The following is a 144179-nucleotide window of genomic DNA, read 5'->3' as shown; positions in this document are numbered from 1 at the left end:
TTATTTCGTTAGAAAGACTTTATAAAACTTAGCTTTAGTATATCTTTAGCATTTGGGGTTGGATACAAATTAAATGCCTTTGGCTACAGCAATGTAGGTTTGTGGGCTGTGTTTACTTTTGATTTTTTATCCATTCATACCAGTCAATGAGAATGTCATTTTCAGATAGCGCTTTACCAAGAGTCCAGACTGCCTGGCTATTTAACAGGCAATTTTCATTTTGATTCTATTTAGTGTGCTTTCTAAATGTCCTCTACACCATGTGGACTCTTCACTCAGTACTACTTTTTAGGACTAGTAGTCCGAAGAAAGTGGGTACTGGATGTGGCTGTGATGGAGTTAACTTTCTTCATAGCAGCCCACAGACTATTGTGCTTCAGATTTGTGACTAAAACAGTGTTGATAACACACTGATGTTTCAGCTATTGGTGAGCAGTGCTCGCACATCATCAAGGTCTTCTCTTTTTTCTACACTGCCCTCATGCCACATCCTGCCCCATCAAGTAGGCTGCGGGGTGGGCAAGGAGCTGGAAATATTATATAGTAATTAATATGTGGACACACATATGCACGTGTGTAATCTGTAAAACTCATTATATTTCAATCATTACCATTGGAGGGTCTTAACAGGGAGGAATCATGATACATGAGAGTAACAGAGATAGTAACTCTGATTAATAGTAACAGAACAAATTAGGTAATGAATTAGAGTCCCTGAATATGCTTGTGCATCTCTCCTTGTCACTATAAGGCATTTGACAGAAATTGGTACTATTAATAAAATGTAAGATGGATCTCTTGCCTGTATACCACGTTTAGAATCTTGAACTTATTTATGCAGTCCAATGGCTTATTTGCTGGAAATAAGTACGAACTAAACAACTGAAGAAACCAGACATTATTATTTCCAGATGTGTGTGTAAAATTGCTGTAGTCAAATAATTTTTAACCTTTAGTAAATCTGATTAAACAAAATTTAAAGTTCAACCTTCATATTCATTGCACAAACTCAGTAGTGTTCATGTGGTGTTTTCTTAATAAAATTTATTAATAAGTCAAGGCTTCTCCATCATTACACAGCTCTTTATTTAAATAACATTCTTTGCGTTATGTTTCTATCTCTAAATTAAATAAAAGGTTTATTTATATACACATCTGTTTATATAAATAGCTTTGTTTCAAGTAGTAACACAGTAGAAGGCCTGAGGAATTAATCTGACAGAAGTTGTAGCTGCAACTTTCTTAAAAATCAAATGGATGTTTTCTGTCAAAATATGGTAATAAAGATAAGGACTTGTGGGAAGTTCAAGTTTTCACAATCTTCACTGAGCACCAGTATTTCAAAGCATATTTTAAAAATTCAGTGAAACTTTCAAAACAGTTAATCATCTGTCTGAAAAGCAGTATCTGACCTCATGGAAGTTGTTTATTGTCCTTTTTCATGACAACGGGAGATTTTCTTGAAGAGCTTCAGATCCTATGTGGGCCATAGATGCAACATAAGTTTCCACTGCTATGATCAGGAGCAGGAAGTCAAATCAGAAGGCACAACTTTATTTGCAATCCTTTAAAATACACACCTGGTGAAGTTACCAGAGTACTGTTGTATGTTGGATGCTTCACAGTGTTACAATGACATTGAATATTTTGCCTACAGGAAAAAGATGGGGTGGAGAACATAATTTCTGACCACACAGAGGGTAAAAGGGTAAAAGGATAATGAAAGGGTACAGAAAATAGGAGTGCCTGGTCTGGAAAACCAAAGCACATAGTTGGAAGTAATAGGTTTTCTCACACTGTCAGTACTATGAAATGGAGGTTAATTAGAAAAAACAGATGTCATTTTGGAAGAAAAAGAACTTGAGAAAGAACTTTTATATATTTTTGCAAGTCAAAATTTTATGTAAAGCTGTATCTCAGCAAAGCTTCAAAAGACATCACTTTTTAAGTAAATAATAGTACATAGGACTGAGTGTGCAAGAATATTTCAGTCAGCAGCAATGAGTGGGTTGTACAGCATTCACAGATAGCTTGCTCCATTCATTTTAAGTTTTCACTTGATACTGAACTGTCAAGGTGTTCAGTGGCTCATGTTTTCTTGGGGAAATTTCGCATGAAGTAGCCAGAAGAACCACACCTCTCAGAGACATGAAACACACCATTTATTTGATAAGTGGGATGGGTATAGTAGGTGGATGAAAATTTGTATTGTAAGGCCTCTATTTTACCACACACATACTTGCTCTGTGAAGGAGACAGTCCAGCTGTGCCCAGTACCATGGACTTAGGGGAACAGGACATATTAAAGCTAGTTAAAATATTTGAGTCCTTGCTGACAGCCTCTTTGACTTTCTCCTTATTTAAAACCAGTGTTACCTGGATCACTACCATCTTCTGTCCTCCCACCCAAACCGGATCTAAACCAATTCATCTGAGCTTTGTGTTTCTCCCCAGCATACACCTAATTCATTAAGAGCAGAACAGATGTGATCCAATTTTCTGCACTTTCTTGGGTTCCCAGCGCATGCTAGAATCATCTCATGAGCAGGAACAGAGCAGATGTAATCAAAGTCTCATTTTTCCTGAGTGATACATTTGTGCAGGCTTTACCTTGCGACACACATGTGAAAGCTTGACTGTATTTGCAGCTTCCTTATCTTTCCCTTTCCCCAGCATTTTTGCCTCATTAAGTGACTCTCCTCTTCATTACTGGCAAGTAAACTTTTACATGGACAGCTAAAGTACACAAAATATTTTTCCAAAATTGCTTTCCTGGGACAGCAATGCCTAGTCATTATTGACAGGAGGTGACATAGGAGAAAAACATGGGTGGAAAACAGTGCAGTACATGTTCTGAGACTTTAAAGCTGAAAAGGATTTCCATTCCTATTCTGAATTCTCCTGGAATACTGATTTCAAAAGGCAGGCTATCCTCACCATCAGAGCCATGAGGTTCAGATTTGCAGTAAGAGTCAAAGCTCAATGCCAATAGTCTGCCTCCAGCCATGTAGCTTTACTGTTGCCACCATGGTTAAGTACCCCACTCCATAACTGATGGAGTTCAGCAGTCATACAGACAACTCTTGATTGGTGCCGTTGTAGAATCCTTAAATCTGAACAATAGGTGTCTGTCTATACGAAATACATGCAGGGAGAACCTTCAGCACAGACTGTGTACACAACACAAATTGGCAATGCAGGAGCCAAAGTAAGGTGCCACCAATACTGTGCTTCCCTCCAAGAGGAGCTGGAGAGAGGTAAAGAAGAGTTTATTGTAAAACAGAGGTGAAACAACTGGGAATAAGTTTATGTATTTGCTTTCAATAACATGGACAGGATCCTGGAGGTTTTTTACAGGTCTCTGGCTTTAAAAAACAGCTGCAGAGGCTTGTATAAAACTCCAAATCCGACCCACACTTTGTAGGTCTTCACTAGTCATATCTAGATTATTTTTATGTCATACATACTAGAATGTCATACTAGATTATTTGTATGGTCAACACATTAGTATTCCATAGAACATTTGGCATGCAATGCACAATATATTTCATACATTTTACCACATATCTGACAATAACACAATCTTCAATGTTAAACAAATAGCCAGCTTGAAGATGGTCCTGATTGTCACCATGGCAAAGGAGTTGCATGAGAGAGAAGTATCAGTAGAACACTAAAATGCTAAAGGTCCTTCAGCAACTTCAAGTTTCTGTATAAAGGTCAGGCAATTAAAATTTCACCCAGGTTGTTATACTTTATCTTGACTTGGCAGAAAACCAGGTTAATAGACGTTTTTGTGCTGGGAAAGCTGCTTCAACTGATGCTTGAGTTTGAAAGCTTCTTGGTGGAAAAGCAAGGTCTTGATTGCTGTATCAAGTACCAAGAAATAATGCTTACAGGTTAAGTCAAGAGTTTGCACAAATGCAAGTTTTGAAGATTCAGAAAAAGACAGATCAGGAAAATGATGATTCTGTCCTAGGACATTGACAGAAGAGATTTTGATTCCCATTTCCTTAGCTTATTTTTCAGTTTTAGCCAGTCCATAAGCTAATGTACATTTTCTAGAGAGAGAGCTCTGCATGACCAGTTCTGTATTCTCTTAGCTGAGTCCTGTCAACACTGTGTCTAAGCAAAGCATTCTCCTGTTTCCCTTTTCAGAACATCAAATCTTTTCCTTTTGACCACATAGATGTCAAAAGATGAGGGGAATGTGTTCACTCAGAATACCTACAGCCAAGTATGAGCAGATATGAGCCCAAATTCTGGCAATATGCTGTAGGGTGAGAGCTATGGGTTCAGTCTCCTTGGACAGGGCTCACCACTGAGATATCCCACTTCCTGACAGAGCCTTCTGATTTTTTCATTGCAACGTAAGAGATATTTATTGCCATTATTTTCACTTGTCCATCCTTTTAGCCACTTAGAAGAGGGACAGAAGGCCACTGAGCACAGTGGACTATATCTCCCTGTAAGTTACACTTACTGGGCGTTTGTCTCCTCAATCTTAGTGGAGAGGGTTAATTCTAATACCCTGTCTTCTATTGTCAGCAGGGCAAAGTTGTATGGGCTGAGTGATTTGGATCACATTTAGTGAATCCTCCAGTACTTTCAGTTCATAAGACATTGCAGATAAGTCTGCAATTCTCTTTAATCCACCTTTTCTGGAAGTCTAAATTTCAGTGATAAGTGCCCAAAATCAGTACCTAGATTAGAGGAACCAATAGACACCATTCCAAACAATTAATATAAAATAATCTCTAGTATTTTGCAGAAGGGAGAGTGAACTCATAATGCAGTTAAGGTAGTCTTAGCCACTGAAGAGTCTATCACAAATATCTAATGAGAATAAAGATGCTTAGGGACATGGTTTAGTGGTCAACTTGGCAGCGCTAGGTTAATGGTTGGACTTGATGATCTTAAAGGTTTTTTCCAATCTGAACAGTTCTGATTTGTGATTCTATGAATAACTTTTTCCAACATTTTTATTTCATCTTCCTTAAATCTTACCTAGTAAACATCTGTGAAATCCCTGGCTCAGTAACATCAGTATAGTATAATTCCTATCAGAGCTGGTGCTCAGACAAAATTCTTATTATATTTAGGGTTGTGTGAGTAACGGTCAGTTACAGACACAGAAGCAACGAATGCACTGTATGGTGTGATTTCTCATTCACAATTATTGCTTACTCCCTACACACAACGTTAGTAGCAGCACGTATTAAGTGGAGTTAGCAGGGAGTGAAAGTATTTTCTGAGTGGCATGTTGTATTCCCTGTAATGTTACTTGTTATTTCATCAGACATAAAATACTGTTAGCAGACTGATATAGTTAAGACTAATGAATCATAGATTCTCACCCAAGAAACCAATTAACACGATGGATTTTCTTCCAGTCTGTTGTGGTGACAAATTAATTCATGTATTCCGTGCCACAGGCCAGTAAAATTGCCAGTAGGATGTGTTTGGCATTTAAGACAATTTGTTCATCCAACTTATATTACTTTTTATTTCCCACATTGTAACATTTCAATAATATGTAGCCACATCTCCTTGGTGAACTTCTCTGTGCAGTGGGTATAAGAATTGAAATAAGTGGGAAAAGTAAATCTTCCAGTATTCATTCCTGGTAGCTGGTACCTGTTTTATCTGTTTTATACTAAAATTTCTATTATAAAAGGAATAAGCAATGGTAGAAACAGTATCCCTTTCTCAGTGAAAAGGTGATCAGTTGTGAAGTCTAAAATATATGTTATATATAAAGTAAGAAAAAAGAATAAACCCAAACATTTTTAACAATTGTAGGCAAAATAAGCAGAAGATACTGGAATATGGATAGATATAAGAAGAACTGGATACAGTTCCAAAAAAACCCCAATCAAACACAAAACAACAAAAAGAACAATGATCTTTGTGTCTGGCAGGTAAGATGAAATGCGTAATATGCTCATATCTTATACTCAGTAAATGTAATATAACATGTAATAGATATGACAGTTGCAGGCCCAGTGGGATAAGGGAAATAGTGTCAGTACGGCAACATTGATAGATATTTCCTCCTTCTGAAGGACATGTCATGCAAGGCAGAAGAAAGAATCTTTTCCTTGCCTTTTCATGTGTACTCTATTCATTAAGGATTTTCTGCTCTTTGTGAAAGAATTGTTTGGATATCTTCAGGTCAAATTTTGGTTTATTTAAAGGAAATTTCATTGCTTCTATCAATGTGTAGGCTTGAGAGTAACTATTACTTTTTACATGGAAAAGACAGGTGGTAATAGGCACAAGTTACTCCTGGGGGAGATTCCAATTGGACACAAGAACATTTTTCAGAATGAGAACAATCAGCCATTGGAATAATCTCCCATGGGGATTGGAGGATTCCCCAACATTGGATACTTTTAAGATTAAACTGGACAGCATGCTGGGACATCTAGTCTGGGTCATGTTTGCCCAGAAAGGTTGGACCAGATGATCCTTGAGATCCCTTCCAAACTGGTATTCTACGATACTAAGGGAAAAGACCATAATCCTTTTTTCCCAAAGTCAGGACCAAGTTTGAGTGGAGCATGACTTGAAGCACAGGTTAAAAGCTCTTGAGGTTATGGGTAAGTATCAAATATCCATTTGGGTACCTTCTGGTATAAAACAGTGACTACACATACCAAATATCGATTTGGGTACCTTCCGGTATAAAACAGTGACTACACAATCAAGAAGAGTTCTTTACTGGAAGGAGACAAGACTAAAATGAAAAAAGGAACTGAAAATGCAGTAATTTTTATTTTTGCTTCTCTAAGTGATGACACTTAGAGAAAAGTCTACTTTAGCCAAAACCAATGGACTGGAATCTAAAAGGCTTGCTACACATTTTTAGATTACTGGACTGTCATACTCCCACTTGCTTTCAGATAATCGAATAGCCTTATCAACCAGAATGACTTTTTACTACCCACGTCTCATGTATAGGAGATTGTATAGGTAGAAAATTGCTACCATTTTACTGTCATGCAGACTTTGAAAGACTGTCTTTGTGGTCTTGTGTAGACACTCAGAGAGGCAACAACCTGCTTACTAGTAGAGATGCAGGTACTCAGCACTAGTGCACAGGAATGTGAATGTAACTCCTGCAGGTTTCCAGTGACAGTACAGGTGTTGGTTTAGAGCTGTTGGGTTCTCCATTTTTTTAGAGCTATTTTGCTGCCTGTACATTTCTCTGTCTTACAAGATGGTCTTAAATAGATTTGAGGAGTAATGGAAATTACAATATTCTGAAAAAAAAAAATCTGCAACCAGAACACATCTCCCAAATCTCACACATTTCAGAACACAATTATTCTGAAAAACAGTCATCAAGACCTATAAAAGTGTTTCAGTATAGTTGATATATTTTGATTTCCATTCATTGTGTTGTAGAATGTATGCTGTATAGAAAGAGATGAACTAATACCTTGAAACAGATTGTAGTAATATACATATTAATACATATAAATATATATACACAGTTTAGTACTTTCCAAAGCTGTCTAGCATTATAAAGTCAGAGAGTCTCCGTAACAATTAATTTGGTGTTTATCTGGCAGCAAATACTTTGGCATCCCAGATGGTGCAGACAAGAGAAAGCAGATTTCCCTCCACACACTGTATACGGTTTTTACCCTGAAAGAAACCTTGCAGTAAATCACTTTGCCCACCACTCTACTAGAGCAACTTCAAAGAAGAAAAGCAGCAGCTGTATAAAAGCATTCATCAAGTGTTTTATGGCAGTTCAGAGCTCTACATGCAGTTGAAAATAAAAGGTTGGGGTTCAGTCAGTATGTGAGTGTCCAAACCAAAATGTGTTAAGGACTGTAGCAATAACAACTGATACACAAAATTGCCATTAAAATGTTCATAGCTACAGAAAATCAGTATCTCTGCTTTGCGCTTCATCTGAAAGTCTTTTCAGGTCAGCAAAACTTTGTGCTGCAAAGCTGCTTCTCCACTGTTTGCATTTGGATACTGTCAAAGAATAACAGTAAGTTTACACTGCATTGCAGTTTTAGTGTAGGTTGTTACATTGCTTTGTGATTTTTATTTTTTTTTTTAATAGTTAAATCCCAATTGTTATGGACTCCGGATCAAGTCTGTTATTAGAGTGGTGCTGTAACTCCTTGTGAGAATAAGCTGAGCAGGATACGGCTCATGGAGCACACTTTTCTGACTGCATTCCCCTTCTCACTGAACAAAGATTTTCAGAAAATGAGAGAGTCACGCAAATGAAAGAGTAACTATCATATGTGTCTGTTGACCTGTCTTTTCTTCTAGTCAATCCATCATGCAAGAACAACATTGCTGCAAGTATATATATTTCTTAGTGATTTCACAGTTGTTAGTCAAAGCATTTGAAACATTTGTAATATCTCTTGTCTTATGGTTTGTTCATGTTGCTTGTGCAATGACAGCTGAATTTAATGCATCATTTATTTCTCTCACAATAATGTCTTCCCATCTTCAGACTGGCCATCATTCTCCTTTCGTGTTATATCTCCCCCCTATATTGATAAACAGACATGCAACAACGCAATTTAGATTCTAAGTAATTTCCTATTTGAAGGAATCACTATTACTATACTTAACATTCCTAAATATATACCTTTTTCTTGCAGACAAGATATGCTTAAAAACACATCCTCAGATTTGGCCAAAAGAAAAAAAAAGTGCAAAGAAACCTTATGTTTGTGGTAGTTTAGGATGGCTATGTGACTGGTCTTTTATAAGATTTAGCAAGACTTAACATGCTCTTAGTTATCTCATACTGTACTCCTCTGAAGTAACTGCAAGTTTGGTGGTTCTCAGGAAAATGCTGCCCAACAACTTTTATGTTTTGTTTTCCCACTTCTTTGCAGCCAAGGAAAAGGACCACTCAGCCATGACAGCAGTTATTTGCTTACTTTAGAGGGCTTCTTCACAGGTGTGGGTAGCTGTGTATGCTATGTCAACAGTAGTGAGGTAATTTATTCAGTAATTTATATTTTAAAAATGACCTTATTGGTTACTTTGCATGAATATGATTAATACCATAATTATTAATGTATGTTTCTTCACAATTTGCCTATCTGTAGTCCACAATCAGATATATATTTACAAATATAATATCTCTTTATGTGGGTTCCAGTGAGGGCTGAAGTCCCAGCTTTACCATTTCAGGCAGCAACCAGTTGCTGATGGAAGTAATCAGCTGCATTTTAAAACTATCTTTAAGAGAGAAGTACTCACTCTTTAAACACCAAGTAGTTAGTCTCACTTTAGGCAACACCAATGGACTGGAGAAAGCAATTATGACTGTCAATGATTGTTTTCTTGAAAGTCTTTACCCACACCTAGGTATTTTGTGTGATTTCAACCCTATTACTGTTAAAATGCTGTGTTTTAAACATATGTGTAACATACAAGTTATAGGTGTTTGTTTACTTATACTGGGAAAGGTATCTTTCTATAGAACGAGGTAATAAGTAATTTTTCTCCTACTTCCATTTTTCAGAATAATGTTAACACAGATGTTATCAAAATTTATATACAATTACAAATAATTTGAATTTAGAAAGGAACAGTAGAACAAAATTCTACTTTGTAACTTATTTCTTCAGAGTGTCTAGTACGTACAACTACTGTTAGAGATCACTTCATATTATTTTTCACTTTTCACTTGACTTTTTTTTTCTTTAATAAAACAACTCTCCTCAAGAAAGGAGACATTCAATGTAAAAAAAAAGATTTGTTTTTCTTATTTTCTTTCAGCAGGACTTGTGGTTTGGACAGAATTCTTGAATAAGTTAATACTTCAGTAGATAATGTGAAGGATAAGCTATTAATTTCTTCTCTGCCAGCTACCACCATATCATGCTAAAGACAGAATGACTAGTTGCGTCAGAATCTTTTTAAAATGTTATGGGGAGAAAAGCTGTGTGTAAGTTCAGACTGTGAAATTAGTCTGACCAAGGTAAGCTAGAGATTTCTTGCTAATAATGTTAAAATATATAAATTTTTTAAAATAAGCACATATACATATGTACTGGAAAAGATATAACAATTTGTCATTCAAGAAATGCTGTATCCAGTATGAGGAAATTGAATAAACATTAGCAGTGGCTTGTTTGTTGCCAAGCAACAAGTTGTCATGACTTGATTATAATTATTACTATATAATATAGTATACTATTATTATATTATAATAATGTGACATAATATAATATGATTAAGAATTAAGGCATAAATATTTGTATATTTTTAACTTCAAATTTCTCACAAGTCTGCAGGCGATGATGAGCCAAATCACCTTAAAGAAAAATATAAATAAGAGATATATGAATTGTAACTGGCAACTGTTGATGGATCTTTCATAAAATTCATAAACCCCACAAATTCTAAAGAATGTTATATAGGTGTAAAAATATAAACTGACAGAGAGCAGTAAAATAAATTCTAACACACAAAAATGACATATTACACTTGAAACTAAAAGGGAATCATTGGTCATTAATAAAATTGGAAGGTAACTTGACAAGAAAAGTAAAATTTCAAAGATGATATTGGCATCTGGGAATGGAAGTATTTAATATTCTTTCTGGAAATTATACAAGAAACTAAAAACCTCTTAATGATACTACTGAGAAATTTCTGATAAAAAGGTAGATGTAACAATTATGAACATATGATGGTTTTGTTGTGTATGAAGTGAAGCTTAGCTATTGCAATGCACACAGCAAGGCCAACAAACAGAAGGACCTGGAAGCCATCATGCAGCAGGAAAGCTATGGCACAGTTGCCATCACAGGAACATAGTGGAGTGACTCACACAAGGGGTGTGCTGCAATGGATGGCTATAAACTTTTCAGAAGGGATAGGCAAGGAAGGAGAGGTGTTAAGAATTATGTTAAGAAGTGTTTTGACTGTCTAGAGCTTGACAATAGTGATGAAAGGGTTGAGTGTTTATGGGCAAGAATTAGGGGAAAACCCAAAAAAGCAGATATCATGGTGAGAGTCTGTTATAGACCACCCAGCCAGGATGAAGCGACAGACGAAATATTGTATCAGCAGTTGTGGGAAGTCTCACAATCACTAACCCTTGTTCTCATAGGGGAGGCATCAACTTATGAAATGTCCTTTGGAAATGCAACACAGCTGAGAGGAAACAGTCTAGGAGGTTCCTGGAGTGTGTGGAAGATAACTTCCTGACACAGCTGGTGAGAGACCCAACTCTCGCCAGGGAAGGTGTCCTGCTGGACCTGTTGTTTGTAAGCAGAGAAGGACTTGTGGGTGATGGCTTGATGGGTTGGATGCTGTCTTGGGCACAGTCATCATGAAATGATAGAGTTTTCAATTCTTGGAGAAGTAAGGAGGGTAGTCAGCAGAACCGCTACCTTGGACTTCTGCAGGGAAGACGTGGCCTGTTTAGGAGACTGGTTAACAGAGCCCCTTGGGAGGCAGTCCTGAAGGGCAAAGGATACCAGGAAGGCTGGACATTCTTCAAGAAGGCCTGGGGCAGAGTGGCTGGAAAGCTGCTCTGCAGAAAAGGATGTGGGAGTGCTGATTGACAGAGCTGAGCACGAGCCAGCTTGTGCCCAGGCAGCCAAGAAGGCCAATAGCATCCTGGCCTGTATCAGCAATAGTGTGACCAGCAGGACCGGGGCAGTGATCATCCTCCTGTACTGGGCACTGGTGAGGCTGCACCTTGAATCCTGTGTTCAGTTCTGGGCCCCTCACTACAAGAGAGACATTGAGGTGCTGGAGAGAGTCCAGAGAAGGGCAGCGGATCTGGTGAAGGGCCTGGAGCACAAGTGTGATGAGGAATGGCTGAGGGAACTGGGGGTGTTTAGAGGAAAGGAGGCTCAGGGGAGACCGTATCATGCTACCTGAAAGGAGGTTGTAGTGAGGTGCATGTCAGAGTCTTCTCCAAGTAACAATTGATAAGAAGCGAGTAAATGGCCTCAGGGGAAGATTCAATTGGATAACAAGAAAAATTTCTTCACTGAAAGTGTTATTAAGCTTTGGAACAGGCTGCCAAGGGAAGGGCAAGTAACCACCTTTGGAGATATTTAAAGACATGTAGATGTGGTGCTTAGAGACATGGTTTAGTGGTCCAGTTGGGAGTTTGCAATTGAACTCAACGGTCTTAAAGGTCTTCTCCAAACTAAATGATTCTGTGATTCTATAACTTTAAGAGTCTTGTCTTACAAAGTCATCCTAATGGGCTTGTTCGGAAAATACAAGTAAAGAAAATTTCTTCTGCCTCTAGATGCTATGTGCTTGACTTTAACTCAAAATTAATTTTTTCACAAATCAATGCTATAAGTAGGGGTATTAGCATCAGTTAGCTGTGAGAAACTTTACCACCTATGACAGCTGCCCCCAGATAACTGCATGCTGATCATTCTTCTTTTCGATATGACTGATATTTTCCATAGCTCCACACAAAGATTCATATCCTGCTATCCAGGTGGAAACCTATACAGTTACAACATCAAATTTCTTTCCTTTACTGCATTCTTCTATGTTGCACAGGAAATGAATTCAGAATTTACAGAAAGGGCCTCTATAGAAATAATGGAATCATAGGCTATGTCTGACCTATATTTTTTAACACATTTAAAGGGTAGCTATATTTCTGAGGAACTTTGTGTATGTCCAGAGAGCACTCTTTGTGAATAATGAACATAATCCTTCTATTAATTATGAATAAAAATGTCTTGTCGATTTTTTTAATCTAATAATTATCATCTATAATTATTATCATCTTCACTGACATAAACTACATTTCACAAAGAAAACAGATCTCTGGAGGCATCAAATTCAGACTGCATGCTGAAATGCATTCTCTTTTCTAGGGTTTCTTCTTGTTAAAGAGAAATATTCACACAGCATTGCTGAAGAGCTTCCATTGATTCCTATTCTGAGAGGAGTAAGTAAAAGACCAGTTCATGGGCCTCTGGAATTGTCTTTTTCCTCCAAGCAGAAGATTTTTTCTTTTCTTTCCCATATATAGTCTCTGAAATCTTGGCAGTACTGGCTTCTTAATGTTGTAACATACAACATTAGGAAAAAAATTGTCTTCAGAATCCTCAAAACCTGCAGCTTTTAAATTACTGTGCAGTAGGAATGGTTGTAGTACACCTCCTGCCTTTTTCTTTCATAGAAGTAGGATTTCCTGAGCATATAGCTTTAGCTGTCAAATACAATCACATTTTTTCACAGAATAGTCAGAAAACAAGGTCTGAGAATGCATTTCAAAGTAAAGTAGTCATTAAGATAAGTAAAGGACAGAATGTTTCATTTCAGGACTTGTATGGGCTTCAGTTCACTCTAAAACAGATTATATGGTTTTACTGTGCAGTAGATCTCTCTCTCTCTCCATTTGTCCTATATTTTTTACTTTGTAATATTGAAGAGATGCACAAACCTCTTCATTTATTCCTCTATCCCCTGAAATCAGTGTATGGCACAGCCTGATGCATCCTGAAATCGGAAACAATAGGCTAATCCCCAATGTCATATCTTTTAAACTGAAAATGGACCCAAGTTATTTTACAATGTCAGTTGAAGCAGCTAATGACAGTTGACATGGGGACAGGACCATATGCACTGAACATTAAGCTTAATTTGCTTTGCTCAGTTTGTAGAAGGACAAAGGTCAAATTCCATGGGACAATTACTTTGCTTGAGAACTACATTTGCTTTCAATGGAAACAGAACACTGGAAATACACTCAGGTCTTTTACAAGCGACTTGAAAGCATCTCCTCTGTATTATTGTGATCCTCTAAGCAACCAATGACGTGAAAGCCTGCGCTTCTAATGCAGCTGAATTTGTGCTCAGTTGTACTGATCTAAGTTATTTTATTTTGAGGTTCTTATGCTTCTAATGTGCTCTTTATTCCAGTGATGGCTGAGGGTACCATCACATACCACCGCACAAATCATGTTGTTCCATGAGCAGGCAAGTGAATGTTGAAGTAGCTTCTGGATCATATTAGAACTTGGAAAACAATGTGATATGTCATGCTTCACTAAACGTATCCATATACACACATTTGCCCACACAAACACACTCAGATGCATCTTTTTGATTGTAAAATGTTTGTATCAAGCTAAGGACTGACCAATGGAGAAATTTCATCATGGAGTTCCTTTTGTACATCTTTAAGCAGTATTTTCTTCACTTATTTCTACTCTTATGTCTCATTACAAATTCAGAGGGATTCTCAGTTGTTTTCTTGGTAGTTAAGGTCAAATGTGACATTCCATCAGCATCAGGGAGGCCTCCAGATTTATGACCCCTGGACTTTCTATGAGTATTAAAAAAAACCACAGTAGAAGCTGTTTGTTGAGGACTCAGTACTGTACTGTATTTACTCAGGGTAAAACAAGTCCCATTGGGAGCTTTCTTAACCTGGCTACAGCCTTTTCCTATATTTGTATACAGTCTTTGTCTATCTTTCCCAGTCAGAGACAATATTTTTTTTAACTTTATATTTTATTATAAGCTATCATGGAAAATTATGAAACTGCACGTTTACTAGTAAACCCTGGTTATAAAACTTGGTCTTTTGGTCTCATGAGTTTAGTAAGATAACAGTGCTTTTTCAATCTTGATTTTGGTCAATGCCTATGTTCAAATCTTCTTCTTTTGCACTGGTAAAATTTCTTAAATTGTAGCTATGTTGAGTAAGCCCAGAGAAGACTTAGGTGTTGGATATAGAATTAGAAAGATCTGTGCAAAGGTCTGTGGGTTCCTATTGGCCCCTGAAATGAGAGTCTAGATGCCTTTATTTGACCTAAAGCATTTGTTTTGGCAAGCCACTCCATTTCTTATATTCCATTTTCTCCAACTCTGAATCAAAAATAATAATATCCATCACCCTTAAGAAAGGCAATGTTAACTTTGATCTACTATTAAGAAGTTACCCATATTAGAGCTTTTCTTCCATGAAAGTTATATTAATTATGCTTCATTAAATTGAATCCACTTACAATCACAAGTCCAAACTTAATAGAATGTTTTAACGTCTTTGCCTTCTTGTCATAATTCAAAGTAGCCATCACCTTCTCTTCATATGCATTTATGACTATTTTGCATAACCAGAGCAACAAAAACAGCTGCATTGCATCTGTGAATCTTCATTATTGATTTTGTACTCAATTCTCTTTCTAAAATTGTGATTATATGGGTTTTCTGTAAGCTTTATAGGTGCATCACCATATATTTATTTTTCTAAGCCTTGTTTACATTGTGCTTTGATTTCAAACAAAATATTTAAAAATGTTCACAGTGGGACATGTCTACATATTTTGCTCTGTTCCTTGCTCACAAATTCCGTTGTGGACAAGTTTCATTGATCTTTTGCTTAAAGCATCCAGGAAAGCAATAATAATAATATCTTGTATTAGTCACCCTTGCCTCAACAGTTCTCATGGCAGGCGTATCACATTTTCCCATTTTTATTTTATGCATGACCTCTAAGCATGGATGATGGACACATTTAAGAAGTCTGTGAATAAATACCAGCAGCAAAACCAATGCATACTCTTCAGGTCTAATGTAGCCAATTACATTGCCTGTTGGGACAGAAAAAGACGTCATACGTATCACTGTTTAGATAAGGGTGAAATAACACGATTTTGCTCATGGGTGATGATAACTCCTGAATTAGCCTGAAAACACAGAATATACAAACAATACAGCATTTCTGCATTATCTTGTTGGAAAGTCGTGGAAGTAATATTTAGCAAACAAGGACTTGGAACTGAGATCCCTATTCTATTCTTGGAGATTTTTAATCTTGAGGAAAAGGAGAGAAAGAATACTGCTTTTTCAGATGATGTGTGGATGTTGTTGAAGAGTTAATTGCCTGCCTGTTCTGGTCAGGATGTCAAAATGCATCTTTGGGTACTACAACACAATGAGCTGCAAGTACTTCCCATTTTCTCCTGTCAGTACAGCTGCTGCTATAATCAGTTTGGTGGTGTTGGAAACTCTCACCAGCTTTGTACTATGTTGCTAGGAGCAGTCTTAATTATTTTAATATTTTCACAGGGATATCTGTAATATTAGCAATATGTAATGTGTTTCTTTTGCATGACCTGAGTAAGCAACTAATCAGCTGAATACCTATTTTGTCATTTAAATACATCCTTCTGTTTAAGCCAAATGAGTATCTGAATAAGCACCCCACACCTTACTGGAAAGAAAAGCTAAGGATTTGGACAAAAATCTTCAAATTAGCACAGTTACTTGAACTGCTTATTAGCAAGTTAGCATTCAGATTATTCTGGGTGCTTTTAATTGTGGTGATTGATAACAGAGCCATCTTACTGCCTCAAGATTCTCATTAGACTAAACAATTTTCAGCATTCTCTTGAATTAGGTGTTGATAGCATATAATTCAAAGGGAGCGTCTTTATGAAGCTAAACTAGTAAATCATAAAAGATGGCAAATTAATTCTGAGTTTTGTTTTTTTTTTTTTTTTTTATCTTTCTCAGCCTTTATTTTCCAGGCGTAGGCTTATTTCTTGCAGTGGTAAGAGTTGAGCACAATTCAAACTAAAATTTGCAAGATTACTCTTACTGCAGCTTTTCATATGTCCAAAAGAGAGAGGCAGATTTGGACAAGTAACTGTAGTGTTGCCAGACTCTTTGCTGCATGCTTGTCTTCCTTTTTTGACTGCTGTAATACGTCTGTGATGGTGCTTTACTATTATCTCTCTTTCTTTATTTTTCCTCCTTCCTCTCATCCAGTCTCTTGTGCATTACAGTGACTCTAATGAATATGTTTTATTTGACAAAGTCAAACCAAAGACGTATAATAATTTTTCTAGAGGCAGAAATTTTGCACAGTTAGTCTGACTTATAGTTGCTGTTGACAGCAACACCAGGCAGACCCAGCAGTATTATCTCTCCTGCTACGTATTTTCATCATTTTGTATTCCTACTACCTAGTGGAATTAGGTGCGTGTATTATGTGTAGGCGCCTAGGTACTGGCAGCGGGAGGCTGCAGGGGTGGGCTCTGTATGGGGAGTCTGGGGCTGCCCAGTGCCAGACACAGGTGGTTCCAGCCTTCTCCAACAGACCCACTACAGGGCACAGTTGAGACCCTCAGCCAAGATGGTGGTGCCTCTGGGAGAACATATTAAAGAAAGGGCAGAACACTGAACAGCAGAGAAAGGAGTGAAGAGAAAAGGTATGAGAAACAGCCCTGCAGTCACCAAGGTCAGTGAAGAAGGAGGCGGACGAGGTGCTCACTCCGCTGGAGCAGAGGTTCCCTGCAGCCCATAGACAGGATTGTGGTGAAGCACTTTGTCCCCCTGCAGCCCACAGAGGATCACATTGGAACAGCAGGTGAATACCTCCTGAAAGAAGCTGCAGCTTTTGGAAAGGACCCACTCTGGAACAGAAGAAAAGTGTGAGGGTGAAGGAAGTAGGGGAGAACTGGACTGACCACAATCTCCATTCTATACAGCGCTGTGCTGCTCGGCAGAGGAGATCAAAAGAAAGCGTTGATTCTGGGAAAAAGTGGGAGAGTGGGAGAAAGGTGGTTTTGCTTTTGTCTGTGTTTCTCACCATCCAACTACGTTTTAATTGGCAATGCATTCTTATTTTAGGATGGAATCAAACACCTCTTGAAGACAAAGGAATTTGAAAAATATAGATATGTTGATAAATACCTAGAGTGAATTTCAAAATCTCCTTAGGCATAGAAATACACTGAAAAATGTACACCTGATATCTCATATTCATTAGGCAGTCAAGACTATTCAATTTTTCTGCTTTTATATGGCAGCTGTCAGCATTCTGTCGGACTTCCCTGTTAGCTGAAAGAACAACTGTTTCTTGGCACATCAAAAATCACTTGCCACCAACAACTTGCTCCTCATGGATAGTTTATTTTTCTGTAATCATAATTTTCTGCTGTGACAGACCATTATCCTTGTATTTACTGACATTCTGCAATAGTCATTGAGTGGGAGGAGTAGAGGGCACTATGTAGAGAAGTGTAGTTGGGTACTGAGTGTAGGTGGATATAGTTATTCTAGTTTTAATCTTTTCAGTCTTGTATATGTGTGCTCAAACCAATATGAATGAAAACAAATAGAGTGAATAGATGCCAAACATGAGAAATACACATATTAACATTTCAAACTGAGAGGACCAGAGGCGAATCTAATTGTAGTTTATAAAATGTGTAATGCATGCATATTACCTGTTTGGGAAAGAAAAATCCATAGAGTATTTGAAGGGAACTCAGGAAACCAATGTTTCAAGAAACAAACAGTATCATGAATTTGGAGGATTCATTCTGTCTCTAAACTCCCAAATCCTCTTTTTGTGGCATATTTATTTTTAAAATAGCATGATGAGATATGATACCAAACTTTCAGACATTTGTTTTCATTTCGTCCTCAATATTTTATGTCAGTCATAGAATCATAGAATCATGGAATGGTTTGGGTTGGAAGGGACCTTAAAGCTCATCCAGTCCCAACCCCCTGCCACGGGCAGGGACACCTCACACTAGACCAGGTTGCTCCAAGCCCCAACCAACCTGGCCTTGAGCACTGCCAGGGATGGGGCAGCCACAGCTTCTCTGGGCAACCTGTGCCAGGGCCTCACCACCCTCACAGGGAAGAACTTCTTCCTAGTGTGTAATCTAAATCTACTTCCGGTTTAAAGCCATTACGTCTTCTCCTGTTACTATATGCCCTTTTAAAAAGTCCCTCCTCTGCATGACAAAGCAGCTTAGATGTCAAATAACTAAGCCAATTTTGAAAATAGGATTGAGGCTTCAAAGCCTCTTATGGACAATTTTTCAAAAGTGTTTAGATGCTTTAGATGCTTAATCACCACGTGATTAAGTTGCTGTGATATGAATAGCATGGGGATCAGAGCACATTAGGTCCTCCAGGTATAAATGCTGGCATTGTGGCAGAGGGGAAGTGGCTCAGTACTGGTGTGGTAGCACACAGCACACTTATTGCTATCATTGTGAAGGAGCAGTGGCTCTGTAAGGCCATATTGTGCTTCAGACAATTTTGTAACAAAATCAGAATAGCAAAGTCCAAGTGTTTCACGGACACTTTAGGAAAAAAAAAAAAAAAAAAGATCAATTTGCACTGTAATTTTGGCCCTTGAAAAGAGATTTTACTTTTTAAAATATTTTTTCAAAATTTACTTCTTAGACATACTTATTGTACTTCTTAAGTATGATGGTACTTAAGAGATGAAGCATAAGAAAAAAAACAACAGAAAAGAAGGTGCATTATTAACCCATGGGATTTCTCTTCTCAGCTAAAACTGCCTGTGTGCATAGTCTTATTCTGATGTAAATATCAGGTAATGCATCTCTTTCTTTCTCAACTTTATTGTCAGCTTCAGTGGAACAAATATATACACCGAATACACGTATACATACGTGAAAGTCATCTGAAACAACAGAGTAGCTAATTCAGCAAATTTCACTTTCCTTTCCACAGAATGCAGGTACAAAGAACATCTAATGAAACAGAAATAGGAAGTTTAAGAATTACGCAAATAGGTGTTTCTTTCTCTAATGCATAATTAATTAATTTCCTTAATTCATTTCCCACAAGATAGCCAAACAAGAAGCAGATATTTATAAGCTAATTAGAACATTAAAAATCATGTTGGGTAGGAAAAATAACAGGAATTTTGATACAGAAGGTAAAGAAACCATTAGGTGACTGAGACAACTACCATAAAAAAAACGGCTTACGCTAATTTCAAAGATCACTCCACAAGCATCTTGTTCGGTCTACAAGGCTGGGCACTGCCACAAACTGATCCAAATGGATCACTAGACTCATCTCACATGTTCTGTGACTCATGTTGTGGGTTTGGTTTGCTTGTTTAGCAGATTCATCTTGTCATAACCAAACTGCTGAATTTTCCAGTGATTAGGTTTGCTACAACCCCTGGCACTTCCCATCTGCCAGATTACTATTATATTCAAAGAAAGAAACACTTTTTGGTACAGAATTAAATGGTGGGGAACATGAAATTTATCAGTAAAAGCCCTGTATTGCAATTTTCCATTCTCTGCAAGAAAGTAGACTTACTTGTCTGAGTCCAACTGACATCTTTGCCAGGTATTTAATGTTTTTATAAAAAAAAGAATAGAAAGGCAATAAAAAGGTCGAGTGATTTTCACATTGTCTGGCATTTTTCTCTTGATGAAATATGACACTTCAATTTTGTTCAGACCCAGGCGATATACAAATGGAAAAAACACAGATATAGCTCCATTGAAGACCTTTTTTCTCTAAAAAGAGATCTTTTCCACAGAAGTGTAAGAATGCCAGTATTTCAGAACTATATCACTAACTATGAATTTCATATGCATATAGAAACTAATTACTTTAGCTTCCATTATCTTACATAGATTTTCAATGTAATTTCTACTTCCCTTCTTCCCCTTTCTTCCCCCAATAAGGGACAACACAGTGCTAACCAAACAAAATTCTCCTGTATGGTCAAGATGTCTGGAATGATGTGGCAAATTAATTGTTGTTATATAATTAAACTGCAAGACTGATGGGCTTAATTTAGCACCACTTGCAATTAACCAGATTCCTGATTTTAACAACACGTAAGTGTTCTAAGTCAAAGCATATGGGTCGAAAGTACTTTTCAGACAACTGCATTTTTCCAGTTTAGGTGAGCATTCCAGACTTTCTTTGCTAGCACAGCTGTGTTAATATCCAACAAATGTGTTCCCAAGTTCAATATAGTTTCCAGCACAACTTGCGATTTTTCCAGAATAAATTATCCTGGAATCTTATTCAAAAGCAAAATACCAACCAAATTATGGCATTCTGTTGTAACTGAGGACATTTAGTAGTTGAAGCTGTAGAGTCATAAATCAAACCATTGCCCAATCTACCTGTGGTGATTAAAATGCTACTGTAGATATGGAAATTGAGTGTCCTGGTCTCAGAAACAGATGAGCTTTCTAAGAGCAATGTGGTTTCTAACGGCTTAAGTCAAAGAGAATTCAGAGTGAGTATGTCTAATCACTACTAGGCAGAAAAAAACCCCTTGTTAGTCATTGATTTATATTATTACACAGAATTATTTTTCTATCACAAATAATATCTACATTAAACTGGCATCAACTTCACCATCTTATGCTATGATTTTGCTGATCTTTTCTGACTTCTGCTGATTAAACAGTCATCCCTGATAAATACAGCTATGTATCCAAAAAAATGGCCTATTACAAGGAATGTTACCACACAATAAGGTGGTTTGGACCAGCAGCCATATTGAGGACTGCACAGCTAGAGATGGTTTGAAACTGCTCTGTTCTTCTGGTTGGCCACTTTTGGCAACTCAAACAGGACAGCTTTTACAGAAATCTGAAGAGATTAGGTGAAATGAGCATTACTGTAATAGTCCCAGAGGTCTGGCGAGCAAGTAAGTTTTACCCAATATACCTGTACTGCAGCCCTTCTCTATGGTATGTCAGGAGAGGACAGAGCTGTAAATATATCAATACATTAATGGATTTGTTCTCGAATCTATATTATTTTATGCTTTATCTTTTAAATATATTTGATTAAGAAACCTTTTTGCTAAGATTTTACTTGTTTTCTTTCATTGTTTTATATCCTTTAACACATAAATTTTAAATCAGGTTCCCAGATGCTTGCAAATGCTGAGCAGTTGTGGAGAAATGCTTCGATGGCTTGGGCATTTACTTTGGGTTTCTGCTACTAGTCACATGGACTAGATTTTCCATATAGAGTACCAAGGATACAACTAAACTCAGGCAGGCTTTTGCCATGTGAAATTCAACATTTGGATATCTGCATAGTGGTGCTAGCAACCAGGAAGAAAAGCTGAACTTGGTTCACAGCATAACCTCCGCCAAAATAAAACCAATAAAGACTGAGCTTGGAATGCATAAATTCCTGATCTCTGTATGACAAAAGACAAAGATTTGCCATTTTATAGCTGAGCAATGTCAAAGATCAAGTGAAAACCTTTAAAAGAAAAAAAAGAAAGAAAGGATGTTCTAAAGTCTACAACTCAGAGAGATACAAGCATTTGGGAATATTTTCCTGCATCCTGAAGGTCATAAAAGCTCATAAAATCAAGCATGAGTTCTGTGTACCCAGCGACTTCTTTTATTTGATACAAAAGAATTATAGTCTGATATTTGCTCTAAAAGGTACAGAAAATCCATGCAGGATTCACTTTGCTATTTATATTAAAGGAATGCATAGGTATCAAGTGTATGTTCTGTTCAGCCCTAGAGCTACAAGTTATGTAAGTAAACTTCTACTGCAGTGTAGTGAAGATTTTTTAGCTTTCTTTCTCCCACGTAATTTCGTTAGCATTTTAGATTCTTTTTTGTCAAGTGATACCCAGTTTAAGCTGCAGTCATTATTGATACTATAATTACCACATCTCACATTGATACCTTTCCTATATCCCACTCAAGTCTGGATTTTAACATGGATGGGTTGTTTTGTATTCAGTGACAGGTTATGATTATTCTTCTATTCTGTCTCTTCTTAGACAGGTATTGAAAATCAGTTCCTGTGATCTTAGGGTAATGTTGGTTTGCTCAGTACTACATTTTGACAGATGGTAGATATGGCTTCTGAAGAAGAGTCCAAACAAAATGTAGCCCATTTCAATTCTTTTAGTGATATTGTAAGGACTCTTTTTAAAACTAGAGTTCACAGAAATATTATTGAATGAAGTACAGACGAAAGATGACAAAGTAAAAATAAGCTTATTCTTGCCATTCTAGTTCAGTATTTATTGACTGGGTTATCAGGGCTTATGGGTGTTTTTCTTGGATATATTACTGTGCAATGACTGCCTGGAAGCAGGTTAAGACTATTCAGCTTCTCTTCCGATTGTTGAAAGATCTTGACTTTTGGCTATGAATAAAGTCCTATTACACAGGAGTTAGGATTACACGTTTTCATTTTAAGACAGGCGTTCTCTTTTCATCTGTTAGCAGTTGCTTTTACTTGACAGAAGCCCTGACATGGACCATGAATTATTATGTCTGCTTCCACAGATGAATTTGGTTCCCTCCTGGGATTCAAATGAAGCTTTCTCTTAAAACAGAGCTGCTAAAACTAGTTTTAACGTATTTTTGTGTAATATATAAAATATCTACTCCATTTTACAACACTGTCTAAAACTAAAAAAAAAAAAAATCCCCTAAATGTTTGTTAAAAAAAGTGTTAACATTTCCCCACCTCCCTTTTCCACTATTGCATGATACATGGATTGTAGTTAAAACTGTTCTACAGAGGAGATTATTATAGGTACAATTTGTTCACTTTGACTTGTCACTAACACAAAGATCAATCATTTCACCTATTTTTTAAAGCTGTTCACTGTTTTTTCCCAAGAAGTGTTAACACATCTGGTATCCGTGTCAAGCAGAAAGCGCCCAGTTACAGCACTCCCTTTCAAATTACAGTTTGACCAAGATCACTTTGATGTGCCAGAGGCAGAGAAGGGCTTTTGGGTGCTACAAAAGAGTTGTCATAACTAAGAACTCTACTTTATGAGCAGGCAATTAGTTGAAATAAAACCCTGAATGCTGCATATATATGGTGTAGACTTGAAGTCTGTGCTGCAGTCTAATGTAGAGGTGCCCCAAGTAGTGCAGATTAGCACATTTTTTGGCAGCCTTCCAGCTGTTTGGTATTTGCTACTTTGTCCTGCTTATCTCCAGCTGTTATGGTTTATCATTGCTTCTGGTACCTAAGGAGTGCATTTGAAGCAGTTCAGATATCCTGTCTGCATTCTATCGGGCCTACAAACAATATAAATATCCTCAAGTATACTCAAGTGCTGCTTTCACTCCTAAGGCTAACAATAGCAGCAATAAACTCTCTTCTTCTCTTTCCCTTCTACCAACTTTATTTCCAGCCTTTGGAGTCTTTTTTTCTGACAAGTACTTCTAGAAAACTTTTAGAGTGCCAGCAGGTTTTATGCTGACACTGGCAATGTCTTCATTTCTTGGAGTGCTATAGCTCCAGCTGCTTCTGTTTAACTTCTGTCTCTGGAGAAAGAAGTTCTGGAGGACAAACATGACCTTTATTTCATAATTTGTTTATAAAATTATTCTGAACTACTTACCGAGCCAAAAAAACAATAGTGACAGCTACCCTTCGTTATCCTAGAAGATCACCACAAAAGCATTCCTTAGAGGGCCTGTAACCTCCTCCCATCTCCATAGCAGAGGATACCTTGAAGGATATCATACAGGAATTTTAGACATTACTTCTATTCAGAGAATAAATCTAGCTTAGATGTTGCCAGGTGGTCATTTAAGGATCTGACTGATATGAAGAAATAGTAATGCATGACAGGTTTAAAATTAGCCACTGTACCCTCTCCAAAGCAGGCAGACCTGTTTGGGGAGACGTAGCAGGGATGAAAATACCCAAGACAATACAGCTATATCTGTATTAGTACATTAAATAGTGACAGAGAAAGCTCCCAGACAATGGAAATCAATCTTGTCTACTATTACACTGTTACAAAATTCTCCACCATTATTTATTTCTTTATCTGTTTTGGGCCAGTGTCAGCTAGGGCTTTCCCTTGTGTTTCTGTGTATGCCTTAGAAGCTAGTATGGGGTAGGAGGCCATTTCTAGTAGGCAGCTGTGATACCTTTTAAAAGATAGTTTAATAGTGCAGACAGAATTTTTTCCATGCTAGGTCCTCAGTACTAGATGATGGTCCTCTCTTAGTTTACTAACAGTGAGTTTCCAGGATATTCTTGAATATCTAGCAGCAGAGTACAAACGGGAATCTTGCTGCAATCTGTCATGCCTTCTTACGAGAGTAAAATGGTGGAAATCTTTTTCCATAGGGTAGAATTGTCCCTTAAATCAAGGAAACATCTATAATCACAGAAAGGAAACTACACCACATTATTCCAATGAGTTGAACTAAACATTCACTTCTTGAAAATTGGCAGGGTGGTATTGTGTGATGTATTCAAAGCTGAATTAGATTCACCTCTCTACAGCGGAATTACCTAGTAGCCCTAGAAACAGGGCTGTAGACAGGGCAAAGAATGAGAGGTGTTTGGGTTGGGTGCTGCCATTTAAGCCCAGGCAGTAACTCAGAACCACACAGCCGCTCACTCACTCCCTCCTTTTCCCCGCCCCCACGCCCAGAGGGATGGGGAGGAGAATCGAAAGAATATAAATCCCTCGGGTTGAGACAAGAGCAGTCCAGTAATTAAGGTATAATACAAAACCACTACTGCTACCACCAATAATAATAATAACAAGGGAAATAACAAGGAGAGAGAATACAACTGCTTACCACCCGCCGACCGATACCCAACCTGACCCCAGCAGCGATCTGGGCCTTTCGGGTAACCGACCCCAGTTTATACACTGGGCATGACATACCACATGGTGCTGTGGTATGGAATATTCCTTTGGCTTGTTTGGGTCAGGTGTCCTGTCTCTGCTTCCTCCCAGCTTCTTGCACCCCTCCACACTGACAGAGCATGAGACTAAAAGTCCTTGATCGGAGTAAACATTACTTAGCAACAACTGAAAATATCGATGTTGTTATCAGCGTTGTTCCTAAGCTAAAAGTCAAAAACATAGCACTGCATCAGATACTAAGAAAGAAAAAAATGACTGCTACAGCTGAACCTGGACAGGTGCATTGACAGTTTAAATATGACTGAGTCCTTTAGGAGAGTAGAGGTCAGCAATGAAAGGTCTTGAGACACTGGGAGCAACACAAGAAGAACCAAAACATCTTCCTGTAACTTTCCTAAGCCAAGTAGCAGATTGCTACTGGTTGGTTCTGGATATTTAAATGCTGTGATATGAGGCAACGAATTTAGGGATTTCTTGGATTATTAAAATCTGTTCACTGGAGGTATAGATGCATTTTTACATATGTATTTCTGAATATGTTCCCCAGCTGCATCTTCCCAATAATGGAGCAGAGTGCCCTGCTGTCTTTTTGAATACAGTCATTTTTTCTTCTTTCCCAATCTTGAAATTGAATTCAGGAATGTCAACCTTTTCACAAAAGGTAAAAAAGCCAAGCAAAAGTTAATAATATTGATACAGGAATGTGATACTTAGCTTTGTTGTAAGTCACTGTGTGACTTATACAAGAGATTTTTAACTTGGTGGAAAGCATGAAAACTGGGTGGAACTGGGTGGAGTACAATGTGAGTTGTATATCTTCAATATAAACTAACATAAAATCTGATTTTGGGGGATGGTTTTTTGGAGGGTTTTTTTTGTTTGTTTGTTTGGGGTTTTTTTAACTGACTTTGGACTTTGAAAAAAACATTCCAAGAATATTCCAAATAAGTTAATAGAGAACTCGGGTTTTATCTGGTCATTTTAAATATATTAAACTTTTCCAGTAGAAGAACTTTGGAGGTACCATTCCACAGCCAAAGGTCATTCACTTCTGTGGTCTTTATGACCAGACTGAGCAGTAGGCATGCTCTCATTCACAACTGAGCACTGAGATCTCCCTAATACTTACCACTTGCGAATCTGGAGCATTCCATAGACTTCAGTAGAATAAAACTGCCATTCTAATAAATGTAGGAAAGAGTTTATGGGTCAGAAGTGGGGTTAGAAATGTACTCAGAGTGTTTCATATATAAGAAAGCTACATCTCAGCTATATAAAATATTCAATTTATGTTGCCAAAGCATTAGATCCAAGAAAAGCTGCTTGAAGTGGAACTTAGAGGGAGAATGAAGGTATCAAAGTATAAAATTATTGTCTTTTACACACTGATTAGCTTCTGCGGTGCTTTTGAGCATCTCCTCCCCTGACTTTGGTATAATCATTTCTGCATGATGACAGTTTCAGCAAGAGGTTTTGTCAATCAAAGTAATACTGTCAGAGCAATGTTGCAAAAGCCAGGAGTGTCTGAACTCCTCATGGTGAGGAGGGAACAGATCTTCTTGTCTGAGTGGGAGCTTTAAGTGTTTATGGAAGGGGGTACTTCACTAACAAAAGCAGTCTACAACAGCACTGTAGAAAATTATGATTCTCCCTCTGACTGAAAGAATGGCTGGAGATACATTTATAGTGTATGGATCCCAAACAGCTTCTGATTAGCAGCTTAGTTTCCTTTCTGGGTGTCTCTTGCTTGGTTTCCTTTGCTGAAACTGATCTACTATAAATAAAGCATTTGTTGAGCTCGAGGAAGAGGATCTCTTCAAGGAAAGCACATTAGAGCACCCAGCATTGGGGCTATCAGAGCATCCATGAAAAAAGGCAAAGCCTGCCCAGGAATGACACTCATTTGACAGTGTTTACATAAACAATTTTACTGTAATTACAGCTCCTTTAGATGTTTCTCAGAAAGGATTATGCCAGGAAGGGATGCCCAGTGGAAAAATGTTTCTGCCTGATAGACTTAAAGATCTCAGGTAATAGCAGTTATTAGAGGACAAATACCAAAAGTAAACCTGACTATTTCTCAAATGTCAAACTATGCATGACATATGCCTTTCAATAGACTACTGCCACAGATTTTACTTTATACTTCTCAAAGTTAGCAATAAATGTTAACCAAAACAAATTGTTTTTTCTTGGAGAATCTGTTCTACAATCATTTTGTGAAATTGCCTCAATTTTAATAAAAAAGATTTCCAAGGGGACAGATTTCAAAGTTCCTATCATAACTTTACAGTTGACAATGGAATGTTTTGGAATTTTGTTTTGCTTTTCATTTCTTTTAAGGTATCCTACTATTAGCACTACATTGATAGATTATATCACAAATAGGTGGCTGTCCTGGGTTCAGCTATAGCAGTCGTTTTTCTCCTTCTTAGTAGCTGGTGCAGTGCTGTGTTTTTTAACTTTCAGCCTGGGAACAACGCTGATAACACTGATGGTTTTAGTTGTTGCTAAGTAATGTTTATTCCAACCAAGGACTTTCTCAGTCTCATGCTTTGCCAGGGAGGAGGGGAAGCCGGGAGGAAGCAGAGACAGGACACCTGACCCAAACTAGCCAAAGGGGTATTCCATACCACAGCACGTCATGCCCAGTATATAAACCGGGGGGAGTTACCCGGAAGGCCCAGATCACTGCTGGGGTCGGGCTCGGTATCAGTCGGCGGGTGGTGAGCAATTGTATCCTCTCCCCTTGTTATTTCATTAATCATTATTATCACTGGTGGTAGCAGTAGTGGTTTTGTACTATACCTTAGTTGCGGGACTGCTCTTATCTCAACCCGTGGGAGTTACATTCTTCCGATTCTGCCCCCCATCCCTCCGGGAGCGGGGGGAGGAAGGGGGGAAGTGAGCGAGCGGCTGTGTGGTTCTGAGTTACCGGTTGGGCTCAAACCACGACAGTGGCATAGTTCTGAAAAATAAGCTATTTTGGTGGGTCATGCATCTGAACTAACATGGACAAAATACAATATTTAAATTAGTATATTACCATATAGTCACCATAATAGTGTACATATTTTACATATGTCATGACAAGATTCAATAGTTGAAAATTATAGATTAAAATTTAAAATTTGTACACTTGCTGATCTCATAAAACATAACCATGCAAATATTTTAATCCAAAATTGAAATTGCACTGTAAGAATTTTGGATTCTGAAGTTCCATTTCATCAGACATTCTTACATATTTTTATGTTCTGGAATGAAAAAATCTGAAACCTCATGTGTGGCCAAGTGGAAATTCTGAACATTGATTTACTTTTTAATCAAGAAAATCTTCATTATTTAACACTGGTTTGTTTTTTTTTTTTTCCTCAGTTAAACAGTAAAAACTTTAGCCAGCAAGTAAAATAAATAAGCATCTTAAAAAATCTCTAATGATTAGGACACTTACTCCATTCTTGTATCAGTATTCTTTCTTCAATTTTTTCTTATTTCTTTTCTATCTTTATTTTTTCCCTTTTTTCTCCCTATGAATTATGATTTTTAATTTTACATTTGGTCCTTTCCGTGCCATGATAATCTTTCCCTCTTGAAGTCTCTTTGCATATGATTCAGCAGTTGAATATTATTGAATTTGGTCTAGAACTGCTTTTTAAATTGAAAGTGGGCTATGCCGTCACATTTTTAAGGAAAACATCACTTTAGAGTATTGCTTGATATTTAGTGCAGCAACATGGTCCAATTTTTTACTTGCTTAATCTTTCAGCTATTGAAGGTAATGGTTGATTTAGTAAGGGAGCATTTATTAATTTTTACCTTGAAATTTTTTTATGAAAGGCATCTTAAAAGCATTTATATCTCTGCATTATATTTTGTTGCTTTGCAAGGAACATATTTTTTCTTAAACAAATCTATCTTAATTTAAGACAAATTGTTACCTTCCTTTTCTTTCTGTCACTATTGAATACCTTTAACTAAATTGGTCAGTAAATCCTTTTATTTAAATAAAAGTGAATTTGATTTTACAGTTGTGGGTAAGGCTTAACTTCTTCAGGTTTCTTGGCTTTAATAGGTATAGATTTATAACTAATGTATGAGTTCTATTGCTTGTGCAGTCTCATATCTTGAAATAATTAAAAGAAACAAGCATTTTTACTGGAACGAAGTACTTTGGCAATTGGGTAATCTGAATCACAATTGTGGAGTGCAGAGGTGGTTGGTCATATGGCTTTCCTCAGGCTGGCATGTCTTTAGAGATATTAGTGTATTAGTTGTAGTACGCTTGCTTATTATACAAACACAAAATTGCTAAAAGAAAATTAATGGGATTTTCGAATTAATTATTTAAACGTTAGGAAACAGCAGAATGTATATTGACTGTGGAAATTTAGTTCACCTGACTGATTGCATATATTTTATTTTCCACAGGACCTCCTACTTCATTTAGTGTAAGTAAGTAGCAGATTCTGTTCACTTAATGATCTCCTGTTCAAACTATGCTTTGTGGACAATGTTAATAACCTACTCTTGAAATCGCTGTGGTATTTATCCTTATGATTTCAATGTTAATTACTTTCACAGCATAACTTTGAGGTGAGGGAGTGACACTAATCCCATTGTGCTGAGGTGTTGGAATTGGCCACAACATTAAGCTGGGAAGGTTGAAGTGCTAGTACCAGAGTTTTACCATACCATGGCATACATATACTAAAAGTACAACTCCTAGTGACTTCAGCAGTGATTTCAGTAAGTGTTTTTGTTTATTCCATTGTCCTATGAGATCAGAACACACTGAATGACATAGCAGAAAAAGCTCATAGAATCATAGAATATATAACATGTTTTACCTGTCCTAACACTATGGGAACTCCATTAAGGTGCAAGCAACTTGCTGACAATATTTCCTAGCTCGAGTCCTTATCTTGGCAAAACCAATCATATTCTCTCAATAATTATACCATTATTTCAATATTTTTGCTGTGAAGATGGACATTGCCTCTTGTGACAACTGTGAGTTAAGAAATAGTGAAACAACTGCTGGAACCTAACTGCTGGTTAACACAACTTCAAACTATCATAACCTCTGGTAGGTTGATCATTCAATTAATTTTCTTTCAGAGGTAGAGATGCAGCTGTATTCTGATGGACTTGGACAAATGATAACCTGCCTTATGTCTTGTACTAGGCTGATTAAGAGAAAACAACAAAAAAGCCACCCAACCAATCAAATAAAACCAACCCCAGCAACTACTAGAAAAGCAGTTCAGAAGACATTTTACACTATTCTGGGGATGTACAATTTATGTTTATATATCTAAAATGAAGTGTGCGGGGAATTACATTCAGTTTTTTAAAATGTCATGTTAAATGTCATAAAATGTCAGAAATCATTACTTCTTTCAGATTTCTGACTAGTAAATTGGAATTCTTGAAGGAGCTTTTATTAAAAAAATATTGCCCTGAAACAGAACATTGTGGACTTTGATTTTTTTATTAGGAAATCATTTCAGAGGGATTTAGACTGAATGGAAATTAAAAATATTTTAAAAATATATCTTTTTAAGTCTTTTCAAATACATCTTCTGCAGTGTAGGAAGTACAGTTGCTGCATCTCTTTCTTTGTTGTCTCTACCTCAAAGGCAAGTTCATTACAAACCACTTGCATCCTATAAGCACTGAAATCATGTTTCATTTTTAACCTGTGAAGCATAGGAATGGAATTAAGCTTGAGCAAAGGCTGAGAGATTGTAATAAGCTTTACAAAAAATAAATCTTCGTGTAACCCTAAAAATAGGTATCAGCATAAGAATGTCGTGTTTAACTTGGGGTGAATGTGGTTTCCTGACACTTTACACAGTTTAAAAATATTCTTAATACATAATAAATCTGCAAATAATGATCATCTTACTTGCCTTGTTTTGGAAACTATTAAACTGCCTTTATGTCAACCCATGAGTTTTCTCACTTTTACCCTTCTGATTCTCTCCTCCATTCCAGCAGGGTGGAGTAAGCGAGCAGCTGTGTGGTGCTTAGTTGCCAGCTGGGGTTAAACTGCAAGGGACCTGTAGAAAGTATATGCAAATGCATATCGTGGAGAGTAAGATCAGATGTTATCTGTCCTTTATTTGGATAGACAGTCACCACATAGAAAGGAATCTGAAGACAGTAAATGACAATTTAATATTTACATTAGTCAATAAAACTGCCTTGTGAATTGAATATAATGCTCTAGAGCTGGTTCATTCATGTCAGATCATTTCACTTACCCCTTTTTTATTTAAATTTAGGTGTGGGCTGACTGTGAAATTGTTCCAATTCTTTTTGACAGATATACAGTCCTCCTGGGAATGCTCCTTAATGCTCCTCTTGGGCCTGTCTGAGTTGATTCAGCCAGGTTTGATAAATGAGGGAGCAAGTTTAGGTCCATTTTAAAATCATAAGTATACCCCAATGCTCTAACTCTGTTGATAACCTGTACTCAGGCTAAAGAACCCTGGCCTGTTATCTGTGTGGGTAGAGTATTTTTTGTTGACTCCACTAAGCTCTGTGCTTATCAGCTTTTGAAGACTTAATGCATCGCTAGTGTTTCATTACTCTTCTGTGGAAAAAGAAGGATGACAAATTTTATTTCTGTCCTCTACAGAATGCAGGGATATACGTCTTTCCTTTTAGGATATTTGAAGACCACAGAATGTGGGAATCAGGAATGCAGGACATGTTCCCTCAGCTTTACAGGGAACAGAAGAACTGGCCAACCATATAACCTAGAGTTTGCAGTCTTGGATATTACAGGCTGCATGGTCTAACCTAGCATTTCTCCACTCTAAGATTATGCCACATTAGAGAAGGGATTGCTAAAAGGAGAAGAGGTGCAGGCATCAAAGTGAAGAGATTAAATGTTTAAAATCTGTTCTATATTTGAACAATCTAGATAACTGCCTTACAAGTTCTTACCCTAGAACCACCTTATATGAGGAAAAGTCTTAGTGCTGTACCAGACTGAACAGCCAATAGCACCTTATTGATGCAATCATTAATTAAATTTATCAGTCAATTAAATACACAGTAAGAAATCCCCAGTATCCAAAGCAGAAAAGTCACTCAATAGTAAGAAAGTCAAATATGAAACTGCAAAATTATTTGCCATTGTGTGTAACTGTGTTGTTTCATGAACCCTCAGTACCAGAACAGAAATACTTAAGAAAAAATCTACCTTTCATATGATCTTCTTAGAATCATAGAATGGTTTGGGTTGGAAAGGACCTTAAGATCATCTAGCTCCAACCCTGCTGCCATGTGCAGGGACGCCTCACACTAGACCATGTTGCCCAAGGCTCTGTCCAACCTGGGCTTGAACACTGTATTAACAACCAATTAGGAGTCTTAAAGCTGGAAATGTACAGTGAATTTTCACAAAAGGATGTTCACTGGAGGCTGTCTCACCTGTCTCTGACACTTTAATCCACTTATTAAGGTGAATAAGATCTTTAAATGAAGTTGAAAGTGAGAGGAGTATGGTGGGTGATGACTGCTTGCTCCCCACTCTGTGGGCAGGGGAGACAAAATAGGATTGAGAAAACTCATGAGTCAAAATAAAGGCAGGGAGATCGTTTATTAATTACTGTAGAGGGCAGAATGGGCTTGACTTTAAATTTATTATCAATTCACATATTTAGCTACTGATTGGAGTATTGGGAAACAGAAACATAAAAACACATGGTGAAAAAAAAACCACCTCCCATACTCCCAGGGTCAGTTTCATTCCAGATCCCTCTCCTCATCCCTGTTAGTGCCACAGGTTATACATCCAGTCCCTTCAATGAGGCTGTGAGCAGTGCAGTGTGCTTTGGGTCAGGATGTAGCAAGTTCTCTCTGCTGCTCCTTGTTTCTCGGAGTTTTCCTCTGTGCTGTTTCGGGTCCTCCAGAAGCTGCAGTCCCTTTTAGGGGAGCCCCTGCTACTCCTTCAAAATTACTCGGAAAGACAAAACAAATTCTCTACAAACGGTTGCAAATATCAGTTGACTACAAGATAACATGGCACATTAAACGCAGAGTTGATAAACACGCAATGATGAACGTAAGGAAAAGCGCCCTGGACGCTGGTTTGACAATGGGGAACTTCAGATTAAAGGGCATTTTTTGGAATCCAGGAATAGTAGTGGGCAGCTCAATGCTCAGTCCAAAAATCTAGGAAATGTTTGGGAAAAACAAAGAATAAACCAGAATATACCACTATTGTACTGTCAAAATACTGAAGTAAAAAATACAGACAAGGATAACAAGGGTGACTGAAGTTATCAATGAGTTTTACAGGAAAAGAAACTAATTACACTAGGACTCTCCAACCTGGAAAAGCAAAGACAAAAGCAAGAGATGACAGATCCTTGCAAAATCAGATATGGTAATGAGGGGGTGAGTACAGACTGCTCATTGCTCCTTTTAGCACAAAAACTGGCAGGCATCCACTGAAATGAGCAGGCAGCAGTTTTTTCTGGTCTTCCTTTAAGGGAAAGGCTTTTTCCCAGTGTGCTTCATATTAGATTGCGGAATTAATTTCCACAGAAGGTTGTAGAGGCCAAAAGTATAAATGAATCAGAACAAAAAAAAAATTAGGCCAATTAATGGAAGATAAGTCCATGAGGGCTATTGAATGAAGTCACACGAATGTCATGAAACCGATTTCGGGGAAGGCATGCCAACAGATGCATTACTTTGTACATGTTTTAGAGAGCAAGCATTACTGGACACTGCTGAAGGCAAGTTATTGGCCAATGGTCTGAACCAATATGACAGTCTTTAAACTCGAAAAGTTGGCAGTAACCTGGCCTGGCCTAATTCCATCAAAATACATGCATACTCAAGTAAAGGGCCTTTCACTTTTACCTCCTTTTCTCCATCTTTCTGCTATTGATATGCTGTAGGCCTTAGTTGTGCATTTTATTTTCATTACTTTTTTCCTCCCAGAAAATGCAAGAGAGGGGAGTATGAAAATAAAATTTCAGTACCAGCTTTACAGCTACTTTTTACCGAGCAATAAATCCCCATTACGGAAGGAGGCTCAGAGGAGATGGGCAAAGGCAATGTCCTCATGAAGGTCAGACAATAATGCAGGGTCTGACTGACCATAATTGTTGCAAAGAAGCAGACTTTATCCCAACACAAAGGAGACCAGAGGGCAGCCTCCATTCTGGGTAAACAGCTATCAGCAGTTGTGTGGATCAACTGGTGGTATAAATGTTTCTCCCTGAGTTAATTAAACCAGTGTGAAAGTCTCACTGTCTCAGGCAGTCCAGCTTAGGGTGTGTGGATATGTGGCTCGGCTCAACATAAAGCATAAAAATCAGGAAACTAGGAAAATAATTTTGAAGAGGGCAATGGGCTTGAGCTGGCTTGAACTCACATATATGCTCCCAGTGACTGGGGAGGCCCAGCACTGCGATAGAGAGCTTCTTATAGAGGCCAGTAACACGACTCACACTGGTACTGCAAATGAACTTCATATTGCTACATGCATATTTAGCAAAATTGCTATATTTTGCTGAAAGTAACATATTTGTATTGTGTTTTCAGCATATTTTTTTATTACTTTGCTAAATTAGCAATACCATGTAACTTCAGCACATTTATTTTGATTCTATAATAGCCTGTGTTTTTCTCTGAAAATGATCTGTCATGGTACATTTTAGTTCCAGTTTGGAGTGTTCGTAGATACAGTATTGACTGCAAGGTAGGCTTCAGTTTATTTTTCAGAATACAGTCTGATGGTTGATGAATGTATATTGTATAACAAGATAGTGAAAAGTAATTTTAATCTTTTCTGCACATTCATTTTAACATTTACAGCACAAATAAAGCTCAGCTCACCCTATCTGCTTTGGACTTCTCTTTCTTCTTGATTTCATAGGTTTTATCTCTCTAAATATTAATGAGTTTTTCAATACTCTCCATTCATAGCTGCATTCCAGACACTCATACCTTATTTTTAAAAAATCCCAAATATATCCCCCCCTTTTTTTTTTTTCTGGGTAATTTCAGAGCTGAGGAACTGTTGAGCTCCCTGATAATCTTATTATGTGTTCAAAACACATATTTTCTAACATAGTATTTTCCTCTGACAATTAGATGTCTGTTGATGTCTTCTGGATTCTCAGCCTTCATTTCGACAAGTTAATCTGGAATCAGCAACTAAATTGAGAATGCATATCTTTAGGTTTGCCTTTAATTCTTAGCTTTTTGTTGATCAAACAAGTTGATGAAACCATTTAAGTAGAAAACACCTACCATTTTGTTACATTATTTACCTTTGTACAGCCCAGCTAGCATGCAGTTACTACTGAACATGTGAGCTGACTCAGCTGTTGTATTCATTTGGCTGCTAATACACTGTTTCATTTGAGATACACTAAGGTTATCATTATTAAATATGCTGTTTCAGGGTGATGACCAATCTGCTTTAATTTTGGTAGCACTAATACATGAGTTACGAAAACAATGAAATGCAAATTTTGATTTACAATTCAAGGTTGCATTGTCTCACCTGTGATGGTTGGCAGACATATTAACTTCATCATAACAGAAAGTGTGGGCATGTATAATGTACATGTGATAGAGCAAAACCTGTAGTCCTTGTAAAGTACATTCAGTATATATATTCTTTCCAGTCATTTGATGCTTGTTTTCTGTCAGGCTTTACATTGGTTAATGGCAGACAGAAATAGTGAGAATGGAAGTGTCATGCTGCAGTAATGTGTTCTTGTTAAATCATTTGCTTACCTCTGCATTTACTTTAATTATGCAAGCTGTATATTTAAGTTACATAAATGTACAGCCACATGCACATATATTTGTCTCTTTGGATTATGACACTGTTCAAGCTGGCTCTAAAGACACCTGGAAATTGCTTCTTGACACTGATCTTTGGATGATAATTTTCTATGTTAATGGAGCATGCAAAGCCAGTATGCTTTCCTCTAAAATTGCTTATCCTGTTTTGTTCTGGAACAAACTGGGAACATACATACCTCCTCGTGAGAGCAGTTCTCTTGTGAGACAAGTCCACCAGACGCACTGCTCTTACACCTCTGGCATCCTAGCTGTGGCAATTTAAATCACATTTTCCCATTATGTTTGCCATGGTTGTGCTCTCAGTCTCGGCAGTGATGCCTGCCATTTTTATAGATAAAATTTTTGGTTTGAGCTTGAAAGGCCTTTTTTAAGTTTATATTTGATCTCATAATTACAGCTGTTCAGTTCATATCATCATTGATTTTATAACTTAGACCCAACTTAAAACCATTAAGCTCCTAGACTAGGAGGAATCTTTCTACTTTGGAAATTATAGCTATACTGTTTTCTTTGAGACAAAACGATCTTACCTTGTAAGTCCATTATGATTTTATTCTTTTAATTTCATTTTTCGTCTCCTATTTCTCTACATTCATTTACTCCAAGGAGTTTGACACTATAGTTCTTCATGTTTTCTCTCTGTCTGCGTGCTTTCCATTCCTGCAGACATTGATTTTGGGTTCCAGAAATATATCTGTGGAGTTTGCTTCTTCTTTAGTAACTGATTCCTCAAAGCCTTTTTGTTATTAAGGCTCATTAGTCTAGCAAATTCTATGCCAATTTACTTTTTTCTTTTTTTTTTTTTTAAATCTCTGTAGTTTGGGTTTTCTTAACACAGGTTTTTGACCTTTCACTCATTCCCCTACCTGAGGAACCAGTGAAATTATTTCTTCTCCCTTCTGCCCCCTCAGCTTGTCATTTGAGTGCATTTCCCTACTATCATTTTATGAAATTGTATTTTGATTATTTGAAAATTTCATTTTCCTGATTTCTAAATAGCTTTTCTTTCTAAAAAACAGACTACAACATTATAGCTTGAAACAATTAAATGTTTTCAATAAAAAAAAAAATCTGACCCTTGAAAGGATTTTCAGCTACTTGGATTCCCTTATGGATACTATTTGGTAATGGAAAAATACTAGTTCTCTGGCAAAGAAATTAGCACCCTCATTTTTGGCCTAACACTGAAGAAAATTCCATTTGAAAATTACTCAGTCATTGAAACTACCTGTGGATTATCATTACATATATATGTGTGTGTGTATGTATTTTTAAACTGGACTACACCTTTGACGTAATAACAGAAACAGATGTTCAGTCTGTATCACATTGACTAAGGAAGGTAAAGTATGGTGTTATGCAGGAAGCACTGTCCAAGTCAGTGAATTTTGACTATGTGGGCAATAATGAACAGACTAGTAACAAATAAACATTCTCAGCAGACACTACAGTAACATTTCCAAACTGAAATTTTATAAATTTGACTGAAAGCTGTTGGTTAGTTTGGGCTTTTTTATCTACAGAGGGGAGTTTAAAAAAAAAAAGGTAGAAATTGCATAGAATATAACTTTCCCCCCAAAAATATTTTTATCAGCTCCAGCAGTTATCGCTTATCTGGCCCTGAGCTCCAGAATGAATATCTTTAATGTTCAATATGCATGTCATGCTCCTATAATAGTAACATTCAATGGAAATGTAAGGAGAGCATTAACTGGAACACATTCACTTTATGACATGTTGTTATATGAAAGTAAAGCAATTATATCCTGTCATGACTGCATCCTCTCAAATTCCAACTCTCGAACAGATGCTTTACTGCATTCAATCTCTTTATACTTTATTATCATGGTAGAAATGCAGTTTTTAAAATTAGAATTGTATAACATACATAAAAAATATTATTATGAAGTTTAAAATATCACTTTATAGACAGTTAGCTTGGTAAGTAATAATGACAAATCTTAGTTTTTCTAGTGTGTTCATTAGTAGCAACACTCTCACCCAAACTAAGATCTTCTGTAGCTGGAAAAAAACCCCAAAGTCTTGTAAGTATCAGCTTTATTTCAAAGGGAGCTAGTTATATGCAGCAAAATAGTGAAGTATGATTTTTGTTTTAAATTGTTTTTTATACAAACCAGAGTTAAAGGTTTTTCTTTAATAACTGTTTCCATTCCTAACTACACACAGGTGGATAGGCCAACTAGCACGAGAGGCAAAGGCATGAGATCCCTCCCTGGAACAGGAAAAGGAGAAACAAGAATCATAGAATCATAGAAGGGAGAAATTGAGACAATTTTGGATAAATTCGATGTATTCAGATTGGCTGGGCTTGGTATTAAAGATCTGACTCCATCTCATATTCAGTGTAGGCCATTTAGAGAAAAACATTGTAACAGTAAAAATGGTAATTTACCAGAAAAGACCTCCAGAGGCCGAATCAATCTAACTGTACATTTATCCCAATTGCATTTTATGTTTTCTTCTGTTCCTGACACTGTGTTTAAAATTGCTCCCCTAGTACTTCAATATTATTGTAATTCCAGAAATAAATTCAGAAAAGTTGGAATTATTTTCACATAAATGAAAGGCAAAATAGGTCCCAGCAATATTTTTTCATCTTTAGCAGGTCTGCCCTTTGAGAGCTTATTATTATAATGGCCAGGAATAATTGAGGCCCTGAAAAATTCTAAAATGATTGGCCTGTTTTACTCATGTTGCTGACAAAGTTACAGTATTTTAATTTTACTGCACAAAAAAAATTATGTCCCTTTTTTCTTTTATTGAAAATAGACTTTGTGAAAAGCTAAATTCATTTCTGATTCTCAGCTAAGGTTTAAAATAACCCTTTCATTCCATTTATTAATGTGTGTACGCATTGATATGTTTTCAGATTTACATGAAAAGAAAAAAAGCCATTTACAGCTTTTCTAGTACAGAAAAGAAGGAGAGCCTTACAGGTTTTATGGCATTAGAGATAATTTTTATTCAAAAAGATATAAATTCCACATAGTTTGGAATTTACGTATAAGTTGAAGTGTATTACTGAACTCAAGGATATATACTTCACTTTTTTGCTTTTTTCTTTTTTTTTTTTTTATTTTTTCTTTGTTATTTCTTTCTTTTTTTTTTTTTCCTTTCTTCTTTTTTCTTTCTAGTCTATTTTCTATTAGAACATTAAAGATAAAAACTATCCGGATTATATGACCTACCAGAAGTCTCATCAGCTCAGTGAGTCTGTGATTGAAAAATAGAATGGAATTTCTTTTGTGCAGTTATTAAACAGATGAAGCTGACAAATGCAGAGACCTTCCTCCCTTGCCTCTTTCACGACATCGAAGAGTAAGAATGTCATCTACAGACTTATCTTTTTGTGTATTAGTATAAGATTGCAACTTATTGGTATGGTGATTCCTTGTTATCAATCTAAAACTTAATAACATAGGTATAGAAAACATATTGAAACCAGGGAGGGATGGCATTAAAGAACTCAGCAGTGCAATAAGTACATTTTTATTTTCTGGGTTTTTTTTCTGTTTTTGACTGAAGAAAGCATCCCAGTTCAGCAAATTGTTACGATGTGAAAGATTCTCTGAATTAAGTCTACAGAAGAAAAAGGAAAAATATTGTGCAAGTAATCAATTCTAACACATTAAAAATAAAACACAATATACAATTTAATAAGAAGCCAAAACACTTTAGAAATGAATTGAAAAAAGGATGTATGTGGTAGATTTATAAACGGATTTAGTTGTTTTTTTTTGACAGAACAATTCAAACATTTAAACATTCAAATATTACGTTTAGATTCTACCTAAATGTGGAATTACAAGGCACCTGTACACTTTAAAATTCACCCAGATACATGTTTTCTGAGTATTACTCTTAGCTTAGGTATATTTAGCTACCAAGGTTGTAGTTTATTCACTACTAGAAGGTGAGCTATTTCTCTTGGTTTTTGGGGTCTGAAATTACAGATATTCCGAGTGTCTGGAAATTGTTCAAATGAAATGCAGTATTGCATTTGAAAGGCATTTTATTGCAGTACTATTAACATACTCAGTCTACTTTTGCATTTTTTTTCATTTTGAATCTACAGTTAGATGATTATCATAAACTTAGTACTTCACTTGCATTTTCTCATTAGCAGAAATTTTGCTGAAATTAAGATGCAAGAACACTGCTTTAGAGCACTATTCACCCTTCAGTCTTTAATCCAAGCCCCAAAATCCAAAGCATGGCACAGCAAGTTGACCAGGACTGATGAGTAGTTGCTTAAGATGACACCAAGATAAAATCTAAGTGAGCTATGAATTGGTTCTGCCCTTTGTAAATTGGTAGGAGTGCGCACAGATTGATACAGCTTCTGTAATGTTGGCTGTGAGCTGCTTCACTTTGGTGCTTTGACTTCAACAGCTTATTTAAACTTTTCGTGTAAGTAACATAGAATGTTAGTCACATATCTGCACCATAAGCGACTCTTGTCTTTCTTTAAATTCTTCAAAATGCAGCTTTTGATAATCATGGGATGACTGTAGTCTCCAGTTTATTCCAGTGTATGCATTAGATGTAATTCTTTTTTTGAAACACAAAATTTTATTATGGATTTTAATGCTCAAATTGCCTCCTATATTTGGCACTTCTCCTTAATCTTTATTTATTTCTATAAATATTAGACTACATATGCACCCTGTTAGTAATTTTAGATCATGAATAGAACTATGCCATTTTAAAAGTATCTCCATCTGTTCTTAAATGTGCCAAAAAAAAATAGAACGAATCTGAAGAAAACACAGAAACATATAAATAATATCTGTAAGAAAGCAACAGTATCCTAATACAGAGTACTTGAGTCTGAAATACTTCTTTTTTTTTTTTTGTGATTAAATAAAACCCTATCTAAAATACAAAAAAAAAAAAAAAAGAAAAAATATTATGAATGTAATTTCTGAAATAGTACGTGTGGAAATGAAGTCCACTACATACTGCAGTGCAATGCTTGACTCTGTCTTCCTTTATGCACTTATTATTTTGTAAGCATAGCTCAGGATTCCTGAGGACATCCCTTACTGAGGAAGATATATGTCTGATTTTCCCTGCTGCCTCTAAAGTGTGGCAAAGTCCTCTCTGAAGAAGCACCACTTTCAGTTGCAAGAGAAGACCACAGCTGTCCTTTTGTTCATAGGCCAACTATAAACTGCAGCAAAGAACATTCTTGATATTGACACATGAATCACTCCATGTAACACACTTGTAAGCATTGGTCCATATATAAAATCTAATCATAATATCTGATGCATGTTTACATGTCCATAAATAGGCTGTTAATCTAAAATGCCTAGAGATAAGTAAGTGCATGCACAAAGCCAGTCATCAGGAAATGATTTCTAAAAATCTCTTTAATAGCCATTGCATGCATGCAGGGGAGTGGTGATATATTTCCCATCCCCACCCCACCCCCTTTATTGTTTTATTTAAATGAATCTAGTTACCTTTAGGTTGAAAAGCCTTGAGATGCTTCCCTGAGAATCCTAAAACACAAGGGTAGAAAATGGAGGTGACCAGGATAAAATTCCAACCATGACAGCTTTTAGAAATTCAGTTACTGCTCAGATAAAAATGTTACAACAAAAGTAAATCTGTGCTTTAGTACACATAAAAAAATCTTACTTAGTAGGAGAATTAATTTATTTTTTTATATAGACAAAAGATAACTTAGGTATATTAAAGATAATTCAGTGTAGGGCATTTCCTAAAACAGAAGTGCTTTTCAAGTGATGCATTGTCCTAAATCTTTTGTGTGGCAAACTGATTTAGGTCTACCAATTACTGAAATGGACTCTGTTGTACTAAACTATTATATTAGCTAAAATGCTAAAACATTTTTAAATCCTGAGTGATAAAATAGCTCAACCTGCTACCAAAAAAGCAAAATACATCTAGGAAAAAGAGAACTTTAAGTCTTGGCTCTGTAAAACCCCAAGAACCCTGAGTCTTAAACTTCTGAGTCCAAAACTTCTTCAAATGGGCTCATCTGCATGCATAGTACCATGTTAGCACAATGCATGTGCTTTAAATTAAGGATAATGGGACAATTTTTTCTTAATATTTTGCAAAATTTAGATCTCCATTTTCTCATTTTGCTGGGCAGTCCCTGATGGATAGCCTTTCTTCAAATAGTTTATCATTGTCCTAATTTGAAACCTATCTCGTTATTTAGTCTGCTGTAATTAACGAGTTAATTGCAGGATGTATTATATATCTCCACTGTGTCCTGACTAACCACTTATTCTGTATCACTACCAATCCCAAACTTTTTGTTTTTTCATCTGCAGTTTATTTCAAATAACACGTTGTTAATGTTTCTGTTACTGATTGTGTAATCTATTGCCTTGACTTGACATTTCTTTTGAGAACTACCTCATTTCTTGTACAGACAGCTTGTTTCAGTGATTTACCCTTCTACATTTTTCTCTGTTATATATATGTTTAATTAGGTGGAGTTTCTTTCTTCCTCTGCTTGGTAACAAAAATATTTGTGAAGCACAGTTTTCACTGGCCATGGATATATTTATTGGGATTTGTAGAGCAAGTCTCTTTCCCCACACTAAATTTTTACCTTGCCTTTATGTCATGTGGAATGTGGTCACTGCCTAACTTCTGACTGGGATATTTAAGTACATATAACTTAGCTATATTGCAGGCTTGCAAAAGTATGGGTCTGCAGTTTCACACGGCATATTGCAATTATTTCCCCCAAAACCAAGCCTTCATGCATGGATCAAATACTTCTTCAAATTTCTAATAACTTAGTCGAGCATTTTTTCCTGTCCCTGGTGCAATGCATCACATGTTCCTGAAACTTTAAATGTGTAGGAGTTCACATATCCAATTTCTTTACACTGTAATTTGCTTCAAGAAGAACATAAAAGCTTCACAGAGGCTCAGACTGACAGAGGTGGGAGCAACTGTGGAGACTTTACTTCACTTTTGCTAAGTGTTTGTTTTCTGTCTCAAACCATGTAATGGAAATGTGACATACACAAATGATGGCAAGAGGAAAAATTCTAATTTGCTGGGCTTTGTCAATTGCCTCACAGCATAAAGTGTTACCTTTGATGCTGAAGACCACTAAATAAAACATGTATTTCTATAGATCACCTTAGTCACATGGTCCAGAAACTTGGTGACAATGAAATCCAAAAGGTTGCAATGTTTGGATAGTGAAGGACATCACTGGGAACTGAAGAAAGTTTAAAATATCAAGACAGCTGAATTTTCTTTTCCACCTTCCGTTTCTTTTCAGAATAAGGCAGAAAAGTCCAGATACTCACTTTGTCTGCTGCTGTGAGACCTTCCCTCTTATTTCAACCTCATTTAAACAGCTGAGAAGACCAACTGCATACAGTACAGCCTTAGTCGGGAAGTCAGGTTTTAAATTGTTTTGCTCGTCAGATACAGAAACTCTAAGGGCATCATGAACACACAAGTTACAGAGAGACTGGCAGATATTTTTCCACTGCACGGGAAAGGGCAGAGCAGCCTGGGACTAACTGCCCACAGAAAAGCATTCCCATAGGATATGTAGAAATGAAATGAGTGGAAGGAGAGGGCAGGTATGTGTTCCAGCAGAGCTAAAAACATGGTGATTGCAAGGGTCCGACTGAAACAGTGGCTTCAGCTAATGTTCACTCACCTGAGTGAAATCACTCACTCACCTGAGACAGAAATCAAATGGCTGGTTTACTTCATATGAAAATGGAACATACAAAATAACAGTTTTTAACTGAAAAGTAAAAAGTTTCAGTCTTAGTTGACTAAAATGTCCTTCTTGAGAGAGATGATAGTAGTTGGAATATTGGAGCAACCCATTAAAACAGGCAGGTAGATGAAATACGCTAGAAGATCAAGAAGATCAAGAAGAAACACGGACATAAGAATGTGCTTTGACACAATGATTGCAAGTTCAAATTGGCTTAAACAATAAAATTCTTATCTAGAAATGTATCAGAATCAAGGGGATGAAGATACAGAGGCTGTGACAGACAGCAAGCCAGGGCATTACTGGGCACATGGGAAAAAAGGTGCAAGAAATGCAGGAGAGTTTGCATGGGCGGTTCAGCAGCTATAGAGCGTGCACAATGTGGGTAAAGAGAAGGAACACTGCAGACCACACTGAAAATTAGTATTTTCAGTTCTACTTTCAACTCTCTGGTGGAATATAAGTTATCTTTAAATATATTACCGTTAAGCAGTATTATTCAGCACGGTTCATCTTATGAAAATGCTAGTTTCATTTGAATGATAAAGGATCAAAGTCATGTTGCAGGAGTTAGCAGACATTTCGCAGGATTTAGGAAGCCATCTGTAATGCAAAATCTAAAGATGAAACTGAGCAAATGATGAGCAATCCAAGTAATTAAAAAAACTTCCTGTGCTGTTCATTGGACAACGCAAAACAAATACGCAATGCAGTGGGCAACTGACTAGACAGGGCAAAGAAAAAAATATTCTGTACACAAACCCAAAGAATTGGTAGCCTGCCAGAAAAGATGTATCTATTATGGAGAACAAAAAAAAAGCATTTGTGTGGTATAGGATCTGTCAGTGAAGAAAGAGGTCTGTAAACACACAAAAAGTTTCATCTGGAGAGAGTCCATTTCCTCAAATTGCTTTTTGGGTTGCCCTATAGCAAGAATTTCACAACGGAATACGACAGAATAGCATAGCTGGGATAAAAGTTAACCTAGCAAAGAACAACAATTTTGTGCAGCAAGCCTAAGCTCATTCATCACCAACTTGCTTGCTTCCCCAAGCTACAAGAGTACAAAGATCCCCACAAAATAAGAACTTTTTTCTTGAAAATCATGAGCCTGAATTTTAAAATCATTGTCCTAAGTATGCCGCTTTGCAAGATGTACAACTCAAACCTTGATAGTCTGAGATGCTGACAGAAATGCCCAGACAAGTCCTAGTCTGGACTAAGTTGTCCAGATGAAGATTCTGAGAAAGGTCTGCTAAAGCCCTGTCGTGGTTTAAGCCCAGCCAGTAACTCAGAACCATGCAGCCAGCCACTCACTCACCCCTATCCTTCTTCCCCCTTGGTCCTGGTGGGATGGGGAGGAGAATTGAAAGAATGTAGCTCCTACGGGTTGAGATAAGAACAGCCCAGTAACTAAGGTGTAAAACAAAACTACCCCTACTACCACCAATAATAATAATAAGGTAAATAACAAGGGGAGAGAATATAAAACTAAAAAGGCAAGGGAAAAAAACCCAATAAACACAAGTGCTGCAGAACACAACTGCTCATCACCCGCCGACCGATACCCAGCCTGACCCCAGCAGCGATCTGGGCCTTCTGGGTGACTCCCCCCAGTTTATGTACTGGGCATGATGTGCTGTGGTATGGAATACCCCTTTGGCTAGTTTGCATCAGGTGTCCTGTCCCTGCTTCCTCCCAGCTTCCTGTGCCCCTCCTCGCTGGCAGAGCATGAGACTGAAAATGTCCTTGATGGGGGTAAGTGCTACTGAGCAACAACTAAAACATTGGTGTATTATCAGCATTGTCCCCAGGCTGAAAGCCAAAAACACAGCACTGTGCCAGCTACCAAGAAGGAGACAAAGAACTGTTACACCTGAACCCAGGACAAGCTCATTGACAGTGGCATGGTCAAAGCAGGCTAATGCATCACAAGTATTTATGAAAGCTGACTGCCAATACACTCATAGTGAGAGATACTCTCATATTATTCTATAAAATCTGCAACACATTGACGTTCGGGAATCAAGTGCCACCTGGAACTCACCATATATTTTATATTGTTGTTCACAAAAGAGTTTTCTAAGCCCTTCCTCATCCTGACAATACAAAATATGTCTGCGCTCTGTACCAGAGCTTGGGCTGGTAGGACCTGGCTCCAAAGCAATTTCCAGTCACTACCAGGGGACGATTGGCATAGTATAGACATAGCTCCCTTCTGTCTCTTATTCCCTTTGCTTGGCATTTTTTATTTCGAGGCAAGGATGTGGAAAGGAAGCACAGTCCTACATATGGCACATCTGTGCTTTGCACTGTGGAAATTCTCCACTGAGAGTACAACCAAACTACAGTGCTTTGCAGCAGCTGAGCAAAATAATTTCAAATGACCTGTTTCTGGGCACAAATCTGTATTAATCTTGAACTTTTGTTTATTTTAGGACTGAGACAGATTTTCCCACTCTCCAGTCAGCCAAAATAGACAAGTGAAAATAATTTCTTAAAATCCTGCCCAGGTACGTGGTGATTTCCTGTTCAAGCACTTCAGACTCGGATTTGTCCTTTCCTCCATAATTGGAGAATATTTATGTCTTGCGACATATAGGCAACATGTATGTTTACATACATATTCCTTTCCTTCATGCATTATTTTATTTCAGTCAGGTCTGAACCAACCATTTCAAAACCTCTGAATTTCCATTAGCTTTAATGTTAAAGTTCACAGTCTATGATAAGCTTAGCAAATCAAATTTACTTTCCACAGCACATCTCTGAACTATAAAAAGAGTCATTGCGCTATTAATTTCCATCAAAAATACCTATTTTTGATTTTGTGACATAATTTTCTTTAAAAAGCACTAAAACATAAAGTATTCTAAACAAAACTAAAAGGTTCTCTGCATTTTATTTAATGCAAATCATATTTTTAAAAGTCAAAAGTCTGAAGTTCATACAGTGTTTATACTTCATCAGATGAAAAACTCTTAACATTGAAAGGCATCTAAAGGGCGTCTATAACTGTGACTGAACAAGATTCTGTATGTTTTTTCTGAGTCATCAAAATATGGAGAAAAATTAATTTTCTCTCTACTGTCTTTGAGCACACTATAATAACAGGATTAGACCATTAATGCAATTTCTATGGGATACATTTTTACTTTTTGTAACTTAAACATTTTAGTCTAAGAGATAATATTCAATGAAATACACAAAGTAAAATTAGAGAACATCTTTCTTGTTATGTTCTTGATACATTTAGTGGCTTCCTATTTTGAGTAAAAGACTGGTAGGTAGGAGGGATGAAGTGATATCCTAACCCTGATGAAGTCAATAGAAATTTTAGCATTTACTTTAGCCGAATCAGAAACTCGACCATAGATGTGCTTCACGTGTCGGCCCACTAGCTTGGGTGACATACATTTAAAGAATGACTTGCCTTGAAAAGGCTACTGCTTAAAGATCTAACTTGGAAAGGGGTAGATGAGGGTTCTGTCCTGTCTTAAGCAGTAGGCAATGGTATAAGCCTCTTGCTGTCACTCGTATTGCAAAACTGTCATTGAAAGCTTTCATTAAAAATTAACTTGATCACAGCAATGCAGGTTTCATAAAACCACAACAGAGGATATACTGTGAAGTTACAGCATCTGTTGTTTGTTACACAGTAACAGTTTGCATGCAGGCTTTTGTCTGCAGCAAATATGAGTTTATGTTGAGGTAGCTTAGCTGATAACAAAAAGGTCTTGCTTGTTCATCTGCCCATACAAGGCCTGCAAGCTGCTGCTAAAGACAGCCAAAAACCTTCTCTAACAGCGATTGGAGTCCAAATCCTTTGTATGACAGGTGAATGCAGAACAGTCTACATCAGTAGACTGGTAGATCTGACCTCTCCCACTGACCAGAAATTCAAATTTGGACATGGAAAAGGTTTCCTTTTATTGAAACTTATAAAGGTATGTGCTGGTTTTGACTGGGATAGAGTTAATTTTCTTCATAGTAGCTAGTGTGGGACTATGTTTTAGATTTGTGCTGAAAACAGAGTTGACAGTACAGGGATGTTTTCATTACTGCTGAGCAGTGCTTACACAGAGCAAACGTCCTTCCTGCTCCTCATCCCACCCCACCAGCGAGCAGGCTGGGGGTGCACAAGGAGTTGGAGGGGACGCAGCTGGAACAGCTGACCCCAATATACTGGTATTCCTCATCCTACGGTGTCATGGAGGGGAAGCATGACACCACATGTCATATGGTGCATATAAAGCTTGGGGAAGAAGAAGGAAGAGGAGGGATGTTCAGAGTGATGGCGTCTGTCTTTCCAAGTAACCATTACCCATGATGGAGCCCTGCTGTCCTGGAGATGGCTGAACACCTGCCTGACCATGAGAAGTGGTGAATGGATTCCTTGTTTTAATTCGTTTTTGTGCCCAGTTTTTGCTTTACCTGTTAAACTGTCTTTATCTCAACCCATGAGTCTTCTCTTATACCCTTCTGATTCTCACCTCATCTCACCAGGGTGGAGTGAGTAAGTGGCTGTGTGGTCCTTAGTTGCCAGCTGGGGTTAAGCCACAAGATGCCATGAAAGTGTTGTTGAATTACAATTTTCCAATTAGGAAAGAAAAAAAGAAAAAAAAAAAAATCACAACAAGCTGTAGTCAGAAAGAGGAGTGCTTTCTGGAGCTGTAATCAGTTATCTATTTTTTAATTCTGCTTGTAATTTACAGATTATTAAACTACAAGGATGGAAATATGGCCAGAAATTTTAATTCCTTTAATTTGACCAGAAAGAAACTTTTAAGTAAATAGTAGTCGCTTAGCTAACCATGCTTTATGTTCCATAAAGATAAATTCTTCAGACTCCAAAACAGAATTGTATCTGAATAGTGAAGTGAACACAGGCTCACGCACATTTAAGCAAAGGAGACAACTGTTTTGTTCTTTAAGGAGGGACAAATCCAGACAAAACATGGACACACTGTACGTACTTCTTACCTCTGCTTCTTTAGTAGGTCTGAGACAGTCATCCTCCTCCATTCAACTTGTACCTTTCTGGACTCTCAACATTTTCTCCCATTTGTTTTCTGGAGCAGATATAGCTTTTTCCCTCTCTGCCAGTTCCCAACCTCTTAATCCCTTCATTCTCATCCTTCTTCTATACCTACTTCCTGTTGTCTCTTTCTCTTCTGTTAGTTTCCCAGTGTTGTTTAATCCTTATTTCTGTGTCATCATTTTTTCTCTTCACCCTAATTATAAGAAATACAGGATGATTATTTCCCCTAAGGGCAGACTGCCTTGAGCCTCACTGGAAAAATATGGGACAGCAGTGCAGCTCATCATTATTAAATTTCACATATACGAAAGGAATGTGATAGCCATTTTGATTTAAAGCAGTAAGGTTTTAGCCTTCCTGAAATGCACACTAGCTGATAATCATTTTGAATTAGCAGAAAATTTGCATGCCTTTAATGAACATCTATAGGATATCTGCAATATCGCATGTCACAAAAGTAAGGAGATCATGACAACTGACAATACCTTCTTTTAGGTTGGCCTCTATCTGCATGATCACTCTCCTTGAAATGTTAATATAATTTATATTTTACCACTATATAAAAATGTGCCTCGATCAGAGAAGTTTGCAATGCAATAAACACAACAGTGAGTGCCATGAATTAAACATCCTTCCTGGCTGTTACACTGCAATTTCATCTGGGGAGCTCTGCACTGGACAAATACACTAGTGCGCAGAAGAACGTAAAACAGAGAATATGGATTCATCGGGATTTAGTTCCAATGCTTTCTATGGAATTGCTGTAGTGTTTATTCTAGAGAAAAAGATGTTCTCTTCCCATCACACACACAAAGAAATGGTTAAGAGATTCAGATAAGCTTATTGCAACAGTCTCCACATTATTGATCCTTCGTTTTTTCTGCAAGGCGATTGCAAACACTGAGTCATCATTGCATGTTAGTCACAAACATGACAGGGAAGGTGAATCTGAATAGGTATTCTGACCTGCTTTTTGTGTCTCTGAACATCAAGAGAAAATTAAGCACCACCAACCTAACCTTGAGTCCTATACAGTGGAATAACTACACAAAAATGCAGTTCACAGAATCACATAATCTAGAAAGGTTGGAAAAGAGCTTTAAGATCATCAAGTCCAACACTACCCTAGGAAAAATTTAGACAGCTTTGTGTTTGGGTTTGATACCACATAACACAAAATATTCAGTATACAAGTATTTTAAATCTTAGGAAGAGGCAAGATTTAGATTTATGTTCCATAACATTTGGGTCATACTTTGACTCTGTAAAACTTCAGGAAGAGAGAAAAAGTATCATGAAATAGTAAATTAGCATGAGGTGAGTGAGGCAAGCAATATTTTGTACATACTAACTGCCAAAACCAGTAAGGCAATGTGCCACCACACAACTTTAAAATCCACCGTGACAGTGAAATTTCAAGGCAAGCTCATACAAAAGATCTGTCAGTAGCATATGAATATATTTGCTGTTACAGGGATTCTATTGATACTGTTGAAAGAAAAGTGGTATCTCTTTAAGAAAAAAAAAAAAGGAACAAAATAATCCTGAAAGAGCAACTTGCATGCCTATGTCTAAAACAAGATTTCAAAATATTACGCACGTACTTCTCTTCAACCAAAAAAGAACATGGCTTAAGTCAAATCTCTAGCTTTTTAAAATTTATTTGCTCACATGAAATGCCACTGCATCACCTTCAATTCTGCTGTCTAAAGAAAAGTTGTTGCATTATAAAGCTGATATATTCGAAATGCTGCTGTTTGCAATGTCAGTAATGCTAAAAATGCAATGTAAGTCTATGCTTCTACTACAATAGCAATTAGATTACATTTCAAACAGGAAGATATTTTACAAAAATGATGCATGGGTGATGATAAAGAGAAGCATAGAAGATATTCAAATTTTGGCGTAAGAGTAATGCTGCAAAGTATTAGTGTTCTGTGCATGTTAGCATTAAGCAAACAATGGGGATGTCTGGTGCCTTTGCTTGAGCCATCAATGAAAATATCGATTAAGGATATTGATGAAAACTAATTAGTACTTAAAAATTTTTCAAAGAATCATTCGCTGTTTTAACTGATGTTTCTTCTTTACAACAAAATTTGAATAGTTAATACTATTAAACACATTGCATAGGACTAAATCATAGTTAAGTGTTAAGCACATGCAAGGATGAAGCATCAGCCATGCCTATTTTTGAAACAGAAGCAAGTACAAACACATGGCCTTTTCACAGTTTTCTGTTAAAAGTTATTATATGGAAATCAGAACACTCTACTTGCTGTAATTTGAGCAGATTCACATTAAAATTATACATTAAACATTCAGTTAGAAAAGACCTGAAAAAGTTACTTCTTCCATCCAGCCCGCTTGGGTTAAGAATCCAGAGATTTGCGTAACTTGATCCTAAAGACATCCAGTAATGAAAACGCTACAACTTCTCCTCTCTTTAAGTGTTTCTATATCTTCAGCGATAACAAGGACAGAATTAAGTCAGAAGATATTTCTGGGCACCCACACACAACATGAAATACTCTTAATGCAAAAAGGACTTTATAGGGTAATGTATTTTAACAAATGTAAACGTTTCAAGTTTCTAGCTACTTTCTTCAGCATGAAATGAAGCCTTTCAAGAACTCTTTGCCATAGGAGCTAATTAGCACTCTGAAATTTGAAATGCTTAAATGCATGATTATTTGTATTATTCACATTTTTGCTCCTTCAGTAGTCTTCCTGAAAGAAATTTTGCTGTCATCACCAGCTGCCACGAAATAAGATTTACTGAACATGTTTCTAGGTTCACAGAGCTAAACCATTCATCAAATTCATGTAAAATAAATCATACTATTTGATATAAACTCTAGTCATTATTTAAATATCATTAGATTCTATGAGAAGGAGGAAATAATTTCAAGGCATAATTTAAATAGCTTGTTAGAGTTATGAAGTGCTGTTGATGATACATTAAAGAAAGGTAATTAAAGGAATTGGTGAAGTACTACATATGAATGTTTAAATTCTCTATAGAGTAATCTCAGTTTGTGCTTTTTAATAAACTTTGTCATTGCAAAGGAAATGTACCACCTGGCTCAATTATGTTATATATATGTTCTATACCTACATACTACATGTGTCTGTACTTGAGTACATTACAGAGCTAGAGAACAAGACTAGAAGGGAAACCTTGTCAGAAATGCTATGAGAATGGTCTTCCTCGCTGTAGTCACAGCTGTAAGGCTATTTCTGAAACAGGGAGGACCAGGACTGATTTGGGAGAGCACTAAACAAGTTGGGAATTCACCCTGGATCAACTTTTAAGTGACTCCTGTGACTCTTGGAACCTGCTACACAGATAACCACAGAGCTTAGAATAATAGGATGCACAGAAGATGAAGACAGTGAATCACTGCAGGATCAATTCAATCGAGACAACAGGTGGTGGAGCTGCTAACAGGAGAAGTCTTAAAGAACAGGTTAGGTAGCAGTGGCAGCAGCAGCAGCAGCAGCAGGAGGAATCTCTCAGTACTGCCCCCGAAAGCAGGGAACTCAGATCACCACTGACTGAACCCAACTTTCTTTTGATTATCATACTAACAAAGCATGAACTTTGACGAAACTGGACAGGCGCAGTGGTGATAAAATCAGAACTGGTGTCAGCAGGCAACAATCCACCATCACACACCATCTCTCCTGCCTTCAAAGACTGTTACGACAGATGAAGCCCAATGTAATATACTGAATAACTCAACAAACTTTTATAGGGATGGTCCCTGGACTAAGGAATGATATCTGTCTGTGTGTATTTACATATCTATCTAAACCTATATCTATCTATGTATCTATACCTATATCTATACCTATAGACACAGAAAAAGTGATAGTATACTGGAAAGTGTGGGACCTGAGAATGATGTAACTGGTATGGAATAAGGGGTGGATGCTGTCCTGGCTTCGGCTCAGAGTGTTAATTTTCTTCCTAGTAGCTGGTGCAGTGCTGTGTTTTGGCTTTAGTCTGCGAACAATGCTGATAACACACTGATGTTTTTAGTTGTTGCTAAGTAATGCTTACCGCAATCAGGGACTTTTCAGTCTCTCATGGTCTGCCAGTGAGGAGGAAGCAGAGACAGGACACCTGACCCTAACTAGCCAAAGGGGTATTCATACCACAGAACATGCCCAGTATATAAACTAGGGGAAGTTACCTGGAAGGGACTGATCGCTGCTTGGGTCAGGCTGGATATTGATCAGCAGGTGGTGAGCAATTGTATTGTGCAGCACCTGTGTTTTCTGAACTTTAATTCATCTTTTTTTTTTTTTTGTTGTCATTCCCTATTGTTATTATTATCATTATTGTTATTGTTGGCATTCTATTATCACTATATTTTACTTTATTTTAGTTATTAAACTGTTCTTATCTCAATCCATGAGTTTCACATTCTCTCAATTCTCCTCCCCATCCTGCCCAGGGAGAGGGAAAGGGGGGGCTCAGCGAGCAGCTGCTGAGTGGTGCTGAGTTACTGTCTGGGCTTAACCATGACATATGAATCAGGTACTTAAGTAATATCCCAAATCCTGCCTTATGACAGCGGATGTGCTGGGTTACCTCTCAGGATCCCATAGTCTTCTTCTAACTCAGCAGTATATTTTTGTGCTACTAGAATGATAGGCATGGGAATGGCCTGATTTTTCAGGAAAATGGCCACAGATTATCAATGTGTGCTTTTGGAGAAGTGTTTTTCTGTATATTTTACTCAAGCATAAACTGACAGTTTTACATTTTAATTACTGAATAAAAGTTTTGGACTCTTAACTGTTTAGAGCTTGTAGTTACAATATTAGATAAGCTCCTCAAGGGTGCTGGGAGCATCATAGAGCACATGCTGGTACTGCTGGTGGTACTTAAACTACACAGGCATAAAAAACCCCTGAAAGCATCTATCTGCCTGGATGAGGCTGCAGTGGCTACCTCTACATAGAGTCACCCAGAGTCAACTTTTTTGGCATCTCCAGATGGTGAAGGTCAGTTTTCAATCACACTGGTTGCAAGCGCATTGAGCACAGAGAAAAAAGGGCACTGCTGGACAAGGCACCTCATGACACCCACCACCATCAGCCCTCAAGTCTCTTGTACGCAAGCAGGGATTCCTTGTGTGGGGTGAGGATTAGTCCATATGAAGCAGGAGGGGAGATGGGTTTTAAGCTTCAAGAGCAATGCAGAAGAAGATGGGGAAGAAGAAGATGAAGGCACACCACTTTCTGAATGTGCACATGGCCTGGCATGAAACTGAGAGCTGCTGTGGCTAACTAATATTATAAGCTGCTGTTGGTACCTGTGGGTGGAATCGAGTAAAACCACCACTAAAGATGGGTGAATTTAGGATCTTCTGTATACTTTTTCAACTATCTGTTGCTGATGAGCCCACCTAATGATAAAAGCAATCTAATATACAAAACTAATGTAATGTATTAAAAAAGAGCATTATAGATGTTCATTAGGACTAACAAGACAGATGGAATCCTGGCTTTTAAGCCGAACAAGTGATGCAGTTTTTACAATGGTATTAAAGAGGGTTTTGTACTGAATCATAGAATCATAGAATCATAGAATAGTAAGGGTTGGAAAGGACCTTAAGATCATCTACTTCCAACCCCCCTGCCATGGGCAGGGACACCTCACACTAAACCATGTGGCCCAAGGCTCTGTCCAGCCTGGCCTTGAACACTGCCAGGGATGGAGCACCCACAACCTCCGTGGGCAACCCATTCCAGTGCTTCACCACCCTCACTGTAAAGAACTTCTTCCTTATATCTAATCTAAACTTCCCCTGTTTAAGTTTGAAGCCATTACCCCTTGTCCTACCACTACAGTCCCTAAGGAAGAGTCCCTCCCCAGCATCCTTGTAGACCCCCTTCAGATACTGGAAGGCTGCTATGAGGTCTCCACGCAGCCTTCTCTTCTCCAGGCTGAAGAGCCCCAATTCTTTTAGCCTGTCCCCATACAGGAGGTGCTCCAGCCCTCTTATCGTCCTCGTGGCCCTCCTCTGGACTCACTCCAACAGCTCCATGTCCTTTTTATGTTGAAGACAGCAGAACTGTACGCAGTACTCCAAGTGAGGTCTCACGAGAGCAGAGCAGAGGGGCAGGATCACCTCCTTTGACCTGCTGGTCACGCTTCTTTTGATGCAGCCCAGGATACGCTTGGCTTTCTGGGCTGCAAGCGCACTCTGCCGGCTCATGTTCAGCTTCTCATCAACCAACACCCCCAAGTCCTTTTCTGCAGGGCTGCTCTGAATTTCTTCTCCGCCCAACCTGTAGCAGTGCCTGGGATTGCCCCGACCCAGGTGTAGGACCTTGCACTTGGCTTGGTTAAACTTCATAAGGTTGGCATCGGCCCAGCTCACAAGCGTGTCAGGGTCCCTCTGGATGGCATCCCTTCCCTCCAGTGTATCAACCGAACCACACAGCTTGGTGTCATCGGCAATCTTGCTGAGGGCGCACTCAAGCCCACTGTCCATGTCGCCGATAAAGATGTTGAACAGGACCGGTCCCAACACCGATCCCTGAGGGACACCACTCATTACAGGTTTCCAACTGGGCATAGAGCCATTTACCACAACTCTTTGCGTGCGGCCATCGAGTCAGTTCTTTATCCACTGCGTGGTCCATATATCAAATTGATGTCTCTCCAATTTAGAGACAACGATGTCGTGCAGGACAGTGTCGAACACTTTGCATCCACATCTTTATTTTCTAGAAGAGACTATCTGATATGAATTTGTTCAGGTGATATGCTGGAGGGAAGGGATGCCATTCAGAGGGACCCTGACACGCTTGTGAGCTGGGCTGATGCCAACCTTGTGAAGTTTAACCAAGCCAAGTGCAAGGTCCTACACCTGGGTCGGGACAATCCCAGGCACTGCTAAAGGTTGGGCGGAGAAGAGATTCAGAGCAGCCCTGCAGAAAAGGACTTGGGGGTGTTGGTTGATGAGAAGCTGAACATGAGCCGGCAGAGTGCGCTTGCAGCCCAGAAAGCCAAGCGTATCCTGGGCTGCATCAAAAGAAGCGTGACCAGCAGGTCAAAGGAGGTGATCCTGCCCCTCTGCTCTGCTCTCGTGAGACCTCACTTGGAGTACTGCGTACAGTTCTGCTGTCTTCAACATAAAAAGGACATGGAGCTGTTGGAGTGAGTCCAGAGGAGGGCCACGAGGACGATAAGAGGGCTGGAGCACCTCCTGTATGGGGACAGGCTAAAAGAATTGGGGCTCTTCAGCCTGGAGAAGAGAAGGCTGTGTGGAGACCTCATAGCAGCCTTCCAGTATCTGAACGGGGTCTATAAGGATGCTGGGGAAGGACTCTTCCTTAGGGACTGTAGTGGTAGGACAAGGGGTAATGGCTTCAAACTTAAACAGGGGAAGTTTAGATTAGATATAAGGAAGAAGTTCTTTACAGTGAGGGTGGTGAAGCACTGGAATGGGTTGCCCACGGAGGTTGTGGGTGCTCCATCCCTGGCAGTGTTCAAGGCCAGGCTGGACAGAGCCTTAGGCCACATGGTTTAGTGTGAGGTGTCCCTGCCCATGGCAGGGGGGTTGGAAGTAGATGATCTTAAGGTCCTTTCCAACCCTTAGTATTCTGTGAGTCTATGATTCTATACCAAGTAAAATTTGAAGTTCATGCTCACAGACAAAATGGGTTTTTCTCCTTTTGCTGCTGATGCTATTTAGAGTTCACTTCCTGAGACTAGTATTAGAGTCACAGCAGAGAACAGCACAGAAAACAACTTGATCTGGCTTGTGTGGAAAATTGCAAAGTTTCCATTCCATTCCACTAAGGCTGAATTAAACCTCTCCTATTAAGAAAAACTGATTTTTAGAACATAAAAACTATTAGCAGCCCTGACTTTCTCAAGGATTTCTCTAACCTTTCTTCACTTTTAATGCCTGTGAGGGAATACTCTCCAAGGAACGAAAAAGCCATGCTTATCTCCAAATCTGCTTGCATCTTGCTGTGAAATGTCTATTAACCAAACAGTGCTGCAGACAGCATATCAGACCAAACAGACTCTGGGAAGGTTCTGTCTCCCCGACACAGAAGAGCTCCCGCTCATAACCTAAGCTAGAAGGAGAGGAGTCACACTAGATTTGTAACAAACCCTTCCTGGATTCCCGTGGGAGAGTGATGTTGGTGTTGAAGCCTGCTCCATAAAAGCAAACTTAAGGGCTGTGGGCAGATGTCTGTCACATCAAATGAGGGTAGTCCAGGACAGCCCAAACACTTCGAGGAGGGCAAAGTAAAGTGGATATAACTCATGATTTCTTTTTCAGGTTGCATTATGCATTTAAAAGGGGTTTTGTTTATTTTGGGGCTTCGTGCTTTTTGGGGCGGAGGGGTTGGTTTTTGTCGGGGGGTTTTTTTGTGCGTTTCAGACAAACCGTGGTAACACAAGTGGGAAAACAACGGCCATGTTGACACCGTGTAAACGGAACGGGGAGCGCGGGCTGTGCGGCGGGTTTGGCCAGGACTGGGGTTACCCTCCCGGGGCGTGTGTCCAGAGACAGCCGCTTCGTTTCCGCCTTTTTCCTCCTCCCGGACCCGCATTCTCCCGCTGGGTGTCGGGGCTGGTTGAGCTGCCGGGGCTGGGAAAACATCACCCAACATTCAAGCTCCATCAAGGCTGAGTTAATAAATAAGTAAATATGAAATTAACACCACCCTAAACCTCCTCAGGAAAGGAAGCGTGACGTTTAGTGGCACCGGCAGAGCCGGTCCCTGATCAAACTTTCCGACGCCCAGCACACGACGCTGTACAACGTGCCCCGGGCTGCCCCTCTGCAAACACAGCGGGGACACAACAGGAAGCCAGCTCCAGCCTCCGGGCTCCGGCGGCTCCGACCCGGGACCGCCCGCGGCCCCTGCCGGTGCCCGGCACCGCCTGCCCGCCCCGCGCGGCGCCCATTGGCCGCGCTCTGCCCGCCACCGCCCCGCCGCGGGGAGGGCGGCGCCAGCGTCGCCCCCGGACCGCCGCCGCGGTCGCGGGGGGGCCGCAGCAGAGCCGGAGCAGCAGCGGCAGCACCAGCTGTGGCAGCAGCAGCAGCGGCGGCGGGAGGAGCGTGTCTTGGCAGCGGCACGACGGACCCGTGCCCCCGCCCGAAGACAGCGAGCCTCGGCCTGCGAGCCCAGCTGCTGGTCAGGGAAGGGCAGGGTGAAAGACAAACTAACTGCCAAACAACCCCAAGCGCCCGCGCCCGCCGTGCGGTTTATTTTTATTTCCTCTAACGGTTTCTAAAAAAAAGAGAAAAAGAAATATTATTGTGTTTTCGACGATCCGTGCCGAGTGTGGAGTTGTTTTTCCGCACACCCCTGACAAACAAAGGAAAAGGGGGAGGGGGACCGCGGCGTTTCGCAGAAGACATGCGTTCAGTCAGGAAGAGGTGGACTGTGTGCACGATAAGTCTCCTCCTCATCTTTTATAAGACGAAAGAAATAGCGCGGACCGAGGAGCGCCAGGAGGCACCTCTCGCCGGGTAATTCCGGGGCGCCACGCCGGGAGGGCTCCCCGAGGGTCGGTATCGCTGTCTGAGGTCCTCTCCGTGGCCCCGCCGGGGTCTCTTCAGGTTCCCCGGGCGGTCGCTGGTCACAGGTCGGCCTAGGGAAGGCGTGGGCGGGGTTGTGCGGGACGGGGGTACCGCTGCGGGACGGGTTACGAGCGAGTTGAGGTGTCGGAGCCCAGCGGCTGGAGGCGAGGGGGAAAGGCGGAGGATGCCCGGTGCTGCTCCCACGCAGCCCTGGTAATAGAACCGGGGAAGTTACCTGGCCGAGGCTGCTCTCCGAGGGCCGGGGCGGCTAGAGCGGTGGCGGCGGCCGCCGGAGCGCGTTGTGCCTCGTTTTCTGCTTTGAGAGCCTTTAGGGGACAGCGTGCCGAGCTGCTCAGCCGCTGGCAGGTCCAGGTGCTCCTGCCTCTCTGTCCTGGAAGTTTGCCTGGGAGCTGTGCTTAACTTAGGTGCTCCTTGGGGATGTTTGCATTGAGAGTGTGCGAGACACCCCTCTTAGCTCCCGAGGCTCCTCCGCTGGAAACTCTTGGTCTCTTGCGGAGACCCTTATACATATACCTGTCTTCGGTTGAAAATACAAGACGAAAAGTCCCTTGCCATGTTTTTGTTCGCACCTCAGTTATCTGTTGCGGGTTGTGTTTGTGTACGTGCCTGCCTGTATTCATGGGTTTTCTCCCAACTTGCAGCTGGCGTGTGAAGATGCTGTGTTTTCAACCAAGCCTATTTTCCCGTGGAGGGGTGTAATTTTCTTTTGTTTTCACAGGAGGGGTGCGTAAATTCCGCGGTGGCTTAGCGAAATCAGCAAGCGCTGGGAAGGGGCTCACACTTTGTTTGTTTGTGCAAACCGACTGTGGGGAAGATTCGTCCTTGGTGTAAGCCCCTGCCTTAATTTGAAGAGGAGGCATAAGGAGGTTGTAAGTGTGTGTACGGGCCTGAAGAAAGCTGAGGCAGTTACAACCTGCTTCGTGCCCTGCGGTTCCCAGTATTAAAGGCAGAAAGTGCATCTCTTTTCCACAGCCCTTGCTGGAGCAGGGTGCGGGCAGCAGGGCACAGCTGGGCACAGCTGCGCGGCAATGGCCTCGGCACCTCCCCGAAGCAGGGAGCAGGGGCTGGCTTCACCTTGTCTGTGTGCATGGTTAATGATGTGATGTTTGCTTCCCTTGGTTCACAACTTACTGAGAACTCCTTCTTGCTCAGCCTGGGTGTAAGCCCAGTTCCTGCCGCGATGCTGTGGTATTTGCACACGTATGAGATGTACAGAAGTTTTGGGGTCATAGGTGTGCAAAAATACATGTGAAAATAAGTGTGTAAGGGAGATTCAGCATTAAAGGTACCCATATTTCTTAATATGTACTCCTGCCTGTCAGGCTAGAGGTAGCTACTAAAATGATTCAGAAATTAGTTGCTAGGTAGAATCCATATATATTTGCAAAAACAGAAAAGCCTCCTTCAGTTTATGATACATTATTTTACAGGATCTTAAAGGTACTTAACTGATGATTTAACATTAAATGAGAGAAAATAAGTGTATTTAGTTGTAAATATGTATATCCTTAACAACACTTTGAAACATAGCTGTAATGTACTTGTGCCAGGTCATTTAGTGATATCTCTACTTTTGTATCGGTGAGACTTCTTGTGCAGTCTGGTGCTTTGGCTAAAGATACTGGAATATAGTTTCTTTTCCCGGCTTGTCATCCCATCTGTTACTGAATGAAGTAGGAAAAAAACCCTTAAATGTATTACTAGTGTCTGTTGTCACTATAGATGTTACACTTATCTTTCTCCTGAGGGAGGGGTTCATGCCATTTAATTGTTTTTGACTGGCCACAAGAGCAAGCAAAGTCAGTTTTCTGTGGAATTTTTTACTTCCAGAAGTACCAGTAATGCAAAACCGTGAATGTGTGAGGTAGTTATTATAGTGACACTAATCCCAGGTGAATCCCAGGTGTTCGAAAATGGACAATGTGCAATTCCAAAGTATGCACTATGTTCTCGTAGCAAAGTGTGCTAGGACAGTAATTGTGAAAGCATGCCCTTCTAGATAGTAATGTCTCTTTAAAGGTTAAGGAAGTAGTGAAACATGCTTACTATGTGGAGTGCAGTGTGATCTTCTACTGATATTGAATATGCTTGAAAACAATTATTTGTATGTTATGAACTGTCTTTAGGAGGTGATATGATCTTATTATACTGGTCTGATTGGTCACTGAGGCAATGTAATTCCGAGTGAAGGTTGACGCTTGTCAGCCACAAGTTGCTGTCACACTATGGCAGTCTTTCATTTACATCAGAGAGGATTTGCAGTGATCCTAGAAGATACAAAGTAGCCCAAATTTATTTCACAGTTGTTTACACAAAGAAGAATTTTCTGGAGTAAATTTAGTTTTTTATGTGTTAGTTTATTTAATGTTACTTTAAGTGAAAATTAAATAAAACAATACTAATAAAAGGGAGAGGAGCATGTAAGTGAACACCTTTTTGTTCATTGTAGAACTTTAACACAAAGTGCCTAGGAATTCCTTTTAGTTCCTGACAACATAATTTAATGTGGTTTTACTGCACATTCTGTAGGTCACTGCAGATGTAAATTGTGAATATGGAAGACAACCATATTTCAAAAGCTGTGGTACTTTAGGTGTTGGCTACATGTTCTGTTGTTTTGTCAGCTGTGTCACTGTTCAAGTGCCTACTGGATATTGTTTAACCCAGCATAAACTGGAGACATTTCTGTAGTGCTTCTAGACTGAGTACTTTACCTGGGAGTATTTTGATAATCTCCCTTTAGATGCGTAAACTCTGTGCATCTATGCAGGAAAATATGAGTAGTAAATATATTTACGACCATTATTGAATTTTCTTAAAGAATAAAACATTTTAAAATAGCAAAAAGTATTACCTACATTCTGGTTTTTGAGTTTAGGGACTTATGCAGCATCCTCCCATGTCCTCAAGTTAGTGATTTAGGTGATTTACATATAGGCCTTGTATCTACACGGTTACTTGAAGTTGTAAGCTTTTCGGTAGGTGGCAGTCTTACCTACGAGTCTGTGCAATGTCAGTGCTGCAGAGTGTTGGTGTAGAGGGGGTGAGGGAGGGAGAGCGTTGCTAGTAATGCTGAGTTGGTTTTGATGAGGTCTAGAATATTAGTTTATTAGTTACAGGGCTTTTGCAATCACAGCACTTTTTGAAAATGACTACATATTACCAGTTTTGTTAATTTAGCTTAATTAATGTCCCATTTCAGGTTAGCTTGAATTTAGTTTGCTATATAATTTAGCAAATATTAATACTTTTTGTATATATGTATGTATACACAACAGTAATGTTGCTGTAGCTCTTTCTAAGGGCAAGGATCCAATTGTTTTAAGAATTTACAGCCAGAGGGAAACTAGGGTCAGTGATTCCCTAGGAAGCTTACAGACTCCCATCTTTTCTATTTTGTTGTTTCAGTGGCTGGTCAAAAGTTCTGTATGCAAACTAAATGAGGTTACTGTTACTGGCAGTATTTTGGAGCACACATATTTAACAGATAAAGAGATTTCCATATGTTACTGTTCTACATATTTTTGCACAACCAATACAAGATGTTCTGTGTGGTAGAATAATCAACAGCTATGCTTGAACTCAGCTGAATGTTGCTCTGGCACCCAAGCGGGAACGGTATGGAAGACAATAGAAACCTATGGAGCTAAACCCAGATTTTAGACCTAACACCTTAAGTTGTGCTTGGGTTGCTAGAGCTTCTCTGCTAAAACAATGATATCTTACCACATGTTCAGTGATCATCACCCACAGCTTACTGTATTTTTTAATTTTTTTTAAGCTTACCTTACCAAAATTTATGACTCTGTTAGGATTGATGAAGAGGATAAGACAACTGAGGTTGCTTAGATGTATGCATGCGAAAGTTTCAGGAAGTCTTGAGGAAATTTTGTAGTTTGTATGCTGCTAAACTCCAGTTTTCTGTGCATGAAGGTCTCTTAGTATCAATGGGAGGGAAAAGGAGTCTATTAGGCCATTATTATAGAACATGAACAATTGCTAGTCAAAGGCTTGAAAGTAAGCACTTAATTCTTAGTTTAGTACTGGAAATGTGGGACATGGAAGTTCAGAATCTGTGTCACAAACATAGTAAAGTTTGGGTCAAGGGTCACAATTTGGAGTGTATTGTTATGCCTATTTCATTATAAAATAAGCTCTTAAATTACATATTCAAGTATTAGTTACAGATGTCCCGTACATTTCTCACAGGTGTAGTTTGCTTGCTTTGGCAAACAGACAATTCCTTCTTTTTGTTGTGAATAAATGTATGTATCACTGGTGCTTGTGACATAAATTACTTAAAGCTAGAGTTAGCCTTGATGTGATTGTGTCTTTTCTATATTGCATTGCAGAGATGGTGAATTGAGTTTGAGTAGATCAATGATCAATAGCTCTGATAAGATAATTCGAAAGAGTGGCTCCTCAATCTTCCAGCATGCTGTAGAAGGTTGGAAAATCAATTCTTCTTTGGTCATGGAAATAAGGTGAGCATTCTAAATAAAAAGCAGTTCATTACATATTATCTGTAATCCTTTTCATTTCATAATGCCTATAATTCCTGTGGTCTGGAAAACAGTCATTTGATTTATGGTTGCATGTAGATGTTTTATGACTGTATATAGAGCTCAGTGTTAAATGCAAATAAACTACATTAGACTCCAAAGTCAAGCCATCCTTCATAAGAAGAAATAAAATGTTTTCATCTGGCTGTGTCAATCAGACCCATGCAGTCAGTATCTATATTATGCATTATTAACCCACATTTGAGTTCTCTAGAACTCTCTAGAACTCTCTTGCAGTCAGTCGTGAGAATCTGGCACTTTTAGGACATGATTTCCTTTCATCCTAAAGGTCTGCAATAGAACAGATGGAAGTACCAATTGATGGAAGTACCAATAGAACATACCAATTTTTCTCCCTTAACTACAAAGGGAGCGTAAGGAGTCAAGAGCTAGGATATCAAGTGCTGCGAATCCAACCCTATCTGTGGCTGGCCCAAGTCATAAGTTCACATGTTGACAGTAGCCGTATCTTATGCAGGTTTTTTTCCTAAATTCTGAGAGGGTGAAAACAGCCTTAAGTTCATGCTGAAACAGGAAAAAGTGGTAGCAGAGTTAACGTGAGTGATTGTTCTGGTGTGTCTTAGTAGTTGCAGTGGGTCTGCTCACCTTGGGGCCTGAGAAGCAGCAGCCTCTAGTGTTTTTTATTGTCATTGTATTTTCCCTGTCGTATTTGGGAAGGTGACCAGTGAGAGAAATGTACGGAGCATGGGTTGGCAGTGTGAAGGGCCAGGAACATCACATTCTGTGAAAAATGATAGAAAATAACTATTTTTGGCAGAAATCACAGACTAAGGGGTCCTCAGGCACTTGACTGCTCCCAAGGCACCTGGGTTTCTTACTGGTGAAGGCCTTATGGTCACCCTAAGATGCAACTCAGGAATGGTGTTTCTTCCGGGACCGTCACTTCTGATGTAGCCTGTTTGACCAGTGTACAGTTGTTCCATAAAGGCTAAGTTCTGCTCCAAGGTAGTCCAGGCAAGATAAACGGATTTTCTGTATCAGTAACAGTATTCAAAATTTGTATGCACTTAACTGCCAGTTTAAGTTGGAGGAATAGAGAGTAAGTTCAGAATAATACCACTGAAATTCCAGATCATAGGTTATGGTTCTGACAAACAGGAGAAAATAGCACGCTGTGAATTTACTTGTGAAGTAAATTGATTTGGAAGCCGTTGAGTGACTACAGATAGAGACAAATAACCCTTTTCAGTCATTTTGTTTAAAAATTAAGTGTCGTATTTCAGAATAATGAAAATTCATGATCTGCTCAAGCCAAACATCAAACAAGTGAAAATATTACAATTACTTCTTGATTATAATTGAGAGAAAATGAAGCTTGGGTTTTGCTCATTTTTTACCTGCTCCAAAAGCAAAATACATCATTCAGACAAAGAGGCAAACCAGTAGAGAATGCTTTAGATTTTTTTAAGCCTGTTACAACATGTGTATCATCTCAATCTACTAAAATAATGAGTTTCAAAACTATTTTTATCCTTATTGTTGGATTGGGGAAAGTTTTCTCATTTCATAAATTACTAACATGTTCTTAAACAGATGATGTGATTATGTAGTATTTTTTCAAAATTGTACTGTGAAGGTTGTTTTGGTTTTTTTTGTCTCCATAGAACAATGAAATAAAACATCTATCTTGTACACTGGTTTAAGCAGTCAAGCCTTCACTTTATCAGCATAAGGATTTTTCTGCACAGAAGAGAGCATAATGCTGAGGTTATTTAGATGTCCATGTTGCTAGTCTTGTTTTGAGATGAAATAACTATACCATCATGAACACTGGAGCAGAAAGCAGGTGTTTTCACTGAACCAGTACAAGATTTTAGATTGTGTGACTTGGGGCCAGAATTTTACATGAACTGTGTGAAATGAATCACTGCTACCAGTCATATTCTTTCCAGAAATCCTCTTTGCTGGTGTGCATAGCATACTCAGTTATGGTACTCAGCAGTGAGAAAAGGAAGTTTGGCATGCTTTTCCCTGAGAAAGCAGTCCCCTATGATAATTGCTGCACTCTGATGTTGGCTAATCAATATGCAGTCTTTCACTTTTACAGGCAGTTTGCTATATACCTTTCTTCCCTGTCACAACAGTAAGAAGCATCTTAGCCATAAATATTTTTACACTTACGGACCTATCATCAGGACTAACTTCAATTGTGTCTAGCAATCTCCTAGAGTGTTCTCATGGTTAAACTAACTGTTCAGCCCTCCAAAGTACATTACATGCACTGTGTAGACCATGAAGATGATTCATACTCTATTATTGCAACTGTTAATGTGAACAGTGATGTTCTTGTGGTGTGAGGTTGATAACAGTAAGTAACAGTAAGAGTGAAACAAAAAAAACCTAGCGCCTGTTGAATAATGTATAAAAAGATATTGGTTCTTAGCAGTGGAGAAATAATTTGTGAAACCATTAGTGTACAGCATAAAGACATTTCATAAAACTTACAATAAATGGCAGCTGGTTTTGGGTCTTAGTCAGTTTGACACCCACATAAGCAATTTTAAAACATAGAAGATATTTGATAGTGAGTTTTGCTTTGTGCAAGGACTATTGATCAATGTTATGTCTGTACCTCATTGGCTGGCAGCAGGATTATGCTTTGCTATTTGCTTTGTTGACCGTGGGCATCATCTCTGTCCATCTTCCTTTTGTTCAGGTTAGTGACCAGTCTATCAGCCTCAAAAGTCCTATGAATTCTTGACAAGGTCAGGCTCAGGTAGGAGTCAATGAGTGGAAAAGCTTCTTCATGGCAGGGGGGTTGGAACTAGATCTTAAGGTCCTTTCCAACCCTAATTATTCTATGATTCTATGATTCATCAGGACCCCTTGGGGGGAATGAAAAGCTTCCATTGGTTTTCTGGTGTCACAAGATGTTATTTGTGACTTTGCAGCCAGAAGGGGCAGTATAGGGAGTGTAGCACCTCTTCTGGGAGGACAGCAGCCTCTTGGGGATGTTAAGCAGGCATTAGAAGAAAGAGCTAGAATTTCTGTGATTGAGGTGGAAATGATGGGTGTTATTAATTACTTGAGACTGTCGCAAATTTGCTGCCTTGCCAGTCATGATTGATCATGTAATTTTTCCAACTGATTTTACATTCTGCTTGACAACAACTTTAAAGAAAAATTAGTAATTCCTGTGCCTAAGGGAAGAAGACTGCTTGTTTGGCTCCCATTCTGCCTGAATGATTTCAGTCATGAAGAAGACAGAGAATCTGCTACCTGCAAGGTTTTGTGTCTTAAGTCCTTTCTACTTTCTGTAGCAATGTGAAGGTCTTCCAGTTATGGAAATCAGGTAATTTCAGTTGTATTGAAGGCCGTACTCTCAGAAAGGAGACATTTGGCTGAGATGTTACAAACCTGTCTGAGGAAGCCTTTCATACAGGGCTGATGCTAGCACATCTGTGACATTTCAGTATGTGACTTTCTTCTTCTCCTTATTTTTGATTAAATGTGGGCATTTATGTTGGAAGAAGCAGATGAAGGTTTTGAATTACAGGAAGGCAAAAAAAAAAAAAGTGTTGAAGACACATTTATCTCTCTGCAGTATAACAGAGAATTCAATGGGTGGAAATTCGCTGTCAGAAAAGTGTGAGAACTCCTTTCTTTAAGATGTTAACAGCATCATAAAAAAAGTGCGACTTCCTCCTTAGAAAGGTTCAGATTATTATCACTGTTTATCTTTCAAGTTAATATAAACCAGCTATGATAACTCCATCAAGTATAAGCAGTAAATACTGAAGTGGCATTGCAGCAGTGCAATTGCTGTGAAGCTTTTGAAACAACACTTTGGGGCCACTTGCGCTGTTTCTTTCAGGGTTTCTTTGTCTTTAAGACATGCAGACTGGGCCTCTCTAGTTTGGTTTAGTTATAATAAACCTTAAGGGGTTTTTGCCTCCTTAGACCCTTTCCTCAATTGAAAAGTCAGTGTTCACTGCAAGTTGGGGTGATTAACTCCTTTAAGTCCTTTCTTTAGACTCTAAATTGCTTAACTTCATGAAAAGGTGAGGTATGGCTGGCCTTCATATGGTAAGCAGTAGTTGAGTCACGCTCTGTTTAAAAGCCCTCTTTTCCTTTTGCTTGCCCACTGAAGTTTTGTGCTAGTACTTGCTTCAGCTTGTGACCTTTCTGGTCAAGGGAGAGTGGGGTGCCGTGAAGGACGCGAGAAAGGCTGGAATGGGAACTTATGTTTGTGGGGTCCTCCATGGGTTGGGGAGTGCCAGGAACCTTTCCACAGTTGGTTGAAGTTAGGCATGTTTTTAACCAATCCAAATTGGGGGTTGGACTAGGTGACCTTTTAAGTCCTCTTCGAACCCAAACTATTCTATGATTCTAAATGCTGCTTCCCTTGAAGGGGTTTTCTTAAAACTCCCTTTCAGTCAGACTAAAGCCAGCCATCTACAAGGGCAGTCTGTGACCTTGTGTTACCACACAGTTTGTTCTTCTTTTGTTTTTTTTTTTTAATTAAACTAATTTAGCTGGCTAAAAGTGTGCTTTACCCTTTACTAAAAGGTTGTAGTTCTTGGTGATTTCAAAAGGTGAGAGCTTCCAGATGGGGAGTGCAAAGCAGCGTCTAGACTTGCTAGAGTTAAAAAATCAAGTTGTTTAAAGACCTATGTGAATCAGTCAGAGGAAGTCTGCAGGAGAGCAACAAGAGGAGACAGAGATCTACAACACATGACCTGTCCAATAAGAAAAAGAATAAAATTGGATGGCTTCTTAGCCTCGGGTAAATGAAGAGTACTGCCAAGAGTAAGGAATAGTCTGTCCTCCAAAGGCAAGGTATAAGGAACAAGAACAGTCTTCATTTGCTGTGGGAAAGACCAGAGCTAGCATGAGCAATATTGGTCTGCTGGTAAGGCTAGGGAAGCACTGACATAGAGTTCATGGGGAGTTTGCTGAGTCCCCACCACAGGAGGTTGTTAGGAATATATTAGGTAGACATAGGCTGGGGTTGATATATCATAGAATCATAGAATGGTTTGGGTTGGAAGGGACCTTAAAGCTCATCCAGTTCCAACCCCCTGCCATGGGCAGGGACACTTTCCACTAGACCAGATTTCTCGAAGCCCCTTCCAACCCGGCCTGTGTGTGAAGATAAAGGCACATACTCGGTGGGGCCAGACTGTGGTCTGAGTAATCACTTAGTCCTTCTCTGTTTTTATAATGTGGTTGCTTGTGAGCTAGCCCAGCTTCTGGGGTGCTGAGGATGCACTTCAGGGGTGACTCCTCGTGTTTGGGGTCGAGACAAGTCCAGATACCCCAGCAGTGAGGGTATGTGGCATTGTCTTGCTCAAAAGGAATGATTTTCCCCGGGAAAGTGTTGGAGGTCATATTTCAGTGTTCTTGACGATGTCTAAATATAATACATTTGTTTGTAATGTTAAACATTTAAGTGATTTAGTTTCTTTCCTTAATGCACACAGGGTTAAGGCAGGTGAGGAAAAGTTTGCCCTTATATAATAGTTGTGTAGTGCAAAGACTACAGTACAAAATAAAACCAGAAAAATGCGCATAAACAGAAGAATGTCACCATGTTACCCTAGAGCAATACGTATTTACAACATTTGGAAAGCTTTCAGAGGCAATGCTGTCTGTTACATGTACCTTATCAGATAACTGGGAGTTGTAGTTAGTATTTAAATATTATGAACATCTGTTTCTGGTTACCAAAGCAGAACCTTAGGTCAACCACAGATAGTGACACCATGTTTCTGTGAGTCACATAAACATGTTGCACACATCTGTTTGGCTTCAGAGAAGGGGGAGCCACATCTGCCTCTCCTGACTGCAGAGGGTTCAGGCAACACCCTTAATACAGTTTTATTTATCAAAACAAAGCTTGAAGACCATCTGAAATAAAACAGCTTCTTTACACATTTCAGCTTAAGGCTTCAGAACACCTTTGCTTCAAGGTTTATTAAAAATCATGCTAGTTTTTTTCTTCTAACAGAGCTTACTTTTGAATTTTGTATGCAGCTAGATATGGATTAGCACTTATTCTAAATTATTTTGTCTGGCCTGTTTAATCAGAATAACCCTGTGCTATTTCCAGTGCTCTTTGTGGGACAGAACAGAGGTTTAAACAAGTTCTTATTATTAACCAGCATCGAGACTGACTGAGGCACTCATGTATGTGCTTTCAGTTTTTGTCATATCCCTTGGTAATTTTTTTTTTTTCCCAGCACTTAAAAGAAAATGGGAAGTACTACTATCCCTGTGGTACACATTAGTCAGTAGCACAGAGGAACTTAATAACATGAACTCTGCATTCTTAATTGTGTATTTTTCAGTATTAAAAGATACCTGGATACAATCAGATTAATCAATTAAAATATCATGTTAGCATTATTTCACATCTCTTATACAAAGATTCTTACGTGTACTGTAATACCCATGCATACATTTAATTGAATGTGCTACTGACAACTTCAGATAAGAAAACAAATGAGAAGATACTAAGATGCAGTGACTTTTGCCCGTCTCAATATTTTATGGAGAAATAAATTCCTTAGACATTTGGAAATTTCAGCTCTGTTAAATAAGTGGCGGATTAATTCAGGTCCACTTGAAACCCTTTGGAGGACTTAAATGAGCATGTGTGAGCACATAGATAATTAAGCTTTTACTGTAAGTAACCAAAGTAATAGTGGAAGCCAAAGCACTTTTATTTTCTTGACACTGTTTGCATAACTTCACTGCCTTCCTCTTACATTTTAAAATAATACACAAGATACTCTATTCATGCACAAATGTTGCTACTTGTTTACTAACAGGAACAGTATTAGGACCATTCATTCTAGGTATCAGGAATGGGTGCTTCAAATTACCAAAGTGAATCTTCTGGTGATCACGTGACTTTTTTTATGCAGAGCCCTAGGATTCTGTATATTTCATGGTTTCTTTGGCTTTTTGCGTCTTGTTTGTGGTCACCCCTTCTCAAGTCAGAGTGCATGTAAAGTGAGTCTGGGTAGTTCGGTGGATGCTATTGATAACTTTTGATGCCTTCATCTTGTCCTTTACTGCCACAGCTCTTGTAGCTCTGTTCTTAGGTAATGAATCATTTTAGTAATTTGTAATACTTCTAGACTGGCCAGTTCCTTCCTTCTTGCTCTTTTCTATTTTGTAGTAATTTCTGTATCTGTTGCAGAGTATCCACAAAATGAAGTTTAACAAACCCATGGAGATTCTTTCAACTTACAGACTGAACTGAAGTCTTCATCTTCCTTTTGCCTGGTCTTACCAAAAGCTTTAGACACTCAGGATTTTAACACTGTCTATCCTGCTCCATTATTCTTACTCCCTGTCATGCCTCAGTACAAGCTGCCTTTGCTCTGAAGCGGCTTCATTCATACATGACAACTGTAACAGGCAGGCTCAGCCAGCCTCTTCTTTTTTTCCTCTTTCCTTTTTTTTTTTTTTTGTCAAAGTTTAATAAACAAGAAGAAACACTTGAAAAATATTTTTATCATGTTTCACTTCCTCTGTGGCTTATAAGATCAGTTTCAGGGTAAGTAGTTTGTATCACTGGTTGCAAGGTTCAGACATATTCTTTCCTCTTGAGGCAGTGACACAGGAGTTGGCTGGTGAGAATAGTGTTCCTATAGTTCATCCTTTTTCACTTGTGAGGGATTATTTCCCCTTTATGTCTCTGAGTTGGTGTTGCAACTGCTAGTGGCATCTCTAGTTATCTTTTCCTGTTTTGATCTCCTCTAAGAAAGTTCTGCTCTAAAAGCTTATTACGTAAAAGTAGCGTTCTCTTACTCAACAAAATGTCTGTTCTGTTTTAAATTCCACCTCACCTGCTGACAGTTATGGAAAATACAAAGTTCTTGTTTTTCTTCTTGTCTTGTTAGAGTTGCAGAGGCAGAAGTTTCTATTCGAATTAACACATAGTGAACCCTGCCCCAGCTCAGCACTCCTCATCTCTTCCTTAAGTGTAGTCTGCTTCAGTATGTGCTTCAGTTCACGTGATCTTTATGTGTCTTCACAAACAAACATGCTTTGCAGAGCAGGGATGGACACCAGCTTGTAAGGCTTTGCTTATTTGCAACCCTGAGCTACCAGTGGCTCCTGCAGTCCTGTCCTGTATTCCTTTCCAGCTTTTAACAGCAAGTATAAGTGTGTACTGAAAACTGCTCAACATAGCCAGTGCAGGTATCAGTCATTACATAGTTGTGGTCATTAAAAGTGTCTTTTTTCAACTTAGGTATTGAAAATGTGTGGTTTTTTAGACCCTTGCCCCCACTCCTGTAAGCAGGTACAATTACCATTAACTTTTTCAGCTGACATTTAAGCAGACATTCTTCATCTGTTACTTGCTGTGGGCTGCTATACAACTGTTTCATTACTGTAGTTCTCTTGACCTGTGGTAGCCTGTATCTTGTCTGTGTCTGAACCCAGCTAATAGTTAATTGCAGAGAAGAAGGGTAAAAGGTGGGCTAACCTGATTTAAAGCAATGAAAAGAGTTCATAAGTGTTTCTATGAGTTCATCGAACAGCTTGACTGGACCTTGAGCTGCAGTAGTTTAATTTGCAGCATGTTTTGAAGCTGATTTTGCTTAAATTGATACAAAAGTCTGTGGGTGTACTTATTTCAAGTTAATTAGGATAACTTTGGCTGAACTTCAGTTAATTAGGAGCAAGTTACACTGAACTGAATATGTTTTCTTACAGTAAAATAAAAATCCATAAGAAAACATGGGCATTCCTAAACTAAGCTGATTTTTGAGAAATGAGATGGTAGTGAACATTTATTTCCTAAATCATAAATACCTCATATATTTAACTATGTTTATGATCATATTTCAAATATGTGTTTATTCCAAAGTTTTGCGAAGTACTCAAAAATAGTATGCCTTCCAGTTTCCAAAATTGTCTTCTCTTGGTCTCTCAGTGCCTTTAGAGGAGGTCATTAAGCTCTATTACTGGAGTATTTATGTGTCATATTGTAACAAAGATTTCAACTCTGTCCTAACAGCTTTACTCTAACTCCATCCTAGAGCATGGGAAATTACTCCTTAGTCTGTCTGACACTATCTGCCCTCTGCTTTATCTTATATGCACTGTACAGTCTATTATTATTAGGTAGACTCTGCATGAGTAGTGAGTGTTGGGTTTTATCTCTACATTTTTCTGTCAACACAGAAAGAACATTCTTCGATTCTTGGATGCTGAAAGAGATGTATCAGTGGTCAAAAGCAGCTTCAAGCCAGGAGATGTAATCCATTATGTACTGGACAGACGTCGCACCCTTAACATTTCTCAGGATTTGCACAGCCTTCTCCCTGAAGTTTCCCCAATGAAGAATCGCCGATTTAAAACCTGTGCAGTTGTTGGGAATTCTGGCATCCTGCTGGATAGCGGATGTGGAAAAGAGATTGATAGCCACGAGTTTGTAATAAGGTGAGTTTTTGTCTGCTGTTGAAGGTATAGCCTGCTATATTTATTGGAGAAAAGCTGAGAGAAGTGTTTTAATTTCAGATTTCAGGCATTATCTGAAACTAATCTGAAATGGTATCCTTTACCATGTGATTCCCCAAATTTAAATACATGCTCATATTGTTGACAAGAAGATTATTTTTACAGTGAAAATAAAACAGGGGCCAAAGGAGAGAGGTTTGTGCTACGTATTTTTGCTGTTTGTTGATTTTATTCCAGACAAAATAAATATTCTTTTGGAGGCCTTGGTAGAACAATGTTTTATCTTTCAAAAATACTCTTTCTTAGCTCTTGGCTGATAAAGATGGCCTGTTGTAAATTACTACATTACTACATTACTTATGTGCACCATGGGGTAAAATTTCAGTGTTATGAATTTATGTTGAAGCAGATGGCTGCCGTTAAGGTAATTGGAAGTCACACATCTAACTCCCTTCACATTGGTCTAAAAATGTATCCCTGCAGTTTGGGAAAAAATGTTATGCTTCACTTGTGAATTCATTCTTCAAACACATACAATAGAATACCTTTGGACTTCACATATTAATAGGAAATAAAGAGGAATAGCTGGCCTGATTTGGCAGCCTGGCATTATATTTATATAGAGAAAGTTGGGCAAAAGATGGGTTCTTTTGCTTTCAGAGCAGAAGTTTTGATTGGTTTGGTTTGAGAAAGATGAAAGGGCAGAAACCAGAAGGGCAGTGACAGAAACAATATAGAAATAGTTGTCATTGCGAGTAATTTGCTTTTTCTTTTCTCACCTTGAAGGAGGATGGTGGCAAAAAAAATATCAAAAGGCTATGGAAAAGAAAAATAATAGTTTTTCAGTATATAAATCAAAACAGGATATACTCATAAAAGTTGCATTTTATTTGAAAGGTGTACTAGCAAGTGGCAGCTGAAACAGTAACACACCACTCTTTCATTTTTCTTACTTGTTTTGCTTGTACCACTAGTCTTTCAAATTAGCATCCTTATTGCAGAAGAAATCCCCAAATACATACCGCATTTTTAAACCTCATTTAGCCTATTACATGCTTTATACCCTTTCAGAGATTAAATGTGATTCATTTAACAGGACTACAGAAAAATTTAGATACTAGATTTTCCGGATGAAAATTTTGTTTCAGAAGGCAAGCAACATATTTTTACTCAAGTCATGTGCTGAATTGGTTTGAAGTCATCTCCATGCTCTTCCTCATATTTTAACTAGCCATGAAGCTAGGTGGTGATATCTGATAGGGGATCTTAACTAATTCAAGTCATGTGGAGTAAAGATATTCTTAAAGATTAGTGTATGAATAAAAGAACGGTGAAGCTTAATAGGAACATTAGGAAGCTACTGTTGCTGATCAGTTATTTAGACTGGAGAAACATCTCATATGGGGTGTGACTGGTGAAATGATCAGAATAACTAGGCTGATGATACTGTGGATAATAAACTTGGTCAGGTAAGGAATAGAGTTCTTGACACTATGGCCCATAGAGAATTTTAATACAGTGAAATTTTTGGATTTACAAATTAAAGTTAAAACAGTTTAGAAATTCACAGATTGTCTCATAGGTTAAACTGTATGATATTAGGACTATGGTATCAAAATGTACCATGACACTCTGTGACTCTCTGCTTTTGGCTGATTTCTCTAGAAGTAAAATGCACTCATTCTACTCACCACCTGGTGGTGTTCTGAAAAGCAGTTGCTGTATGTACGGTATGCAGCTAGATGAACAACATCTTGTAGAATCTCCTGGTGCCGAGTGCATTATGCCTGTGTGCTCTGACAAGTATGTCATGCTGTTTTGGTTAAATATATCATCAGTTGATTTTAATAGTACTGTATGTTCTTTTTGAGATCTGAAACAAAAGAGTGTGGTTTTGAGAGGTGTTTCTTAAAGCAGTAGTTAGTTCTAATGTTAGTTCTAACACCAATAATACCATTAATTTAATGACAAAACTGATAGTGAATGTCTGAGAAAGTGACGAGGACACAACAGGCAACCAGCAGTATGTGCATTACAGTACAATAGACTCAATATCCTGAATCTTAATGCTCCTATAAAGGTGGTATGAAGATACTAGCAATGCCTGATAAAGACACAGAGTATATGCTTTATTAAGGGTAAAGAAGATTGTCACTACCCAGTACTTAAAGTAATTTGTTTGATTGTATCTCTCAGTGTCTTTGAAAGTAATCCAAAGTTCTAGTAACTGTCTGTCTGCCTTTTATACATTCCAGCCTATTCAGTGCCTTCTATATAACAATGTCTCTCAAAGAACATTTGATCAAGCAGATCACCGGATAATTAGAATGCATCTATTACAAAAAATGTTTAAAAATAGGCACCTAAACTAGAGTCAAATAATAAGCATGCCTGCAAGCCAACATATAATTCTGTCAGCAAATTTTACAAGTAAAACAATGCAATTCTTTTTCTTCAGGCATCCCTGAAAGTGCATAAATAAGGATAATTTATGAAAGCAAGGTAATATCTTGTCAGCATAAGCAGATTTACTGTATTTACTGAGCATTTTAAAGTGTCTTAGTTTTAATTACATAAGGCCTTATTTTGTTCTCCCGGCATCAGAAATCAAGAATTTAGAGACATATGTTCTGTTAGGATAAAACAGATTAGTTCCACAAGTTCAGTGAAGTCATACCTGTGTTGACAATAGAAAATATGACCCATCTAGTTAAAATAAGAAGCAGGGAGACTTTGCTATTGAAAAAACCCCCATGTGCTGACTATAAACTATCCTGTTTCTCATATTCCTTTCCTTTTTACCTCTTACCTTTTATGTTCTGTTAAGTGACTATTGATCCTCGCACCTCTACTACATTTGTAGTGATGAGCTATAGCATGCTGCATTTTGGTGCTATACCCAGAAAGGAACTGAAACATTCTAAAATCTAATTCCATAAAATAAATCAGTATATAAATGTGAGATCATGAGATTACATTTAAGATCTATAAATTGCACAGTGCTGTTGCAGGTGCTGGTTTTTGCACTGTACTGTTTTAATCTATTTCTCTAGCTCTTAGTCAGATACATGCTGCTCAATCCCTGTAAGATTTAAATGCAATACATCTTATTCCCCCACTCTCTACGCTTTCTCATGCCAGGGCTGTATTAGCTGTTAAAACTTACAGAAGAGATGAAATTGTTAGAGTAAGTAGTACATTTTGAAATGCAGTAAGTTACATAGGATTTCTTGAAAAATACAACTGTATTTTTTTTTAAATGTAAAATAACAATACTAAACATTGCTAAGTAATAATTTTCAGATTCCTGGATTTACTTCTGGCAGCCAGTGAGTACCAAAAAGAATTCAGTTCAGCTTTGGGTTCAGAATTTGAACAATGCCAAAGATCAGAAGAATTTTTTAATTTTTTTTTTTTTTTTTTTTAAATTAATAGAATTCAGCATTCATGATGGGAACTATTCAAAGGCTGAGGCCAGGTAGTGTTTTGGAGTTACTTGGTTAAAAAGCAAACAGGCAAACAAACAAACCCACCAAACCTAGTAAACAGTTTTGTATTTTTTCTTGTGGTAACACTATTCTTGGAAAAGTCCATTTCATTTCATGTGGAGGACAGTCCTGTTAAGTGAAGCTGTTTACTAGCTTAAAACTGCTAGGGCAAGAAACATCTTTCTTTGGATTGAAGTGCCTAGTTACTACGTTACTACTTTTCTTTCTCCTGTTGCAGTGATTTTGCGCTAACTCTGACAGTACCTAGGGATCAGTCTAAATATTTTTGCTGTCGTTGATAAAATTTTGCTGGGCAAATGCAGCTTTCCAGTGTCCTTTGACTTTTGTTTCTTTTATTTTATCTTGGCAATTCTTGTGGTTAGTAAATTTGACATGGAGAAAGCTTGTAGTCGTTTAATAAATTTGTTGTTTTATCCTGTGCAAAGAGGAAGATAATCTGACTTCCTCTTTGACGTCTTGGTTTTGCGGGAAAGCAATTGTCATATGAGCAGAAGACAGGGTATCTGTTCAGGAAGTAGAAAAGACAGATCTTCTAACCATACCATGGAGCTGTGGTTGCTCATTTAAAGAGAACAATGTAAATTTCTCTTCTAATAGTAATACATGAGCAAAGAGTGGTAGTGGCTTCTTTCTTAGGTATTGTTCCTTTAGCTGATAGGGAAAAACAATCATAAATTTGTCAGAATTAAAAGATTTAGGATATTAATGTCCTTATATTCTGGAACTTTTCGTCTGTTTCTGTAACTTGTATCAGCTTTTATGTCCAGGTATTTAATACACATTGCTTGGATCATAACCATTGTGCCAGTAGACCCTGCAGATACCTTGAAAGCGAAGTTGCTAATTTAACAAACTTATTTTAAAACATGATTCTTTGCTTAAAAATAACATTTGAATATATTATGGCTAGCTCATTAGACCTTTTTCAGCTCTCAACTATGGCAGCTCTTTTTTTGCCCTCTGTCTCTTCCTACAAATTATTACACTGCATTGAAACATCAAATGAAAGCAGAAGAAAGCCATAGTCTTCAGATGTTCTTGCACAGCCATTTAGGTGCCTGAGAAAAGGGGAGCACAATGTAGCTGTTTGGTGTTTCCTGTCAAGTTAGACATGGGTGGCTTCCACCTCTGGAGAACCTTGGAGAAGGCCTGACTTCTTGTGGCTACATTTTCTCTTTTTGGCTTCACCTCACCACTTCTTCAGCTACTGGAAGGGTCCTTGCGCGACCGCTACTCTGGGCAGCCCACCGTGGAGTGAAAGCTGATACAGAGATGTCTTCTTACGAAGTCAATCTCTTCCTCAATTACTAGGTAGCACCTGATGCTACTTAGGCTGGTGGGCCACAGTACTGGGTACCCTCCATAAAACTTTATAATTCAAACTTTGGTGCAGCTTCCTTTTCTTTAAAGGGAAGTTGATTCTTAAGTAGGTGATGTGGGCAGAGATTTAAGGACAGAACTTTAGAAGGCTCAGAAAACAGTTGTAGTTTTATCAGGAATCAAACAAGTATAGAGAACACGTGAGAATCCATACGTTTTACTAATCATTAGATTCGGCAGGGGGAAATTGGAGGTTTGTGCCTGGGGTTTCTTTGTAAAACTCCCTTTTTGGGGGTAAATGTGTATGTGAAAGGCACTACAGTGCTGTGCTGCTGCACACCTTTCTTTGAAGAACCGGGTGCAATTTGTTCTTAAAATGTCAAGAATCTTTGAATTCAGGGTTGCAATTTTGATTCTTACAGGAATATAGATATGAACCTGAATATAAAAGCTTGCAGACTATTCAAGGAAGATTGTGTGTTAATGGTACTAGTTTAAGTGAATAATGTCTTATGTTTCGGAGAGGTTTAATATTATGTTTTCCAGCAACAATCTAGTTTTAATTTTTTGGCTTCTCAGAGTGTGTGTGATAGTATTGTGCGATGGATATTTTTGGCTTTGCACAAGGAGGAGATATTAATGAAACACGGCACGTTTCTTCAGCAGTTTTGTGCAGCTTGGGCTTTAGAGTGGTTTCTAAATATTTATTTCAACCACTAGACCTCAAGTGCACAGATTGTTAAAGGATTAACAAGTGTACAGATTCATGGCCAGTTCTTGTATTATTACTCTATGAAGAATATTCTTTTAGTTCTCGAAGTCAAATAAAATGGAAATAGTTATCACTTTTACTCAAGCAAATTTTTATGGGTTTTATTTAAAATTAACATGAAAATATCAATATGTGGTCTACGAATATTATATGTTGGACATTTGCATGCATATACGTGGAATTTATTAGTTTTATTAATGACCAAGCTAGTTCAACTGAGAGTCTCTGTGGAATAACTGACATATAACTTGAGTGTACTTTTGTGGATACGATTTTATTATTTTCTTTGTTAAGCTCTGCTATCTAAAAGAATAAGTATGTTATGGGTGTGTTTGGGCCATAAAGGTGTCACAGCAAACCCAGGACTGATTGCTTTGATGTAAGTGTGGTAGAGTAGCTCTTACTCCATTCTTCAGTCTTTTCTTATGGCATGCAACTCCAGCCACTGGCAGTTTGGTTCTTTTCCCCCCAAATTTTTATTAATGTATCCCACTGTAACCAGTATATGCAACAGGCAGATGTGGAAGAAGCAGAATTTCAATCACTAAGTCTGTATATCTTAGGATCTCAGTTATTCTACAGATAGATACCCCAAAACCGTGTGATGCTTCAGACATATAGTAATATTTCACTTTCATCCCATATCTCTTCTTAGTGGTAGCATTGCAGTACATGTTCTTGTGGAAAATCTTCTGCTATCACACTGAAAGCTTGTTTTGGGAACCTCTGCATTTTTACTGTGAATGTTTTCTATATATATTTGCCTTTCAGTATCATGATTATACACAAATACTATGTAAATTAGGTGGCCCTGTAAACTTACTGATTACCTAAATCATATAATTGCTGCCTGATAGTAAGCTGCACTGAGGTTTGGATATGGTCTGGGCTGATGTCATGGGAAGAACAGGGACTGCACCATTAATTTGACTTGCATATTATTGCCCCCTTCAAAAAAAGGAAAAAACCCCACCAAAAAACCCCAAAGGTTTCATTTGTTGTGTATAAATTCCTAGGCACATAAAGGTAAAGCTTGCGGTGCAAGCTCCTAATCATTTGTTGTCAATACTTTCTGCATTCTGTGCCTTACGACAAATGAGCTAGAATTAAGGAATATAACAAGCTAAGGGCATTGCAGTGCCTATTGCAAAGTTGTTCAGTTAATAGGCTTCTTAGTTTGACTTAGAAGAAAATAAGTATGTGTTTATGTCTATCTGTCTCTGGCTCTGACGTTTTCTTACAAGGGTGCTGAGAATTGGTGGGAGATCATTGACGTCTGCTAGCAAACATAAAAATTCCAACTGCATGAAACTGTGGCATAGCATAAAAATGCGTTAGAGGTTAAGGTGAAAACTGAGATAGGTAACAAAAGATATTTACATGTACTCAAGACTATATGCAAATACACAATAGCTAGTTTTATTAGCTCTGAAATGTATAGTAAAGCTGGGGACAAACTTTTTATCAGGGCCTGCTGCAATAGGATAAGCGGTAACAGTTTGAAACTAAAAGAGGGGAGATTCAGACTTTATATAAGGCAGGTGTTTTTTACTGTGAGGGTGGTAAAATACTGAAACATGTTGCCCGGAGAGGTGGTAGATGCCCCATCCCTGGAAACATTCAAGGTCAGGTTGGACCTGAGCAATCTGATGTGGTGGAAGGTGTCCCTGCTCATTGGTGGGGGTTGGAGTAGATGACCCTTCAAGGTCCCTTCTAACTCAAACTATTCTGTGATTTTATGATACCTTTCTATAAAATTTTCTTGAACTCATCTGTGAATATAAATTACTTGGTACTAGCAGTTTAGGGTGTTAGAGTTGTCGTGGTTTGAGCCCAGCCGGTAACTCAGAACCACACAGCCGCTCGCTCACTCCCCCCCCCCGCTTCTTCCTCCCCCTGCTCCCGGAGGGATGGGGAGGAGAATGGGAAGAATGCAACTCCCACGGGTTGAGATAAGAGCAGTCCCGCAACTAAGGTATAACACAAAACCACTACTGCTACCACCAATGATAATAACGATTAGTGAAATAACAAGGGAAGAGGATACAATTGCTCACCACCCGCCGACCGATACCCAGCCCGACCCGAGCAGTGATCTGGGCCTTCCGGGTAACTCCCCCCGGTTTATATACTGGGCATGACGTGCTGTGGTATGGAATACCCCTTTGGCTAGTTTGGGTCAGGTGTCCTGTCTCTGCTTCCTCCCGGCTTCCCCTCCTCCCTGGCAAAGCATGAGACTGAGAAAGTCCTTGGTTGGAATAAACATTACTTAGCAACAACTAAAAACATCGGTGTTATCAGCGTTGTTCCCAGGCTGAAAGTTAAAAAACACAGCACTGCACCAGCTACTAAGCAGGAGAAAAATGACTGCTATAGCTGAACCCAGGACAACAGTTCATCAGGAGCATATAAACTCTTGAACTCATATGGAAACACTTCTGACATAACTTTTCCATTTAATCCCTGCTGAAGAATGTGCTGATTTTAGTTGATGGGATTTAGCAGGTGTTTTATATTTTCCAACTTTGTGGATAAATATGGAGTACATATACTTCTCATTTAATGAGCACTAAAATCCTTCTTTGAAAGAAGTAATCACTAAGAAAATGAGAAGGGGCTTAATGAGGGTAATATTTTTACAACTTGGTCAGCTACAACTAATTTAGTAATGTTTATTTTCTTTAAAGAGCTAGAAACTTGTGTAGACCTTGTCTTGCATACGTGTTCTACTAAAATAACAATCTTAGCAGTATACTGCTAACAGCAGCTAGTTATTTCTTTGGAAACAGAGCCTTTCAAAAGAGCATGATTTATTTATTACATTATTTCAAACTTCAGCACTGCTACTAATCCGAATTTATGTAACTGAACTTTTAAAAGATCAAAGGTTAAGAGGTGTTGAGCATGTGGAAAGCAAAATGCCTTACCTACCTCTAGTATTATAATCAGGTGTCTATTTTGAGACAGTAAGGTTTGAAAAATATGACTGATAAACTAAATAACTGTTCACAGAAAACCCCATTGTTACTGAGTGCATTTGAATTGCTATTACTTATGGAAGTTGTGCAGTATTTGATATTAAGTATACTACTGATCAAGTAGTAATGACATTCAAGGTAGGCAGGCCTTAGAACTAATAGAATACTACTTATATTAGGAATAAAATAATCTGCAAATGTTTTGAAGGACCTGCTTCTGACACTGCTTCTTAGAATCCTTCACCTCAACAGAACAGTTTGTTAAATTGTGAAAATAATATTCTATCAAGATACTTATTTGAGGCATACCAGCTACAGGCTATTTCACTGAGGATGTTTTGGAGGTGATTTGTTTCATTTGGATCACACCAGTCACTGAAATTACAGTTAATTTCTGAATTACATTTTGTCACCTGCATCCAATGCTGCCAATGGAGAATGCTGCTTCTGTGTGAATAATATATGTGTATTTATATGACCGAAGTAAAAACCTGCAGAACAAAGGCTTGATGAGATCTTTTTCTCAAGTCTAGAAAAGAACATAAAGCTACTTCAAAACTAAACAAGATTTGAAAATGAGACATCGAGGAAAAATGGAAATATTAATACTTAAAAAAAAATTAGATTAAATGAAAATAATAAATTTCAAAACATCCAATCAGCTGCAGTAATAATACTAGACACCAAAACACTGAACACTCATTTAACATGGGGTAAAGTTAATTTGAAAATCATATTTAAATACTGTATTGTAAAAACAAAAAAGAAAAGGACAATGACTAACCTGTGTAAATTGTACCTTAATTGGCTGTCACAGCTTCCTTTAAGAGTGTGAGCTGTTGGTAACATGATGCCAAATGAACACTCAGGAAAGGTGTCAGGTGTTAGAAAGCATACTGTTACACATAAGTGCTACTCAAGCTGTTGATGCGTTTTGAAGCATGACGACATGGTTTTCAAATGTACAAAGAACACTTTTTTTTTCCTCGCAGCATTATGTAAATTCAGTGCTTTAAAAAACATGTTGAACGAGTGTCCAACTTGGATAAAATGCTGATATAATAATGGGTAAGATCACTGGTATTTTTTTCTCATGTTAAATTGAAATGGGCTTGCATGTTCATTTTCAGCTTTCCTTTCATGCACATTTTTTCCTGAGTTAATGTTTCATGCTTATTTTCGGTTTTCCATTAATTTTTTCCTCTTCAGGTGCAATCTAGCTCCTGTGGTGGAGTTTGCTGCCGATGTGGGAACTAAATCTGATTTTATTACCATGAACCCATCAGTTGTACAAAGAGCATTTGGAGGCTTTCGGAATGAGAGTGACAGAGAAAAATTTGTGCGTAGACTATCCATGCTGAATGAGAGTGTCCTTTGGATTCCTGCCTTCATGGTCAAAGGTGGAGAGAAGCACGTGGAGTGGGTTAATGCATTAATCCTTAAGAATAAATTGAAAGTGCGAACTGCCTATCCATCACTGAGACTTATTCATGCTGTCAGAGGGTAAGTGTCTGGAAAAGACTGGTCTGTCCTTGGAACAATGAAGCTCATAACTAGAATTCCTAGCTGGCAGAAAAAAATCTCAAAATGTTAAAAGGAGTATGATATTTATGTTATTGATGTAATAGATTGCATTTATGATACAATAAGTTTGTTTGGTAGTAAATGTATTCCACCTATTTAGCCTGCTGTAATGCAAACAGCATTAGCACAATAACTCTTCACTTTCAATTTTATGTACAAAAAAACTTTATGGTCATTTTAGTGATAAATTAATGAAAAAATAGTCTGAATTCAAAGGATATTTGTGAGTTACCGAATCAGAGGATGGTGAAAGTGCTACATGTCTTTTTTTGGGCAAGACTGTGGAGTTAAAAAAGAGAATTTAAATCGCATAGGGGTAAGGTTACAACCATGTAAATATTGAAGCCTGGCAGATCTGAAAATAATGAGATCCTTCCTAAAACGTCTAGGATTTTATGGCAATCTTTCTCCTTTTGAATTTGGCCAGATGCTTGGGCAGTTCAAAAACATGATCAGAATGACTGAAAACATTAATGCAACAAGTTGTTAAAAAAAAAAATACGATAAATTCAGCTTGTGTTCCTTGAACTATGCTGTCTGTGAGATTTTAGGAGATGCCGTAAAGTATTAGTATTGGCTTGTATAGCAGTTACTGATTATGTATCGGCCTAAAAAGTTGATACTGTTAAAGCAGCAGAGATAATAAGATCAGAAGGGATGTTTAAAAGGCTACCAAAATCTAGTATAAGAGTATGAGAATAAAGCTTAGAAATACGTTGTTATTCAGGATGTTAGGACTTCTGAATATAGGACTTTGAATGGGACTTTTCTGCTTCAGCCATGTCTCAGATAGGTAGATTAACTGCTGTATTCTTCATGTGGTACACTTCTGGCACAGGGAGAAAATAATCTCTTCCCTTTGGAATTTGGAAATCCTTTGAAAATTCTTTATTTTTTTACTGTGTTGCTCAGTTTCCATAGTTACTGGATAGTTGTTTCGTTACACAGTTAAACTTCAGCTGTTTATGGGCCTTGAATGTGTTGAATTTTCAAGTATTCAAAAGGTCTGTAACACGTGGATAGGTGTAGTGGGTTTTGTGTGTGTGTATAAATCTGAATAAATATGATTACTTCCAGTTTACAAACAGCTGTTCTCATTTCCGTTTCCTAAATCTGGGCAAAACTATCAAATGTAAATGGTAATTCAGAATGTAATTCAGCTTCAAGGTCTTTCAAGGGGCTTTGTCTTAAAGAAAGAACTAGCACCTACATGGTGTCTTTGGAAGAAGGACAATAAAAGCTGTGCAACCAGAACTGGTGCTGAAAATTTAGGCTGTATTTCATATTATACCTGGCAGTGTCATCTAAAATGTCTGCACAAATCTGTCAGATATTGTTGAATCTGTGCTCTAAAGCTTAGGTCCCTCACTTCAAGACTTTTTGTGTAATCACCTTGCTTTCCCTTTTTTGTTCTTGTGGGAAGTAACCAAACATAATCATGTGTTCTTTACTGTTCTTTTTTGTAATCTGAGTAAGAACAAAACAAGAAGTCAAATTTATCTTTGGTCTAGCTCTTGACTTCGCAAAGTGAGATGCATGAGGTAAATATGTCCTTGTGAGTCAAGTTTGGAAGTGGTTCAGTTAGCAGTAAAATACTTGGAACAAATATTCTTTAGATTTCTTAGACAGCAGCTCTTAATAATGAGGTTTGTATTACAGCAAAGTTAAACCTAGGGGAAGAGAGGTGTCTCTTTAAATGTCAAATTACATCTCTCTAGGTTCTATTAGGTTTATATGTCAAATGGAATACCATGCTAGTATGAGAAATTAATAACTAAAAATAGTTCTCAAATTAAATGGGTCCTAAGCTAAAAATTAGTATTTTCTACAAATAAGTAAAGTAACTTGAAAAATAAATTAAAATTTAAAGCTGCATGACCTGCTTATCAAATCAGTCCATTTTGAGCAATAAGATTTGGGAAAGTTTAAGCAAGTTACAACTGCTAACTTCAGTTTGAAACTAATGGACAACTAAGTCTGCTGCCATTTGAAACTGTGTGTATAACTTACATATTTAGTTTTAAGAAAAATCTTTGTGATACTGTATTCTATTAAGCTCATGGTTGTTTCAAATTCAATGTAAACTGATGATCTGTGAGCCTGTGAAGAGACACTACCTAAAAGGAACTCCTTGTTTTATGAATCTCTACTCTTTTTGTGAATTTGTTTTGATATACTTGAGATATTTATATCTGATGCTTTTGCAAACTCTTCACTTGCAAGTTTAAGTAAGTCTTTTGTGATCAAGTTAACAGTGATGACCTAATGGAGATCTGTGGTGCTGCAAAACAGAAGGGGTAAACTAAACAGTGTGAAGATTGCTGTTGGTTTCTGAGAAGCAAAACCAGGAAATCTACCCACAAAATGTGCATGTTAAAACACACAGTAACACCTATGCAGAGCATCACGTCTCCCTTGTAGACTGCCTAAATACATGTTCAAGACTAAATGTCAGGCTTACGCTATGTGTTTCAGCCTTTTAAGCTGCAAGAGGGAGGTGCCATTTGATGAAAGCATAATAAGGAAAGCTGAACTGCAAGAAGCAGTTTTCATAGATTGTCTTACTTCACGCAGTGAAGTAAGGAAGCTACTTGCGTCTGCAACCTTTGTTTTGGAGAATGTGAAATAGTTCAAATAGATCGAATGTAGCTCAGTGATTTTCAGTGAAGGCTACCGAAGTTTAGAGCGGACAAATGGAAATTTGCGATCACTGTACTGTATTAATATTTAGAACATCACCAAACTCCTCTTAACCTCCTTACAAGTAACTATTCGCTTCTTTTGTTTCTAGTTTCTTGCCTTGGTAATTCCAAAGCATTCTGGCTTTACTCTTTATTTGGGTATGTGTATTTTGCAATAAATAATAATTTATATGGAGCTAGTAGGAGCTATTCTAAATTAGACTTTAAAGATAAGAAAATCAGTGAAGAAAGTCAGTGTGGATCTTTGTTGCTTTTTGTATTTTGAAAACCTCCCAAATTTTTAACTACTTAAGATTTTTGTTAGACCATGCCAAAGACATCATACTAGGAGAGTCTGCTGAAGAGCTGTCCTCAACTTGAAAGCATATTCTTATGGAGACAAATAAAAGGTAGAATTTTATGTTTGATAAGCTAAAAGATTTCATTAACCTGTTTCAGACAACTTATGCACCCATGCTAGTTTTCCTGCATAGAAAATACGTGTAGATGTGGTATAGCATAGGTCTATAGAATAACTGTATCATTCAGCTGGTTGAATTGCAGCTTGTATTTGAAATTTTAATGTATTATATTGCATCTACCTATCTTTATAATCTAAAAATATAAAACACTGCTACAGGGCTGAAAACTGTCTAAAAAGATGTGACTCTCATGAAAAGTACAATTATGAAAAATGCAATTATAAAATCTTCTTTTCTTTTGAAAGAACAAACATTTTTAGTGTAAATTTAAATAGATATCAAGAGTTAATTGATTTAATGCACCTCAAATTTTCTTAAAATTATTGAAATGTAATGTATTGTGTGCTAAGTAGTTTAGTAAGTAACTAATCATCAATAAAGTTCATAATTCCAACCTGACATGTAAGTACTAATAGGGGCTCTTAATGCTGAAAGGTACAGGCTGACAACCACAAAGTTTGGAAAGTATTGTTTCTATTCCTTTTTGTGTGTTCGGGCAAATTATGTTTTTCCTTCATCAGTCTTTAAAGCATAAGGCACAGGCACTTTCTAAAGACAGAATATTACCTTTCTTAGACTTCTCTTCTGCTCTAGTGAAGCCAAATTCTGTATTCCTGTGTACAGTTTTCCGTAATAATAGGGCAGTTTTGCTTCAATCACATGCAACGATGAAAATCTCGCTCTTATTTTTCTTCTCTTTTCACGAAAGTCACTTTCTGAGTAGAACATAATATTTGGGAATTACTGTTGATCAGATAGTAGAATAATGACTTCATTCTAAGATAATTTTTAAAAACTTTATTTTTTCCTGTCCATTTATGCACTTTTTGGGTCATAAAAAGGGTAATGTGGTGTTGGAAAAAAATATGCTATTTTGCAGATCTCTTCCATATTAAACTTCTGCAAATTATGGCAACTCCTCCAAAATCTCGAAGGGATTCAAAATATTAAAAACAAATGGTGCAAATACTAAATCCATCATGATAAATATTTTTTTAATCAGTAATGTATTTTAAATAGCTGTTGGATTCAGATTTTTTACTTCAGTAGATTTAGATCAAGTGGTTTCATGTGATAAATTATTTTCTCTGTTTTGTTTTGTACTTCTTGATAAATAAGTTTGTATTTCAAGTTAGAATATTGGATTTGGAAATCATTGCATGATTTCTTCACCAAATGTTTCTAAAAGCTGTTTCATGGAACTTTGAATGTAATTGTGCATATCTTATTGACAAAATAATGGAGGTAATCAGTGCATAATAGAGTTCAAGATAAAAGTAGAATCTATAAATGAAGACCTTAAATGATTAAAAGAATCTATTTACTCTGTAAAGCCACTGCCAAGAAGGTTAATTATGAAGTAACTAATAACAAACCACACAGCATTTTTTAAAATTTAATTTAGCAACAAATTTCAGAAACTTGATTTATTAATAAGCCTGAGATTTAATGCTCAACTCTTCCATTAGTATTATTTTTAATGGTATTTTCCAAGTGAGATAATAGTCTTTGAGGTGTGGACAGTGTCTATATAGAGTCTGGACTCAGTAGCAGAGCTCTAATGGAATATGCATTAAACAGTAGGCAAACAGGAACTGAGCCTGCTGGGATTAGAGTCCAGATCTTGTTTACTTCCAGTGGTGGCAGACAACCAAACCTGAAAGTAGTATCAGCAGATGCTTTCCGCTATGGATCCTGCCTTGCAGTTCCCTGGAGAGTGTAGAGCGGGCTCCTGAGACTAAGAATGTTGCTGGTGCATTAGGTGGAGGCCAGAGTAAACTTCCAGTGTTTTGCACAGGTCTTCTCCTGCTTCTGCTAGCAAATATCTGAAGACATCTGCTAAAGCAGCAGAACACCCCCACCCCCACCAAGCAATACAGTCTTTTACAATACAGTAGTTTTCTGAGAATTTTCTTCTTATATTTCCTCTCCCAACTCCACAGAACAAAGTTCTCACACTCATCTTCATGTGTAAGAATGTTTTCTTGGCTTTTTTTCCTATTGGAGTGATCCCACGAACTATTAGTCACTCAGCAGTAATAGTGCTGAAATTGCTTCACATAAGATTACTTCCCGTCTTTTGGGTACAGAACAATCGCGTGAACATCCTGTGGGATTTGCCTAAGCTCAGCTTATTTCCTCCATGATACTGCCTGCGAAAGAGCTGCGTTAGGCTTGATCTTGTATTAAACATGGCAGAGTTCCCACTGAAATATCTGTGGTTTGCCTGTGTAAAGAGAATGCTGTGCCTATTTATGGTCACTTTTCAGTAGAGTCTTTTTTTCTTTTACTAGTGAGAGCAAACAGCTGTTGTTTGAATGTAGTGACCTTTCGCACAACCTTGCCATGGATCCAGAGTCCTTTACTGTGGGAATTACAGAAAAAATACTTTGAGAAACTCAAACATGCCAAAATCAGATAGTTCTCTGGCAGCTCTCTGCTTATAAGCAATTGCTGGGAGCAATCCATATTTTATTTCTGCTAACTGACTTTACTTTTTTCTTTAATGCTAAAATATATTTCTTAAGGAAAGCCATTTTTGAGTACGAGTTAATAAATAACCACCGCAGAAAACAAAATATTAAAAAAATAGCCATGAAGTTAAAAATACAATGCTATATTCAATATAAAATGACTGTGTCTTTTTTCATCATGTCATACAAATATTCAAAATATTAGGAAAAAGAAATAAATAAAATGGCACATTTCCTTGCTTTCCAGACCTGTAAAACTTGTTCTTCTAAGGTTGAATTTCAGGTTTCAGCTAGAGGAGAGCAACAGAAGTAGTCATAAAAAAAAAGTAATGAAATTTCCCATTTTCAAGTTTTACTGCTTAGTTTATCTACCATGAGCAACAGCACTATATCTAATGCTAATTAGCAGCTAAGCAGGGAATAAATAACAGTTTATTCATACAGTGTATTTGCAGATTTATGTTTACTTTGACAACTACTTTACTACTGTGTTATTTTTATTCTTCAGTTATTTTTTATTTAATTTCTCTTCCGTAAAATATGTTAATTTCTGTGTTTCTGAAAATTATAAAATGGTGAAAATTAATTAACTCTAATTTGACCATATCATACTTCTGTAATAAAAATTGTAGCTGTGCAAGTAGTATAAATAGGATGGAGAGTAACTTCTCTCTCTTTTCTTTTTTTTTTTTACATGAGAGGTGATCTGTCTGTTGATTCTGTATGATACATGTGTGCATGAGAAAGTTCCGTCCAGTTTCTTTCTTTTTTTTAAGTGATATTTGAAAGGTAACAGAGTAATAACAATTCTGCTATTTTTTGACTCTAATGTCTGCCGAGAGTTTTCAAAGACACGTGCATTTAGCTTTGATCTTGTTGAGCTTTTGTGGTGAGAAGCAGTTGTATTGAGCATCCAGGCAGTAACAGGTTTCTTCAAAATCTTAGTTAATTACCGAGGTACTGTGGAAATAAGCAAACACAGCTATAGCTTTATATGCTGTATGGTGCAGCATTTCCCTTTGGTCGGTTCATGTCAGCTGTGCTGGCTGTGTCCCAGCTTTTTGCCCACTACCATATGGCTAAAAATGCCTTTGTATCTGAACTTTCCAGTAAAAGTGGAGAGTTGTGATACCATTTTATCATATGACAAATTCTACTAGTTCTGAATATATTTATTAATCTTTTTCTCTGATTTGATCCCTTAATCTGGAAGAAAAAAGAATAGGAAAACTGAGTTTAAAGGGCAGCTTATTTTTCTGTTTTGATCTTTGTTATGTTTTTGATGGGATAGGGGAAGGAACAAAACAAAAAGCCCAAACCAAGTGAGTGAAAGTGGACACGCATGCCTGTGATAGGTCCTTTTGTAATTCTTCTGTATTACACTTCTAGCTGCCACACTGGAGTTAGCAGAGCTAAGTCAAGAGCGGTATGGATGGCACTTCTTTCTGCATCAGTGACCATGACAGATGAAAGACGATGCCACCAGGTGCTGTCAGTTACCTTATACTCCAACTCATTGGGTTGTTTGTGAAAATGAATAAACAGTCCAGTCCTTCAGTGAAATAATACACTGGGACAAGCCTTGCAGTGGTGTCAGCATAGGAAGGAGTAGTTTGGCGTAGTATCTTGTGTAGCTTTGCTTTTTAGTTCACATGAATTTCTTCAAGAATGCTTTAATAGATTTGTTTGAAGTCCCTGGGTTCTTGTTTGTACATAGAGAAAGACTTTAAGTGCTTCAGGTCAGAAGCACTGAGTAGCATTTGGGCATTTTATGTCTGAAGTTACCAAATGCCAAGGCTAGTAGCTGCCTTCTTCCCAAAGACATCTGTCCACCTCTTCCTTTTACACAAGGAGTCTACACTTGAAAGCATTTCTCAGTTGTGCAGGAGAAAAGCCCCTGTTCCTTCGTCTTTCTGAAGTGTACTGGGTCTGGCTGGGTTGGAGTTAACTTTCTTCATGGCAGTCCTTGGCCAAAATACAGGTGCTGTGTTTTGGATTTGTAGGTAGAACAGTGTTGGTAACATGCCAATGGTTTGGCTGTTGCTGAACAGTGCTTCCATAGCCTCAAAGCCTTCTTCATGTCTCACTCTCCCCCCACCAATAAGTAGGCTGATAGTGGGCAAAAAGCTGAGAAGGGACGTAACCAGGACAGCTGACCTGAACTGACCAAAGGGAAATGCCATGTCATATAGCATCATGGTCAGCAAGCAGTAAAACTGTGGTAGTGGAAGAAGAAGGGTAGGGGATTGTCTTCCAAGGTGGCTGTTGCTGAGAGACTAAGTGAGCTTCGGTCTGCTTGTGGGTGGTGGTGAGTGATTGCTTTTTTCCCCCTTCTTTCGTTCACCTAGTAATCTGTCTTTGTCTTGATCCATGAGTTTTCTTGCTTTTGCTGTTCCTGTTTTCTCCCCCATCCCACTGAAGACATTGAAGAGGGAGCAAGACAGTAGCTGTGTGGGTGAGAGAGGCCAAATGTAGGCTTTTCAGAGACTGAGGGAAGCCTATTAGCCTGTTCCAATTTGCATCAAAGAATTAAGAGACTGAGTGAGAATAATTAACACACTAAGTAAAAAAAAGGGTGAGGATTGCACCCTTGACCATACCCAGTCTTCCAAGAGGCTCCAAGAACCCTCCGTTTCCAATGAAGGCAGTTGGAGTTAAGGGTGCTTACGGGCTTACAGAAGCACTCTGCACAGTTACACAGTTACAACAAAGCTACACATTTCCTTGAGCTGTGGAGAGAAACAAGATAGGCGTCACTGTCCCTGGAAGTGTTCAAAAGCCATGTAGATGAGGCTGTTAGTGACATGGTTTAGCAATGGACTCGGCAGTCCTAAAGTAACGGTTGGACTTGGTGATCTTAAAGGTCTTTTCCAACCCAGTTGATTCTATGATTCTGTGATTTCAGACAATCGGAGGTAAAGAGGCCAGGTGGTTAGGTGAGCGCTGTCATACCTGGTGATGTTTTAAGCACAAAACATGTTTTGAAACAAAATAACTGATTCATCAGGGGACAGGTCTGGATTCTGCTGGTTTGGTGTCAGGAGGCACACCATATGACTTAGATGCTAGGTGCCTGTATTTTGCATGGAATAAGATTTAAATCTCTCACCAGTCCTCATTTCCTTCCCAGGCTAGACTGAAGCCTCTGCCCCGCTGTACATTCTGTCTTATGCATCTCTTTCAGTAGACTTTGTTCCTGTGAATCCTATTCTTAAGTGTCCTACTGTCCTTATACTCATGTGTAGACATAAGGACGTGTCTGTATATGTATGGGAGATCAACATTGTGTGTGGATTACATTATGAGTTTAATACGATAAGGTTGCTGTATTGAAGTCCTGTTTTGAAATTTGCCCTTCAGGTCTTCAAGAAGTAAATTAATGGACCACAGAAAGAATTAAAAAAATAACCACTATTTCTAAAATATAAAGGCCCATTACTTTTATTTTTACTTTCTTCTTTTAAATAATATTTCTGTATTGAAATAATAGTTTATACTATTATTATGAAATAATAGTTTATACGTCATGAGCACTGTGGAGACAGCTTATTTACATTTTTCATTCTGTATTTAGTGGGAATAAGGGTCATCATTTGCATTTTTTGAGGCATCTGTTTAGTGAAGTGGTAAAAGAAAATTGACTTAGAGAAAGTTATTGCTAGAACTTGCCTTTTCATTTTAAATTTAGTTGTAATTTATTAGCTAGCATCAGTGAGATACAGGGGAATTTCCCACCAGAATAAATAATAATTTTCTCTTACCACTTGTAAGCAAAGAAGATCTGTAAAAGGATCTGAGATAAGATCCTACTGAGAACAAGTGCAACCGCTGGTTTCAGAACATTTGAGAGGCTCATGAGGGTTTTTTTTTTTTTCTTTTTCTGTCTCAGTGTGATGGTGGGCACGCTCACCAGAGGTGTTGGCAGAGAGGAAGTATTGTCTTTCGAATCATACTGAAACCAACAGGTGGCACATGTTATGCTTATATTAAAATCACCAGTTTTGGATTAAATTTAATTCACAAAAGGGCAGTATCCTATTTGTTCCAGAATGCTCCCACAGTGGAAAACCCACCTGTGGGTTTTGTAGGCTTTGAAAGATTCACGTTTGGCATGAACTTTCCAGATGATGCCTTTCTCACCTTTAGTCTGTAAGGGACGGAGTATAGAAGAAGGTAGACTACAGAACATAGCTCTAAGTGACAACAAGCTTTCAGAAAGCAATCTCAGAGTTTCTTTTTATCTTACTTTACAAAGCTAACAGTCTTTTTAAAATCACTAATACAAAACCTGGAGGGCTGATAAAGACAGAAACCCCTCACTCAGTGCTGCAGCATGTTCTCTCTAAAGTGAGGTACACATAGCTGCACCAGCTGGGAAGCTGCACAGCTACATGAAACCTCACAAGCACGGCTGTGAGCCATACTGTGGAGACTGTGTGCTGAGTAGGTAGATGCTGCAGCACGGCTGGCTGTAGGGGATTACTGTAAGCCAGCACTGAAAACAAAACGCAGGGCTTGACCTTTAGACCAGTGGTAGCAATTGAGATTTCTACTTGTCTGCAAGGGCTTTGTCGTGGGTTTTCATAGGGGAATTGATTTGCTGTAGTTTGTCGGTTTCTTTTGAGTCCTCAGGAACATTTCATAGTAGCAGCAGGTCCGTAGAGATGACACTGGCTGGCTGTGGAGTCCATTAGGTGGTGAACTGAATGAATTCTGAGGAGGGAGAAGGACATGTTTCAGAGAATATGGGTAGAGGAATCATTGGCTCTGGAAATCTCTACTTTCTGATGTTGTTGGTGTAATGATCAGCTGAACACACGTGAAAGAGAAGAGGAAGTTTGTCTTTCTGGTTTTGTTTTCAATTTTTTCATTTTCTGTAAACTTGTTTGTAATAAGCAAAGCAAGTTCCAGGCATGAAATATCTGGGAAATGTGCCAATGTGTAAACACACTTCATTTCTATAACATTGATGACTTGAAGTTGAGTAGCTTGGATTCAGGCTGAAGATCTCACTTCAAATTACTGTTAATTATACGGCTGATGGTAATTTAGTAAATCCACTGGCAATATACTATGACTTTTAGCATAATACTAAGTAACAGTAAGACGTTCAGGTTTTCCTTAAAGGCTTTAATGAAGAAAGTGACAAGAACTTCTTTTCTTTTAAAAGAATTGTTTTAACTATATTTATGCAGACCTTTTTTTTTTTTTTGTTTAATCGTAATCTTACAGATTAGTGAACTGGCTAATGATTTGGTTCAGGATTATCGTAATTACTTTTTTTTTTATTTTCACTTGATTTGTAACAGCAGTAATTATAATAGACACTTTTCTGCTAGATGCCTTTATTGATTTAAAGCGTGTGAAATCCATGGAAAGAAAATAAAAGCAGTTATGCAATGGAATGGACTCATATCTAAATTTTTCTGCAAATACTAGCTGATCATCACAGAGTCTTCTGTCAGATTTCTCTAGAAATAGACCTCATAGCAGCCTTCCGGTATCTGAAGGGGGCCTACAAGAATGCCACAGAGGGACTCTTCATCAGGGACTGTAGCAACAGGACAAGGGGTAATGGGTTTAAACTTAAACAGGGGAGATTTAGGTTAGATGTAAGGAAGAAGTTCTTCCCTGTGAGGATGGTGAGGTGCTGACACAGGTTGCCCAGAGAAGCTGTGGCTGCCCCCTCCCTGGCAGCGTTCAAGGCCAGGTTGGACAGGGCTTGGAGCAACCTGGTCTACTGTGAGGTGTCCCTAGCTGTGGCAGGGGGTTGGAACTGGATGATCTTAAGATCCTTTCCAGCCCAAACCAGTCTGTGATTCTGTGATTCTGTACTCCTTTCTGAAATCTGTAGTAGGAAAGAGAAATTGATGCAGAAGGCTGTTGTATCAGCAAATCTTGGAGAAAAGCAAGTTAAGGACAGGAAATCTTTCTGGAGGAAATCCAGAGCAATTTCTGTTGGGAAGTTACTGTTTGTAAAATCAGTAGTGGGATCTTCTGCCTCTTACAGAGGTATTATGTATTTGTTACTAACCAAGTGTAGCAGTGACTGAAAACAGTTTTTTCATGGTCTATTGCATGTCCTTGTGAAACCAGTTGGTGGGCTTGGCAGAACTCCAGTCACATCTCATTGCTGCTAATTGGCATTTTGGTTGGCGTTGTTTGCAGTGAAGCTAGAGCTTAATAGTATGTGAAAAGTGAGAACAGTCCTTCTTTAAAGGCGCTGTTCCTTTGACATTTCAACGTGTGGACTCCTGTGTATTGTTTAAGTGTGCTTGTCATATTTAATGGACTTTGTAAGGCAATTTCTCATTTCTGAGCTCTACATTAAGTTGTAATGCAGCAGGTTTTTTTCTGTTCAGTCACATTCTTCAACACATACTTGCACGTGCTTCAGGGAATGCTTTTTAACTGTTTAAAGGTTTTGTGTAATTTCGATCCTGAGAAGTAACTTCTGCCTTCTTATTTTGCTGAAGTCATTTACTATTATTTGTATGAAGCCTGGCTCTTCTGGTTGGTTAATTAAGTGATGGCTGTGAGATTTATTATGGTAAAATCAATAGCTTTTGTATCTCATTAGTCTGCTCTGGTTCATTGCATTGATCAAATTTAAAGGCCTGTAATGGATGCTTAGTATAATAATATCTAGAAGGGAGACTTCAGATTGTGGTCAGATTTTCTTCTGTTTAATTGAAGTTAGTCTAACAAGTATCATGGCATCGAACATGTTTTACGCTGTCTATCTTAAGCTGATGTTAGACATTATTGACCTTAGACATCAACGGGAGTTAATCACAAGTTGAAAGCATTTTTAACCTGTTTATCAATCCAATGGGCAAAGAGTGTCCTGAACATATTCTCAAATTCACAGGCTACATTTTTCAACATCAGTTTCGGTATCAGTGCCATTAATTCAAGGCTCCATGGTACAGGGTATGGTCTTCATCATGGGATCATGTTTATAAATTTCCCCCTATTGCAGGGATACAGAATATAATATTCCACAGCAGGGAGCAGAATGTCCCATAGTTGTGTCTTTTTGTCTTTTTTAGAGAAGATTTAACAGGTAATATTAGTTGTTAGAAAAAAGGCTCTGAAGAATACAGTCCTGTAGAATAGATGCTTTGGGGAACAAATAAATTATTCCAGGGTTTTCTGAATTGACAAAAAGAGAATTTAACAATTTGAGTAGGTCCTTCCACTAATTTGTTCCTTATTCCTTAATATACATAGTGGACACACTGCATTTTATTCTCCCTTTTTGTTTTTTTTTCTGAACATGATAGCATTTGCATTGTTTTGAAAAGAGAAAATTCATTAGCGAGAAAATTCATTAGGATTTTTTAAACAGAAATATGTTTACTGGGCATAAGTGTAAAAACAGATATTCATATCAGTATGAAAGACTAGATCTAATGGTGAAGGCTAGAATTAGTGCAAGTTTTTAGCTTTAATTACACCACTCCAGTAGCATTCTGCTGCAATTGCCATAGGAAAAATGCTGATCAATTGTAAGTTGTAGGAATGCTTTCATAAAACATTAAAAATTCTGTAAGTTTTTGAAATGCATGTTTTATAAATCTGAACCAAAGTTACCTGTGTGTTTCAGAGCACTTAGCAGTGTCAACCAGTCAGTCTGCTGCACGACTCTTCTTATTGTAACTTGTCAGTAAGACTACATTGTTCTTTTTCTCTTACTAATCTTTAGTTGAATTGTTATCTTTGTTAAAATGACAGATTTTTCCCTGTTCTTAATTTGACATGGCTTTCAAACAGAAGCATTCGCTGATGTGGTTGAAGAGGTTTATCCAATCAGTCCCACTCTTGTTCCAAACCAAATTCCTTTTCCACTCTATTTGCCCATGTTTGACATGGGAGATAGCTTTGCATATGGTAATTTTTATGGAACATTTTGTCATGCCCTCAACAATCCCCAGAGGAAGTCAGAACCCCAGGACACAGTTTGACAAATCATGTAAATTCAAGATTAACATGATCACGTGGTTATGTTGATTATGTATTATTTCACTGACATGGCTATGTATTACTTCAGTTGAAACTGAAATCCAAAATTAGTTAATTCCTCTCATAGGTGAAATATAATCTGTGTAATTGCCATTATGTAACAGATATTTAATAGTTATGCAATAGGAAAATTATTGGTTTGCATTTAGTAAAGGATTCATCATTACTGTGCAGGACATAGGTCAAATTAATTTCTTGGCTATGGAATCTGTGCTGACCCAAATCATTATGAAGTTTTCCTACCAAGGAACTGCTTCAAAAGCCTTTCTGAGGCTGCAGTAGGTACTCTGAGACATGTAAATAAAGGCTCTTTCAGGAAAGGAATATGACTGGTAGAAAGTAGGCTGCTTATTTATCACTCTGCTCAATCTCTGTTAAAATTGCCCCTGGGGGCCAGGTGGAATCTTGACACACTCTGGGCTTCTATTTCTCAGTTTAGCTCCAGCAATATAAGATGTCCCAATATCGGCTCGTGTCTCTGCCCTTTAGCTTGAGGAAGCTAGCCTAGGAAGCTAGCCCCGCATCACAGTCAGTCTGGATTAACAGCTAAGTCCATGAAATGTGCCAGCAGGAGGGAGCAGTGGTGCTGTCTCTTGTGCCTCCCCTGAATGGGGAGGGAGCCCCAGAGGGTGAGTGGAGAATGAAGGGTTTTCCAACAGTGGTTACCACTCAGGGAAGAGCTTTTCTTCAGCGGGGGAGGGAGTTCTGTTTCAAAACTGGACTGAACATGATGTGAGTCAAAATACAAGCTTAGGCTGTAAGTGTCCTAACAACTTGAAAATCTCAGTGATGTAAAATACTGGTTTTCTGTGAATGCCGGATCCTGGTTTGGGTTTTTTTTCTATACGCTACATGATTGCTTTTGTCTGTCACTTTGCCATACTCTTACTTTCTGTTTTGCCTTATTTCCCCCACCTTTATATATATGTTTCTCTGTGTGAAAGAGTTTGGTAGGTAGTCTTATTTTACTGAATAGAAAATGAGTTGTGAAGGCAAAAGTAGTTCCTTCTCTAAAACCGATAAAATATTCTTGTGCTGTCTCCAATCTAAATGTGATTTTTCTGCTCCTCCCATTCATCCCTTTGCTTAATGACTTCTGTTTAATTTTAACTAATGCAAATAATGTTTTTAGAGAAGGAAATAAGTAATATTTATAATATATATGAGAGGAAAAAAAAGCAACTGAGTCTCTCTAAAACATACTTGCATTTCTAGCCCCATTTACATAAAATGCAATTGCTTTCTATTGCTTATTTTTATAACTGTTTTGTTAGGATTGGGCCCTGTGGGCTTTCCAGAATGGAAATCCAGCACTACTTTTCCTGCCAAAATTTTTTGTTTGGACTGTCAGTATGCTTAATTTTTGTAAGTAGTATTTGCTTGTGTTGAACTATTGATTTGGGAATGCAGACATATTGGTGCTCCAATCTTTAGTCTCTAAAGATTTGTATAGAAGTCTAATTTGCTTAACCCATTACAATGAGTTTAGAGATGTTTACATATTCCCTAATGTATGTTTAATCATGAAGGAAAACTGTACAGCTCAGTACTTATGAAAGTCACTGGTCTGAGGAAGTGTGTTCATCTGGAAAAGCAGAGATGTGCTTTTGGTTGAAGCACATCAGCACAACTGCATAAGCAAAGCAGCTAAGTGCCTTTCCCCCACTACGCTTAGCATATTCACATATTAATCAATGATCATGAGCATTAGCATTTTCAAATTTTCTGAATGTATTGCTTTTTTCAGTCATGAGTGCCAGAGGACTATTGCTGTATCACTATCTATTATGTAGGTCTGTAAGACTATATGATAGAAGCATTCTTCCAGTCAACAAACTGTCTTGCTCAGAAAAGCTTTTCGTGGTACTTTGTGGCTTTCTGCTTGGTCATAAAAGATGGCCAGATAGTGAAAACTTGGACTTTCACACAAAACCTGCATAGCGCAGAAGGGATTGAGCTGAACTGTCTTCTAGATTATACACAAGCAAAGTTTATGAAGTTCCAACCAGGTATTTCTTACCAATTGTTTTGTAGGAAATGGGGAGATAGTTGTGTAACAGGAAGGTATAGCATTAATGAAAAGGTGATGCGAGGAAAGATTCCTATTTGATTATGTGGATAAAACCCAAGGAAACATTAACATATCTTTATATCTTTGTATATGAGCTGGCAATACACACTTGCAACCCAGAAAGCCACACTTCTGCATAAAAACAAATGCGACCAGCAGGTCGAGGCAGGTAATTCTGCCCCTCTACTCCACTCTGATGAGACACTACCTGGAGTACTGCATCCATCTCTGGGGCCCCCAGTACAAGAAGGACATGGATGTGCTGGAGTGAGTCCAGAGGAGTGCCACAAAAATGCTCAGGAAACTGGAACACCCCTCCTATGAAGAAGGTCTGAAAGAAATGTGATTATTTAGCCTGGACAGTAGAAGGCTCCAAGGGGACCTTACTGCTCATTTCAGTATTTAGAAGGGGCTTATGAGAAAGGCAGAAAGAGTTTTTACCAAGGCCCGTAGTGAAAGGCCAAGGGGCTATGGTTTTGAACTAAAAGAAAATAGGTTTAGATTGGACAGAACAATGCTTTATAATGAGTGTGGTGAGACACTGGCACAGGTTGCCCAGGGAAGTTCTGCATGCCCCATCCCTGGAAGTGTTCAAGGCCAGGTTTAGTAGGTATTTGAGCAACCTGGTCTAGTGGAAGGTGTCCTTGCCCATAGCAGTTGGGATTAGACTAGGCAATCTTTAAAAGTCCCTCCCAGCCCAACCGATTTTGTGATTCTCTAATTCATTGAATTTTGTATTTTGCCCCATTATCTGGATTGCAAGAATATGTATTGTCACAAAAACAAGGTTAGACATGGAACACCCCTCCGAGAGATATATCTCTTTCCAGCAAACGTCAGGAAAGAGCTGATTGGCCAGAAAGGATAACTTTCTCTCCAGAAATCTATTAGTTTTCTTAGTCTGTAAAGTGTACTCCCGGTCTATTTTACTGCAGCTTTGCTATGCACTTGTGTGCACATCTAATGCACCTGTGATTGCTAAATAAATTATTTACAGCTGGCTTCTTTTAAAATGAAGGTATTTTTTGCTCTTAAAAATGGTTATGTTTGTCAGTTGTGGGAGCAGTGCTTTTCAGCAAAGTGCTAGAATGAGTGTCAGCTGATGACTTCCATGACTCTGAAGCAAGGCTAAGTGTTTGCATTGCTGTGCAACAGAAGACTAACCGTGCTTACTGTCAAAAAGTTCATTGCTCTTTTTGGTGTAAATGCATCTTAAGGGCTGAAATTACTTTTGAAAAATATTTTTATGTGTGTTCTTTGCAATTTTCAGGAGCTACCTAAATAAGTAGCCTCTACTTTCTCTTCTGTAGTATGATGTATCACAAAGAATAGCTCTAACTACCCAAGCAGCAGATGAGTGTTTCCAGCGTATTTTGAGAGCTGGAGGAAAACAACAATCTGGTCAAACTCCACTATTTTGGAGCAGTAGAGAATACTGACTGGTGGTGGACAGAGATCAGGACATGTTGCAGAAGTAACAAGTGCAGCCTGAGACAAGTAATTTCTGTGGCTTAAAAGTCACTGTGAAAAGAGAAGTGATTGAAGTGATGTCCCAGAAGCTTGAACACTTTGAGAAAGGAGGAAGCGAAAAGGAGCCATGAAAAGGCCCATTCAGGTGTTTCTGTGTGAGAATGCTGGGCAGTTAAACATAGCCTGAAGACAAAGGTGTCCCACAGATGTCAGCAAAAGGTTTGCTCAGCAGACTTGTTTTAAAAGTTGTCATGAACGTGATTTGCATGATGAGAAAAGGATGGAAATAAAGAGAAGACGCATCTCTCCTTACAGCTGAAAAAATATTGTGTAGCTAATCATAGATGACAGTGATAAATGATCTGGAGACCAGTGATAAGCAAGAAAGAAAGCTTGTACCAAAACTTAATAACAAAAGTGACTTTTCCTTCTGAAAGCTATTAAGGGAATTTTGAATGGACCAAATGCACACAAGAACTTGTTAAGTCAGTCTTAAAAATAATATGTCAACATTAGAGAATGTCTATGCATTCCATCTTACCCAGTAAGACTGTGAGAAGATGTTTATTGTGAAGCGATTAGAGGAAATGTGGACATGATGATCCTTCAACCAGTAATCAGTGTGGGGTAGATCAAGCCCAGTCTGTTAATATTAATTGTGTTATAAACAGTTTCATTCTGCAAGCTTCTCTAGTCATCTTTATTTCCAATCCAGTTCTCCGGCATTTACCGAAGTTTCACAGATGGTGATCTGGCATCAGTTGAGATGTATTCTGTGCAAGCAGTTTTGCATACTGGCATAAGTGTTTAGGGAAACAGCTTGTTTTTTTCTAGAATTTTGGTCATAAAGTTTAACTTTTCTTCATGTTCTGGAATGCCGTCATGACAGCAGTGAGCAGGGTGCCAGGTACCTCATTGCTAAGCTTTGCAGAGGTGTGGATAGCTTGATCTTCTCACAGCCTTGTAAGAAGAGCTTGGTCTTATAGGTGTGCTCAGAGGAGCTTCTGTGCCTGTTAAAAATCAGCTTTCACAGTGATGTGGTGCTGTTTTCTTCCAGAAGTTACTCAGGCAGATGGGACATGATGGCTCTCATTCTTCTTTTGTACTGCAGCTCGGGTACACATCACCTGCAAAGGCTCAAACTTGCCTCTTCCACCATCTGACCAGGTTGAGGCCCATGTTTTCTGCAGTCATGCTCTGTCTTGTCTTGGGAGCTTTTCTGGGGAAAGGGATGTCATCTGCCTGTGCTGCTGGAATGCTTCTACTTTAAAACCAAAAAAGGGGGGAATTTTGAAAGTCGTTGTTTATGAAGGAAGAATGAAGGACTCTGCAGTATAGGTATTTTACCTTTTGAAACTAATGATGATTTAACATACAAAAATGTTGTCATTGTTCATCACGGATTGAAGCATGGCTCTTTTCTTTCAGATGAATGTTTTTATCAAATAGTTAAAGAGATTTATTCATCCTGTGATTTCCTTTTAAACCTAGGTCAATAATTTTTTTCTTTTTTTTTTTTTTAGGGTGAAAACTAAAAGAGCTAGTATGGGTTCAAATAAAAGTATTCCACTAGCTTGGAGATATTGCAGAAGTGGGACAGAAGTTGAGGCGTATCCCCAGTCTTAAACATATCCTGTTAATTAGTCCTCAAGGCTTTATCCTTCATCTATAGGCCTTACTGCCCTATCCTTTCAAATATTATATAGGGCATGTGGCTTATGGCTGCAGAAGATTGCAGTTGTTAGACCAAAATCTTTTTATGTATGAGGAAAGATTTCATACACTTAACTGGTTTTAACTTTAGCGAGTGTTTCTTAATTCATTGGCAACAGAAGGGCAGAGTTATGCTGCATTTTGATACTTCATCCTTATCAGATCCTTCTCCTATCGAGGTGATTATCCAGAAGTTGATTAAAGCACCTGTAGGTGCAAATCATGCTATAGCAATGGTGCAAAGCAGAATAGTTTCCTACACCAGGGAAGCTGACTGTTTTATTTTAAGACAGGTAAAAGTGAGCTTTAATATATTCTTATTTTTATATAGCCGGTATAGGCTGTGTTAAAATTCTCTGCAGTGGTGGTGACACTGAATGGCAGCCTACTGGCCATGCTCTTACTTATCTGTGGCAATGCAAGGTATGTAACATGACTGCATTCACCATTGATATCTTGGTATTTTCTTTCTCAGATTTCTAAGGAAGATTGCCAGGCAGACCATTCTTTCTTTTGAGTGGTCCTTGAAATCCCTGCTTTGTTTAACATTAGTGAATTAAGTTAAAATAGTGAATTAAAGTAGAATTTAAAAAAATTAAGTTAAAGTAGTGAACATTAAAGTAGTGAATTAAGCAGATTACAAGTTTGGGGAGTATTTCCACTCTTGATAAAGTACATTATTCCTTTTAATGAAATGACTCTTATGTATGCTCTTTAAAAATATTGTACATGGAAAGCTATTGTACATGCAAACACCCAGCAGTGTTTCCGTGCTGGGTGTCACACTCTCAGTGTTACTGTTAACACTTTAATTCTTTCGCAATCTAGAGTCCTTGTTCAGCTTCCTGCCCAAGGCATATCACAGTCAGAAAAGGACAAATGATGCATTTTTATTAATACGTTCACATAAATTGAGAGAGTCAGTTGAAGGGCTCTTCGTATCATTGAGGTGATTAATCCCACTGAAGACATGAAAACACGAGCAAAGGCTTTATTCTTTCTCAGTGTAAGGAAGTTCTTTGAGCTAACTCCTAGAGAAAGCAGATGCTGGTCTAAGAACATAAAAATGTCAGCTTGAGTAGATTCATCTCTAGCCTGTGGTATTAGCGGTGCCAGGTGCTAACACAGAAAGAGAGGAAATGTTAAATGTTTACCCTGTGATATGTTCTGTCATGGTCAGCAGCTTAGCAAACCCTGGAGAAGGAGCTTCATCTGCACCACTGTGTTTGTGAATTTTAACAGTTTGTGTTGTCTTAGTCTGTTGGCCGTTGTCATCCAAAATACTCTGTTGCAATGAATTGAACTGGTCAATGGCGTGTTGTGTAAAAAAGTACTTCCATCTGTTTATTTCAGACCTACTACTGAATAACTCCACCAGGTCCATAGTTTTTATGTTACAATGCTTGTGTTAAAGTAGTAATTAAATCCCCATTTGCCACCTTTACACACTACATAATTTTGGAGCTTTTTGCCATTCCCCTGCTTAGTTGTCTCTTTTTCAAGCTACTCTGTTTAATCTCGACTCATACAGAAGTTACTTTATTCTTCTGATAGCCTATGTCACTTTTTTCTTTTTGTTGTCCTGTTCTGCAGTATTTTTTGAGGCAGTGTTTTTTTCAAGACAATATACATCATCTAGCTTCTCCCACTGACAGAGACACACTTGAGTAACATTGAAATATTTTGTCTTCTTTCGCACAATCTTTTGCCTCTACCTTCTTATTTATGCAGGTATTTTAACTTTTTAAATACCACATAAGATTTCTTAGACAGCTCTTTTTAAAATATTCCCTCTAATGGCTCTAGAAGGAACAGAATTTCAGTGACAGGCAAGTGTGTATGACTGAGTTTGGTTGGAGATCAGCTTGCCACGCAATAAACAGAGTTTGATATATATAACCTTAGGAGCTATTCAGGTTATAACATGTATGTTTCCTCAGATTCAGTATTGTCCAGAGAAAGGAGTTAAAAATCTGTTGAAATATATTACAACCAAATTCTTAGTTCATTTATGTAGCTGATTAAGTTTTCCTTGTCTCAGATGACACATAAAATTTTGAATACAACCTTGGGAAAGCATGTCTTATGTTTTAATATAGTCAGAAGTCATCTATTCCACAGTAGTAAACAACTGTCATTAGAATTCCCCAGTATCCATTTAATGTAATGATAATCAGCACCAAGTGTTGCATATATTAGTCATTGTAATAGAGTCCTGTCAGAAGATCTTTTTAACATTAACTATCTTTAAAACAGATGTCTATGTTTTTTATGTGTTTATTTGAATTTAATATTTGTTAATATCCGCAAGAAGTCATTATCTGGCAACAACATGCTATGCAATTAACAGTTCTTCTGCAAACATGCTGATAGTAGTACATTTCATTCTTATAAATGTAAAAATACCTTGCTAGGTATGGGTGAAAGTGTGGTGGTTTTGACTGTGGGTTAAACCATAGGAGATATTTTCATGTGGCAGAAAGAGATTCAATATTTTTAAAGGCCAAAGTATTGAGGTTCCGTAAACGTTTAAGACAAATGTAAGTGTCAGAGCAATCTTTTAACAATGATTAAGGATGTAAAAAATTGATTTATCTCATATTCATCAGGGCAGACTTTTACATCTTTAATTGCTTTGCTTACAGTTTTCAGATGTAGAAGGAGATTTTCCTCTCAATATTCCTTTCTTTCATGGTTCCTTTGATTTTTCCAGACCATTACAAATCATATCAATTTACTGCTCACTTACAAGGCTTAAGACCAATGTACAGTAATTTGTAACTTGTAGTGCATTGTAACTGAGCCCAGTGGCAAAAATTGGTTACAACTGTTGAAGTGTTGTACCAGTAACTGGGGGCAATCGTTTTGCCAGAAGGTTACTTCTGAACAAAGAAAGAATGTTTTATGTTATATTCTGTTCACACTGCGGTTTTTATTCGTTTCACTTTATTTCAAATTTCCTTCATGCAAGGTGGAGTTAAGTAGTTTCAAGTCAGCTGGGGTTAAGAAGAGATGAATGTTTATGGGGACGGAAAGAAAGTAAAATGTTACAAAGAAAAGAAATATGCTCAAATGTATATTTGGAATTCCAGAGCTCAAGTGAGAGTTTGTTGACACTGACAGAAACAAACTCTTAAATTTTTACTTTCCAATGTAATCCCATTGATTCTGGTGGAGGTACAGCAAGTGTGTGGCTGGCGGTTCCTGGTAGAAGTTTTCCAGTTTCTGCTTCTTTACTTGGCGTGAAAAGCCTTCTTGCTGCTCCTGGGGTGGCAAGAATTGGCATGCAAATACGTCAAATTACAAACATGTTACAATATAAGTCTCTATGGTTTACCCTGTTGACTCGTATGCAGTTTAAGACCAGTTCTAACCTCCACAAGCATCTCTGAAGAAATACCACGTTAAGAGGTTTTGCTAGCTTTTGCAGGCAGTTCTCTGTATAACTTACATTTCCTGTTTATTAAATTGTAAATTTTTTTTTTCCTCAAATCTGTCAGGTTTATTTTGTATTTTCAGTCTTATCCTCAGCAACTGATGATAGTTTTCAAACCAGTTTTTCTCCTAGGTAGTAGGAAAATAATATTTTACTACAAAGTCATGGGGTTTAGCTTGCTTTTAGTTGTAGGAAAATAGTCTTCCACAAGAAAATGTAAAAATCTTTTCCTTTCTAACACTAGCAGTTAGAATTTATTGTTTGTTGTCAGTGTGAATAAGAACAGAACGTGATTTATCTGATAAAGATAAGTCCATTTTAAAATAGTAAAATAACATTTTATAAACATCCTATACATTGTGTATGAGGGGAGAACACTGCATGTCATACACCTGAGTGGGAGCAAGGCTTTCGGCATTGTCTCCCACAATATTCTTGTATCCAGGTTAGGATACTGTAGTCTGGATGACTGGATTACTAGGTGGGTCTAAGTCTAGCTGAACAATTGGGCTGGATGCGCAGCCTAACAGGAGCCTCAGGAAATCCAGCAAGGACAAATGTGGAGTCCTGCACCTGGGAATGGGTAACACTTGCAGCAGTATGGGCTAGGGGCTGACTGAGTGGCAGGGATCAGCTCTGCTGGAAGGAACCTGGACATCAGCAGGACCTCGATAGGCTGGAGAATTGGGCAGAGAGAAACCTCATGGAGTTCAGCGAGGGCCAGTGTAGGGTGCTGCACCTGGGAAGGAAGAACCCCAAGTGCCAGTACAGGCTGGGGCTGGCCTACTAGAAAGCAGTTGAGCTGAGAAGGACCTGGGAGTATTGGTGGGTGACAAGTTGACCATGAGCCAGCAGTGTGCCCTTGTGGCCAGGAGGGACAAGAATGTCCTAGGGTGCCTCGGGAGAAATGTGGCCAGCAGGTTGATCCTCCCCCTGTGCTTGACCCTGGTGAGGCCACATCTGGAGTACTCTGTCCAGTCCTGGGCTCCTCAGTACTAGAAAGACAAGGAGCTCCTGGAGAGGGTCCAGCGAAGGCCACAAGGAGCATCAGGGGTCTGGAGCATCTCTCTTATGAGGAGAGATTGCAGGAGCTGGGCCTCTTTAGTCTAGAGAAGAGCAGACCAAGAGGAGATGTCATTATTGCATATAAATATTTCGGAGGCGAGTGGCAGCAGGATAGTGCCAGACTCTTTTCAGTGGTGCGCAGCAACAGCACAAGGAGCAATGGCCATAAACTAAAACACAGAAAGTTTCACCTCGGCATGAGGAAGAACTTCTTTATATTGAGGATGGCAGAGCACTGGAACAGGCTGCCCGGGGGGACTGTAGAGTCTCCTTCTCTGGAGACATTCAAAACCCGCCTGGACACGTTCCTGTGTAACCTGCTCCAGGTGGCTCTGCCCTGGCGGGGGTTCGACTGGATGATCTCCAGAGGTCGCTTCCAATGCTAACAGATTCTGTGATTCTGTGATCTGGCGGGAAGCAAGAGCACAAGTCATCAGTGCTCCTTGGCAGCAAAGGGCCAAAAACCTCTGGGGCTGTATTGACAGGAGGGTTGCTGGTCAAGTGACGAAAGTGATTGCTTCCTCTACCCAGAACTTGTTAGACCACATCCAGAGCACTGTGACCTACTTTAGGCCCCCCTAATACAGGAAAGATATTGCCAACTGCAGCAAGCTTTGCTGGGAGCTACAGAGGTGGTTGAGCTGGAGCACGGGCCCTGTCAGCAGTGGTTGAGGGACCTTACTTTGAGAAAGAGGTTGCACTAGAGATCTGCTGATGTCCCTTCCAGCCTGAATAATCCTGTGATTCTTGTAAAAGTCATTACTTAGATGTTTAATTTTTATACACATGTCTCAATTTTAAATCAAATTATTTTATCTAACACATAAGTCTTTCTCCTTTACCCTAGGTTTTATTATTATCTTAGTAGAGATAAAGAATAGTCTTTGCCAAAAATTACATTTTTATATACAGAATGTTAAAACATGCAAGTCTTTTATTCATGGTGTGAAACTACATGTAAGAACTAGCTTTTGGTAAGATAACAGCATTAAAAAGGAAGGAAAAAACATTTTCTTTGAGCCTAAAGAACCAGAAAGTATTAAAATATTCCTGATACAAACCCATTATTGACAATACTTATCTCCAGTCTTAACAGAAATACTAAAAGATGTCTTTAATTATTTTCATTTTTGTATGTAACAGTGAAACGTGTAGGTTATTGCTACTCAAATTTTAAAATCATGTGAGATCTCTTTGAAGTGTGGCTGCTCAGTAGGAAGAAAGGATTGTAGAAAAGAAAAACATGCTGGACTGGATGAAAGAGGTCTAAGGTGTGTGGCCATGACTGACTATGTAATATGTCTGAGGCAGGTAGAAAGCTTTTGGAGGCAAAGATGGCTTCAATTTGGGACAAGGAACTGAGGTGAAAATGGGATAATATTAGAAGAAAGGAGTAGGAGAAGAAGGGTATAGTTAGAACTGCTGGAGTTGGTTCAGCATACCTTTTTGTCATGGAAAAGAGAATGTTAGCAGTCCCCTGCTATCAGCAGGTTGTCCTTTAATCTTATGGTGTATTGTGCTATTTTTAGTTACCTGTTGCAAACCTGATATTAAGTGTAATTTTATTAAAAACCAAATACATGAGCCTGCCTAAAATAACTAAGCACTGAACTAGCCTTCCTTTCATTTCAGACTGAAATGAAACATGATATATTTATTTTATCTGGGATGCATACATTTTCTGTATAACAGGTTACAATGTGAGGGAAGCAACTTCCCACAGATCCTTTTGACTGCTGTTTGGCAATGTTTTGAAGAGACAAACACCAGTTTCTACAGTAATTTAATAATTAATTGTCACTTTTAATCTGTTTTGCTACATCTGTGCTATGAAGTCCCAAAAGTGGTCAGATTCATTGCAGTTTCTCAGAGTGGAAGTCAGACTACTTAGCATCTTACCTCAGAAGCCTCTGTCTGAAAACTCAGGTTTATGAAAACAGTGAAAAAATGACAATGCAATTGTCATTTGTACATGTAAACATTCCTTATTGTATTTGCTTCTTAAATATACTGTTTACCATCCTGATTTTTACAGCCAAACAAAATTCTCAGTCATTCCTTCTATATTGGCTTTCGAGAAGGCTAGAATCACCTAGCGTAGAACTACTTTCTGCTTGCAGACTCCTTCAGCTTTCAGAAACGAACTGAGTACAACGCAAAAAAGTAAAAAAATTGTCTTTCACATGCATATGTATCTTTAAGTCAAAGGCATCAGCCTTTAGGTTCAATGGTTTTTAACGGAGTGGAACTTGAAAGGCCAGTTTCAAGTTGGTGAGTATTTTTAATGCTGCATAGCATCTGGTGCCTTTAACACACTTCAGACTTTGATTAAAGACATATTTTTGCTATGCTGTTCCATAGCAGTGGGTGGGATGTTCCTGCTGCTAAACCACTAAATGCCTTTAAAGCAATCTGATTGTGTACTCTGAGTTCCAACCTAATTGTAACCCAGTTTAACACGTACCTAACTCTGGTCTCCTGAGGCTTATCTCCCTTGAGCCCTTCTCTAGCTTATGCTAGAAACAATTCACAGCCTACAACAAGAGTATTGTGGTACAAAGCAGTGATACGGATTGGTGTGGTAATGCTCTGTTAATGACTTGCTTACCTCCCTTAATTTCAGCCAGTCATTCATACAGTTTGACCAGTACATCTATGCACATGGCTGCTGCTCATCTGAACCAGCAGAATGACTATGTTTAAGTTTCTAAATATCCTTTTTTATTTCTATAAAGTACTAACAAGCATTACATTAAATCAAACTTGGGAGAAGCATTTTGCCAGTGATAGGCTGGCACTGCTCTAGTGAAGTTTTATTTTTAAAGATTGGTGATGTAGAACAATGTTGGTGGAAGATTTTGAGCGGGTGCTGGAATCAAGTTCAGTTCCCATGTTCCTTCTGCACCTACCCACCATTCACCCCTTTGAAAACCCTCTGCAGCTTATAAACCCACAACCATACGTGTCGTTTCCGGCTTAGGAAAACTGTCCTATAGCTTCAGTCAGATCTGTGAACTGTGAACTGTGAACAAAACAAAACCTTTTTAAAATTATTAGAATAAGATTTTGCTTTTCTGGAGACTGCTGTTAACAACCAGGAAGCTTTACGTACTTGATCACAAAGTAATTGAAGCTTCGCTTCTGGTTACTTCTGAAAACTACATTCTTAAGGTGTTACATTTATTATTTCCATTTACTTTCTAGTTAGCAAGCAATCTGTGAAGTAATCACGATCAAATATTCCATGTAGGACTGACTTGGTAAGGTGAATTGGATATGGAAAGAGGTCAAAGTTTATAGCAAGAAACTGTTCCCTGATCTGGTTGAGGATTTTAACTGCAGCTTTCTGGCATTTGCAGACATTGGGATTTCTTGTTAGGGTTAGAGCCTGAATTAAGAACCTTAGTTGGCCAGGTTTTCTTCAGCACGGTGTTGTTTCACTTTTCTTCTAGGTGGAATAAAGGTGTGCCAAAATAGTGTCGTCATCTATAATCTCAGTTTAGAGAGAAGAATGAAACTTTTGCCTTTTTTATAGTGAAAATAAATGCATAACAAATAAAATAAGTTTACAAGATTTATTCACATGAAGTTGTATGAGAATTTCTTAATGTACTTTTTCTTTCTTTGCAGCTATTGGCTGACAAACAAGGTCCACATTAAACGACCCAGCACTGGTCTTCTCATGTATACACTTGCCACCAGATTTTGTGATGAAATTCACCTGTATGGATTTTGGCCATTCCCAAAGGATTTACATGGAAAACCAGTCAAGTACCATTATTATGATGATTTGAAGTATCGGTACTTTTCCAATGCCAGTCCTCATAGGATGCCATTAGAGTTTAAGACGTTGTATGTATTACATAACAGAGGAGCACTTAAATTAACAACAGGGAAATGCATACAATAATAATGCTCATGTAAAGTACAACAAGAAGTACAGTATACACACCTCATCATAAAGATGTTGTGGAATGGCAGGCAGATCCCAGTGAAGATACGTTTCAATACCCACTAAGCCATCAGAAAAAGGAATTTTATCTGAAGTACGTAACCAGCTATTATACCTGTAAAGTGCTATGTAACTAAACTATCTTGAATTGAAGGGTTCAAGTGCCACTTTCACTAAGAACAAAGCTTGAATGTATGCTCAGTAGTGTTTACAGGTTCCAGTGACACATTCATCATGAATTAAAGAAATAAAATATAGCCTGCTTACTGCTGACTTTCTTCTGTGGTCAGGCAGCCCTCAGAAGAAATACCCAGTGGATGAAATATTTCTTGAGCAATTAAACGAGGCTTTAGCAAAAAGATCATGATGGAATTGAGTAGAGAAAGTGAAGTCCATAAGATCAAGCAAATCAGTAAATGCCTTCAATCAGAGGACTGTTGTAATCTTGTATTATAATCTCAGCTTTTCTTGCTGTTTTTCTTACTGCTGTTGTTTGGGTTTTGTTGCTTTTAAGTATTTGAGCCCTTAAAGGATTTTGAGAATGTAATTAAAGTATGTATCTTATGGAATTGTCTTAGGAAAAAAATTCATAAGGGTGGGAGGGCGGAGGGAAACATCAAATATTTTATTGTTACTGTGTTGCATCCTGCTGTCACACAACCCGTAACATCCCAATTGTTCTTCTAGCTACTGCTGTCAATTCCCACTACATGGAGCCACTCAGAGGTCATTTTGACCCATTTTTAAAGAGAAGTTTTTCTGTTGTGTTCAGATTTGAAAACATATGAGAAGGTGCCCTTATTTTTGGTACCAAAGATTACTTTCATACACATTATTTCTTTTCCTTGAAGAAACGGCGTAGATTTATTATGATGTTTCTTTGCTGCTGAAGGGAGCATATTCTTTACGTTGTTTAAATTTTTTAGTTAAGCATCTCAAAGCAAAGCTTCTTTACTGAGTTTGCGTATAGAATTTTGTTCTTCAGAAAAATCTGCAGGAGTAAAGATCATTTCATACATTCAGATATATATATACACACACAATTTTTGTTCCTGATTTGAAAGGAAAATACAAAGCCTAAAGGAACTCAGGTGACATTGGAACATGTCTAAAGAAAAAAAACAAAACAGGACACCTAGCCAATTAAATGGAAAATAAAAGAACTGTAGATCAAACAGTTATTTTAAAACTTAAATTTCTGACGGTGTTGGATGATACTACTCGTTTGTATCAGCTTGATGTTCTGATGTGTAATTGAAATAACACAGAGCTGCATTATCTCACAGTGATTTTTCTGTGCATCATTCCTGTTTATCCATGAAACCACTCTCTTATTTCAAAAAAGAGAACAAGAAATTACAGGAAGGTAAGAGAGGGTAAAGTGTCAGTGCAGCATATACTAACATAAAGAACCTGTCTGCATATGGTATGTTTTAGTGCTAATGGATCTGGTAAATGAGGAACACCATGGTTCCACTATTTTCATGTCAGGCTAGGCTAAGGAGAAAGCATGCAGGTAAAATGTATGGGTATTTTCTTTTATGTTCTCAGCTCTATGATAGGTCTTCATCTCCAAATATGATATTCTGTGTATCTATTGAATTTTGTACTAACTTGAGCAATTTAATATGTAGTACAACACTCTCAAACATTTACTAGCTAAAAGTGCCATTTATTACCCAATTTTCCTCTCAAGTTCACCTGTATTTCATCATGCATGACTAAAGGTCTGTGATTATGCAAATGTAGTAGCTAAATTACTGCCTTGCAGACAGTTTTACAAAAAGTTTTTTGGGAAATAGAAAGTTATTTTGCTGTATCCAAGACACAGTAGCATCTTTCCTGATTCACCAGTCTTTCCTACCCAGCACAGTTTACTTTGGCTATATGCTAAGGTGTGGGATGTGATCCTAACATGGTCACCACTGAAACCGGGGCATCATGAGGATCTAAACAGCAATACAGACTTGAATGTGTTTAGTTTGATTTTGATAAGCCGGAGGGTGTTGTTTGTACACTGTGTATACTTAAGAGTTTAGGACAAGGTTATTTCCTTGATGAAAGGTGGGAATGTTCTTGTTCTTGTTGTTAGGGTTTTGCTGCTGTTGATCTTTTAAAACTTACTTCATATACATTGACAGAATTTTTATTGAGATAAAGAATTAACAGCTGCCAGTCTCACAGAAGCTCAGAGAAGCATCTGTTTAGCTTTATCTTTTCTTCTGGGAATGTCTTGTCTTGTCTCTAGTGTCAGACCATCAACAAAAAGGGAATTCAAGTAGACTAAAATATTAACTAACAGGTGATTTTTTTCACCTTTTCCTGTATATCTCCTGGCTTTGTATTGCCCTGGGCAATTTGTGCATTTCTATTGAGGCACCCCAGGTGCTGAATGAAAAACCAGATTACTTCCACTGTGTGACTCTTTCTCCCTAAAGGTGACCTGGAGCATAGCACGAAAGGCTTAGCTACTGTATAGGTACTTTACAGTGGAATAAATTTCACCTTGTGGCTCTTCACTGGGCAACATCTTAAACCTCCACAGCTGCCTTGGATGATTTCTGTTGTTTATATACATTCACACCTCCTGTGTTGCCTACAGCACAGATCAGATAAGCAGGCTTTATTACAATTACCACTTTTATCATCTAATGCTCTCAACAACTAATACAAGGTAGATGATAGGATAAAAAGAAGGATCCCTAATGTTGTGATGATACCTGCTCTGGTGAGGAACAACTGAGGAATGCCCATCAGTTGAGTCTTCCTCAAATTGATCCTCATATCAGTCATATCAGTTGCCAGCTGAAGTTCCAAAGTGTATGTTAAAAATAAGAACTGGGAGCTACAATCAAGACAGCAGTGTGTATTTTTCCAATTCTTACGGCAGCTTTACGTTGAACAACTTCATTTAATTCAGATCAATTTATTGTGAATTTTTTACTAATGTACATGTTAATGTTTCTGTGGCAGAGAGTCTTTCATATTACATAAAAATAATAGATAAATATATTTGATTGATTGTTATGTTTTCAGCTCTGGGACAGTTCTGTCTCCCACAGCTCTGAGCCACTCTCCAGACATAAGATCTACTGAACCTTTCAAACCTTGGCTGGTTAACACAATCTGATGTGTAATAAAGGCTCTACTATTTTTTTTGTTAAATAATATAAGCAACATGTGCTTGAGGTCATCACCTTTTCTCTAATTGTCTGCAATTTGAAGAAAAACAGATATGGGTTCAGTACCTTTTTTTTAGTGTTTAATCTAGCAAAGTGCTGAGCACTCTTTAGAGTGACTTTCCTGGGAGAGACATGTCCAGGATGTAGATGGGGATCCAGATTAGCATATTTCAGGATATAACTCTGAAATTGCACATTATTTATTTTTAAGAGCCCTGTTACTTTGTGTAGGGAAAAGCACAATTGTTCTAAATGTAAATAAAATTAAGGAAGAGCGTTTACAGAGAGCTTCATTCCTGCACAGTACTATTGCTACTGAGCGTATGTAATACAATTTTTGTGCTTTAAAGTATTGATATGTATTCTGTCAGGATTGCCATGTTTGACACTGTTATTATTTCAAGTACAGCTATGGGGATTGTTTTTTATTTGTATAACTGTAAAATAAAGAAGTTTTTTTCATTTTTCTGCTATATTCTGAACCATATTCCTTTGTAACACAGTTGTGATATTTTTCAGTTATGTGCTAATTATAAGGATATATGGACGAGAATGTCTGCTCCTTCAAGTTGTCTGGTCAAGGACTTTCTCAGCACAAAAGGGGATATTAAGAAAAGGAGGAGGCCATAAACAAGAACACAGAGAGACACAAACCTGGCCAAGAAATGATAAGGGAGGCAGTGGTGAGAACCAAAGTGATCAATCACACTAACTGGTAAAGGTACGTGCAGTGTAGGAATGTTTATTCCTGTAAGATTATCTGATCAAGGACCTTGTCAAATGGGATACTGAGGAAGAGGGGGAAGCACAAAGTATACTGAGGCACAGACCTGACAGGTCTCCAAACCTTGAGGTCTTGAGGGTTGGAGGGGTGTTGGTGAACCTGGGCAAGCTGATGAGGCAGTGTGCAGGTGAGAAAGAAAAGAGGAATAGACAGAAAAGGGGCCGTTTTCATGTAAACTGTGGCTGGTAAGAATGGTTGTCTGGCTTAGCCCTGGAACTGATTGATGCAGTCTGTCCTAACAACTCCCATTAAATCTTTCTTAACTAGCAGTCTGCATAATCTCACTCTGTCCCATGTGTGCGAGTGCTGCAGGGACTCAGTGCCAGCTGCTGGAGACCATTGTGAGAGGAGCAGAGGCTGAAGTCAGACCGGGCTGTGAGTGCCACTGGCCTGTACAGTCTGCTGTTGGAGTGAGTAGAGGGTCTCAGTTGCTCTACAGCTACCTGAAAGGAAGTTGTAGCGAGGTGTTGAACTGCTTCCAAGTTTCATGTGATAGAATGAGAGGAAACAGCCCGAAGTTGTGTCAGGGAAGATTTAGTTTGGATATTAGGAACAATTTATTCACTGAAAAAGTTACTAAGCACTGGAACAGGCTGCCCAGGTCAGTATTTGAGTTACCATCTCTGAAGGTATTTAAAAGACATGTAGATGTGACACTTAGTGACATGGTTTAGTGGTGGACTTGGCAGTTCTGGGGTAGCAGTTAGACTTAATGATCTTAAAGATCTTCTGCAACCTAAATGATTCTCTCATTCAGTGATTCAGTGCCAGCAGCTGAAGCTGGTCTTTGAGCCTCCTACTCTAGGATGGGAAGGGCATGTGTTCCCAAACCCCCCATGCTGGGAGTCACCAGCATGAGTGTGGGGCGAGTGGGGGGGCTCAAGGCTGGTGGCTGGAGAAGGACCGCAGGTCACAGTCCATGTACCTGGTGTCACTGCTAAGGGATGAGTATATCCTTCCCAAACCTGGAGCACATGGGGTAAGCACGTGAAATCACCAGCGAACTTCAATCTGGCCCAGTCAGCAAGTAGGAGACCCTGGCTTGGGCCAGGGTGCCGGACAGCAGAGGGTTTGTGCTGGTACGCGGGGTATCTGTGAACATGCATGTGCTTGTGACCCTGGAGACTGTCTGCCCCGTGTGCCCTGCACTAGGGACCTTCTGCCTGTGCCATGCCCGGAGGAGGAGGGTCTGGGCTGTCTGCCCTGGGGCTGTGCAAGTCCTCTCTGGGGTGCTGCGGAGGCAGAGCATCCTCTGTGCCAGCGCCTGTGACCAGCCGTGCCGGTGTCCTCTGTGTGTGTGTGTCTCACACGGGCACGGGCTCAGCTTCACTTCTGCAAATGGGAAAAAGTCACCCTCATCCCTGAGCCGGGAACCACGCTGTGCAGGAGAGGGCCTGGGCTGGAGCAGCTGGAGGAGGCAGCTGCTTATAATGCCCCATTAATATAATTTGTTTTAAAATGTTTGAAGTGGTTCGTATGAGTGTAAAACGTACCCAATGAGAGCCAGAATCAATCTCTGTACACACTTCAGAATTCAAAATAAAATTAAAAAATAGCTTGTAGAACTCATACACAGTACTTTAAAGCCTATTAGATCAATCAGTATCATGTTCTGATCAATAGCAGATTTCTAGACCTTTACTGGCCACGCTGCAAAAGCAAACGCACAACTCCACCCTGGCTATAGAAACTAGAAAAATACCCCAACCTTTTTCATAATGAATTTGATATTTTTATTCTTTAATTACAGATTCAGCCTTCAGTTTGTGTGTATTTGAAAATGGTATTACAGTGAATAATTTGCTGAGCTATGTTCTTTTTCATGACACAGGCGCAAGAGGCCATATTTTGCTGAACCTTGCTTATAACTCTGTAATATTAATTAGATTATTTTAAATGACTATCCATTTTTATTGGGAAAGTGTTTTTAATTGCTTAGTACAGCAAAAACATAACCATATAATTGGTAATCAGTAACTGTGTCCATGAAAAATTCTTGCACTGTGATGAAGACCTGCTTACGTCGGCAATATTCATATGTGCTTTCTCCTGCAGCCTTTAACAATGACCTTGTGAGCCCTGCCTTTCTGTATTCAGTTTATACCTTCTTAGCTTCTGTTTACTTTTTTATGTCCCACAGTAAATACATATATAAGTGAAGGAGGTGTTTTCACCATTTTCTTGTTGCAAAACTGTAAAGATATTTGATGTGACTCAAGTGCTGCCTCTAAGCCTTATGAAACATGATTATCAATATGAAAGACAGTTTCTCAAAGGAAGGAGCACTGCCAAAGGAAGTGTAATTTCCACAGTTTAGTTATGGCACTGAGGTGGTAACAGAGCTAGCCAACTTTTTTCCCGGGGGCTAAAATATATTCCAAGGGAAGTGAAATAAGAAACATAAAATGACAAAGATAAAACGAGACGGGTCTGCTCTAAAAGGAGATGTCATTGCTTGAGTCTCAGTGCTCTTTGATTGTTTTAGAGCAAACAGGAAACATCTCCCCTTTTTTTGTTAAAGTCAGACTCTTAGTCTTGTCACAGTCATTACATTGTTTCTATGCTGTTGTAGACATACTTGAGGTATTCTCACCTTTACCACTGATTTTACATTGTCATAATTTGAGTGGAAAAAGTGGAGTTGATTCTGTTTAGAGCAGAATGTCTTTAAAATTAAATGATATTTAGTCTTTTGAAAGAGTGAGGAAAAACATGTCTCTAGGCACAGGTTAGATATTACTTGTACATCAAAGACTCAGAGGAGAAATACAGGCTTCACTCTTTTGCTATTAAAGTACTACCATCTAGAGTTAGATGGGAAGTTTTGTCTCCTTTCTCCTCTATGGACTAGCAACTCTTGTGGTGCACCACGGATCATCCTCTGTTGAAGAGCCAGGGGTCATCTCATAACTTTTATTCATTCTGACAGGCAGACACCTGCCCAAAATACAGCTCCTATAAAGCTCAGGCAAACGTTAAAACCCAAAACATTTCCAGCCAGGAATAGCAAGCTGCTGTGCTAAGACTCCAAATACCAAAACTACACATTTAGACAATTCCAAATACGGTGTAGTTTTTTCTTTTTTTTTCCAATTTCTCAGCTCTTTATTTTCTCCAGAGAAAAATAAATAACAAAATAGTATATTTTGCCTAACCAATAGCATTTTGATTGTGTGTCTGTCACTGAACTCATACGTGTTTCATAAAACAATGCTTCCAGTTCTTCCAGAATAGCTTAAATGGAACTGTTGTATTTCTCCTTAGGACTAGACTATTTTGTAGGTCATTATTATTATTTTTTTTTTTTCTGTTTATTGTGGTTGAACAGCTTTGAGTGTTACTCTTATGTCAATGTGCAGATAACATACACAGAACAATTATGAGTCTGCTGAAGCCAAGTTCAGCTCCTGCCTTTAAACATAATTCTCTTCTAACGAACACTCAAAAGTATTCCTGGGAATCCCCTTGCCAAAAGAAAGCCTATTAACACTCTGGCATAGTATCCAGGAGTTAAGCCCCAGACCACTGCAAAGCTGTGAAAGTAATTATTTCCAGCATCAGAAAGGCATTGACAGTCAGTCAAGGCCTTACTGTCTGAAGATATGCTCGGTACATAGAAGGAATCTTTCCAAATAGTCACCATCATCCTTGATATTAATGTATATCTGTAACAAATGCTTTAAGAAGATGTATGCTTTTCATAGTTGGTCTTGCCTGAAGTTATTAAGTAATCCATCAATTTCTGAAATCCTGGCAAAGGGAAATCATGCTCACAAAGTGTTTCACTAATACAGAAGATCTGGAGCAGGCTGTTTCACTGGATGGTAGCAGGTCTGTGTTTACTGGTGTACACTTGTTTTCGAATAAATAGTACCTTCACAAGAAAACCCTTCTTGATGAGCTAGCTGTGCTCTCCAGGTAGTTTTTCTTACGCTCCTTTTGCTTCCTTATTATCTCATGAATACTGTTCTCAGTAGCTGCTATTAAATACAACTAATCTGCCTAGTTTTGCTATCAGGTTTCTCAGACCCACCTTCATGACTCAGCAGCTGTCCTGAAGCACTCAAGTCCTTGTCTCCATCCATTGCCTTGTTGCACTAACAAGAAACAGCTTCAGGTCTGGTAAGTTCAAGAACAGTTGCCTAAGCAGCCAGTCCCGACGTTGTTTTCCTACATAATCCTCTGACTGCAGGAAAACTAGAATCAAAGTGAAAGGTAATGACATTGTGATAGTATAAAGATAGCAAGAAAAAAAAACCAAACATAAGTAACAAAATAAGAGCAGATGCTTTCAAGTTTCCCACTCCTGAATCCCCAACTGTATGGCATTCTCCCTTTCCTCTCCATGGTTGTCCGTTTGCTCTCCAAGCTCTCTGTTCTTACTGCTGCTGCAACATTGGCAAGTGCAATCCAATTCCTGGATCTGTGTGTGAAGAGAGACTCTTTGAAGCTGGAGGCAGTGTCATATAGCGATGCACCATCCTCGAAGAAGAATAGCTATTGTAGTATGGTACTCCACATAGATGAATTGCTTGTTTTAGAAGAAGGATAGCGAAGCCTGGGCAGTGCTTCATGGCAATGCTTTCAGCTCTGATTATATAGTGCATAGAAGAGTGCTGTGTGAAATACGAGCAGCATTCAGCGCTGTACTAGCTCTAACTCTGTTCATCAAATAAGTCATCCTGTGAGTAGTACAATGTGTAAAGCCTGATTTTACACAAAGTTATGTCCTGAAGCAGCATCAGCTCCTCTCATGCTAGTTGCATCACTGCTTTTCCACCTTCCACTTTTCCACTTCCAGTGTCTTCCAGAGTCCGCTCACTGAGCTGCTTCCTCTTCAATAATTCTACATCCTTCCAGTATTCACCTTTGCAGCATGGGACAGAGGACCTGTTTTGCCGAGACAGGAGAAGCTCACAAGCCAGGCAAGTAAAGGAGCCTATGATGTCAGTTTGCAGCTACGGAAGGGCTAGTGTGCTCATGCTAATAAATATGTATACCATTTAGGGACTGGGCACGTCCCTGCACAGAGGGACTGCAGCATGCTACTTTGTCGTTCCTGCAACAGCAAAAGTGCTCTTCACTCTCTCTTTCCTTGTAACTTACTTATTTCCAAAAGGTTTTAAGAAATTTAAAATGGCTGAGATAGCTACACTTATAGTAAATATAGCTGAATTTGATCAAAGGATTAGTACAGAATTGCTTAGCTTGGAAAGGGCCGGTTGAGATCCAGTCCAAATCCTGCTGCTCAAGCTGGGTCAGCTAGAGCATTTTGTCCAGGACCATGGTGGGGTTTGAAAGCCTCTAATGATGGAGACTCCACAACTTATCTGGGCAGCCTGGTCATGTGTTTGACCACCCTCACAGTAAAAAAAGCATTTTATTGTGTTCATATGCAATTTCCATTTATTAATTTGTGCTCATTGCTTCTTGTCCTGTCAGTGTGAATTACTGAGAAGAGCCTGGTTCCCTTTTCTTTATTCCCGTCCATCAGGATGATTAGACCTCCCTGAGCCTTCTCCAGGCTGAAGTTTCCCAGCTCTTTCAGCCTTGCCTCATATGAAAGATCCTTTGGTCCCTTAAGCTTCTTCATGGACATATTGGACTCATTTGCTGAGTTGTTAGGATGAACTGACAGACAAGTAGTAGCAGCATGTAAGCCTTACTGCCTTAACAAACCAGGCTGAAGTGAGCTGTAAGTCACACAGCTATGTGACTGTAGAAAGGACAGAAAAAATACTTGAAGAGAATTAGTATATTTATTTTCTCAATTAATGTAAGCCCTAGTTCCCAGTCTCTGCTACTAATGCTAGTATTTCAACCCCCCTCACTGGGGCTATCAGTTGTGACACAAAGGCAGTTGAGTAGAAATCCAGTCCATACTGTCTCCCTTTCATTTTTAGTACCTTATCTGGAGCATATGACAAACTTTGGAAAGATTATGTGGAATTCCTGATAGTAAAAGTAACTTGCTTTTCAAGAACTATGTGAGAGTTACCATGCAGCCCAGGATAATTTTGTTCCTAGATTCTTTGATTCACTAGACCATATTATACTTGTATGGCCTTAACATGGCCTCTGGCTTAAGCAGATCTTTAGGTAGCTATGGTGAAGCAAGTGGTTCCAGAGACACTTGTGTGTTGGTTACTCTCATGTTTTGGAAAAGGTGTTAGTTAACAGAAAATCTGTTAGAAACATATGCCTTTGTTTTGATCTTTATTTTTAGAGCTAAGTAGACCAATATGTCTGGAAGCTGGCTTGCAGGCAAACACTTATGTTAAAAAAAGATAATGATTTGGATTTTCTCCAGTTTGCTGTTGAAACCAGTTACATGAAAAAGAGAACTATGTGTTTTGAAAGTCGGTAGTTCTCTAAAAGTAGGAAAGGTTTTCATCTCAGTATCCTGTTTATTTGTGGGCTAATTTGACTAGGACATAGCAGTAGAATATGTGTTTATAATTATTTGGCATAGAAATAGTTTGTATAAAGTGTATTTCTTAGCAATTGCTTGACTTTTTTTTTTCAACTAATATACAGCAAAGCATTGATAAATTTCAGTTTCAGTTCAGTTGCTGCCATAATGAAAGTCAACAGACAGAAAAGAAGTAGCTAAGTTAAGATGAATGTCCTTCTGATTTTATATAGTGCACATCTAAATGGAGTCTTGGTCACTAAGCAGGGGATTTAACCTCAAATAGAAATACTCTTAGCTGATTAAAATTTATCATGGAAACTTTGAAGATGGTGCTTTTACTTCCTCGTGTGGGTTTTTGTTTTTGTTGGGTTTTGTTTCTTTCTTTCTTTCTTTGTTTTGTGGTTGGTTAGTTTGGTTGATTTCGGGGTTTTTTTATCTTTTTTTCCTAAGAAAACCCTGTACTCTTTTAATGAAGGTATTTTCCTTCTAAGAGTGTTCTTGTTTACCTACTTCTTTGATAATTGTTATGGAACATAAAAGGTCTATATCCTATGTATACCCATCAACATGTAAAGGAAATTAGCAGAAACCTTGTAAACTCGCAAAACAACTGTGTAGACAACCCTTGGTCCCAGGGCAATCACTCCATCCTTACCAGGTCACCTCTCCAGGTCCTCAGCTGCGCTTTCCTAAGCAGGTAGAGCACAGCAATTTGAAAATTCTGTAGCATGGGGGCAAGAAGTCATTAACTGTGAGCAATGAACCATTAGTTACCATTTAGACATAGTTTCTTATTTTCAGGTCAAAATCCTACAAAGAAAGGTTGGATATGTAGGCAGTAGGAAAGAAATGGTAGAAGATCCACAGATAATGACTCAGTTGTTTATATCAGCTTTTGGGCTTCACAGGGCATGACAGTACCCTCTGCAGAACACAGTATGGCAGGACTGAGGCTCTGAAAAAACTTGTTTTGTAGTAGCACTGTTCTGCTTAGTTGTTGAAGAGAAGCACACAGGTTCTAATTCAAGCCAATTCTTCTTGAGTTGCTTAAAAAAAACAGTAAATACTTTACAGAGTAGGATAGATAAAACATGAAGGTAAATGTTTACTTAATTTATGAAGTATAGAAGTACTGCTAACCATCCGAATTAGTTAAATGCATTTGGTGCGAAAAAGTTGATCGGTAAAATTTTTAAGCAAACTTCTATTTTGCAAAAGGCAAATTACTTTTTACTTGTTACTTTTGAATGCAGAATGCACTCTAAATCAGGAAAGAGCCATAATACATGTGACTTTAGACTGAGTGCATTAATAAGGTATGTATCAGAACTATGGATTTTTCCCTGCTGATCTTGCTGTTGCAGTGGCTGATGATGCAGCTGGTAAAGAGTGCTTTTCCTTCTCTTATGAAGGAGACACAATCTAAAGTGAAAAGAGGACTGGTAGAAAATAGATATATACTATATTACACTGACATCAGAGCAAAAAACTCACTGGGTAAGTGTGATTACTTTAGACTATCAGCCTATGTATAAGGCCAGCTTACTTTCTGATAATGCTGTAGGCAAGATTGCTGTCCCACAATTTCTTACACGTAAGTAATATTGAAGACTCTTAGACTTCTGTTGCTTGACTTAAATTATGTCCTCAGGGTCACCTGAGTCACCACCTTGGCTTATACTACAGTACAACATGTAAAATATGTGCAGAGAAGTGGTTTAGATTTTAGCTGTTTGAAAATGCATTGTGTTTGATGAAACCAGGTTTTCCTCAGCACTTAATCAAAGTAGTTTTCACTGTATTGTTTCATAAACAAAACCCCCCATCACTGAGTGTGAATATTTGAAAAACATACTTTGTTTTCAAATTTGATTCAGGCCAATGGTGCACGTACAGCTTCTCTCTGGTGGTATGTAGGTTAAACTGAAATATTTCCTTCCAGCAGGAATTTATCATCCAGAGACAGTGAAATTGGAACACGTTCACTGCTGTGGCTGCTTTGTTGCAGTCAGCCTAGAGTATGGATGGGAAACAGACGCAGCAAGAACAAGGTCACCGAGCAGTGATGTTTGACACGTGTTGTGAGTAGTAATACTTGCATTTTTTTTCTTAATTGAAGAATAGAGATTTTGTTGCCTTAGGAAAGGCATTCTGGAATAAAGATTGAGACCACTGGCAGAAATAAGTACATGAAAGGAAACCCAGTCCAGGAAAGCGATCAGTAATAATGAGGTAATGGACAAATTGTGAGCACTGTAAACATAACAAGAGGAACAGACAGTGCGTGCTTAGAAAGCTGATGTTAATGGTGTGACCCTGTTGCTGATGCTATGTAAGCAGGAGTGTGTTCAGTTGTGCAATTGTCCCCTTCGAGCATCTGGGACAGCCCTGCTGCATGAGCCTCCTCGCAGCTGTGAGGCAAGAGACAGGCCTGCTCAGTTTTGGTCTGAAGGTATTGCAGGGCGCAGGGGTGAGTGACAGACGAGTGGCTTTTTAAAATGCTTCTAGCATATGCCATCTGGGTGAGAGTGCTCCAGAGAAGTACAACAATAAACTCATTCGCAGTATTTAAGATACTCAGGCTATTTGAATCTTAAGCTGTTAAAGTGAGATTCATCAGTGCAGAAGCTTTATGAGCATTTCTTGTTTTGCCTTCGGTTTACTGGTTCTTGAATGCTTACACTAGTTATAACTCACAATGTTCCACAGACCTATTGAAATGAAAGAACAAGGAAAACACTTGTCTGTGCATTAGCCAGCACTGACAAAGCACAGTGGTGATTCTAATCACATATTACATATATTACCACATGTTGTCAGTAATTGGTTGTTTGGTTTTTTTTTCAACAAAACCTATGTTTAAGCAAGTGAGCAGGTACCTCTGTGTCACTGCTGGTTGCTGTCAGGCTCTCCTCTTACTTTAAAAGCTTTCCTACAGCAAAGCCAGGAAGAAGTAGATTGGTTTCTGATCCTATGCTAAACAGAGAAAAAGGAAATAAGTATTTGTGTTTTCTCCTACCAGTATGAAAACCCAGAAGGATGCAGAAATAATCAAGAGGAGATAACATCTTGTATGTATACAAATACATGGAAAAAGTGCCAGGAGCTTAAGGTGGAAAAACATTTTTGAAAGGAAACAGTGACTAGAACCGAAGCCAGATGAATTCCGGAAGGAAATAAGTGATACCATTTTAGCATGTTTAAGTAGTCTGACATACACTAGGGATGGATAAACATGATAGCTGGGAAGAGCGAGACCTCTCTGGAGGAACTACCCTCCTGAATCTAGTAGGGAGAGAAGAAGAACTAGAGCAGGGTCTAAAGGCCTGTCACAAGGCCTTTGCTTATACTTTTCTTCTGCTTTTCAGAAATTAGTCCAAAACTTCCTTATTTTAAAGAGGTAAGAAGTTCTCGGTTGGAGCGCTGTATGAACACATGAGCTGATTAAGAGATGGCTTAGGTATCTTTAGTTCAGTGAAGGAGCCGTGAAGTTGGAATGGGCCAAAAAGAACCAGGTAAGCCTTCAGTGCTGCTCCCATGCTTGCCGGCACAGGCAGGACCTGTGCAGGAGTGCCTGCAGACTGCACCCAAGAGTACCAGCAGTTCAGTCAGCACTGCCTGACGGTTACCCCATGATTAGAAGCTCTTCCAGCAGGAGACTAAAGATGTGCAGCCAAGGCAGCTACCAGCCACCTCACTAGGGAAGGAGGCTCTGAAGGAAATACAGGAGCTTTAGGAGCTTGGAACTGTGTGTTATCTGGAAATGTCTCTTAGCCCATTTATCTACCCTGAATTGTTTTAAGCCAATGAATGTATGCTTATTGGGAGAGGAAAATCAGCTTATTCATCACCAGTAATTTTAGATCACTTTTTCCATGATTTTGAACAATAGTGTAAGCAAAATTCAAATATAAATTTCTTTAAATATAAGTGCCATTGTCTTTGCCTCTAAAAGTTCTAGCATAAGTTCAGCTTCTCCCTTTCTTGTGATCTTTTCTCGAATATGATTTTTAAATAATGAAGCACTATTGACCTCAGTATAGAAATAAATCAGAAAACTGGTAACCAAAACCATTTCTAGTCTTGTGTGCTCTGTGAAACAGTTCACTGCCTATGGCACAGTTTCATACACAGACTTGAAGTACAAGAGATGATGCTGAAGCTGGTTTACATTACCACAGTACTGCCAAAAGCTTTGAGGTGGAAAGCAGTTGAATGAATTTTTCTTGCGGATTGTTTGGTAGTCTGTATCAGTCTGATAGGAAGTGAATGTTACAAAAATCAGTCTTCCTTCTCTAGGTACTTTTTGGGTAGTGGATATGTTGAAATATAGAGAAAGTATACATATAATTATACGTTTCAAATGTTTCTTGATAGACAGTATAAAAAAAGCTAAAACAACACGGTATATATAGAAACAGGAAATTTTAAATACAAATTAAGTCTTAGCAGTAGTTGGGGCTTCCCACAATTTTCTTTTCTTTTGTTTGCCTGTGTAGCTCCAATTTCATTCTTTTAACGTTTCTAATCTACTGGGGACGCTTATATTGCTGGCTGAATTTCCTGAATTTTCATCCAGCTGAGAAATGTGGTGCACAATGTCAGCACAATACATAAGTTACATTCAAAATCTTGTTATTGGGCAAAGAAGAAACAAGATTTTACATATAAATCCAATAATTTACTGTTAGTATCACCAAAATCTGGACAATGTAATTTAAAAATCAGTATTAGTTTAGATCTAATCATTGCAGAATAATAATAATAATTAGAACACGGGGAAAAAAGGCTTAGTAGAAGTAGCAATAGAATTTACATCATAATACACAGACTTAGTTTCTGGGGCTTTTACTGGTGCTATCTTACCCTTTTTCTGCTCCTTTCAATCCTAGCGTCAATGTGGTCATTCTCATGGCTTGTGGTGGGTTATGGCGAGTTATCAACATCCAGTGTCCTTTGCCAGGAGAAAAGTGATGTTTATGTTGGTCATTTCTTTCTCACTCTAGGATCCTCTTGGGTTCATTTTTATGTTTGCTAACACATCTTTACTTCTTGCTTTTTCTTCATTAGTCTGCAGCACCATGTTACACCCAGATTTACCATATACGTACTTCAGATGCTTTTGTGTATGTTGCGCACCACTTCTTTGTTACCTAAAATCAGATTTTATTTCCAGTAACAAGTCTGCAATTTCTAACAGGCTACTGGAGGGTTATTTATTGCTGTGGGGTTTCCAGGGCCAAGCCTGTGCCTCATGTCTCATCCTACTCTCCTATAACCACATCCTGTGCCTCCACTTTGCAAAGCTTCTGCTGTTGTACCAGACCTGTGCTTCTCTACACGACATGTCAAAATAGTAGCATGCTACAAAGGATGACTGCTTGCTACTATCAATATGAAAAATGTTGCAATTCCATACAAAGAAATGTAATAAATTAGCCATAGACAGTTTGTCAGTTAGAGGAATTGCTGCCATGGCTAAACCAGGAAAAACAAAGCTTCAGGCAAGTCAAGAAAATTCAGACACAGACCAACCTGTGACAAGCCTCAGTCCTGTGGCCTTGCAGACCCAGTATGAAATGTATGGCCTGTTACTAGCAGTGGCAATAGGGTTTTACAGAGCTACATGGTTACACACATGACTGGGAGCCAGCACAGCCATGAGCTTAACGGCAGTCTGTGGTATCCCACCTCTAAAGTACCACTGACCTAACATTTGTGAAGTGGTTTCTCTTCCTCCTTTTTTTTTTCCCAGAAATTTCATCTTAGAATTGCAAAAAATAAGTCATCTGAATGCCTTTCAAAACTGTACTTGTTGAAATCAACATGGGGTGAGTAAGGGAAGGAAGTATAGCATTTTAATTTCGTGGCAAATTTCCAATAAATCTGTATCAGGAAAAGTTTTTGACCAAAGGTGTTAGGATGTTGATTTTTTACATTTCTCTTGTTGTATTAATCATTGGTTAAGAAAGCATAGAATAAATTCTCTTGACTTTGTAAAACACTTGTAACCATGAAATATGCCATTTTTGATTGAACAACCAATTTAAAATGACTATTGAAGATAAAAGGCAGGCTGAAGATAAAGGGGTAAAAGAAAGAAAATGGAGCCACAAATGAACAAATGTAACATTTCTTAATTAGGGATACCACAACTACTAGGACCACTGACTAGTTTTTGAAGCTGTTTGCACAAACAAGGCTTGAGCATCATTGTAGAGTGCTCGGGAAGCATACTTACTCAATTTGCCCTTACTTTGCACAGTATATATGAGAGTGCAAAGTGGTTTTGTTAGTGATGCTTTTTTTCCAACCGTGTCTGACATATAAAGAAGAAATGGGTGGTAATTCTGTTATTTTTCTGTGGCCAAGTTCATGCCCTTTCTTTTAAAGCAATTACTCAAAGTCCTCAAGCAATGGTCTGTCCTCAGGAGCTTACCTGGATTTAAGCTAGATTTACTAAAGAATATGGGATATTACTTGAACGTTATTATTGTGAAGAAGTTACTGGAAGTTAGGGACTAATGTTTTAAAGCATCTGGTTACTGCTTTGGAGCTTTGGAGTAACTTGCATTGCCTAACAGGACACTGCTTGGATGGCTGTCTGACCTGGTCCGTGATGCAGTTCCAGATGTACATACCCAATAATGATTCAGACAGAGAGGTAAATCAGAGAAGGTGTATGTGACTGTATCCCTTAAAGAAGAGCCCTGGCTTCTGGGACAGCAGAAGCTCCACAAGTTGTCCCAGCTATTAGCTCTAGCTAACAAAGTATCACTGTGTAATTTATAATGTTGCCTGAGAAATGACAGAACATCTTTTCAAAGGTAATATTTAATGCTCAAAAGTCAATAAAATCTTCATCAATCCTGCTGACTTTCCCAGATAGTAGGCACGGATTAGCTGGTCAATGATTTTAAATTTTCAGGCTCCTTATAGTCAAAGTAATGTAAGCCTACACAAATATTTGTTCAGTGAAAGAGCAATATATTAAGCAATCCATTAAGTTGACAAATATATGTGAAATAAGAAATTATGGCAGGCTAATCTCTCTCTTCTTTGTATGAAGTAAGAAATGAGTGTAACCTTTTTGACATTGTCCAAATGTGTGGTTCAGTCGCCTTTTTTGGGTACCTCATGCTTTTAAAATTAATTCTGTCTAGTAGCTATCACAGTTAAACAGCAGAGAAAGACAGCAAAATTGTTAATCACTTGCTGAAAATGAGATAAGTCTTCATTCAGGTGTAAAGTTGCAGTCACTTTTACATGAATCCCTAGGGTTCTATATTTTCTTTTCTTTCTTCTTTTCTTTCAAGTGTTATTGCTTCACATGTGTAGTTGCCTAAGAACAGTGAATGGTCATATTTCATTTACCCAGGAAAAATCTGTCAATCATAGCAAGACTTCCATGAGGTTTAGAAGAATCCCATAGGCCCTAGCAAAGCCTATTCCACTTCACGCTTAGTATAAACTGCTAGGCCAATATTAAAACTTTTGATGTTCAGGCAGACACGTGGAAGTTGCATACCCCAGATGTTCAAAGTAAAATGTTCACAAACTGACCAGTCATAGAAGTTTCATGTTCAAGATGAAACCGTTTCAAAGGCTGTGCTTTTCAGAATTTGGTAGGTGAGGCATTTCTGGATGAAAAATCCTGATTTTTCAAAATCCCTCATGCTGAACATCCTAGAATAGAGGCAACCATAATCTTTAGTTGTTTAGAAAGATATCACTGTTATCCATGTTTTTAAAAATGAGAATGAATAAAGATAGTTAATATTTTTTTTCAAATAGCTTTGCTGAATTACTGCATCTTGAGAGCTTTCTGAAATACACAGGGTGTCGTGGTCTCACTCCTGTGATGTGCTGAGCATTGACATCTTAAAACATCTTCTGCAGCAGGTAAAATCTTTCAGCACCAAGAGAAATTTGTAAGGTGGAAAAGCTTCACAAAGAGAGTGAACTGCAGTAATATACAAATAGCAAATATGAGAGAGAGTAAAGGAATGACTTCGTTGGAGATTGCAACCATCTGAGCACACTGAATGTAAGACAGCTTTGAGCCTAAACTTATTTTATTGCATAGCTTGAATCCATTGCAATGCTAATATCTTCTGCATTTTAGCAGAATTCTTTAACTTAGTTTCAAGATATGCTAACAGAACTAAATGTATTTTGATTTTCTGTTAGCTCCTTCTGTTTAGCTCAAAATATGGGCAAAAAGATCTTTCATATGATTATATCCCCAGATGATGGTCACAGGGGAAAGCTGATGAAAGTTTTAGTTTAAAGGACCTGTAGATGACTAAACAGGTGACTCTGTATACTCATTTATTTCTGTATTTGCCTGTAATCAGATGAAATTAACTGCTGAGTAGGATGAAATTTACTGCAATAATTTCATCTGTAATCAGATGAGACTATCTGCTGAATAGAATCGCATTACTGACAGGGAATTATTCTACTCTCTGAAAATGCAGAGATATATGTAGAGACATACAAGTATATTTTGTACTGCTTGTGTGCAAAAAATAATAAACATCTATGTAAAGGTAGTTTATACTTGGAAACCATGTACTCAGGGGATGGTGGTATTATTCTTCACAATGACAGGGGAAAGAAAGAAAGAAACAAGAATGTTGTCACAGTGTAGGACCCAGAATGCCATACCAAATAATTTAGTCCTTCAGTAGTCAAACTCCACTTAGCTGAAGGGAGACCTTTTATAGTAAGAATGCAACATTATTGTAGGCAAAATCTTGAGCACATATGTACTCTGCAATTTACATACTGGAATGTCTAGAAATTACATGCTTCATCCTGAGAGAATGAACAGGAAGATTAACTGGCTCCCTCTGTATTGTGACATGAGTGCCTAAGATGCACTTGATGGGCAAGCCACTTAGTTATTCAAGTAGCAGCTAAGTAGCTTGTAGTAATTCCAGTTACTACACTGAATATGCTCTTTAAGATCTCACTTACCCTAGTCCTTTATCCCTGTTCTTTTCCAGTGTTGGGGTTCTCTGACCCACTTCCTACTCCCTGCAGACAAAAATGGCCAATCAAATTTATTTAAACTATCATTAACACATTTTCCCAGTGTATGCTCAGCTGCAGAACAAAGCATCTCCAGAGCTAAGCAATATGTATTCTATTTGTTAAGCAGTATGGATCTGTACCCAGATCCATAGGAAAGTAACATGCAATTACTTGGGTTTTGGCTGGAGAGTTTTGATTCTAGCTTTAGGCAATTAAATTCAAGTCCTGCCTCCCTATCCACCTTCTGGGAGGGATGCAACAGAGACCTTGTCAATAGAGATACGTACCAGCTTGCTGATAGAGAAGCACTCATGGTAGCAATATTTAGAGTAAAATATCATCATCCTCCTGCTGTAATAGTTCATTCATTCTAAGGGCAGTAGAAATACCCTACTCCAGGACTGTAAACATACATTCTGGCAATTTCTGCATATTTTAGGTAAAATCTATGTACATTTTAATGCACATGTGTTGGGTTGTTTGTTGTTTGGTTTTTTTTTTGTTGTTGTTTCTTCAGATTTTAGGTCAGAACTGCCTTTTAATACAAGCTATGTAAAAAAAAATTTGACAAATATATTTAAGTGTTTCAAATCTAGTGGAAAAGGAGCTCCTTACCAAAGTGTTACTTAAACTAAAGCTTGGTTTTAAAGAACTGTAAAATATCAGCTTCTCAACATGCTTCTCATTTGAGTACGTAAAGAACAAAGTAACAAACCAGCACTTAACTGAATACCAAAAAGATGGGAGTGGGCTTGTGTCTGTGTGTCTTTTTAAACACATGATTGTAAAACCTCAATTTATACATGGCTAAGGGAACATGGCAGGGAAAGATGTATATGTTTGATTTTTTTCCAAGAAACAGTGCAAACCCACAAGCAAAAGGCAGAAAATATAGTCCTTATATGTTACATGTATCTTTTACATTTATCATTGGTGAAATTCTAACTTCTTTTATTCTTAAGATCTTCAAAAGAAAGAACAAACTACATAATGGGTCTCTCATCTAAAATTATATTTTGTGTTTGTAGTTCCACAAGCTTTGTTCTTGAAAAGCAGATAACATTCATGTCGTCATTTTTATAATTCATTGTCTTATATTGTCTTCTATATTGTCTTTTTATTTTCCTAAACAATTAAGCTATATCATACCACTTTCCTGTAGCAGGAGGCCCTGACTTTGACGGCAACAGGATAGGAGTATTTGACCTTGATGATAGAGCCCTGTGCCTCTGAAGAGAAAAGAAAAACAACTTTGAGAAAGTTATCTGAGTGAAGAGACATAGTCAGTAGAAAAGCAGGGACTTGGCTAACAGAGACTGCACGCATGAAGGTAACACCTTAACCAATTAATGTATAGCAGGGGTGAGTTAACGAAGGCTAAACCCTATCAGGAGTTGCCTGGTGGCAACTGCTTACATTTATTACTGTATAAATAAGGCTCTGTTAAAGCAATAAAAGTCTTTGGTCTGCAGATCGCCAGAGTCCGTGCCTTTAATCTCCACACTTTTCCATAAATTTGTTTTGTCAGTTTTTCTCTAAAATATGCATGGAATGTTTATGAAAATTTTCAGAAGGCAATATCTTCCAAACGTATCATTTAATGGCATGGCTAAAGATCTCTGGCATCTTTATTTTGCTTGATTAAAGAGACAAACTGCAAAGTTGTGTTTGTGCATCTCTGTGTCTCTTGATCCGTGGAGTGGCCCCTCAGCAATAGAAGAATAGTCTTTGAGCTCAGATGAGCTGAGCTGAAGTGAACTTGAGAGACCTGTCAGTCACTGAACTGTTAAAAGAACTTATGTGATCTGTGGCCACTGTCTGTAGGAAACTGCCTGGAAGCCACTGTGGAAAACCCAGCACCTGAATTTTTGTTTCTGATATCAGCCAAACACAACAGAGAGTTTTAACTAAACTTTTTGTAGAGGTCACTGCATGCAGAGACCTGGGCAAATCTTTGCAAAATCTGTGATCCCTCTACACACAGCGAGAATTATTTTGGACATGGATGCACTTATAGGGACAGGGCTTGACACTGATAACCTGAGAGAGTTAATATCTTCTGAAAAACGCCAGGATGAGGGCTGCAGGACTAGACATTGATGGCATTAAATACCCTCAGGCTAAGATGGTGCTTGGCAGATGAGTGTGTAATACACCACAGGCATTAATGTATTTTTAAAAATAACCACATTTTCTACTAAGAATCACAGGAATGCATCACAAATTGATGCTTCTTATTGCTTGAGTGAATATACTTAATTCTTTGCAATGTTTTTAAAAAATTTACATTCCTTCAGACTGGAAATTTGACTGAAATGATGTAAAGGGAAAAAAAAAAAGATGAATGGTTAATCCCATGGGGTGTTTATTTTGTGCTTTGAATTGTTCTGGTCAGCATGATGCAAGATCAGAGTGATAGGACATTGTCACAGTCCCTGTTGTACCACCACAGCCTTTTCCTTTCCCCTGCCAGTTGCATAAGGAAGAGGAAGTTAAAGCAATGGTGAGCTGATAAGCTACAGCAAGCAAACTGAGCTTTACTGCCTGAGCACCATGTGTCTCTTGCATCCTGGCCACTTCAGAGGCTATTGTGATGGATTGACATGGAGAGCAATAGCACAGTTGTATTTGGGAAGACTTCTTCACAGAATGTCCTGTGCACCAGCTTACAAAGATGAGGAAAGGTCATCATGAATATTGGAAGAGGAATTGTCCCATTTTCATTCTTTACTAACCATATTCTGACATGGGAATGGATCAAAGCAGAATATGATACCTTCATCATTTTCAGGGTGTTTTGCATGTCTTTTTTGCTTGCAGCTTAGTAAATATTGTAAGATGAGATCGTAGATGTCCTTTAGAAAAGAGTATACAAATCACATAAATTAAAATTATTGAATGAGCATTTAATTTAGGATCACTTGCTTAGATCTGGTGACAGCTCACCAGGAAATTTTTGTTCAGTAACCCTTCACATCTTTGTTGCTCACCTGCAGGTTGTCCAGTTGTTCCGGCAGTGGATTTTAATTCCGTGTTGATCACAATCTTCAGGCCTCCATTCATATTATTCCACATTGTATGCTGCAAGGCACCATCAGGAATGAATTTGTTGTGTTTAGAGTCTGCAGTTAGCATCCCAGAAAAGCGGCTATGATTAGCCAAATAAAAGTCTTTCAAAGACAGCCACCATAACCCAGCTGAAGTGCTGCAGCTGATGTCACCCTATTAAAAGTCTGTCTTCTTTTTAATCAGTGGATAGAAGAGATCATTTTATTTAATTCACAAAGTACATATAATGAACTGCCTCTTGCATATTGAAACTTTGGGAGGTGACAAATGGGGAATGGGCTAGGAGTTTGTCGCTGGGGATTTTTTTTTTTTGGTTTTGCTTGCTTGCTTGCTCCTTGCTTCTGTACTCCAGTTCAAATTATAATAAACCCACTGATTCTTCTCATCCCAGCTTAATACTGAATGGCCCGCAGATATATTTGTTGTACAGAAATACTGCTTTTGTGCTCTGTAGGTCACAGCACCTGAAGGAGCAGAACCTAAAGAGTTACTCACCATTTCACAGAAAAGTGTGTAGCAGCTCCATGTGTGTTGCACTTGGTCGCTGACCTGCTTACTGATAGAAATGCAGTTTTGGAAGTAATCTGATATCACAGTTTTGCAGTACTCTAGTCCAAATCTACCAGCCTCCAACAGGGCAGACCTGTTCCCTTGACATGACCTTGGAGTTGGTATAAAGGGCAAAAAGGAGAAACATTCTGATTCTGAGAGAGCTTTTAAAAATTAAGGTTAAATAAAAATTATCAAAATAGGAAAAGCTGTGGAAGGAAAAAAGGGTTTATTTGTCTTCAGAATTTATGTTTACTTTTCATTAGTCAGAAATAACATATACTCTTGGTCATAGCAAGCTAAAGCAAAAATGAGTTGTCTCTTGTCCTTTTGTCTTCCACACACACACACTTGCTCTCTACCCATCCTCGTTCTCCCTTTTCTCTCTCCTTCTCTCCTTTCTTCTTTACCCTTTGCTCTCTTTCATGCTGCCTTTCTATGCCTCTTTCACACACCCTCTGTCTCTGACCCTGCCTCCCTCATGCTCTGCCTCTCTTCCTAACCCTGGCTCCCACTTCCTGCTCTCTCATCCTCTCTGCCTTGGAAACAGATTTTCTCGGGATGCGTTTCTCCTCCTAGTTCAAAATTCTTGATCATAGGGATTAATATTGCTCCCTTCCCTGCACCCCCCCAAACTTATAAGAAGAAAGCTTATTTTTTTAAAATCTTTCCTGTCTTCCAGCCCCTTAGAAACTTGATGTCTATATTTTCTTAGGGAAATCATGAGCATTAGTAAACATATAGATTTAGCCATGGTAAGCAAAACAAATGAAGCAAAACAAATATCCTAGGATATTGGGAAGAAATGCATTGCAATTTTTAAAAGTATGACACTCTGGTCTCTGATTTTCTGCTCAACTATTCATTATTCTTTTACTTGCCTACAACGAGTTCATATTTGCAGACAAGTATGCTGCTTTGCAGCTGAGTGTCTCAGCTGAGACTGGGCTATATGAATAGCTGCTAATTTAGATGTTCAGTCCTTGACATCTGATGATTTGATTTCTGGTTCTTGAAGTTTAGTCAATTACAAATGTAGAAAAATCTCCTTTGGATCTCCTTGATGTGTCCCTGAGCTCCTGAGATGAATTAAATCTTATTTGACAAGAAGCTTAAATATATATACATGAGATTTAAGAACACCCTCCCCTCGAATATTTACTTACAATACCTGTAAAAGTCTCTTTTATTTTAAAAATGACACTTGCATTTCTTGTGTCTTCAGATCAATCCCTTGTCAATGGAAGGTATTTTAAATAGCTCACACAAAAGTAATGAAATTGAAAATTCACCTAATAAAGCTGCTTTTTTACCCTTAGTTTTAGGTAAATGGTATTCACAAAGTAAACAGTTTGGACTTAGCCTTCCCCTTTGTTAGAACTAATTAATCTCTTTCTGTGGGATAATTGCAAACAAGACTGTATCTAAATGATCCCTTCCATTCCCTTTTCTCTGTTACCATATTTTAATTTTTGCAAGTTTGGTTTTTCGTTATAGAATTTTTCCTGGCAATGAATTATGATTTAGAGGTAAATGTAAAAGTGTTCTGGTTTTATCTTTTTATTTCTTTACTAAAAAGTATATAAGAAAAGAATAAATAATTCTTCAACCCAATTTTAATCACTGGCTACAGTGATAGAGAAGTAATAGCAACATAGAAATGTAAGTCCGGAACACTCACTTCTAGCAGATGATGATATAGTAAACCTCTAGTTGTGTCTTAAATGTAATGATATCATTATTCCCCTTTACTTTTTTATGACTAGTTTAGCCTTGTAACCAAATATATTGCTTTCTCAGGTGAGTATTCAGCTGAGGTGGCTCTGTGAGATAGATACCAGCTAATCCTGATGTTTGCTTCTGATGATCTGATTTCACCTGGTTTGCACAGATTTAACTTAGGATCATTTAAATTCAGCTGAGGAGCTGTCAATAACAATGGGATATTATGAACAACCTGAAATATGATTAAAGGGAACAAGCTATTTGGGAAGAAGAGGGATCCTACATCTCACTGCTAGGCAGTCTGAAGGGAAAGTGGCAGTCAGTTAAAGCATTAGCCAAGTGCCTGTCAGGACACTGATAGCAGAAGTGGAAAGAGCTGGCTTGAGAAACAGTCTTCTTTCAGCACAAATTATTTATGTCATCCAACTCACTCACCACTGTAAGGAATATAGCAGGTAGTAATCATGCCTAGGCACATCAATAATTAGTGTATATTATCCATATTACACTGCCATAATCTAGAACCTTGTGTAACCGGGATGCTGTTGGGCACTTTACATATATAACTAGGAACACGGCAGCTAAGAAAATGCTTTAAATGACCCCTGTGTAATCACAGGCTCCTATCATGGTTTGTCTGGAGATTGGTTATATGCAGTCCTAGATACTTTAAAATGCTTTGCCTGTGGCAAATGAGTATTTCTAGACTAAGAGTGAACATGGTTGATTATAACATCAGAAGAAATGGAGTTTCTGAGAGGTCAAGGAAAGGTAAAAAATACAGGGGCTATATCACACAACAGCAGAATGAAGAAGTAGAAATATATGATGGAAGGTCTTTCATTTCCTTCAGACCTACTGTGAATATTGTATATGCATAAACCAAAACAGATGAAGGGGGAAAGGATCTTTCTTCACATGAATGGTTCCATTGCAAACTGCATGTGTGAGAAAAGAAATATGTTCACCCTCATGGTGCTAAAACCATTTCTTCAGGCACTCTCTGAAGTTTCCAAAGACTTTTAACACATCTGCAGCAAAACACAAAGAAGTCATCATCACCTTAACCTCACCTTGTATAAAAAAGAATGAAACAATGCTTCAGAAATCTTTAAAAAATTGCATATGTTCCTTATTTGTTCACAAACTGCTGAATTTTATTCACACACGGATAGGCAGCAAATAAGTTTAAAAGCAGACAGTACAAACAAAAATGTAAACCCAGTAGCATTTACTTTTCACTTCAAGGATCCTTCTGTTTTCAGTGACAAGGTTTCATATTTATACATTGTCATCTCAGCTTTCAGTTGTACATGCATAAATTTAGTACTGTAACAGAGACTTACCAAACCCATAACCAAAGATGTTCGCTTTTAAAGTGATGCTGTTGCATTTCTGCAAATTTAGAGACCATCAAAATCTAGAAATAACACACTTTTAAATACTGAATGTGATAAGAACAAATGGCTGTCTAGACAGGAAGTATGTCTAGAAGTATGTCTACAATCCTCTGGCACGGTTGCCTGCAAGTGGAGTCCGTGGGCTTTGATGACCTACTCTTTCTTCATTCTTTTTATCCATGACTCTTTGACTGGGTTTCTGAGGTCTGCTTTTCTGCTTTTTAGCCTACCCATCTGCTAGGGAGTTACAGGACTCCCTGACAGTAAACACAGGATAACTAAGAAGATATCTAATGTTCTTTGACTTTGAGAAACTGATATATTAGGAAACTGTTGTATTCCTGCTCATGTTAGCCTGTTTCAGATCAGGTTCTCTGCAAGACAGAAGAATCTTTAAATAGTTTTCTATTTTGAGCCCAGAAGTTTTTCATTTTGCTAATTCCCAAAAGTCATGGAATTAGTTTCTTGCTTTACTAATTCTGAATGTGCACGTGCACATATTTTGTTTCATAGGTTTAGAACACGTACATAAATAGATATAATAGATAAATGTATATATAACACTAGCATTTGAAGGTAAATGTGTATAAATTAAATAAACATATATATTTGTATAACCTAACTGAATTGCATATGATATTTCTTGCAGGATTTTTAGTTACTTACAAAGCAGTGTCAATTTATTACTTTATGTGTTATATGTTCTTAGTTAATTAATCCTTTTTATTTCACTGTGAGTTTTATCTTCCTTTCTTCCTCATGGGTGTAGAAGCCCCTGATGTGTAGACTGAGAAGAAAAAGGAAGCCTTTTATGATATTGGCTGTTAGAAAGCAGATAGTTCGTTAGGTATGCATTATCTACAACACTGTTAATCATTACTAGGGCAATTATTCTAACTTTAGCAAGCATGTCCGTTGTTTGCTAAGTGGCCACTTCTTTCTGGCATTTTTACTGAGAAGAGAGCAGTCTTTCAACCTGAGTGTGTTCCCAGAGCTCTGTGAGCTTTGCTGGAAAAAAGGATGTTTTACCTCAGATGAAGTTAATGCCCCCATGTGTACTCGCCCACTGACACACTTCACCCCATTTCACTTCTGTCCTGACTGACTCTCCTCCAACAGAAGAAAAAAAACATGTGAAAGGGAGAAGTCAGCAGTTTCAGATCACATTGCAAAAGACTTTCCACACTGATTTATAGGAGAAATGAAAGTCTCACCCCCTCTTTCACTTCCTGGACCAGTGCTTATCTGAACAATGTGGAAACACCAGTGAGAGGGAAGAACGGTTTCATGAAATGCAAGAGTTTGCATTTGGAAATTTCATTTGATATTGAAAACACCTTTTAGAGTGAGACCATTGTTTGGTTTGGCTTGGTTTGGTTTTGTTAGGCTTTTTTTTTTTTTTTTTTTTTTTAATGTTTTGTTTTGTTTATGTTTTTCTTGAGCTTACAAAATTGTTCTTATTTAATCTGTGGGGCTTGAGAAATTTTTCAAAATGTGCTGTGCTGTAGCAGCAGTAGAACTTCTGCAGAGTTCATAGCAGCATGTGTAAAGATGCCTAAAGGTCCTGTAAATTCAGTTCCTCAGTAGGAGTGATCTGTAAAACTGTAAAATTGGTTTTAAAAGTTTGTGATTTTTAATTCTCAAAAAAAATTGAGAATTTTTTAGCATGTTTAAAAAAATAATTCCATACTTTCTGATGTTTTTCCCATAAAGCATGACATTTCTTCCTAAATGTACAAGGTAAAAATAATGGACAAGTGTCCTTACTTTGAAAAGAAAATGAAATGTTATTTTGAAACAGTATATCATTCAGGGTAAGAAATTACTCAGATCAGTAGCTGCAGGTCTCGCAAAGAAAACTGTGTCTATATTCATGACATAAAAATGTATATTTTGTACTGAATAAAGAATAATAAAAATGAAGAAAAATCCCTATGCTTATTATCTGGTCTTGGCAGAGGTAAAATATACATGTTCTACACTGTAAAATATTGATTAAAATTACCAAATAAAACTGTTATGTGGACGATAAATGGTATAGAAGCATTATAACAACTAATAAAAGAAAAATCTCCTAAAAATAGCCTCGATTATTATTTTCACATATACGCATATTGCAAAATTAAATATACCTCATCTAAACAAGATATTTTGGATCTTACTTTAGAAGCTGTGTTACTACAGCCTACAGGATCATGGGTTTCTATGTGTAAAATTAAGCCATGCAAACTGTTTCTCAAGTTACTGCTTAACCGATACCTAAGAAAAATATATTAATGAATGCTGCCAAGAATTACTTTTATCTGATCAAATAAAGAAAATTACTTCTGCTTCCTCAAAGTAACCAAGAAGGACCATGATTACTTTTACATTTGTTTAGGTTATGGAAATGTAAGTAAAAATATGAGAAGGTCGGGGGTAAGAAAATATTAGTCATTTGGTCACTGAACATGCAAAGACAAGAAATGAAATTAAGCAGGTTAAGCATCAAAAAGAGAAAGGGGATAATGACATTAATGCTGTGCCTTTGAGGATATCTCCTTTTCAAATGATGTTTGTAACATCTTTGAAACACTGTTTTTGCTAATAGAAACAAGAGGTAACCGAAACAAACAGTGGAAAGAAGTGACATTTGGGCTATGCCTATATGATTTAAGATCAAGCTGTTACCCTATTCGTGCTCTCAGGGCAAAACAGTTGAGCACCTATTTTATTTTGAAGAATTCTGTGGAAGTACCCAAGAAGGAAAAAAAAACTTACCAAAAATATTATCAAAAATACAAAATGAAACAAATCCTTGAAGTCCCCAAAAATGCCAAATAAGAGGTTTAAATAACACAGACACAAGAGAAAATATTTTATCTCGGACTTATGTAGCCTAAATGCCTTCTAAATCCCCAGGTTAGTGTTTCCTATTAGGTGTCCTGGGCCTTCAGCAGCTTCTACCAACATAAATTGCTAAAAGCAGAGAATTTTGTCCATCTGCATTCAGACCATTCTTGTAATGAATGTAAAGATTATAAAAGGACAGGGCAGAATGAAAGTGATTGGTCTATTAGCCAGCAGTGTCCCTAGGCAGCCGAGAATCTTGTGATCAGTTCTGAGCCTCTCACTACCAGAGAGACATTGAGGTGCTGGAGTGGGTCCAGAGAAGGGCAATGGAGCTGGTGAAGGGCCTGGAGCACAAGTCTGATGAGGAACAGCTGAGGGAACTGGGGTATTTAGTCTGGAGAAGAGAAGGCTCACGGGGGACCTTATCGCTCTCTACAACTACCTGAAAGGAGGAGGGAGCCAGGAGGTGGCTGGTCTCTTCTCCCAAGGAACAAGTGATAGGACAAGAAGAAATGGCCTCAAGCTGCACCAGGGGAGGTTTAGAGTGGATATTATGAACAATTTCTTCCCAAGAAGGGTGGTCAGGCCTTGGAACAGGCTGCTCAGGACAGTGGTGGGATCACCATCCCCGGAAGCGTTCACAAACCATGTAGATGAGGCCCTTAGTGACATGGTTTAGTGATGGCCTTGGCAGTGCTGGCGCAATGGTTGGACTTGATGGTCTTAAAGGTCTTTTCCAACCTAGTTGATTCTATGATTCTAGGTTTAGGCATTACTGATATTTGCAGTATCCTTCAAACCAGGATGATGTAATAACTATGTACACTGAAAAGTTTACCAGGTGTGTCCTTGGAAGCGCAAAAATAATCTGGCTTTGTGTCATCATGTCAAGCTCAATGCAATAGGGGTAACTAGGGAAGAAGAACAAGAAGTAGAATGTGCTCAAGAATTGTACAATTAATAAGGTAATTGTTGAATTACCTTAAGAACATGTATATAAAGATAGTGCTCAGTTCTGAAACAACATTGTGGCCTACAGAGTTTGCAAAATCCACAATAAGCTTGCCTAATACTAAGAGGTTTGTGCTGCATAAAATGTAATGGTGGTAGGCAGTAATGCTAAGTGCTCTGAGCGTTTTGTTGTTGCTTTTGTGTGTACACTTACATGTTTAGTAATGAGCAAAATAAGGAAAGTGATGAAAACTCTCGAAATGTACTTCACAGCTTGGTCTGCAACCCATGAAGGTACTTCATTAAGACTAAGATCTAGTCAGTAAACTATTTTTAGTCATGAAAGGAAACTGGATAAAATCCTAATATGAAAAAAAATCAGTCTTTCCTGTGTCTGAAAACTCTGCTGCATCTGACAGAGCAAACATCTTTTTAGTATTAGAACAAAGTTAAACAAAAGCAAGCTCTGGATTATAAGAAATGCCATTCATCCTGTCTCACATTTATGTTGCAAATCCAAATACAATGATTTAACTGAGGACATTTAGTGAGCCTTATTGCTGCTGCACATGTATTCCATTGGGGATAAAATTACACTACATGGATTAAATCAATCTAACACCCTTCCCAGACACAGTGATCAATTAGATGAACTCAGGTACTGTAATTTCCTCTTGCTTTATGTGATCTTCTGGGGTATATTCTTGCTTCTTTATGCTGCAGAGAGTTAGCTGTTCTGAGCTCTTGCTGGTAGACTGTGGAAGAACAACTGTCTCTTCTGGAATCATAGCAGGAGTTTAGGGAAATTGGTGATTTGGCCTTGCTTTTCTTGTAAAAATGTGCAGTTCTATCAATCAAGTAAAGTTTACCAAAAGCTATGTGGCTGAGAGGGGTAACAAGTTAACCATCTTAGTGAAGTCTGCAAAGAAGAGACATTGGGAAATGGAAGAGATGGATTGTAGAAACATCATTCCCTGTCTAAGGTACAGAGTAAGTAACAAGACCAGTATAGTCTTCCCTCACCCATTTTAGAGGATTAAGTTATCCTAAGAGCGGCCTACCTGAGAGAAAATATCTACTATAAGGCTCCACCTTTGTTATTAAGCAGGTATTGGAAAACACACATGATATGCAAGCTCTGAGAAGAATTTTATCAAGCAAAGAAAGATTCATAGAATCATGGACTGGTTAGGATTGGAAAGGACCTTAAGACCATCTAGTTCCAACCCCTCTGCCATGTGCAGGGACACCACACACTAGACCAGGTTGTTGCAATACCTGTCCAACCTGACCTTGAACACTGCCAGGGATGGGGCAACCACAGCTTCATTGGGCAACCTGTTCCAGTGCCTCATCACTCTCACAGTAAAGAATTTTTTCCTTATATCTGACCTGAATTTGCCATGTTTAAGCTTGAACCCATTGCCCCTTGTCCTGTCACTACAGTCCCTGATGAAGAGTCTCTCTCCAGCATCTTTAGTGGCCTCTTCATGCACTGGAAGCTGCTCTAAGGTCTCCACACAGCCTTCTCTTCCCCGGGCTGAACAGTCCCAATTTTCTTAGCCTGTCACCTCAGTGTCTGGCAGGATCATGGAACAGATCCTCCTGGAAACTATGCTAAGGCACGTGGTAAAAAAGGAGGTAATTAGTGAGCAGCTGACATGGCTGTGAACTAAGCGCAAATTGTGCCTGACAAAGTTGGTGGCCTTCTGTGACAGGGTAAAAGTGCTGGTGTATAAGAGAAGAGTGACTGATATCATCTACCTGGACTTGTGCATGGCATTTGATACTGTCTTGCACAATGTCTTTCTCTCTAAAGTGGAGAGGCATGGATTTGACAGATGGACCACTTGATGGATAAGGAATTGGCTGGATGGTCACACTCAAATAGTTGCAGTCAACATCTTGATATCTAGATGGAGACCCATTTTTATTTGTATTCAAGAGCTGAAGATAAATAAGTGAGAAATACTGGTCTTGTGCAAGAGGTTCTTCTTGTTTATTAGCTATTCAGACAAACAATATCATGGTAAGGAGACACTGTATATTTTTTTACAAATAGTTATGTATTGGAACCAAAATATTTGAGTTACCTCATAGCTTCTACAAAAGAATAGAAAAAAAATTTAATTTGGAGATAATACAAAACTGTTACAAAAGTTTATTAAGCACAAAGAATAAAAGAACTACTGAAGTTTTTAAAATAGTAATTAAAATAGCAGGTCCTCAGTGTCTTCTAGGACCAGATCATGATAATATACATTTAACTTTTTCTTCCATTATATGGAAATTATTACTGCTGAAACTGCTGTCTTGGTAGTCTGTCAACAGCCTTATGTGATAGCTGTACTTGGAGCATAAAAGCAGTACTATGTTGTCTGCTGAAAATTTGGTGTGTAAATACACAATAACTGATCTATCAGCTTTAGTGTTCTGCCTAATTAGACGCAATGAGTAAAGCATGTACTGACATGAACAAACACTTTCTCTGCAGCAAATCATTTATGTTAAGTTCAGTATAATAAATAACTTATAGAGGAAGCAGAGATGACTCAGTGATGTGTGAGACCTTTTGTGCTGCCCAGTGAATGTTGCCTGTCACAGTTCTGTGTTTCCAGATTTTGTGATTTATAGGATGGGATGCTACCAAAGGTTGAGGGTCTGATGAGCCTTACACTCTTATTGGTATGGTGCTAAACACCAATATTGCTTAAGAACAGTATCTGTCAGAAAACACAGTTCGTAGACTAGAGGTTATTGACATTATACCTTACAAAAATACATGATTTGGACAAAAAATGTGGAGTGGCATTTGTTGCAGTATGTGTGCAGTATGTGTGTGGTAATCTGATGTACAAATTCTAAAATTTGAGTTGAACCTGTACAGTCACCTAAAGACTTCACCATCTCGGTTTTCTTCTTTCCAAAACTGACTGCATGCTTAGAATATGGTCTGCATTTTGCAGTCTACGTGGAGTGTATTACACTTGCCAACCTGGAATATGTATTCTGGAGGAGTGTGTTTTTCAGGCTTTCCTTTAGGCTTTTGAGCTGGTTTCCCACGCAATGGAAGAACCTAGCAGTGCTGGTCTTTCAGATCATTCTATTCTTATTGCGGTGATCAGGTCTACAGCCATTTTAATCTGGTTTGTACATCTAGAAGAGGCAATTATTTGTAAATAAGGTGGTTCCTTTTTCTTCATGATCTCCTCCTGGCCCACAAAGGGTTCCAAACTGCTACATACCCTTCTGGAGGCTGTCCAGCAATTTGATCCTTTCAATCTGCTTATCTGGAGACAAGAGGGTCTAGCAAAATCCGGCATGTGACAGGAATGCAAGGGAGATTGTTATTGGCAGACGCTGTCACTTGTTTTTACTTGCTTGACTGTCCATTTGCTTTCTTATTCTTCTTCTTCAACAGAAAAAGTAATCTCATAGGCAATTAGTCATAGTGCTTGCAAATTTTACACCAGTCTTTGGGGTGCAACAATTCCATTCCCCTATACTACAGCTTGGATGTGTCATTTGAAAATACTTTGTATAACATCCATCTCTTCTATTTTTATAAGGCTATTGGGAAGCCTTTCAGCAATTTACTGTGAACAAAGAAAACAGAAGAAGGGATTGTTGATGACTATATTACCTGCCACCTGGAGAGGCTTAAGAGGTGATAAAGTGTAAAGCTTGGAAATGCAGTTGTGGTACCTGGTTCCATGCCAGCACAGAGTTTACGATAAGTTCTTAGAGATATCTCTCTGAAGAACGAGCCTGGGAGAATCTGATGATGTTTCCAGCTGTTTTAGCCACACAGGAACTGTGACCATTACTACAATGAAAGATGCTCTTTCCATTAACCCCCTACCAGCACATTCCACAGGAGAAATAGCAATACAGAATGGTTATGAAATATTAACTCCATAGCTGTTCTAAAGGCAAAAATATTTTATTCAACTTGCATCATTCTCATATAGAAATCTTAGATAAATATAGTTGCAAGTGGAAATACCTATACCTGAAACAGGTAACATAAT

The 144179-nt window shown here is 38.2% G+C and overlaps 1 protein-coding gene and 2 long non-coding RNA genes across 4 annotated transcripts; 2 read left to right on the top strand and 1 right to left on the bottom strand.

Annotated features, from left to right (window-relative positions):
• The first annotated feature begins 58059 nt into the window (after positions 1-58059).
• Positions 58060-113857, top strand: ST8SIA4 (ST8 alpha-N-acetyl-neuraminide alpha-2,8-sialyltransferase 4). Its single transcript, XM_030512138.1, has 5 exons — positions 58060-58595; positions 63020-63151; positions 72395-72652; positions 82459-82752; positions 109881-113857. The coding sequence occupies exons 1-5, from the start codon at positions 58483-58485 to the stop codon at positions 110158-110160; spliced, it is 1077 nt and encodes a 358-aa protein (XP_030367998.1). The 5' UTR covers positions 58060-58482; the 3' UTR covers positions 110161-113857.
• Positions 113858-117067: 3210 nt separating this feature from the next.
• LOC115619616 lies at positions 117068-126358 on the bottom strand. The gene is made up of 2 exons (XR_003995069.1): positions 125450-126358; positions 117068-118365 (listed from the first exon to the last, which is right to left on the bottom strand). It is a non-coding gene; the product is annotated as an uncharacterized LOC115619616 (long non-coding RNA).
• On the top strand, positions 121765-134107 carry LOC115619615. 2 transcript variants are annotated; one of them, XR_003995068.1, is made up of 5 exons: positions 121765-122664; positions 123952-124098; positions 128483-128630; positions 130785-130952; positions 132096-134107. It is a non-coding gene; the product is annotated as an uncharacterized LOC115619615 (long non-coding RNA). The 2 variants fall into 2 exon arrangements; XR_003995067.1 differs by having other exon boundaries at positions 123952-128630.
• Positions 134108-144179: the final 10072 nt, after the last annotated feature.

This window comes from Strigops habroptila, chromosome Z, assembly GCF_004027225.2.
Source record: "Strigops habroptila isolate Jane chromosome Z, bStrHab1.2.pri, whole genome shotgun sequence".
Taxonomy (NCBI): Eukaryota; Metazoa; Chordata; class Aves; order Psittaciformes; family Psittacidae; genus Strigops; species Strigops habroptila.
The sequence above is the reverse complement of the archived record's forward strand: the minus strand, read 5'-3'. Positions and strand labels throughout refer to the sequence as shown.

Bases quoted from the DNA above. Each gene is read 5' to 3' on its own strand.
- ST8SIA4 (XM_030512138.1), top strand. From the start codon at position 58,483: ATGCGTTCAGTCAGGAAGAGGTGGACTGTGTGCACGATAAGTCTCCTC. The intron at 58,596-63,019 runs GTAATTCCGGGG...ATTGCATTGCAG, and splicing joins CAGGAGGCACCTCTCGCCGG to AGATGGTGAATTGAGTTTGA. The intron at 63,152-72,394 runs GTGAGCATTCTA...CTGTCAACACAG, and splicing joins TCTTTGGTCATGGAAATAAG to AAAGAACATTCTTCGATTCT.